This window comes from Ochotona princeps, chromosome 19, assembly GCF_030435755.1.
Source record: "Ochotona princeps isolate mOchPri1 chromosome 19, mOchPri1.hap1, whole genome shotgun sequence".
Taxonomy (NCBI): Eukaryota; Metazoa; Chordata; class Mammalia; order Lagomorpha; family Ochotonidae; genus Ochotona; species Ochotona princeps.
The window spans coordinates 2,990,309-3,132,870 of NC_080850.1; the positions used below are offsets into that span (position 1 = coordinate 2,990,309).

General features: G+C 48.6%; 2 protein-coding genes across 3 annotated transcripts; one reads left to right on the forward strand and one right to left on the reverse strand.

The window, feature by feature from the left end:
* Window positions 1–5,980: 5,980 nt before the first annotated feature.
* KIAA1191 (KIAA1191 ortholog) lies at window positions 5,981–19,093 on the forward strand. Its single transcript, XM_004587404.2, has 9 exons — window positions 5,981–6,168; window positions 6,921–7,024; window positions 7,363–7,443; window positions 11,129–11,307; window positions 13,669–13,795; window positions 16,198–16,322; window positions 18,063–18,169; window positions 18,298–18,440; window positions 18,563–19,093. Exons 3-9 carry the CDS (start codon window positions 7,416–7,418, stop codon window positions 18,775–18,777), a joined length of 924 nt encoding a protein of 307 aa, XP_004587461.1. The 5' UTR covers window positions 5,981–6,168; window positions 6,921–7,024; window positions 7,363–7,415; the 3' UTR covers window positions 18,778–19,093.
* Window positions 19,094–20,024: 931 nt separating this feature from the next.
* Window positions 20,025–81,489, reverse strand: SIMC1 (SUMO interacting motifs containing 1). 2 transcript variants are annotated; one of them, XM_058677472.1, is made up of 11 exons: window positions 81,296–81,489; window positions 49,230–50,429; window positions 48,462–49,061; window positions 47,566–47,798; window positions 46,733–46,802; window positions 43,094–43,248; window positions 41,277–41,432; window positions 39,408–39,536; window positions 27,577–27,733; window positions 26,987–27,071; window positions 20,025–20,526 (listed from the first exon to the last, which is right to left on the reverse strand). In XM_058677472.1, exons 1-11 carry the CDS (start codon window positions 81,422–81,424, stop codon window positions 20,246–20,248), a joined length of 3,195 nt encoding a protein of 1,064 aa, XP_058533455.1. In that variant the 5' UTR covers window positions 81,425–81,489; the 3' UTR covers window positions 20,025–20,245. The 2 variants fall into 2 exon arrangements, with proteins under 2 accessions (XP_058533455.1, XP_058533454.1); XM_058677471.1 differs by having other exon boundaries at window positions 48,462–50,429.
* Between the last annotated feature and the right edge of the window lie 61,073 nt (window positions 81,490–142,562).

Consider the following 142,562-nt stretch of genomic DNA (forward strand, 5'->3'; position numbering starts at 1 on the left):
ACAAGCAGGGAACTGGATGAGAAGTGGAGCAGCTGGGATCAGAACCGATGCCCATATGGGATCCAGGGGCGTTTAAGGAGAGGACTTTAGCTGCCAGGCCATGGCGCCGGGCCCAATGGCTGCTTTTTAAAAATATAATCAATACATGTTAGAAAAAAAAAAAGGCAGGTGGTTATTCAGTCACTGTCCTCGCAAGGCAAGGATAGGGAAATAAAGTGGAAAGGGGGAGGATGCGCTCACATCGGATGAAACAGGTTCCCCTGGTGGGTGTGCAGGCCGAGGTAGAGGAAACTTGCAAGACCAGGCCTCCTGGGGGAAATGTGGCTCTTCTTGTTCTCTTTTGATTTTTCAGGAGGTCAGATATTAATTTAGCTGGAATTTGCTGATTTGCCACTTGAGCTTGAGTGTTTGGCCAACTTTTTCTCACCCTCATAAAACGCTTCCCACACACTAACTTTATTTAGAAAGTAGAGGTCGGCTGAGTTGACACTTCTGCCCCTTAGTGCTGGCTCTGGCAAGGAGCCCCTCGCTGTGCCCCTTCACTGTAGAAAGTGGCAGTAGGGGCACATGCTCCAACGTTTCACTGGGTACCAGGGATCTGGCGATAACTTGGGTGGGACCAGCCTCAGACAACCAGCAAGGCCTCACCGGAGAACTAACTCAGTCCCACAGTGACCTAAAGAGCCCTCACCGTGCCCCACCTGCCGGAGATCCACCCCAATTCCCATATCTCTTGACGCAAGCTGGCTTCCAACAGGTGCATCTTCCAGGGGTCCTTCGGGAGTGGCGCCAAAGCAGTGAGTACTCTATTCTGATTCTGGGCCTGGCCTGGGAGCGCCCAGTACAGGAGTATGAGCCCTAGCAACAGCTGCCAGTCATTTTTATGAAACACTGGTATGTACATTGCAGAGGACAAACAGATTCCCCGGCTGGCCACACCCAGCGACCTGTTGCTGTTGTCTGCCACAACAGAGCCATATAAGGCCGCCAGGAACTCCCCCAATGACGTCACCTTCCCAATGACGTTGTCCCTCTTGGGGAAATAGAGCCGTGGTGTACAGAACGGAGAACCTATACTGCACGCAGCAGAAAAGCACAGCAGAAGGGGTAGTGGAGGTGGGGTTGTGCTCTATGGCTTCCAGGGATAGATGACCTGGTCTCAAATGGCTCGTTTGGGGGCCCTTCTTGAGCCTCGTGAACCAGTTTGGTACTGATTGAGCCTTTCCTTGCTGGAACAAGAAATGCCTTGTGGGCCTGGTGCGGTAGCCTAGGACTAAAGTCCTTGCCTTGCATACACTGGGATCCCCAATGGGCGCCAGTTCTAATCCCAGCAGCCCCACTTCCCATCCAGCTCACTGCCTGTGGCCTGGGAAAGCAGTTGAGAACGGCCCAAAGCCTTGGGACCCTGCACCTGCGTGGGAGACCCGGAACAGGCTTCTGACTCTTGGCTTTGGATCATCTCAGCTCCAGCCATTGCAGTCATTTGGGGAGTGAATCAGCGAATGGAAGATCTTCCTCTCTGTCTCTCCTCTCCCTGTATGACTTTCCAATGAAAATAAAATAAATCTTAAAAAAAAAAAAAAAGAAAGAAAAAGAAATGCCTGCAAATGGACCACTCAGCAAAGTAACCCACTTGCAAAAAAAAGTAGTCTAGGGCCCGCTCAGCGACACATGCAGCCTGCAAGACCGTCTTCTACCTGATCGCCAGGCTCAAAGAGTCCTTCCGGCCTGACTACTACTTCAGCCACGAGTTCAGCAGGGAGCCCAGCCTCAGCTGGGTGGTGAACGCTGTCAATTGCAGCCTGTTCTTTGCCAGGCCAGATGACTTCCGGGCCCTCAGGCCGCAACTGTGGGATGCTGTGGACGATGAGATCTGTCTGGCTGAGTGCGATATCTACAACTATAACCCTGACCTATCTTTCTTCACACAAACAAGCAGAAAATATACAATGAAATGGACAACGCAGCAGAACTATGGAAACCACTTAAGCGGTACCCTCAGAACATATTCCATATTGGAGACCCTCGGAGGACAGCAGGTGGCTGGCCGCCAACCCTGGGTGCTAATGTGGTTAGGTTGCTGGAATAGCCCACTCTCCTTCTCTCTTCCCTTTTCCAGGTACCGGGAAAGAGAAAAACAAACTGGAAATGATTGTTTTATCCATTTCTCTCAATTCCTTGACCCTCCCCTCCTAACCATTGGACCACATGGGTATACATCCTTCTCAACTGTGTAAACATTATCAAAAATAAAACTTTAAAAAAAGTTTTTTTTTCAATTTTTTTTGTTTATTTTTGACAATCTTTACATAGTTAAGTAGGGCAAAAAGGTTCAAGGGCTACAGCAAAGTGGGTAAGACTATTATTTCCACATTGGTTTTTTTTCTGTATCTGGGATAAAGGGGGAGATAAAAGGGAGAAGCCCCACTCAGTCTGCCACCCATCCCAGGTCCCTGATGTGGGGCATGCTCCGAGGGTCTCGCTCAAGTGGTTTTGTTAGTTCAACAGTTATGAATTGCTGCCAATTTCACCATTCCAAGCACAATGAAGTCGCTGCAGAATCCACTGATTGACATAGTCCACCTTAGAGTCTCTGTTTGCCCAGTTTTTCACTGCCAACATATGGCTGGGGTAGTTATTGATTTGTTCTGTCCTCTGTTGTGGTGCCAGGTGTCCTCTGCAGGTTCCGATGGACTGCCATATCCTCCATGTGCACCTGGTTATGCTCTCCACTGCTCCGTCTGAGACTCTTAGGGGGCTCGGCTCTGGCACTTGCTCTCCTTGGCAGACCATGGGTTCTGAGTCCGGCAATTCGACTGTGGGGATCCCAAAAGAAACTTTGTCTGAGGTGATCCCAGACCAGATTCTTGTGTGTACTAGCAAGTACAGGACCCAATACAGTCCATCGCTCCAATCAGCTGGTGGTTGCAATTGCTGGGTCGGTTCTGTTTCCAGCGCTGTCTTCCACTGGAACCAATGGGTGTGGTAGTCCAGCCTGATTCTGCCCAGCACACACTCGGCCCTCACACAAACCAGTGGGAGCTGCAGCCTAGCTGGAGCAATCCACAATAACCCCCACCAGGCCCGTCCCTATCCTGGTTCCCATGCTTGTCAGTATGTACCACAGACTTGTTCAGTCTGTCCCACATCCCATTCAGCTCTCATACATGTCAATGGGCATTGTAGCCTAGTTCAACCCAACCAGCTCCACTAGCCAGCCCCCACACATGCTGTTGGTTGCCTTTCTGTGCAGCCACCCCTGCCCCTGTCCTGGTTTTCATGCTCTCCAGTGGGCCAGTGGGAGTGGTAACCCAAGAGGGAGGAGCCCACTATTTCCCTTCTAGGCCATTCCCACCCCTGGATTATGCACTCTCCAGGTTGTTCTAGAATTAAACTTGACAGTGGCTGATGTGAACTGGTTCAGGCTGGTCTGCCCCGAACCATGCCAAATGTATGCCAGTGGGTAACTTTCCATGGCCTGTTCTGAACTGTTTCCTATAATGCTTCTTGCGCTTACCTGCAGGGTCTGTGTGCTGTCAGAGGAGTTGCCCAGGCTCCTCCATCAGAACTTCTCCCAGGGCCAGATTTTGCGTATACCAGTGTGTCCATGAGCTAGCCCTACTCAGTTCACCTCCTGTCCTAGCAGGAACAGAGACTTTTCCTGACTGGCCTTCAACCCAATCTGGTTCTTACTGTTGGATGTTTCAGCCTAGCCATGGCTCGTCCATACTCACACAGAGCTCACACATGGCTCAGGAGGGGCTGAGACCTAGCCTAGTCAGTCCTACATCTACCCTGGTCCTCCAGAGAACAAGACGGTGTTGGAGTCTAGCCCAGCTAGTCTAGTCCAGTCCTAGTCCACACTTGTGCCAAGAGAGACAGACGACAGCCATATCCAGATCAGAACGCAGTCCCCATTCCAGCCCCTGTGCTCCTCGGTGGGAATCTCAACCCAGCTAGGGTGTCCACTTAGCTTCCCAACTGGGCCTGTTCCTAGCCTTCAGTGTTCACTAAAGTTTTAAATATAATCATGTAGGGCCCGGCGGTGTGGCCTAGCGGCTAAAGTCCTCGCCTTGAAAGCCCCGGATCCCATATGGGCGCCGGTTCTAATCCCGGCAGCTCCACTTCCCATCCAGCTCCCTGCTTGTGGCCTGGGAAGGCAGTCGAGGACGGCCCAACGCTTTGGGACACTGCACCCGCGTGGGAAACTTGGAAGAGGTTCCAGGTTCCTGGTTCCCGGCTTCGGATCGGCGCGCACCGGCCCGTTGCGGCTCACTTGGGGAGTGAATCATCGGACGGAAGATCTTCCTCTCTGTCTCTCCTCCTCTCTGAATGTCTGACTTTGTAATAAAAATAAAAAAATAAATAAATCTGTATATCTGGCTGTAATAAAATGAATAAATCTTTAAAAATATATATATAATCATGTAAAAAACACAAACTTTTTTTAAATTAAAGATTTATTTATTTTTATTACAAAGTCAGACATTCGGAGAGGAGGAGAGAAAGAGAGGAAGATCTTCCGTCCGATGATTCACTCCCCAAGTGAGCCGCAACGGGCCGGTGCGCGCCGATCCGAAGCCGGGAACCAGGAACCTGGAACCTCTTCCAAGTTTCCCACGCGGGTGCAGTGTCCCAAAGCGTTGGGCCGTCCTCGACTGCCTTCCCAGGCCACAAGCAGGGAGCTGGATGGGAAGTGGAGCTGCCGGGATTAGAACCGGCGCCCATATGGGATCCGGGGCGTTCAACGCGAGGACGTTAGCCACTAGGCCACGCCGCCGGGCCCCCCATGCAACCTTCTTTGAAGGCAGTAGAAACGAAAGAGCAAATAAAAACCACCAGAGAAACCCCAGGGAGACGTAGTCCTCTCTAAGTGATTCTTCTTGTAAGGCAAGGAGAGACAGAACCACAGAAAAATAGAACCACGGAAAAATAACAGATTGCTTAATATCATGTCAGTTCAGGTTCCCTTTTTGTGAGAGTAAAAGCTGAGAGCCGTGTGTTCTCACGTCAGGAACCCGGGCCGTGTGGGAAGCCGGCTGTGACTGCTCTGACCCCGGGTATCGGGGCTCCCAGTCACAGCCCGGTGTCTGCTTGCTGGCCTGGGACTCCCATTCTGGTCACTCCATGCCAAGCTTCAGCCTGGTGCGAGAGAGAGATGGCAAGCAGTGGCTGCCCACCAATGCCATTTATACACTGGTTCCACGCAAAGCAGGGACACAGCGGCGGCTTCTAGGAGAGGCTTCAGTTTTCACGTGTTTGTGGCCGAGGAGCAAGCGAGGTGCACTCGCATTGTGACTTTCATGGGGTACAGAGTGCTGCTCCCAGGACGGAGACAGATGCCGTGCAATCCTAGCTGGGATTAGGGCAGGGACAAGATGTCAGCTTTGCTTACAGAGAGATGGCAGATTTTAAAGGTTTTGAGCAAAGCCACATCACCCAAAACAAAACAAAACAAACCAAACGAAAAAGCTCACCAAAACCCACTGGCTATTGATAAGCCAATTACAGAATCCGTAAAAGGCCTTGATGTGTGGTGCCCTGGTCTGGCACGGTGATGAGGACAGCCTCCGGGGCCAATGCTGACACCTCAGTGTGGCACCCAGTCCCCATAGCTACAGCCCTCAGCAGATGACGTGCGCTTTGGAACTGGGGTCTGTTTTGTCCCCCATCTCTTCCACTTCCTTAAATCTATTGCTTTGTTCCATTTGTTAACCCTTCAGAAAAAAAGAGAAATCCTTTAGGATGAAAACCCTGAGCTGGCACCTCTCCACGCCCCATTTTCCCTAGCGTGAAGGGACTCTAACTTGGGGAGGCAGGTGCCCCGACCAGCCGATTGGCGGGGGGGAGGCATTTCCTGCTGACTTGGCCTCGGTCACCTCTCACTAAGGGCCTGACGATACTCAGACTATAGAGACTACAACTCCCGGCATGCTCCAAACACCGCCGCGGACCAAGTCTCGCGCGAAGTGCCGTGGTTCCCGGTAGGGTTTATCACCCAGGCTGTCGGCGACGCGGGTGCTGAGTTCCCTGGTCGGTGCTGGGAACGTCTGTGGGTGCGGGCGCCTTCACCATGGCTCGGGGCTGGACTAGGCTACGGTCTCTCCGGATACCTGCGTCCTTGGAACCTCTCTAGTGCCGGAGTTCGGGCCGCAGGCGGGAGAGCAGGTGACCCGACGCGGGCCCTGGGCCCTCCCGGGCAGCGTCCACTGCCCATCACGGGAGAGGGTGTGTGTGTGTGTGTGTGTGTCGGTGCTGAGGGCACCCCTTGTCCATCACGGGAGAGGGTGTGTGTGTGTGTGTGTGTGTCGGTGCTGAGGGCACCCCTTGTCCATCACGGGGGAGGGTGTGTGTGTGTGTGTGTCGGGGGGCACTGTCGGTACTGAGGGCACCGCTTGTCCCGGGTAGCGTCCACTGCCCATCACGGGGGAGGGTGTGCGTGTGTCAGTGCTGAGGGCACCGCTTGTCCCTGCTGGGAGGTCTGGTCTCCGTGTCTGCGTCGCCCACCAAGGCTGGGGTCATTCTGGCTGGGTGCCCCTTTTTCCCCGGGGTCCAGGGCCTCCCTGTTCCCTCCTACCACCCAGTTCCTCACCCCTTTTCGCTCCAGCCTTTGGGGGGCCGGGCTGCGGGATGTGTCCGGTCGGGAGTGCTCCCTGTGCAGCTGCTCTTCAGGGAGGGCTTCACAGGGGTCAAGGGCAGTGTAGCCTGAAAGGGAACGTTTTGAAATCGAACGCTTTGCAAACGTTAAGAATGAGCTTGGATCTCCTGGGGTGCCTAGTGCCTTGCTGTGGGATCCGGAAGCAGTGCCTCTGGCAAAGGTTGTGGCGGATGATGAATGATGGTGTGTGTGTGTGTGTGTGTGTGTGTATGTGTGTGTGCATGCCTGCCTGTACCCATACTGGCTCTTTATCCTCACCTAGACTCTCTGCATGGATCCCTGGGAAGTCCCCTGCACAAGGCTGGACCATGCTCCTCGTTAACATCTGTCTGTCCCAGTAGTTGTCGCCTCGTCATTTCACTGTGGTAAGGTGGCTTTTTCACCAGGCGTAGTGTCTCGGCTTGTCATCTCGTGGGTGGTGAGATCCTGCCCCTGGGTGATGGGACCTGGGACCACCCCATTGGCTGGTGTGTGTTTCCACCTGGTCAGCAAGCTGTCCCACTCTGCCAGTCCCACTGGGCGGGAGCTACCTGCTGGCTGGTGTGTGTGTGTGTGTGTGTGTGTGTGTGTGTGTGTGTGTGTGTGTTTCCACCTGCCACCAAGCCCTCCCACTCCCCACACTGCCTGTGCCCATCAGTAGGGCAGCGCCAGAGCTGTCCGCTGGTGTCCATTGTCAGAAACGTCCTTTGTCATCTCCACTAGGTGGCAGGGCCTTTTGGAACCCTAGAAAGAGGAAGCATCTGGACCTGTCTTTACGATGGCTTCACAACACCCAGGCATGCCTGGTAAACTTACATTCTTTTTGCCAAAGTCACTTCTCTGCCCGGAGTGTTTTCAGCTGAGATGGATGGTATTTCCTGGGAACCATGTGTTAATGGATTCGTGTTTGTGGCCACTCGCTGCTGCTGGGTGAGTGGTTAGGCTGGGTGAGGGGACAGGCTTTGTGGAAAGGCAGTGTTAACATCCACCCAGTTGTGCTGTGAACCTTCAGTCTGGCTTGAGAAGGAGCAGCTGTCTCACTTTAGGGTGAGGTGGATTTGTTACCCAAGGGATGAAACTCACACTCTCTTTTGGGTAGGGGACAGGACACTGGAACTGGGTCATGAAATGGCACATGGCTGCATTGATTGGGTTCTGGGACAGTGATCTCTGGGCTCCTGAAATTATGGGTTCCTCTTGGTACTGTTCTCTGGGAAGGGAGGTTTTTAAGTTAAATTGGAATCATTTGTTCATTTCTGAGTCTTACTGTAGATGACAATTCTTGTTTCTTCCTGTTATTGTGAAGATTAAATGACATTAAAAAAAAAATGAGTTGAAAGTGGTGAATCTTCACCTGTTTGGCGGAAGGCAGAGGGACAGGCTTGCCTGTGCAGCTGGTTCACTCCCCAGACGCCCAGAGCGGGCAGGGCTGTGTCTGGCAGGGTCAGGCTGGGGTCAGGAGCGCACAGCCTGGCTCTGCCGTGGGCCGCAGGGACCAGCTGCTGCGGCCATGGCTACCTCCTGTCAGGGCACTTAAACCACTGGGTCAAGCCCCCTTCCCCCTGAAAATTGGTTGGTCTGTTTTTGTATTTTCTTGTAAATATTGGTTGACTTAATTTAAAAAAAAAAGATTTATTTTAATCTTTTTTTTTTTTTAACTGGAAAGGCAGATTTACAGATAGGAGAGACAGAAAGATCTTGCATATGGCTGCAACAGCGGGAGCTCAGCCTATCCAAAGCCAGGAGCCTGGAACCTCCTCCGGGTCTCCCATATGGGTACAGGGTCCCAAGGCTTTGGGCCGTCCTCGACTGCTTTCCCAGGTCACAAGCAGGGAGCTGGATGGGAAGTGGAGCAGCTGGGATATGAACCAGCGCCCACATAGGATCCTGGTGCATGCAAGGTGAGGACTGTAGCCACTAGGCTGCCACGCCAGGCCCTGTTGGTTCACTTTTCTTTTTTTTTTTCTTTTTTTAATTTTTTTTTAATAATCTTACTTAGTTGATTAGGGAACAAAGTGTCAAGGGCTACATGACTTTTCATTTTATTTATTTATTTATTTTACAAATTTTTTATTTGAAAAATCTTTTTTTTTTTTAATTTGAAAATCTTAGAGAGAGAGAGGGGTCTCCATTCCACTGATTTACTCTCCAAATGGCCACAACAGCTGGAGCTGAGCTGATCTGAAGCCAGGAGTCAGGAGCTTCTCCTGGGTCTCCCACGTGGCTGCAGGGTCCCAACTACTTGGGCTGTCCTCCGCTGCTTTCCCAGGCCACAAGCAGGGAGCTAGGTGGGAAGTGGAGCTGCCGGGACACAAACTGGCTCCCAATTAGGATGCTGCAAGGCAAGACTGAGTATTAGCCTGATGTACCACTGTGCCTGCCCCAACTTTATTTTGTTAAACAAAAATGGCCACTTTACAGAGAGAGCGGGAGAGACAAGAAAACATCTTCCTTGCGCTGGTTCACTCCCCAGATGGCTACAGTGCCTACAGCTAGGCCGGGCGGATGAGAACTGCATCTGGGCGTCCCGTGTGGGTGACAGGGCTCCAAGGACTAGGGTATCTTAATATCTTATGCTGCTTCTCCAGATGCATCAGCAGGGAACTGGATCAGAAGCGGAACAGGTGGGGCTCGAACTGGTGCTCATAAGGGATGCAGTGTTGTAGGCAGTAGCTTGACCCACTATGCCGCAATGCCTGGCCCTCGATGAGCTGACGATTGTTTCTAGGAAGGCTGTCAGGATGGCTGTGAGGACTCTAAGATGTTGTTGAACTTGCTGCCAGATTAGGTGAATGGACGGACGTCTGTCTTTCGTCCCCGGTGTGGATCGCCTTGCTCTATCTGACATCGTCAGCTTGGGTGTGAGTCTCTCATTGTCGCTGTGATTGCCAGACCCCCTGTCCCCCTCTGGGCTGGAGGGCCATGCTCGCCAGGTGGCCACTGAACAATGTCACCTAGCCTGGGTGCTGCAGGCGGTGTGAGATTTCTCTCCATTTCTCACCTACACCTGCTGGCTGGGTGACACCTGTTAAGTCACTTCTGCCTCTGTTTCCTGAGCTGGAAAATGGGAAGAACGACTGTGTAACGGGATTTGGAGGAGGGACTTGAGCACATAACAAGGAAAGTACTTAGTGTTGTGTGTGTGTGTTTCAATGGCGGCACAATGCAGATCCCAGAACGCTTGCCTATTTATTTATTTATTTATTTATTTTTAAAGATTTATTTATTTTATTACAAAGCCAGATATACAGAGAGGAGGAGAGACAGAGAGGAAGATCTTCCGTCCGATGATTCACTCCCCAAGTGAGCCGCATCGGCCGGTGCGCGCCGATCCAAAGCCAAGAACCAGGAACCTCTTCCGGGTCTCCCAATGCATTGGGCCGTCCTCGACTGCTTTCCCAGGCCACAAGCAGGGAGCTGGATGGGAAGTGGAGCTGCCGGGATTAGAACCGGCGCCCATATGGGATCCCGGGGCGTTCAAGGCGAGGACTTTAGCCGCTAGGCCACGCCGCCGGGCCCACGCTTGCCTATTTAAAGTGAACAGTTTTGGAGTTTGTAGTACATTCACATGACTGTACAACCATTACCACGAATCCGATTGGGGAATCTTTTCATCATTCCAGAAAGAAAGCCTGTTAGCAGGCTCGTTGGATCCCCTGTAGCTCCTGCACAAGGCTGGCCAATTCCTATGGCTGTCCTCCGTGGGCGCCTGGCAGCCAGTCATCCCCTTCCTGTGGGCTTATTAGTGATGATGAACAGTGATTGTGTGCGTGGGAGCTGCCTGGTGACCTCACTTGGAACTCCCGTGCTGCTGGTTCGGGACTCACTGCCAGGGAGGCTGGTGTCCTGGTGAGCTCTTACATAATTGGAACAGTGGGAAAATGTCACCTTGGACGGCGGACTCTGGACGTTAGTTCCGATATAAAAGGATTAGCAAACAACATGAGCCTTGTTCCCTGAGCACGCCCTTAGAGACCTGGCATCGCCAAAGGCCCTTCCTGGAGTTGGTCCCGGTGGGTCCTGGTTGGTGAGAGTGTTAGTCTTCAGTCCTGGGGATTGGTGCTGGTTTCTAAATCCTACTGAACGCTAAGATGCTGCACAGCGGACTGAAGCAGTTCTCAGGGTACATGGGGAGGATGAGGAGTTGGCAGTGAGACCTCAGGCGATTGTGGCATGACATTTTGGGGTGTTCCTTCTCTTCCAGGCTGTGGGTGTTCTCTGCTGTAGCTGGTGGGAAGGGAGAGCCCTGTGTGAGGGCGCCCCTGGACATGCAGCACAGCCTGCAGGCAGACGGCTTTAGGCTCTGTGCCCTTGCTTAAATTTGGGGTTTCCTACTCCAGAAGGGGTCAGTGCTGCACAGAGCGTGGGAGGGGAGGAAGGCTCAGTCTCGCTGTCCCCCTGCGTGGCCAGGCTGTTCTGGCTCGTGTGCCCGAGCTTCCCGTCCGCGTGGTAACTCACCAAACCCGACCTGACACGTGTTTCTGTCCTTAGCCCTAGAGTCCAGCGGGCCTCTAGGCAAGATGTCCCTGCCCATCGGGATGTACCGCCGGGCATTCAGCTATGACGATGCCCTTGAGGACCCCTCGCCCATGACTCCTCCTCCATCGGACATGGGCAGCATCCCCTGGAAGCCCGTCATTCCAGAGCGCAAGTATCAGCACCTCGCCAAGGTATCTAACCCTGCTGGGCACCTCTGTCCCGCCTGCCCCTTGGGCTGGCTAACCCCACAGCTTTGGGTGGCAGCCACCCCTTGGTGTGTTTCTGGGCCTCTGTTACAGCTGGTTTATCTTTTTTTATTATCTTTTTTATTCACAAGTAGAGCAGCTGTGTCGTCTCCCACCCAGGACTGTGCTGTCCCCACCCAGCTCCTGTATGCCATGGGGTGAAGTCCCAGTTCAGGGCCGGGCTGCCTCTGCAGCCACCTCCCCAGGGATCCAGCCATGCAGGTTGCCGGGCTTTCTTGTACTCAGCGCAGCAGCTGACACTGCTCCAGGGGCTTGGCCTGCCTGCGCTCCTCATCCTGCCCTCACAGCCCCTCCTGCCACTGCGTCTGCCCGCCTGGAGCGTACTGTGTTTTGCTCAGACACCTCTGGTGTAAAGGTTTGCCTGGCTCTCCATCCTCCCTCTTGAGTTCCAGCGGACCGTGCACTTGTAACTGCCTTCTCACTGCAGTGCTGCGGGTTAGGATCTTGATGGCCGGGGCCCTGTTGCGTACTGTGTAGTATCACCGAGGGCCTGCTCAGTGTCGTCTTTTTTTTTTTTTTTAAAAAAGATTTTATTATTATTGGAAAGCCGGATATACACAGAGGAGGAGAGACAGAGAGGAAGATCTTCCATCCATTGATTCACTCCCCAAGTGAGCCACAACGGGCCGGTACGCGCCAATCCGAAGCCGGGAACCTGGAACCTCTTCTGGGTCTCCCATGCAGGTGCAGTGTCCCAATGCATTGGGCCGTCCTCGACTGCTTTCCCAGGCCACAAGCAGGGAGCTGGATGGGAAGTGGAGCTGCCGGGATTAGAACCGGCGCCCATATGGGATCCCGGGGCTTTCAAGGCGAGGACTTTAGCCGCTAGGCCACGCCGCCGGGCCCTTTTTTTTTTTTTTTTTTTTAAGATTAATTTTTTTTTTTATTATTATTTCTATTGGAAAGTCAGATATACAGAGAGGAGGAGACAGACAGGAAGATCCTCTGTCCGATGATTCACTCCCCAAGTGGCTGCAACGGCTGGTGCTGCGTCGATCCGAAGCCAGGAGCCTCTTCCAGGTCTCCCACACGGGTGCAGGGTCCCAAGGCTTTGGGCCATCCTCGACTGCTTTCCCAGTTCCCAGAGAGCTGGATGGGAAGCAGGGCCACCGGGATTAGAACCAGTGATCATATGGGATCCCGGCGCGTGCAAGGCGAGGACTTTAACTACTACACTATCGTGCCGGGCCCATTATTTGTGATTCTTTGTCATGAGTTTCCCTCTGCCTCTCCCAGCCCCCATCTCATGTTCCCCGATAGCTCTGCGGGAAATGCCCTCTGTCAGTTTTCTATTGAAGTCTGACCCTGTCGGTTGTCAGAAAAACCAGTCCGTGGGAACACTGGGAGTCAGGGACTTCAGGCCTGTGATGGCAAAGGCTGAGCCCCCTACAGGGGCCCAAGGGGAAGGTTAGTGGGGCTTCTGGGGCTCATCCCTCTTTGGTCACGAGGACGGCTGGCTGCCACCCGGGCAGAGGCTGGGCGTCCAGGTTTCTGTGGTGGCCCAGCCGCAGCAGCTGACGGCTCGGAACAGCTGTTCTCTCCAAGAAGGGAGCGCTGCGCCGGACCCTTGACATGCATTCTTTCATTCGCCCAGACTGTCCACGTGTTGGGCCGCGTCAGCCATCTTTGGGCAAGGAAACATGGGTTCCCGTTCTACTTGAGTGAGATCATAGCTGGGAAGCGTAGCTGCTGCTGGGTGGCAGGGGGTGGCATCCCAGTCCTTCTCTGGCCTCTTCCTTTGTGACCATTTTTCTCTTCAGACCCTTTGGAATAGCAGAGAACATGGAATGACCCGAGTCCTCCTCTCTGCTGGGAGAGGGCCTCTGCATGAGCTCGGGTGTTTAGATGAGGGGCTGAATCCGCTGTTGGCTGGGCTCACAAGGCCATTGCCCGAGTCTTGAGAGCGGCGGTTCTTCATGTGTGTGTGGGGATCAGCGGTGGCACCGGAGCACTCGCTAGGAACGTGAATTCTTGCGTCTTGCTGCAGCAGCCGGAGCGTTCTGTGGAAGAAGCTCAGCGGTGTCTTTCGCAAAGCCTCGGGATTTTCTCGCTCACCAGGTTGCAGGTGCTCTGCTGGATGCCGTGTGGCCTGGGCCCAGGCTGGGGACGGAGGAGCCTTAGAGCTTCGGATTCCAGCTTGCCCACTTGATAAACTCAAGCTAGTCAGTCGAGTGATGTCCTGCTCCGTGGTCTCTGTGGGTGCTGGAGATGGCCACTGCTCTCTTCCGAGAGTTGCCATGTGCCCAAAGCACTCCGCTGCGTGCTTCCCTGCCCTCTGTTGAACAGGTGGAGGAAGGAGAGGCCCGTGCGTCAACCCCTGCCGTGGCTCTGTCGGCGTCCGTGGAGAGCGTGGACAAGGTGCCGGTGGTGAAGGCCAAGGCCACCCACGTCATCCTGAGTTCACTGATCACGAGTAAGCCTGAAGGGAAGCTTGCTGCCCTCACTGGCCTCCCTTGGGATCTGGCTGCCCTCCCCGGCCCCCAGCTTGATGCTCTTTGGAGACGGCCAATTTGTGGAACGTGAAGCAGCTCAGTTGGGTTGGGCGTACCCGCTACTTTGGGGGCCCTCATCTCACTCTCCTGTCATTTGTGAGCAAGTCACTGAACTCTGCAGACTGTTGCCCCTTGATAGAGCGGGGCAGCAGGCCAGCAGGTGGTCAGGGGTAGAGAGCCAGGAGCTGCTGCCGCCCCCTGCCCAGTCAGCCCACTGAGGTGCACCACCTGCCACAGGTTTCTGATCTGGTTTTCAATTGAACAGCTCAATTTCGGTGCATCAGGAGAAGGGCCAGGTTTGGTGTGTGCCTTGGATGTGGTCCTAACGCAGAGAGAGTGTGTGGTTTTGTTTTGAACCCGGTAGGGTGTGATCTGGCCCTTCTGGTTGCTGGGGAAGTTAACGATGACCAGCTGTGAGCTCTGCTCAGCAGCAGGCTGTCTGGACCAGGGCAGGGTGGTGTAAAAGGGCTGTAGACATTCTCCACGGTTGGCAGGCTTTCAGAGTCAAAGCCCTTGCTGTCTTCCCCAGGATAGCTTCTGGTCCACGCTTCATACCTTGGTCTCCTCGTCCTCACGCTGCAGTGCACAGGGCGGATCAGTGCTTGCTGGTTGATTTGGCAAGCGTCCGCAGTGTCAGAGCTGAGCTCCTCGTGGGGCACGGCGTCATTTCTGCATGGAGAACACGGCTGCACCAGGCAGACTGTTTGTTTGATACCCGGATGTGCTACAGGCACGGGGCCCTTGGCTGACCCGGTCACGTCCACTTACATTTGTGTTTTTTTTTTTTTTAAAGATTTATTCATTTTATTACAGCCAGATATACACAGAGGAGGAGAGACAGAGAGGAAGATCTTCCGTCCGATGATTCACTCCCCAAGTGAGCTGCAACGGGCCGATGCGCGCCGATCCGAAGCCGGGAACCTGGAACCTCTTCCGGGTCTCCCACACGGGTGCAGGGTCCCAATGCATTGGGTTGTCCTCAACTGCTTTCCCAGGCCACAAACAGGGAGCTGGATGGGAAGTGGAGCTGCCGGGATTAGAACCGGCGCCCATATGGGATTCCGGGGCTTTCAAGGCGAGGACTTTAGCTGCTAGGCCACGCCGCCGGGACCTACATTTGTGTTTTTATGTTGTAGATACGAGACAGGCCAGTCTGGTGTTTCCAGCTAATCCTGCTGTGAATATTGCTATAATTTTTTTCATTAAAAAAAAACTAGCCGCACGTACAATTCCGGTACTGGTGGATTCACTTACTCCCTTTTCAGTGTGTAGGTCAGGTGACTAGCTGGTAAGTGAACAGGTTTTTTGTTTTTTTTTTTTAAAGGTTTGTTTTAGTTTTATTTGAAAGGCAGACTTTCAGAGAGAAGGCAAGACAGAGTACTCTTCCATCCGTTGGTTCACTTCCCAGATGGCTGCATGGCCAGAGCTGAGCTGATCTGAAGTTGGGAGCCAAGAGCCTCCTCTGGGTCTCCCACATGAGTACAGGGTCCCAAGGCTTTGGGCCGTCCTCGACTGCTTTCCCAGGCCACAGGCAGGAAGCTGGATGGGAAGTGGGGCAGCCAGGACACAAATCAGTAGTGCCCTTATGGGATGCCAGTGCCACTGACGTAAGCTTAGCCTGCTCTGCCACAGGGTCAGTCCCAAGAGCAGGAGTGCCTTGCTGCCTTCGTTGTCTCTGCTTCTGGTTCTGGTGGCAGCACCACAGAAGGGGACCTCCGCAGGCCCCCCTGGCATTCGGGCTGTGGACTCTGGGCTGCCAGCTGCCGCATTCCCGCCATCTCTGTACAGTCAGTGCCTCTCCCTCGCTGGGAATGACGAGGGAGTCCGCCCAGACGGACGGGCCACGTGCAGCTGGGCAAGCGCTGTACAAGCCTTTCCACACGTGAGACACAGCGTCTGTGGACTTGGGCTGGCCCATGGCGGAGTCTGGTTTAAATGGGATTGGTATCGTGGTGCCATGTGAGTTTTGTGTGGGTGGTGAGGTTAGGGAATCTTAGAAAACTTGGTATTTGGGCCAGTTTTCCAGCATCTCAGTGTCAGCCGCTTTGTCCACGTTGCTTTCCTAAATCCAGAGAAGATGTTCCAGGGTGCCAACAAGCGGGGGCTCAGCAGTGTTCGCCTGGCACTCCTGAGCTGCCCGGCCAGGCGCAAGCTGCACCTCTGTGTGATGTGGCACCAGCTTGCAGCTGCCCTGAGGGCCTCCGCGCGAGGTTGGGCAGTGTTCCTGGCAGTGCCCGTCTCCAGGGTGGCCAGTGTGCTCTCACTTCCTGGGAGGTCTGCCCTGGGGGTGGGCTTGACCGTCAGTCATCTCCTCTGTCCCCAGAGCAGACCCAGGAAAGCATTGAGCGCTTCGAGCAGCAGGCAGGGCTGCGGGATGCCGGCTACACGCCGCACAAAGGCCTCACCACCGAGGAAAACAAGCACCTGCGGGTGGCAGAAGCGCTCCAGGTAAGCTTGTCCCCTAGGCATGCTCAGAAGACAACACCTGCGCCCTCAGGCTCGGGACGGCGGGGGTCCAAGCCCCCCCCCCCCCCACTCGGCTGGCTGCTGCTTTGGAGAGTGCTGGCAGGAGGACCTAGAACCGGGGGAGCCCTCTCCATGCTGGCATTTCCTTAGCCTCCAAGTGTCTGCCTATGGTCTGCTCGTGGACCAGTGGCCGTCCTTTGCCTGCACTGGTGAGGAGGACCGAGGCACTCTCAGCTCGCGGGTGTGGGACGTGTGGGCGCTTGGTGAATGTGACAAGGCTGTGGTCTGTGACTTGGGGCTGGGCTTGGAGAGGAGCCAAAGGGAGTCTCACCAGTGGACGTGTTAGTGGGAGTGGGGAAGCTGCATCTTGTTCCGTATTTAGGTTTTTCACAATTTAAATGTGGAATTGGAATGATTTTGCTCTCACTTCTAAAATTCAAAGAATGTGACGAGGATTTAATTGATAAAGAAATATTTGAGTGAATAAAAGTCTCAGATGACTTCTGAAGACCACTTTTTGCTAGGGAGTGCCCTGTGGCTTGCATCCGTTGAATCTTCATGTAGACCCTGCTCGCTGTTTCGTCAGTGGAGAGTGAGGTCCTGGGTCATATGCCCAGCCAGTCTTGGTACGGCACCTCAACAAGTGTCCCATTTGCTGTAGGGTTTTTTCCTTCCATGCATCTGGCTCTTGATTACAAGGCTGACTGTGAAGGGGCACAGGGGTAGCTCAGAAGCTGGGACTGCCTGCCACAGGCCAGGCCAGGGCTCTGCCCATTCTGTCCCTGGCTTAGGAGAGTGGGCCTGCCCCGGGGTGGCCCTGGGTGAGGACACGCACAACCTTGCCCACTGTTGGCAGTTTGGAGCTGGCCCTTTTGCAGACTAACTTCACACAGCACTGCTAGGGGGATCGGGTGGGCCGGGGCCACTGCGGACAGAGGGGCACAGCCAGTGTCCGACCGCTGATTTGCAGTTGAGCAGTCCGCCTCATCAGATGGAGGCGCTGACAGGTTGGCCATGTCCTGCCTCTTGGCCACAGGAGTGGGACACAGGGCGGGCAGAAGTGCCGGAAGTTAGCCTCATTTTGTAAGGCATCACTGGCTGACACGGCTGGCTCTGTAGAGTGGGGGCACTGAGAGCAGTGGTCAGGGCTGCATCTTGGACAAGCAGGACCCCACTAAGACATGGAGAGTCAAGTTTGCTGTGGGGCCCTGCTCCTGCAGTGGGGTGGGTGTGTCTCTCCCTGCCAGACTGCTAGTCTGGGGAGGGACATGGCCAGGGGAGAACAGCCGTTCAGAGGAAGGGAGGGAGTATATGGCCGCAGAGGCTGGGCACAGCGTGGCCTGGACGCTGAGATAGCTCTGGGCCCTGCTGAATGGTTAAGGGGGCCGGCTGGAGAGCTGGCTCTTCCACTTCCTGGCAGGGTGGCTGTGGGAAATGACTTCATTTTGTTGCTGGCCAAAGCCCTGGCACAGAGTTTGTAGCTCAGGGCAGGTTTGGGATGGAGCAGAATGAATCCTCAATTACAGAAAGATACAGCCACATCCAGTGTGGTGAACTGAATGAATATTCTTCATGTAATCCCAGATTATTCTGCCCGGGAAGGTTCTCTCTTGTGCTTCAAGTTAGGGTATGAGCCAGGTTGTTTATGTCTGGACTTGGCTGTGCGGGGGCCACTGTGTGCTTATGCCCATCTAAACCACTTCCTCTCACCCGCCTGGCCAGAAGCTGAAGCTGCAGAGCGGAGAGACCACCAAGGCAGAGAGGCAGCCTGCGTCAGTCCCGTCCAGCCCGAGCAACAGCCCCCTCTCATCCCCCAAGCAGGGGCCCAGGTGAGCCCTGCCCCGGCCTCTGGCCAGTCAGTGCTCCCCAGGGACAAGGGCAGCTCACAGGCAGGGTGTGCCGCTGCGGCCTGACGTGTGTGAGGAGGATGTGTGACCATTGTGTTTTATTCTTTCAGAGGCTGGTTCACTTCCGGCTCCTCCACAGCCTTACCTGGCCCAAATCTTAGCACCATGGATCCTGGCGCTGGGGACAAGGACAGGAGCTCAGCCGAGAAATGGAGCCTCTTCGGGCCGAGACCCCTCCAGAAGTCTGATTCCGGTGAGGCAGTCCCTTCATTCAAACAGACCCCCACCCTGGCAGGTACCGCGGCATGCTGTCCTTGCACGCTGCGGGTCACCTGCTGACCCTGGGCACGTGTGTTCCCTGCTTTACTCGTGTAGGAGGTTTTGCCATCCAGGCCTACAGAGGAGCCCAGAAGCCCTCGCCCATGGAAGTGATGCGTGCTCAGGCCACCCGGATGACTGAAGACCCCGCGACCTTCAAGCCGCCCACGATGGACATCCCAGGGACGGAGGGGAAGAAGGCGCCACCTCCGCCGCGGACACATCACCTCAAACCCCGGGACCTGAACGTGCTTACCCCCACGGGCTTCTAGAGCTTCCGGAGCGGTGCCTCCTGCACCCTAACCCCCTGACCTCAGCTGACATAGGAAAGGCAGATTCCACACATTCCCCCCACTTAGAGCTGGAGACAGCCGGCTCTGGAGCAACGCCAGCAAAGCCCATTCTTGCCAGCTGGAAGAGGCTGTTTTGTCCTGCTGTGAGGTTACGTGGTCTCGACAGCCACACGTGGAGCACCCCCTCCAACCCCCGACCTGGATTTGTGTCACTGACCCCAGGCCTGAGCCTGCCCATCGCACCCAGGGTAACCATGTTTGTGCTGTTCCAGCTGCCAGGCTTGGCTCAGCCTGAGCCCTGATCGGTCACAGCGTGGCAGCGCTCAGGGCCCAGCGGGGCTGCTGGTGCTGGGCTCCTGCCGGGCCCAGGAGGGACCTGGGAACCTCTGGTGAGCCGGTGTGGCTGGAGGCACGCTTGTCCTAGACGTTCAGAACAAACACTAGTCCTGCGGATCTTTGCTTGCCCTTTGGAGTGACATAAATCCAACTCCAATCCGATGGAAGACCAAGGGGGAAGCGGATGGCAGCCTTGTAGTAAACAAGAGTTTGGTGATCTGTCTCGAGGCTCGGGCGAGACTCGCGTGGCCTCGTGTTGATTTCCTGATGCGGGTCAGGGCCCGAACCTTGTGGGGGTGAGTGTGTGAGTATTGAAGAAGTCACTTATATTCTAACAAGCGTTTCTCACCAACACCACACGTGTTAGCGCTCACGGTGCACTCGGAGAGCAGCTTAACTGGGGTGGTCGCACGTTTCTGTAGGAGAGACACGCTGGCGCCCAGAACCACCAGGACAATTCATTTATTTGTTGCTTCTGTTAGCTCTCTCGTTTTGACAATAAAAACCCTTCCTACTTTCTGAGATGTGGGTGCCGGCCTGTTGGTCCTGGGGGTGGCCGCTCCCTCTGCCTGCCCACCCTCACAGAACCTCTGCGGGGGGAACTTGGGATTTTGAAAAATCTGCCTTTTTATTGTGTTCTTTTCACATCACACGTTTGGTTTCACACTGGAGCCTTTTCTCCCCCCGCCCCCTTCCTTGCCGATGGGCCACAGAGTCAGCTCCACAGCTTAACAGGGGAAAAATAGCTTTTTTCTAGAACTGGGCGGCAGGACCTGGAATGACACAACGTTGATGTTTCACGTCTGTTGGGCAAAGGGGTTCTTTACTCACTTCTTGAGTGGCAGCATTAAAACATATCGTGCATATAGTATTACTTCTTTAAAAAAAAGTATAGATAAATAATTTATTAAAAAATATATACACCTTGTATATTGAAGCCAGACTGGAGAACAGGCTACAGGCAGGATTATAAAAAGGTACACATCAAAGACTAGAAAGTTCTTTCAGCCTCAGGCTAGTGAGAAGTGTGGCCTTGGGAGAGTTTGAACTACTCCCCAGATCACCAGAGCTCCCAGGAGCCTGGGGCTAGAGTTCAGGAGGTACCTGGTGGTCAGTGCTTGGCAAGCCCTGAGGGGCTGCTCCAGTTCTTGGAAGCAGGCTCTGCATCCGGGTTCAAGTCCGCAGCGTAGAAGAGCAGGAGCTTCAACAAGTGGACCTTGTCTTGGAGCTGGGGCACGAGGGGCTCCCCCAGCATCTGCACCAGGCGGCTGCGGAACGCCTCGATCTGCTTCTCCACGTCCAGCACCGTGATGTCGTCGCCTTGCTGGGGCTTGGGCTTAACCCTCTTGATGATCAAGTCTTTGCGATCGATCACCGAGCTCCGCAGGTGCTCTGCAAGACAAGTGGGCTGGACTGCCGTGACCTGCTTTTTACTCCTTTATGACCCGAGAGGGCCAATTTCAGTGAGGAGGAGCTCAGTGTAAGACTTGTTTAACTAGGAGCTGGTGTCAAAGTGCAGTGGGTTAGGCCGCCGCCTGGGGTGCCAGGATCCTATACTGAGTGCCCGTTTGTGTCTCAGCCGGTCTGTTTGCACTCCAGCTCTGCGCTAACGCTCCTGGGAAAGTCCTGGAGGATGGCCCAAGTGCTGTGGCCCCGTGACCCACATGGGGACATGGCCGCAGCTCCCGTCCCAGCCCTGTTGGGGCGGAACCAGTAGATGGAAGATCTCGCAAGCTGCCGCTCCCTCTCTGCCACTCTGCCTTTCAAGTGAAAAAAAGATCATTTTTGTTTTTGAAGGAGTTGTTGACTGACCTCTGGGACTGAGCCCGGCCACGGGAGTGCCTGTGCTACCGCCATTCCCCAGAGGTCTCTGTTCTCAGTTCTCTGATCTTGGGGGTGGGGGGAACTGGACCCAGTTTCAGTTCTCTTCCTTTGTTGATTTAAACGAGGAGCTTGGATTAAGTAATGAAAGGGTATTTCACACAACCACTTAGGAAAAAGCCTGGAGTGAGCTTTGACCATCTTTAGGGAGATTTCTGAATGCGCTGAGGCCTGTGCTGTCCTACTTTATGGCAGTACTTCTGAAGCGATTCCGGGTACTGCAGAGCAGACCAAACACTCACAGCTATACGCTGGGGACCAAAGGTTCTCTCCGTGGGAGGAGCGCCCTGAGGTGTGGCATGGGAAGAGGAGAATCCCAGGGACTAGGGACAGCAATTGGAAGTACTGGTATCAATGTGTATTTGAAAAAAAAAAAGCAGGCCGTTTCCTAGTTTTGCCTGAGAAGAGGCCTAGCAACAGAGATGCCCTGGCAGCGGGCAGCCTCCTCAGCCCAGAGGGGCCGGGCTTCTGTTCCCCGGCCCCCCTTCTCCACCAGAGCCAGCACTGCCAGAGCACAGGGAGTCTACGAGTGTGCCAAGACGGTCACAGTGGACCTGGCTTCCCGCGTGAACCGAACGCTCAAAGACGGACGGACACCTGCCCGGGAGAGACGCCCACTGGACGGAGGCTCCTGTTAGCTGCGTTTGGATGATGTAATCAGAAAAAAATGACAAAAACGGACTATGTTAACACGATCACATACAGTTGTGGGGAACACAGTGAATGAAACAGTGGTCACTGTGGTCAACAGAAATCTTGGGGATACTGAGGGCAGCAGCCTGTGTGCTGGGCCTTGCAGGGGGAGGAGGCCACTATGCAACTGTCCAGCGAAAGGACAGGCCAAGAACGGGGCCAGCGGGGGCAAATGCCCAGGCGGAGGCAGCCTGGTTGCACAGTGAGTTGGAGCCGGGGGTGAGCCCGGTGGTGGCCTGGGCCATGCAGCCACAGGGACTGCAGGGTTCTGCCCAGGGCAGTGGGAGCCATGTCCTCTGCTGCTGGGACGAGAGCCTTCAAGTGGACTCTGGCTTCCAGAGCCGAGACATGTGGTGTGCTGAAAAGAAAGGGGGAAAAGCTGATCCAAAGGGTGAAATGAGAAAAGGCCTGAGGTGCAAGGGATGAAATAGTGCAGGGAATTTAAAGCAGCAAAGCTTGGCAGTGCTGTAAGCCCTGCCTGTGAGGCAGGAAGTCCTTGGCAGATGAACTTGAGCCTCCTGGAGCCGTTTGGCAAGGTCCCAGGTTTCAGGCTTTGTCAGCACGAAGGCCTCAGCCCAGAGCTGCTGAGCGCCGTGAGGGCAGAGCATGTGGCTCAGCATGTTTTAACTAACAGCGTTTTTTGTTTTGTTTTGTTTTTCCTAGATAGTAATTTTTTTGTTTTTTTACTCAGAAGGCAGAACGAGAGAGAGAAAGAGACTGAGAGAGCTTCTGGGCCCGGCGTGGTAGCCTAGCGGCTAAAGTCCTCGCCTTGAATGTGCCGGGATCCCATATGGGCACCAGTTCTGGTCCCGGCGGCTCCACTTCCCATCCAGCTCCCTGCTTGTGGCCTGGGAAAGCAGTCCCAAGGCCTTGGAACCCTGCACCCGCATTGGAGACCCACGCGGCATCGGACTGGCTACTGGCTTTGGATTGGCTCAGCTCCAGACGGTACACTTGAGGAGTGAATCATTGGACGGAAGGTCTTCCTCTCTGTCTCTCCTCCTCTCTGTATATATGGATTTCCAATAACAATAAATAAACCTTAAAAAGAAAAAAAAAAAAGATCTTCCACCTACTGGTCCACTCTTCAAATGGTTGTGGGACTGGCCTGAAGCCGAGAGCTTCTTCAGCTTCTTCAGCGCTCACATGGCTGCAGGGGCCCAAAGCGCTTGGGCTACCCGCCACGGCTTCCCAGGAGCATTAGCAGGCAGCTGGATCAGAAGTGGAGAAGCTGGGACTTGAACTGGTGCCCATGCTGACCTCAGCTATTGTTTTGTCATTGTCCGCGATGACCACCACCACCCTGTCGCCATGGGAATCGCTGCTGTAACACATCAAAGCGAGCTTTCCATCTTCCCTGCACACTTCCTCCTCCATGCCAGGGATGTCAGAGCCCAGCAGTCATCCTTTAGACTCAGCACTCAAGCCCCACGAGGCTGAATCTCAAAACAGCTTCTGTCCCAGGCCCGGCGGCTCTGCCCACAATCCCCGCACCACTGCCGGACCCCTCTGACCCCAGTCACTTGCCACTGCTCGCTATGAGCAGCAGAGTGACCTAGGTGTGCAGATCTGACCTTGAACCCACTCTTGGGGCTCCCCTGTGACTCTCCCCATCAGCTTGAAATCCCCTCATGCAGCCCCCACAGCCCCTCCCACTGCCTTGGAACCCACCCTGCGCCCTGGGCTCCCTCCATTACAGATGGGGCTGTGTCTGCTCCGTGGCCTGATGGCTTCTGGGCTCTGTGGGCAGCTGTGCACCTCACAGTGCTCAGGGACAGCAGGTGTGTGGTCTGTTTACATATTCTGTGTACAGTCCGAGAACTGGTAACTTTCCAAATATTGGACTTTGACTATGCACAAGCTTCAGTAAAACCGCGCACCAGGTATGCAATCTGTCATGACGTGGAGGTTCCAGCATGAGGCTGGGGGCGGGGGGCTGCGCTCCACGGGCAGCCCTGCATCGAGGTGTCCAGCTGGGCTGCTCTGTCGTCCAGGAAGACGCCTGCAAAGGAGAGCTTCAGGGTCTCCTCGGCCGCACTGTGTGCAAAAGCAACTGGACAATGTTGAGAGAGGGTAGGAAGCCACGAGCCGTCACCTCCAGCAAGACCTCCATGTGTCTATTTTAACACAACATCAAGGTGTCAAGGTCGATACCCAACTTAGTTTTCTTGTCTTTTTTTTAAGATTTATTTGTTTTGGGCCTGGCGGCACAGTGGCTGGCGGTTTAATGCGCTTTGAACGGGCCGGGATCCCACATGAGCACCAGTTCTAATCCCGGCAGCTCCACTTCCCATCCAGCTCCCTGCTTGTGGCCTGGGAAAGCAGTCAAGGACGGCCCAAAGCCTTGGGACCCTGCACCCATATGGGAGACTTAAAGGAAGTTCCTGGCTCCTGGCTTCAGATCGGCTCAGCTCCAGCCATTGTGGTCACGTGGGGAGTGAATTAGCAGATGGAAGATCTTTCTTTCTGTGTCTCCTTCTCTATATAAATCTGCCTTTTCAATAAAAACAAATAAAATTTTTTTCTTTTCTTTTTTTTTAAAGATTTATTTATTGTTTTTATTACAAAGTCAGATATACAGAGAGGAGACAGAGAGGAAGATCTTCCGTCCAATGATTCACTCCCCAAGTGAGCATAATGGTGGTGCTGTGCCGATCCAAAGTCAGGAGCCAGGAGCTTCTTCTGGGTCTCCCACGCAGGTGCAGGTTCCTAAGGCTTTGGGCTGTCCTCGACTGCTTTCTCAGGCAGAAGCAGGGAGCTGGATGGGAAGTGGGGCTGCCAGGATTAGCACCGGCATGCATATGGGATCCTGGTGCTTACAAGGTGGGGACTTAAGCCACTAGGCCACTGTACCGGGGCCCTCTTCTCCTTCTTAATTTTTGGTCTCCAGTGGAACTGGAGAGGGCGTTAAGGATAGAACAGCATGGGAACATACCTCACTCATTTTTGCTCAATAAACCTGAGGCCCTCCTCTCCCTTACCAAAGAGCAAAGATGCTCTTCAATAAAAGTGGATGTTAGGGTCCATGCTGTGGCATAGTGAGTTAAGCTGCTGCTTAGGACGCTGCTGACATCCCAACTGGACAGCAGTTCATGTCCTGGCTGCTCCACTGCTCATCCAGCTCCCATCTGGGAGGGCAGCAGAGGACGGTCCAAGTGCTCAGGCCCCTGTCATCCATGTGTGAGACCCTGATGAAGCTCCAGGCGGAGAACTGTGCTCCACGGGCAGCCCTGCATCGAGGTGTCCAGCTGGGCTGCTCTGTCGTCCAGGCCTGGACCAGCCTTGGGCACTGTGGCCATTTGGGGAGTGAACCCGCCAATGGACTCTCTCTCACTCTGCCTTTTACATAAATGAATACATCCTTAAAGAAGCAGGTCTCACGTCCAAGCACTGTGGCTCATGTGTATCAATGAACAGGTGTTATCGCTGAGCCTTAAGATCCAAGGGTTAAGTGCCAGAGAGGAAACAACAAGCGGCTTATGTAACCTCAAGGGGGCGAGCTCGAGGCATCCGCCTCTAGGCCCTGGCTCTGGGCAGGACAGGTGGAGGCGTGCAGCAAGTCACAGACTGCAAGTCCAAGTCGCCGACTCGGCCTGCGGATATTAAATCCTCCCAAGTCCAGTATCATCATGTCCATCAAGGGACAAAAGGAAGCCCGGGGATACGAAGTTGCCGGGCCAGCACAGTAGAAGTGGAGTTGGGATTTAGACCCAGAGATCCCCCTGCCCTATACAGGGCCTCCTTTCTGCTCATGTCGTGACACCAGCTCTCCCAGGTTAAAGTCACCAAAGGCCTAAGGGTGATCTCACCATCCCAATCGTCATGACCTTGACATAGGTACCCCCTTTTTCTCAGTGTTTGAGACGCTGTGCCCTTCTGCCCTTCAGCATGGATTCCTTCAGACCAAAGACACCATCATCATCTTCCCACTGCCACTGCCCTCTTCAACCTCACCACGGGACAACTGTCCAGCACAGTAGGGGAGAGCTGCTGGCTGCCCACGTCTCCCCCTGACGTAGCTGGGCCTGTTCTGAGGCCCAGTCCCACTGCTGATGCTGGCACCCTGGGGCCCAGTGGGTGTCGGCTGGCTTAGCTGGGTGCCTATTACCACCATGGGAGACCCGGATGAAATTCCTGCCTCTTGGGTATCTGAGGATTGAATCTTTTTAAAAGCCACTGGTCCAATAATGTGCTCATGTACCCCTTCCATAGCTCTCTCCTGGTTCAGGCCCAGTCCTGGATCGTGTTTTGCATGTGGCACAGGAGTGCTTCAGTCTCTCCTCCATTTGGAACACTCAGCTAGATCTTGACTTGTTCCAGAGGCACTGGTTCTTTTGCAAAGTACAGGCCAGTTGTTCTGTCAAAGGTCACACAGGCCGGGCATGCCTGCCACTGTCTTGCAGTTAGGTTCCTGCTATCACTGTCCGGCCAGCACCCGGTCCTGATGGGTCCTTTTCAGCTCTTCACATCCGGGGAGCCACGTCAGCTTCTCTCTGTCAGGCTGCATTTCCCCTTTTCTCCCCTGTCACCGGCTGCTCAGTTCCCCCCAGGGCATCACTCCCTCAGCTCCTGCAGCGGCCCGTCAAAACCCCATCCACACCTGCCCCCGCATGGTTCTCACTCGCCCACATCCTTGCTGGCTGTGATCTGAACATCCCTGAAGAGCCACTTCTCAGATGTCTGGATGTGTGGCCACTCGAACAGGTTCATGGGAACGCGTGTTATCAAAACAACTTAGGCCTGCATTCCAAGATTGCTTTTGGATCAAAAATAAGCTTCTCTTTTAATAATATTTTCTACAAACTTTTATAAGTACTCTCGAATCATACGCACACACACACACACATACATATGCACACAAATGTTTTTGGCAAGCTGTGTGTGTTCACACTGCCACTGACTGGCTTCGTGTGTGTGCTGACAGATGTTTACAATGTCCAGAGTCAGAAATCAACGCACCCGGCCAGATGTTGCAGTGACAGGGCAGGGTGGGGTGCCAGAGCGAGTCACGAGTCACATCACTGACTCCTCATGTTAGGATGGCTTTCCCTTATCCAGACAACCCAGGACTACGAAGCCCACTGCAGCATCAATCATAACAAGATGAGAATTTGCTGTTGTTGTTACAGCAGTAATAACAGTTGTATAATCGGTCCCTGTAATTCTCACAAGGAATGATGCTTTTGTAAGCCAACAAATGAAGTCCCCAGCGTAGCACCCTTAGAGTATGGTGAGGCCCCCCAAGGGACCTGCTGGTGAACAATCAATCGCTCCTTACCTCTTAGGACGTGCTGGTAACTGGACAGCAGGAACTGCAGGTGCTCCACCAGCTCATCCCACGTCTGCCACTGGCTTTTATCAGACTGCAGAGAGAGCGAGGGCGCGTGATGAGAAGCGCCTTCTCGAGTTGCAGACTTTTAAAAATAGTTTTCAAGTTACTTTTTCTAAAAGATCTATTCATTTGAAAAATTAAATAATTAGTTGAGGGATAATATTTGAGTGAGAAAGAAAATGGGGAGAGGGAGGAAGAGAGAGAGAGAGAGATGGAGAGTAAGCTCTTCTCTCCGGTCATTCATCCCTGAAATGGGCACAGCAGTGAGGATGTAGGAACCCGAGCCTGGCCTCCCTGTGTGTGCAGGGCTCCAAGCACTGGGCCCATTCTGTGCTGCCCTCCCAGGTGCATTCGCAGGCAGCTGGATTGGAAGTGGAGCAGCCGGGACTTGAACCAGTCATCTCCTACGGGATGCCAGCAGCTGAACCCACTGTGCGAATGCTGGCCTTCGAGAATGATGTTGCAAACTCAGATGCCACCGTCAGGATAAGGGAAAAGGTGATTTCAGGCTGGAACTGAAGCAGGAAGAGACGTACCTGACATTTGAGCAGCGAAGTGGAATTGTTGAGAAAATAGAGGGCCTGGGCCAGAGACAAGGGCAGGCGGGTGGGCGTCTCGCAGCTGTGGAGGAAGATGATCTCCAGCACTTTGCAACGCAGCAGGTGGCTCTCCATGGTGGTAAAGAACATCTCCCTGCATAGAGACGAGCAGGAAGTTAACCATGCCCGCTGCACTGCTGCGGGCAGACACACAGTACGCCTCACTGGGCTAATGCTGGCCCCAGGAAGGCTAAGGGGCGGGGGCATGTGTGTGGCATAGCGTGTAAAGCCTCTGTCTGCTGGTTCCAGTTTGAGGCCGGCTATGTCACTTCTAATCCAGAGAACTGCTAACAGCGTGGGAAAGCAGTGGAGGATGGTCCCTGCCCCCGCGTGGGAGACCCAGCAGAAGCTCCTGGCTCCTTGGCTTTAGACTGGCTCAGTTTCTGCCATTGTGGTCATTTGGGGAGTGAATCAGTGAATGGAAAAATCGCTGTCTCTCTCTGTAATTTTGACTTTCGAATAAATAATGTTTAAAAAAAGATTTATTTTTATTGGAAAGAGGAGGAAAAGTAGAAAGATCTTCCATCTGCTGATTCACTCCTCAAGTGGTTGCAATGGCTGGAGCTGCACTGACCTGAAGCCAGGAGCCAGGAATCTCTTCCAGGTCTCCCATATGGGTGCAGGGTCCCAAGCAGCCAAGATATGAACCGGCATCCAGATGGAATCCTGGCATGAGCAAGGCGAAGACTTTAGCCACTAGGCTACTGAACTGGGCCCTCAAACAAGTAATTTAAAAAAAGGTACTCAAACTTTTTTTTTTTTAAGATTTGTTTTTATTGGAAAGGCTGATTTACAGAGAGAGACTGAGAGATCTTCCGTCCATTGGTTCTTTCCCCAAGTGGCCGTAACAGCCAGAGCTGAGCCCATCCGAAGCGAGGAGCCACGAGCTTCTTCTGGGTCTCCCAAGCTGGTGCAGAGTCCCAAGGCTTTGGCCCATCCTCGACAGCTTTCCCAGGCCACAAGCAGGGAGCTGGATGGGAAGTGGAGCAGCTGGTACATGAACTGGCACCCATATGAGATCCTGGTGAGTGTAAGGCAAATATTTAGCCTCTAGATTACTTTGTTGGGTCCTTTAATTATATATATATATATATACATATATATAAGAAGGGCTAAGAAGGAATACAGTGGGGGCCTAGAGGATCACAGGGCCTGATAAGAGGACGGAAGTGCATTTGCCATTTGAGAAAGAGAAGCTGAGGACACATTAGAAAGAATTCCTTCACCTTGCAAGTATGAGCAGTGGTCACGACGATAAATGTTTCCAAATGCCTGTAACACACCAGGCACCGTCTGGCACAATAAGGGATATTACGATAAATAAAAGAGAGGGCATTGCTCTCACAAAGCTGGTAGCTGAACAGGGGCAAGAAGTCCGCAGCGAGTGTCCGTGAAGTGCAGGGGAAGCGCGCCACTGGTGTCACAGAAACACACAGAAAACACGGCATGTGGCTGAGGGCGCGGCCGGGGCCTTCTTAGGGATGAGGGAGTGGCACTGGGCACTCCAGGAGGACAGGGACGTTCCAGAGGCAGGAGGCATTTCAACAGGAGGAAAAGCACGGCCAAAACAAAGAAGTGACAAATATCCAGTTGTACCATCCTGGCATCTTACATTTCAGTCTGGATGGGGTTGGGGGGCAGGCAGTGAGTGAAGGCGCTGCCTGTGAGGCCAGCAGCCCATCTGGGGTATGGGTTCAAGTCCTGGCAGCTCTGTTTCTGATCCAGCTCCCTGCTAACGAGCCTAGGAAAGCAGTGGAAGGTGGACTGAGTGCCCTGCTACCACATGAGTGCCTGGTGAAGCTCCTGGCTCTGGCCTGGCTAGTGCAGCCACTCGAGGAATCAATCAGCAGATGGAAGATCTCTCTCTTTCTGTGTAACTCTGCCCTTGACTCAACCTAGTGCAGGTGGCGGGGGCGCCTTCAGAAGCTTCTGAGCAGGGCACATGATAAAACTGGAGCTGCACTACAGGGCCATGAATGCAACACATTGTTCGGAGAGCAATGGCAGCTTCCAAGAAAAGGCTGCGGGCCTCGGAGCCACAGGGAGCATCGCTGTGGATCCCCGATGGCGTTTCAGTTCCTGGTTGGTCCTGCCAGGTGTGTGAGCCACAGCGCTTCCGGCAGGCAGAAGACGGAAGCCAGGAGCAAGGGCACGGCTGGCCTTGTGGGCACCTGACAGAGCCAACCCTGAGCCCTGGCGCCCTCTCCTGCAACACTCCTGCCCTCGGGCTGTCCGGCAACATCTGAGAAAACAGGGGAGTCCTTGTGCCACTGCCACTTCAAAAAAGGACCAATAATGACGTATCTGCTCATTTTTTCTTCCCTCCACCCTTGCCTTTGTTTTCTCCCAGATGCAAATATTATTTACGCCAAACAACGTGTAAAGCGTAGGATGAACACCTGTAAACTCTGCTTTTCTTACTACTGACGTTTTGCAAAATATTTTTTTAAAAATCCACTTCATCTCTTTCATGTGTTTATTTCTTAGATTTTATTTTTGAAATTGAAGGGAGGCAGAGCGGGAATGAGTGAAGAGAGATCTTCCATATGCTGAGTCAGTGCCCAGATGGCCACAGCAGCTGGGGCTGGGCCAGGTCAGCCTGCGGAACCTGGGACTTCATCAGGGCTCCCCAGTGGAGAGCAGGCACTCAAGCACTGGAGCCATCGTCCCAGGTGCGTTAACAGGACACTGAGACAGAAGGGGAGAAGTTTGGGCCGGCACAATGGCTCAATGCCGGCAAGCGCCAGCATCCTAAATGGGTGCTGGTTTGTGATCTGGCTGCCCCCAAAGCTCGGGACCCTGTACCCACATGGGAGACCTAGAAGAAGCTCTTAGCTTTGGATTGGTTCACGTCTGGCTGTTGTAGCCATTTGGAGAGTGAGCCAGAGGACAGAACATCTTTCTCCCTGTCTCTTCTTTGTGTGTCTGCCTTTGCGTTAAGAACAAATAAATCTTTAAAAAAGAAAAAGTGAAGTAGCTGGGACTCAGACCAGACACTCCAATTTGGGACGCAGTGGTGGCTTAATCTACTGGGCAACAATGCAAACCCCTACCAACCCCTCCTGCCACCCCTACCACGCCTCAAGTTCTTTCAAAGCGTAATTTCTACTATTTTCCCAAGACAATTTTCTGGTTTAATAACTTTATGTATATATATATATATTTTTTTGCTTTCTTTTTAACCCTGGGGCTTACACACACATGGTAAATGCAGGGATTTACAAACGACAGGAAGTAAGTTCAGTGCTCTGGGTAGTAGGTAGAATCACCCATTGTAACTCAACTGTTACTTAAAATTAGTTTTTAAAAAGACATTCAGCACCATGATCAGGCACTTAGCAATCGCTTCTCAGGCTTTTCGCTAAGATCAAGTGCAATATCCATGGTGTAAAAAAACAAAAGAAGGAATGGAAAAAAAACGACAGTAAGATCCTTTGTTGGAACACTTTGTGCTTTTCAGAGAACATGAGCTAAGACAACCTGTAGCTGTACAGTCACAGCACAGGCCTCGAGCGCTGTCTACCCTGGCCTCTGAGCAGCCGTGGGCCCTGCCGTCCGTGTGCCATCACTCATCTGTCGTCCGCAGCCTCCCTGTCCCTTCTCCGGCTCTCCTCTCCTGCTTAGCTTTGCTTCCTGGCAGGCACTGAAGCCTTTTGGCACGGACGTGGCTGCCACTGCCACAGCCACCCCGAGTTTTGTGGTTTGGCACAGTATTGGTTGCCGCCAGCACAGAGGCCACAGAGTCCCTTAGACAGGACGGTGGTGAGCAGAGAGAATTGAACAACACTCCCTTGGCACAGAAAGCTCACACTGACCTCGGGGAAACAAGCTGCCCTGAGGGCCCACAGACAGAGTCACCCTTAACACAGCAGCTGGAGGACTTAACCAATTACAAAACTATCTTCAGACGCTCAGTGACGCGTCACAACATGTTCTAATTCTTGGGAGAAGGAAAGCAAAGGCGATAAACTGCACAGTGGCCCCAGATTTCTTGTTGGTAGGTGTGGGCCCCAACAGAGCAAACCGTGGACTCGCTGGGCCCAGCAGGCGGACTGCGGCTCAGGACAGCTGACGTGGCCAAAGTTTGTGTCGGGGTAAAGACGAGTGTGTCAGGCCCTCACGTGGGGAGCAGCTCTGAATGCTGGAGAGAGAACAGTCACTGGGGACTAGGAGCTGAGGGGGGACCCTGAAGACCACAGCGCTGAGACGCTGGCGTTTCAACAAGCCAGGGTGGATAGGACTCACTCGATAGCTTGTACATTCAGCTGAGACCTCACAAAGTGTGAGCCTCTAGGGTCAAGTCTTTTTGCTTTTGTTTATTTAAGGATTTATTTATTTGAAAGGCTGAGTTGAGAGAGAGAGAGAGAGGGAGGGAGAGATTGAGTCCCCATTCTTTGGTTTATTCCCTCAAATGACCACAACAGCCCAAGCTGGGCTGGTCTGAAGCCAGGAACCAAGGGTTTCCTGCAGTCCCCCAGGTGGGTGCAGGGACCCAGGGCTTGTCGCCCACTGCTGTCTCAGCACTCAGCAGCGAGCTGGAACAGAGGTGCAGCGCTGGGACTTCAACTGGTGTCCTCACGGGAAGCTGGGGCTGCAAGTGGTGGCCTTACCCGATACTTCACAGTGCTGGCCCCATGTTTCTAGCCTTTATGAAACTTGCAAGTCCTAGATAGAAGACTCAGCAGAAGACAGCTCAACTTCCAGAAATTTAACTGCTTGCCTAAACAAAAGCCAATACTCTCAAAAGGAAGACAATAAAATTTAAGACTCTCAACAACAGAGTACCCACAATGCTCAACGCACAACATACATTTCTCGGCAAAGGAAAGACCCCAAAAATGTGATCTCTAATGAGGAGCACAAATAGATCAGCCACGTAGATCAGAACTGGTAGAAAAGGACTTTAGAACAGCTATGAGTGTTATAAATATGCTAGATTTTAAAAAGCAGTCAAGCGAACCAAGACATATATAGTGAGGGGCTATATGAGGAATCTCAATAAAGAGAGATGGAAACTAAAAAAAAAAAAAACAAAAAACAAAAAAAACCCAAAAACCAAAAACCAAAACCTGAATCTCTCAATTTGAAAACAACAGCATGACAGCATAGAAAAACCACTAGAAAGATTTGACAACATACTGGGAACCACAACAGAAAAGATCAGGACTTTTGAAGACTATTCAGACTGAAGCAGTGAACAGAAAAGCTAGCAAGCAGCAGCGGGAACTGCCAGCGCCTCCACACCATGAGCCGGGTCAGACGCCCTAACGTGTATTCGGACTCCTAGGATACGGGAGGCGGCGGGCAGCCAGTCGGCTTCAAAATTTGATGTAACAAATTCAGTAAGTTCCACAAGAACAAACACAACAGCATTATGATCAAGTTGCTAAAATAAATAAACAAATCTTTAAAAAAAGGTAAACATTATGCATAGACAAAAACTAAGAGTTACTTGTCCTGCATAAAATACCGAAGTTCTTTGCATAAAAGAAATTATACCGAGTTCAATTTGGCTTTTCAAGAAGGAAGAACATCAAATGCTCTCATCTCTAGTGTTTGTGAAGAGGAAGAGAAAGAGGTGGAGGGAGAATGAGAAGCACGTGGACTGTCCATTGGTTCACTCCCAAATGCCCGCAACAGGCGGGGAGGGACCAACCCAGGAGCTGGGAATGCCGTCCAGGTCCTGCCAGAGGCATCTGTGGGACACTGGTGTCAGCAGCTGGCGCCACAGCTGGAGCCCAGGAACTGCAACGTGGGACGTCTCTTCTAAAAGTAACTTTAAATAATAGTGGACACCTGAGCACCCCACTAACTTCAATGGACAAATCGAGACAAAAACTCATTCAAGGAACAACAGAGCTCACTCAGACGAGACTTGGCTCACTCAGATGGACTTGGCTGATACCTGCACAACTTCTCATTCTGCACAGAATATATTTTTCTTTTTTTTAAGCATTGCTTTTCTCAATTTATTTTTTAAACATTTATTACTATTATTATTATTATTATCATTTTATGATACAGTTCCATAGGCTCCTGGTACTTCCCTTATCCCAGCCCCAATTCCCTCCTCCCCACCTAGTTCCTCTATATCATTACTAAAGTATAGTTCTTCATACACAGTCATATGTCCATTATTGCGGGCATGGACGATGGCAGAGTCCAGCATCCTATTGTCAAGATATAGTAAACAGTTTCATTGTAAGTCCATCTTTGTCTGGAAGTAGAAATGCATCTACATTGTATCCTCACATCTGGATGTTTGTCTCCATTACACAGCTACTGTACATCCCCTCAAATGAAAAGCCACAAAACAAAATCAACATCAGGAAGAAAACAGAAATTACCACCATCATGAAGTTAAATAACACGCTACTAAATGACTAACGTGTAGCTGAAGAAATGAAAATCAAGAATTCTTGCAGAAAATGATGCCACTGCATGATCTAGGAGTCACTGAATGATTTAATCAGAAGAAAGTGTTTTGAAGAGATAAAACCAACAGAAAACAACATAATCCATGTGATATAGTTTCCGCTGATCTTTGTTGAAGTGTGTCTCCTCCAGACAATAAAATGATGGGTTTTGTTTTTTAATCCAGTCTACTAATCTATGACGTTTGATTGAGCTTAGGCCATTTACATTCAGGGTTAATATGTATGGGTGTTACTTTGGTCCTGTCATTTTAGGAATGGTTTGGTCATTGGTTTAGTCTTCTGTTGTCATTTTACTGGGATGTTCTTCCCATTTGCCTTTGGTTTTGTTTTCTTTACTGTGGAAGAATTTTATTTCATTTTCAAAGACAAAAGAAAGCTTTGCTGGATGTTATCCTAGGCTGACAATTTTTTGCTTTTAGAATTTGGAATATGTTACTTCATTCTCTTCTTGCCTGTAGAGTTTCCCGTGAGAGGTCTCCTGTGAGCTTAATTGGCATTCCTTTATATGTCAATTGATTTTTTTCACATGCACATTTAAGGATTTTTTCCTTATGTTCAATTGAAGAGAGCTTGATAATCATGTGTTTTGGTGAAGATTGCTTTTGATCAAGCCTGTTGGGAGTTCTGTGCCCTTCCTGGAACTTGTTTCCCAATTCTTTCTCCAGATTAGGGAAATTTTCCTTTATTATTTAATTAAATACATTTGCAAACTCAGCTTCTCTTTCTGCACCTTCTGGGACTCCAATAACTCTTATATTTGGCCTCTTAATAATGTCTTTCACTTCTTGAATACTTTTTTTAGCCTGATCCAGCTCTGCTTCCAGCTTTTTGTTTGCTTCCCCCTGATGACAGGAAATATCTTCCATTTCTGAGATTCTTTCTTCTGCTTGCTTCATTCTCTTTTGGAGACTCTCCACTGTACTTTTAATTTGCTCTACTGTGTTCTTAATTTCTGATATATCAGCCTTGATTTGCTTTATTGTTGCTGTTGCTTGTGTAAAATATTCCTTAAATTCTTTGAACTCTTGTATGTGCTTCTCATTGTTGATCAGAAGCTTTAAAATGAGTTTTCTGAATTCTGGGTCCCCATTTTCTCAATGTCTTCCTCAGTGAACTCTGAGGTTGGTATAGGGTTTTGCTCCTTTGCAGGGGCAATTTTCAGTAATACTCATTGTGCCTTTGTCTCTTCTTTTGTTCTTGGTCATTGTACTTCTGGTTAGCAGAGTCTTCTCCTTGGGGCAGGTTTCTAAGCTGTGTCACCCACAGGTCTACAGTTTGGTTTTACTTATTGCAGTTGGTACACAACTCTTTGCTTGCAGCCAATTGTGCCACAACCTCCAGCGAGTTCCAGGTCTGGGTTCTTATGTTAGATTTCCACAAAAAACTCCTTAGCCCCAACTCCTGGCTCACCACACTCCACCTCCTGTGATACCATGCACTGTTTGTACCTTTCTCCCACTTCCGGTTGAAGCAGGTCCCAGGATTAGGGAGACACCAGGTGTCCTATCTAGCTAGGTTGTTGGTGGTGCTCATCTTGCCAGAACCTGTTGAATGTTAGGTCTGGGTGCCACACGGACCTATTTTGACCTGTATGATGCCACAGTCGGTATTATTTTCCTGAGGGACCAGTGCAATCCACAGAACTCAGTGAGTTCTTGCGAGCTCAGCACATGCGCAGTTCACTGTTGTCCCCTGCAGTTCTAAAGCTTTTGCCACAGTGTACAAAATGGCGTTTGATGTACCACTGCTCGAGTTCTTGATCTGCTGGCCGTCAGGTCTGAGGGCTATCCACACCTGTCTTGGGTGGAACTTGTAGAATGCCACAATGATGGGCCCGGTGGCGTGGCCTAGCAGCTGAAGTCCTCGCCTTGAAAGCCCCGGGATCCCATATGGGCGCCGGTTCTAATCCCGGCAGCTCCACTTCCCATCCAGCTCCCTGCTTGTGGCCTGGGAAAGCAGTTGAGGACAGCCCAAAGCTTTGGGACCCTGCACCCATATGGGAGAACCGGAAGAGGTTCCTGGTTCCCGGCTTCGGATCGGCACAGCACCGGTTGTTGCGGCTCACTTGGGGAGTGAATCATCGGATGGAAGATCTTCCTCTCTGTCTCTCCTCCTCTCTGTATATCCGGCGTTCCAATAATAAAATCTTAAAAAAAAAAAAAAAAAAGAAAAAAAAAGAATGCCACAATGATGCAGTTCACTGAGTCAGAAATGAGCTCACTCCCAACTCTGCGTATGCTCAGTCCTTTCCCTTGCATTTACCTCCTTAAATAAAATGGTGTCCAATTCGGCTCTAGGAGGCTGACTGGGCTGTGACATCCACCCTGTTCTTGTACTGCCCGTCTGTGATCTGCTGCTCTATCTCTGCTCCTGGTCAAATCAAATGGACCAGCAGGACGGACAGTTCTTTGTCTGGTCTCACCTCCCAAGCTCCCAGTGAAAGTCCCTTCCCACCTGGTTGCTGGTGGAGTTCAAATCGCTGTTAGCTGAATGCCACTGGAGTATCAGTCACTGCAACACCACACTGTTGTGTCCGTTGCTTTCCTGTGTCTGTCAGTCTCCAGGTACCCCTCTGCTGTTGTTCTGTCCTTTGCTATTTCCTAGAATGTGTCCTCTTTGCTTCATCCTGACTAAATGTTTCTCCATCCGTTTAAACATGTCCTTACTCAATTCTGCCATCTTGATTCTCCCAAGAATATACATTTTTTTTTCTGTAGTTCATAGGACCTTCTCCAGGACTGATCACATTACAGATCACAAATCAAGCCTCAGCAAATTAAAAAAAAAAAAATCAAATTCATACCATGCATCTTCTCAGACCATCACGGAATGAAACTGGAGATCAGCAAGTAGAAATACCCAGAAAGCAGGCAAATGCTTGGAAACTGAGCAACAGTGGGGTATAGAAGAAATCAAAGAGGAAATGAAAAAATTCCTGGAAACAAATGAAGGCATTCACACTACTTATCCAAACTTGGGAGACACAGCCAAGGCAGTGCTAAGAGGAAAGTTCACTGCAATCAGTGCTTGTGTCAATAAACTAGAAAGGCACTGGACATATGAAGAACCTGGAAACACAGCCAAATAACCCCAAGATCAGCAGAAAAGAGACACATTTATGTTTTCCCTACAGAGTAATAATTCTACTCGAGATGTTGAAATAGCTACCCCAAGATTACACAGGTGATCGTATTCCAAAGGAATCCAAATTTAAACCCAGTGCTGCGTTGCACCAGGGCAAGTGTCTGGCACAGCAGTGAAGGCACGGTTTGGGATGCTTATACTCCAGACTGTGGTGCTTCAAGCAGAAGCCCCTGCTCTGTTCCCACTTCTGTCTGCCCGCTAATGGAGATGCGGTGAGGAGGAGACAGCTCAGACATATGGGCCCCTGCTACTCCCAAGCGAGACCAGGATGGAGATGCCAGCTCCCGCCTTCTGCCTGGCCCAATCTGGCTATTTCAGATGTTTGGGGGATGGATCAGCAAATGGGAGATTATTTATTTGTTTATATTTATTTTTAAAAAGCTGCCACAGCCAGGACTGGTCAAGCTGAAGCCTGGAGCCTGGAACTTCATCAGGCTCTCTTACATGAATGCAAGGGCGCAAGCATCTGGGCTGCTACTCTCTTAGCACGTTAACAGGGAGCTGGATCAGAAACGGGACAGCTGGGACGTGAACCAGTGACTATACGGGATGTCGGCATCGCAGGCTGAGGCTTAACCCATTACTCCACAACACTGGCTTCAACAGTTTTCCTTCTTGAGTTACCACTCCTTTCACTAACATTGGACATGGCTCTTTTGTTAACCCACCAAGCTTTGAAGGCCCACAAATACCAAACCCTTCTGACCCCTTAAGAGCCGTGCTTTGTGGTGGGATCCTGAAGGACGAGTAAAGTCCGGAGTTGAAATGAATGATAGGGACAGGTCAGAGGGATGCCTCGACCCCTTCCTATTTTAACCATAGCTTGGAGCTTTGTCTTTTGGTGCTGGTTTGGAGCAGCAGCATAGCACAGGGGGCAGGTTTGAGTCCCCGCTGCTTCACTTCCCATCCAGGTCCCTGCTGTGGCCTGGGAAAGCAGCAGGACGGCCCAAAGCCTTGGGACCCTGCACCCGCATGGGAGGCCTGGAGGGGCTCCTGGTTCCTAGCTTCGGAGTGGCGCAGCTCTGGCTGTTGTGTCCATCTGGGGAGTGAATCAGCAGATGAATTTTTCTCTCTCCCTCTTTCTCTCTCTGCCTATGTAACTTTGATTTAAAAAAAAAAAAAAGGCTTCTGCCAGGGCTGGCACAGTGCCCCAGGACTAATGCACATGCTAGAGTCTCAGCTGGGAAGATGGGTAGGCTCTCAGGCCAGCATGCTGGCATGGACCAGGGGACATGTGCATGTACTTGGGTCCCAGGCGGCAGGCAGGGCTCCAAGCCAGCATGTCACTCTGCTGGAAGACCAAGCTGGAGAATCCATGTGCTCACAGGCATAGGGACTGTGCATGGTCAGGGGAAGGGGGTTAAAGGATGTGAGAGAGGGGGGGCTGCTGAGGGAGTACATTACGGGTGAGGAATGACTTCTGGGGGACTTGTACTGACAAGGCCACCGTACTTACAGGTAAGCAAGGGGCTGAGAACAAGCGATTTTGAGGAGGGAAACTGTTGGACATTTCTGGGTCAGACCAAAGCAGCTGCCCATGCGGGAGACCTGAGCTGGGTTAGTTAGCATTGACCACTGCTGATCACTGAAAACTAGGACTTGGAGCCTACTTGGCAGGACAGACCACAGTATCTGCCAGAACGGGGAGGGTCAAGTGAGGCTGGGCCATGACACTAACCAGCACGCGACCAAGTGGAGACGCTAAGGTGGACTATGTCAGCCAATGGACCTTGGCAGGATTTCCATACCGTTGGGGCAACGAAATCAACGGTATTTTAGAACTATTAAAGCTGTTTAAGCAGTACCCTCAGAACGTGCTCCACATTGGGGACCCCGGAATGACATCAGGTGGCCATCCCCCATCCCTGGGTACTGCAGGTAAGCTACTAGGAGTTCTCTCCTCTTCACTTCTCTCCTTCCCCTGATATAGGAAGAAAAAAAAAAAAATGGAAGCAATTGTCTTACCCACTTTTCCTCATTCCTCAATGCTTCCCACCCTAATCAGTGGTCCACATGGATACTCATCCATCTCAACCATGTAAGTATCATCAACAATTAAATAAATTTATTAAATAAAAAATTCTGTTCCCACTAGGCAGGATAAATAGGAGAAAAATCAATTTTAAAAAATGTGATTTCCCCCCCCTTTTTTTTTTTAATGAAGAAACAAAAACACAACCAACCCACCTCTGACTTCTCTCTGGAATGTCCAGCACAAACCCAAACATCATCTCGGCGATTTTGTTGGAGCTGCAGGTGGGGGTCCTGTCCACCTCCACAGCGATGGACAGCATCCTCTGGAGCTGGCACACAATCCTGAGTCCAGAACAGGAGACACAAGTGAGCAGGAAGATCGGGGCTGCCAGGAGGTCCCCACCCGCGTATGCTGGGAACAGACTACTGGAGGAGCAAGTCGGTAGGTCGGAGAACTACTCGAGCCTTGGTGTGCTGTCACTGAGCAGTGTCACCTGCCGGAGTCCCTTCTGCCACATCATCCTATCTGAACCTCCCACAACCTGGGGTTGAGCTGCAAGAGCAAGCTGCTTTTAAATTCTGAAAACACTGCCCCACGATTTCAAAGATCTGGAGGATGTTTTAAGGCTAACCTAGTCAGGTCCTGGGAGTCACAAAAAATGATGTGAATATATTTGATACTGGGGAAAATATAGATTTGCCATACGATGTCCTCCTGTGGCTATTTCCTTATAATGCAGTTGATTTTTACCGAGTTCAGTCTGAGCACCTGCCTTTGTGGCACCTGACCTTGTCTCCCATCAGACCTCACTGTGGGGAGACAGGCGGCCCGATGTGGCACTAGCGATCTACGCAGTCCCTCCAAAAGGCCTGTGCTGGCCTGACACTGGCCATTCCCAACACACAGGATTCTTACGGAAGAGGGAGGTTTGTTTTCAGAAAGCCTATAGCCACTGACACAACCGGGCAACCAGGGGCTTGGGCATCACATATACTGGATCTACAGTGAGCTGTCCAACTTTGACAAGTTACCGAATTGCTCTGAGTACAAACCTTTTCCACTATGAAAGAGGATGATAATACTATCTGTTTCAGAAAGTTTTGAGTGATGTATCTGCTCTGGGAGATACACACTCTTTGACAAGAAATTGTAGTGCCTATGAGTGTTGTTGATGAAATTATGATAAAACTGACTTTTGGAGAGCCCTGGTTTCAACTAATATTTAGTTGCAATAGATTTATAAGGATGATTACTCATGAGATTAGCTTCCATTAAAGGAACAGCATTTGACTAGTTCCCTCTGGGGTCTGTATATATGATGCTTCTGGGATAACCCCACCTTGGGGTTCTTCCCAGTGTACCTAAATAAATGCTGCATTGTTCCCAAACACCCCCTTTTAGATGGAAGACCCGCCTCCCTGCATCAGTTGAAACCTGGAGGCCTTACATGAAAATCAGGTTGTTGTAAATAGGTTATAATGAGGCACTCTGAACTTAGGCACAAAAGCTATATTTGAAACATCAAGGGGCTTTTAACGATAAGATTAACATGGAATATTGATTTAAGATTACAAGCGCAGCCCAAGTCTTTTGAATCTAGCATTTCTCAACAAACACACAAACAAAAAACCCAAAAACACTTTCAACTGCATACAAGAAACATCTGGGCTCTTTCCAGGAAGCTGCAAGGAGCCACTGATATTTACATCTATTTACATATGGAAACTGACACATGTTGTCCAACAGATGCTGTTCACATCTGTTGGAAGCTGCAGAACCAGAGGCTGAGCGAGCACTCAAGGTCCATTCCTTCTCTGGGTCACAGACACCTGAAGCAACAAGGAGCCGACACCCGTTAAGGCCTCTTGGAACCCACTGTCCTCTTAAGTGTTACTAGTCCTGTTCCCCTGGGGCTTTGTTCTACCTTTAGCAACAGAAATTTAGTCTTTACTTAAAACTAAGTCTTTAGGAAGACTCTGCCTCTTGCTCCAAGAGCTTGCTACTTTTGGAGAAGTTCAGCGGTTGGAGCTGTTCTCTAAGCCCAAAGAGACCCAGGAAGGACAACGTGGCAGGTGCCTTACAGTGGGGTGGTGTTCTTTGCTACCACGTCAGGCTGAGGAGAGGTCTGGCTACTGCTGGCCTTGTGGTTTCCCGTCCGGGAAGAGGTTTGATTTCCACTTGGGGGCTGAGTTAGGCCATCTTGAGTTACTGCTTTGACCAGCCACTTGATAACATCCCTGCAGAAGAAAGAAAGCAAGCAAGAAAGCAAGAAAGCAAGAAAGCAAGAAAGAAAGAAAGAAAGAAAGAAAGAAAGAAAGGTTTAAACTTCCTACTGCGGTTATGGGGTTCATGACTGGGTCCCAGGTTCCTAGGTTTCCCCAAAGACAATGAAGAGCGCCCACAAAAGCTAACTAAAACACCAAGGTCTTTCTTCTGAGTTACAATTGAAAGAGACTTCCAGGGTCCAAGAACAGCACCTGCAGGAGCTGACCAGGTACACTCCTCACCATGTGGCAGGTGGGACTGGCTGACGACAGGAGTCCTGGCTGGCTGTTACTGGCTGGGTTCTACGTGCTTCTGGATTCTCTACTTGGATTTTCTAACACTACCCTTTCTAAACTTGCATAAAATGCCACAGTATAGGCAAATAGATTTGGGCATGCAATCTAAATAGGAAAAGCTGACCAAAACACAATGAAACATGCTTCCGTTTTTTAAAAAATAAGAAGGTAAAATATTCAGCATCCTATATGGGCTGTTGAAAATTACTCTCAAAAATGTCAGAGCATATGAAATATAAACCTGTGTGTTTCAATGATGCTCTGAAAAAATGGGTTGTTGGTTCACGCTTAAGGTATACAGTTCCAGGAGAAAAATTCCAGCCCAAGGTTTCTACCCTAGAAAACATGTTTTGTTTTTCCCCATTGGTACAAGTATGTAACACGTTTGTACTCGGACCTGGACTCTACAAAAGAACAGAGTAGGGGTTGGCACCAAAGCGCAGTAGGTAAGGCATCCGTGGTGCTGACATTTAATAGGGGGATCAGTTCGAATCCTGGCTGCTCCACTTCTGATCCAGCTCCCTGCTAATGGCCTGGGAAGGCAATAGAAGATGTCTCAAGTCCTTGGGTCCCTGAACCCATGTGGGAGAGCCAGAAGGAGCTCCTGGTTCCCAGTTTCAGTCAGTCTTAGCCCTGGCTTTGCAGCCATATGGGGAGAGAACTGGTGGATGGAAGATCTCTCCCTGTATCTTTTCTCTCTGTGTATCTGCCTTTCCAATAAAAATTTAAAAATCTTAAAAAAAAAAAAAAAAAAAAAGAACAGGGCCAGGCGTGGTAGCCTAGTGGCTAAAGTCCTCGCCTTGAATGCGCAGGGATCCCAGGGGGCGCTGGTTCTAATCCCAGCAGCTCAGCTTCCCATCCAGTTCCCTGCTTGTGGCCTAGCAAGGCAGTCAAGGACAACCGTAGGCTTTGGGACCCTGCACCCGTGTGGGAGACCTGGAGGACGCTCCTGCTCCTGGCTTTGGATCAGCTCAGCAGTGGCCGCTGCGGCCACTTGGGGAGTGAATCATCGGATGGAGGATCTTCCTCTCTGTGTATCTGACTTTCCAACAAACTATGAGACATTTTATAGAGGTCAAAGCTTTTCCCTAGCTCCCCCATGGTACTCTGGACAATACTGCCAACAGACCAAAGGCAGCCTGATAGCCTCCAGAGAATCCGACCGGGCTATGGTGCCCACCACACTGTTGGGGTTGAGGGCTTCGGATTATCTTTAGTTTTAGTAGTTACACTTCTGATGCTGTCTAGAGGTCAGCTACCTGGTCCAGCTGATGTTATCACACCCACTGGCAGCCCCCACCCTGTGGCAGTCCAGGGCTCCGGTGGCTGGCTGTTACCTGACGTTGTGGGGCTGCTTGTCGCAGGACAGTACCGTGTTTGCAATGGACTGCTGCAGGTGCTGCCGCTGTCGCCTCAGGATCTGCTGGAAGTCGTCCTCTAGCGTCTGTACCACGTAACGCAAGAAGAGAACTCGCCCAGGCAGAGTCTGGCCCTGGGAGAGAGTCAATGACAAGTTATTTCTATGCTGCATGACAGGAAGCACTGGATTCTTACTGATGTTCAGTCCAAGCATGATATACCCGCAAGGCAGACTCCTGGGAAAAAGCAGGTACCCGGCTACTTAGAAAAGGGAACAAATGGGTCTGGCGGCGTGGCCTAGCGGCTAAAGTCCTCGCCTTGAAAGCCCCAGGATCCCATATGGGCGCTGGTTCTAATCCCGGCAGCTCCACTTCCCATCCAGCTCCCTGCTTGTGGCCTGGGAAAGCAGTTGAGGACGGCCCAATGCATTGGGACACTGCACCCGCGTGGGAGACCCGGAAGAGGTTCCAGGTTCCCGGCTTCGGATCGGCGCGCATCGACCTGTTGCGGCTCACTTGGGGAGTGAATCATCGGACGGAAGATCTTCCTCTCTGTCTCTCCTCCTCTCTGTATATCTGGCTGTAATAAAATGAATAAATCTTTAAAAAAAAAAAAAAAGAAAAGAAAAGGGAACAAATGAGGCAACAATGCATCACAATGTTTGATTTCTAGGACTTAAAAATAATCTCTGTATTGAAAAGATCTGGGTATTTGCAGCTAGCTAGAATTTCCTAACAGCTAAGCTGCAGCTGGAGGTTGGCTAGGGATAGGCACGGGCAGTGTCTCTCCCTCTCCCTGAACCTGATAATGAGCCTCAGGAGAAGCCCAAACTGGGAGAGCAGGACACAGAGAGAAACTAATTCCGTACTAATTCTTTTCAGCTGTCAGGTTGAACAATACACTGTGCAAACAAGTGTTTAGGAGCTGATGTGTACTGCTGTGTAAGTAGGTCTGCTATTGGGCCCAGTGCGGTGGCCCAGCGGCTAAAGTCCTCGCCTTGACCGCACTGGGATCCCATATGGGCACCGGTTCTAATCGTGGAGGCCCTGCTTCCCATCCAGCTCCCTGCTCGTGGCCTGGGAAGGCGGTTGAGGATGGCCCAAAGTCTTGGGACCCTGCAACCACATGGGAGACCCAGAAGAGGCTCCTGGCTTCTGGCTTCAGATTGGCTCAGCTCTGGCCACTGCAGCTATTAGCTGGGAGCTGGAATGGAAATAGAGCAGCCAGGACAGGGACCAATAATGGATGTTTACACCGAAGGCATTTGTGAACAGACAGAATTTTGCTTTTTGCAATTAGGTGTCCTTTGCTCATTTTTCTTGCCTAAGTGTTCTTTCTAGGATTTCCAACATTATGCTGAGCAGAGGTGGCAAGCACAGGCATGTCTGTCTTGTTCCTGAGGAAAATCTTTCAGTCTTTTACTACTGAGTATATTAGCTATGGGTTGTTCATGCATAGCCTTTACTATCTGAAGGTAGTTTCCTTTTTCCTAATTTGAGTTCATTTTTGAGTTTGTTTTTAAATCATTAGATGTTGACTCTGCCAAATGTGTTTTCTACATCGAGTGAGATGATCATGTGGCTTTTATCATTCATTCTGTTGATGTGGTATATTACATTGGCTTACTTTCTCAGTTTAAAAAGACCTTCCACCCAATGATTCACTCCCCAAGTGACTGCAGTGGCTGGAGCTGAGCTGATCTGAAGCCAGGAGCCAGGAACTCTTCTGAGTCTCCCACGCGGGTGCAGGGTCCCAAGGCTTTGGGCCGTCCTCAACTGCTTTCCCAGCCCACAAGCAGGGAGCTGGATGGGAAGCGGGGCTGCTGGGATCAGAACTGACGCCCATATGAGATCCAGGTACATTCAGGGGAGGACTTTACCCGCCACGTTATTGTGCTGGGCCCATATTTAATTAATCTTATTTGAAAAGGAGAGGGAAACAGATTTTCTGTTCGATCTCTCTGCACGTGTCCACAGCAGCTGGGCTAACCAGGCCAAGGCCAGGCCAAGGCCAGGAGCAGCCATGAGCTTGATCTCTCGCGTGCGTGGTAGGGACCCAGGTTCTTGAACCATTTCCTGCTGCTTGCCTCCAGGGAAGCTGGAATTAAAACTGAATCTGGGGGACCCGCACGATTGCATAGCAGTTAAAGTCCTCGCCTTGAACGCGCCGGGATCCCATATGGGTGCTGGTTCTAATCCAGGAGACCCTGCTTACCCTGCTTGTAGTCTGGGAAAGCATTCAAGGACGGCCCAAAGCCTTGGGATCCTGCACCCGTGTGGGAGACCGGAAGAGGCTCCTAGCTTCGGATCGGCTCAGCTCTGGCCGTTGTGGTCCCTCGGGGAGTGAACTATCGGATGGAAGATCTTCGTCACTGACTCTCCTCCTCTCTGTATATCTGACTTTGCAATAAAAATAAATAAATCTTTAAAAAAAGAAATGTCTATGCTTACATATTGAGATGCTGAGTATCTCAGCTTCAGAGGTCCCAGAGAGACGCACCCACAGACCATATTTGATCCCTGGTATTTACTGTACATTATGTTGTTGAGCCTGAAACCTTTGGTGCTGATGTTTTGGCTCAGTGGGTTAAGCTACCTCCTGCAATCCTGGCATCCCATGTGGGCACTGGTATGACTCCTGCCTGTTCCATTTCTAATCCAGCTCCCTGCTAATGCACCTAGGAGAGCAGCGGCAGATGTCCCACGTGTCTGGGCTTCTGCTACTCATGTGGCAGATCCAGAAGATGCCCTTGGCTCTTGACTCCGGCCTGGCCTGCCCTGGTCATTGTGGCCATTTGGAGAGTGAGACAGGCAACAGAAGATCTCCCTCTCTTCTCTGTTTCTCCTCCTCTCTGTGTAACTCCGCCTTTCAAATAAGTAATATATCTTTTTTTTTTTTAAAGATTTATTTATTTTTATTACAAAGTCAGATATACAGAGAGGAGGAGAAACAGAGAGGAAGATCTTCCATCCAATGATTCACTCCCCAAGTGAGCCGCAACGGCCAGTGCTGAGCCAATCCGAAGCCGGGAACCAGGAACCTCCTCCAGGTTTCCCACACGGGTGCAGGGTCCCAAAGCTTTGGGCCGTCCTCCACTGCTTTCCCAGGCCACAAGCAGGGAGCTGGATGGGAAGTGGAGCTGCCGGGATTAGAACTGGCGCCCACATGGGATCCCGGGGCATTCAAGGCGAGGACTTTAGCTGCTAGGCCACGCTGCCAGGCCCGAAATAAGTAATATATCTTTGAAAACAAAATCAGGCTGTGGTGCTCTGAAGGGAAGATGTCTTTCTCTTGGCCGTGGCTTCTTCCACAGGTATTTCTAGTCTGAGGCTTTCTGTGCAGCTTTCGTTTTACACCTTCCAACTCTTCATTCAAACCTCGAGCGCCTTCCCTTCTTTTTGTGGTATGGATTTAGGACCTTCTCAATTCATTCCCTAGTAACCTTTGATGACATCTTGAGGAAAACTACAAGGGAACATACTGAATCTTGAATTATAAGGTAGTGTCTTTCATTTCAATGACTTTTTTGGTGTGCATGGAAAAGTGGCATATTCGCAACTTTTTTTTTTTTGTAGTTAAAATTGCATCTACAAAAGATACACTTTCATAGTTGGTACCTCTTCTTCCATGACATAGGTGAGCAGCTTCCAGTCCCACTCCACCGTCTTGGCATTGGCTGGATGTAGCCTGAAAGTCAAAAGTCATCCATTAGAGACGTGAAGAGTGTAGTGGAGGAAGGGATGGGATCTGGGAAGTGAGAGCAGGATGAGGCCTCCCCTTACCATGCTGGGGCCCACCCCGTGGCAATCTGTTGACACTGCAGCCTCGTTGCTTTTGCTACCCATTATCCACTCCTCCCTCAGGAACCATTGGTGTTCTGATTTTGTCTTGACGTCAGATCAGCTCCTCTATTCTTAGCCAACCAACGTTACCTACTAACACCTCTGGTTAGAATATTTTGACTTGTTGAGCTGATCTGTCTCTCAGTGAACAGGGACCAGCTCAAAGACGGGTTCATATATTGGGTTAGGCCAATGAAGTTCCCCACGACTCTACAGCAACAGTGTTCACCTATGACTGTCACAGAAGTGCACTCTCCCACTGAGAGCGCCACAAAAGCTCGAGGCACAAGGCTACCACGTGGAGCCCCCAAAGAGAACCCAAAGTGCGAGTGAAGAATTGGACCCTGCTAGCTACTTTTGAATATTGCATTAATAACATTCTACTTCTAGGTTTTTTTAATGACTGCAAACTGGTTCATCACCAGTCTGGGTTGGGCTTCCTGTCACTTGCAATACGACTAACATTTATCTGTGAAGCCACCCTCCCAGTTGGTTAGCTGAACAAAGCTTAAGCAAAAGACACTGTATCCCAAGTCCAAGTTTCCTAGAGCGTTTTTGTTTGTTTGTTTGTTTTCCCCAAGAGCCAGCGGTTAGGGTACACTGCATACTGTTGAATTTTCATGAGGAGCATGTAGGCCTCGTTGAGGACATCCCCGGTCTCAGAGCCACTGAGCAGGATTTTCTGGATGATGTGAGCCACAATTTCTCTGGGTGGATAGTGTTGGGGTGACACAAAATCCATCAAAAATTGCACAGTCCCCAGGGGAAAATTTTCTTCAATGGTGTTTGTCACCATTCTCAGTCTTCGATGAGGGATGGGTTCTAATTTTTGCCCCTTGTTCTGTAGAAAGAAAGAGAAAGACACCAGGGTGGGTTCTTGCAGAACGCAACAACAAAAGGTTCTGGAACAGGTTTAAGACAGCAAAGTTTTTTCATTCATTTCAAACGCTTTTATAGTTTTTTTTTTTTTTTAAAGGGAGACAGAAAAGTTGTAATACGGAAAAAAAAAAAAACCTGATGATATGAGAAGAAGTTTGTATAAAGTTAAAAAAATAAGAATTGAAAATTCTCCATATAATATGATTTTATCTGTGTTAAAATACAACATAGAGAAGAAAATCCAAGGGCCAAGAAGTAGCCTAGACTTCCTTTTTTTGGGTAAGGATGACAAACCATTTAGTATATCAGAGACTGATATACAATTTTAAATACAATTTGTTAGCAGAATAAACCTATACTTTTTTCTTAAAGACAACAGCAAATCTTAGGTTGCCTTTTGTCCTCTCGCCCTCGCCTCCCCCCTAAACAGGGCTTGTACAGTGCCCGTTTCTCAGAGCAGGGCTAAAATGTGAACTCTGAGGTTACTCTCCACTGAATGGAAACGTAAGTACTTCATTTATACTTTGCTTGTCTTCTCACACATGGCCTCCAGTCAGTCAGGCCAACCTTATCCTGGGCCCGCAGAAAAGATGTCTGAGCCCTAGGGGCAGATACCTCAGCTCACCTCTCTCGCGTCCTTGTCCGGTATTAGCGTCTGGAAGAAGAGGTGATGTACCGGCGGTCGTAAGAAGTACTTCAGTCTGTGCAGGCATGGTCTGTTGAACAACCCACCTTGAGGTGGTCGCGTATGCACCTGGGCAGCTCTGGGGCTGGCAGGCTCTGCCAGTGGCATTTCTCTTCTAGCTGGCGTTTCTGGGACGGAGAGCCAAGAAACTTTTTCTAAGGAGTTATCAGACTGTGGAGACGATGGGCTGGAGCAGCTTGGCGAGGACGGGGTGGAGATGTCCATAGGAGTGTCACGGCTCTGTATGTCATCCCGTGGAGGGTCGGGCCTGCCTGGTGGGGAGGGATGCACGTCTCCAGGTGAGTATGCCATGTTTCCTGATGGGCAGGTCATGCTTCCAGGACTAGGTAGCCCATTTCTGAGTGGTGATGATATGCTTCCCACGGACTGGGGTACTTCTGTTGGGGATGGCGGCACGCTTCCCCGGGACTGCAGCACATCTCCTGGCGTTGCCGGCATGTCTCCTGGTGATTTCAGTTTATCTGGTGGTGACGGCCAGCCTCTCGGTGACTGTGGCACAGCTCTCAGTGACAGTGATACGTCTCTTGGTGAGCGCAGCACATCTCCTGGCGTTGCTGGCATGCCTCTTGGTGACTGTGATGTGTCTCTTGGTGAGCGCAGCACATCTCCTGGCGCTGCTGGCATGCCTCTCGGTGACTGTGATGTGTCTCTTGGTGAGCGCAGCACATCTCTTGGCATTGCCGACATGTCTCTTGGTGATTTCAGATGATCTGGTAGTGACGGCCAGCCTCTCGGTGACTGTGACATGTCTCTTGGTGAGCACAGCACATCTCCTGGCGCTGCTGGCATGCCTCTCGGTGACTGTGATGTGTCTCTTGGTGACCACAGCACATCTCCTGGCACTGCTGGCATGCCTCTTGGTGACTGTGATGTGTCTCTTGGTGACCACAGCACATCTCCTGGCGTTGCTGGCATGCCTCTCGGTGACTGTGACATGTCTCTTGGTGAGCGCAGCACATCTCCTGGCAGTGCTGGCAATTCTTGTAGTGACTTTGGCACAGCTCCCGGTGACTGTGGCAGGTGCTGAAGGTGTGCTACATCTTGTGGATATGATAGGCGTTGAAGTGGGCTTGGTATATTTTGAGGTGGACCCACTGAATTCTGAAGTTGGCTCAGTGAGTGTTGAGGATACCACAGTAAGTACCGAGGTGGGTCTGGCACATTCTGCGGACGGCCTGGCACATTCTGCTGGCATGGCACATCTTGAGGACGTGGCACTTCTTGAGGTGGGCGAGGCAAAGCTTGCAGTGGGCACTGCATGGTTTGTGATGGGCATGACATGGCTTGCGGAGGGCATGAGGAGGCTCGTGGTGGACATGGTGAAGTCCTCAGGGGGCAGGGCAAGGCTCTCAGTGGGCAAGGCAAAGCTTGTGGTGGGCAAGGCACATCTTGCTGTGGGTATGGCCAGGGTGGCCTCTGATTGCTGCTTCTGCCGCTACCACCATTACTGCTTACTGGGGAGACGGAGCTGACATCTGAGGAGAGCTGTAGACTTCCTGGGAAACTGAGGTTGCCTCTGAGTGTGGTTGAGCTACAGTTTGGCTCTGCGGGATAAACAAAGTCCTGACTGATGGAAGGTGGGGAAAGAGGACCTTCAAAGGCGTTGTCCTCAAACAGGTCCAAATCCACAGGATCAGCGTTGATGATTCTCGGGGCTGCTGGCTGAGAGTTTCTGTCCACAGGTCCTTCCACCACCTCTTTGTTGGCGAGGCTGGGACATGACTGAACACTTGTGGCTTCCTTCTGGGAAGGAGCCACAGATTCCAAAGTCAAGTCCAATGTGGTAAGAGGTGTGCTTTCTTCCTCGCCTCTTGTCAGGTCGATCACACAGACTCCACTGCGATCCTTGGCCCTCGGTCTCGTGTCTCTAGTTAAGTCAATGTAGTCCTGTGGAGGATTTTGAGAAGAGAATGATTGAGGAATCACAGCTTTATCTAAGACTGAAGTCTTAGTTTTGAAGGATGAGCACTGCCTTACCTTTTCATCTCACCAAAACTTTATGATCTTGTATAACACAGCATTAGTTTATGTTCTTCGCTGTACATTTTGCTACTGTCTATACCTCCTGAGAGGATCTGCATGGGACAGGTACTCACTGATGTGAAGGGCAGTGGCAAAAGCTCTTCCAGTCCAAGCAGGACAGCAGACTAGGTGATCCAAATGACAAGCAAATACGTAGTCTTTGGAAAAGCAAAGGATAACCCGTAACAGAAACAAAACAAGAAAGAAAACCTATGCGCTAGGGACACTGGAGGCATTTTCACCAGATATCTGTAGTTTTCACAACGCTGCTACAAAGAAAGTGTTGTCATCTCCATTATACAGATGGGAACCTAGAGTTCATAGGGATGAAGTTATTTGCCTAGGGATTATACAGCTAAGCAGCTCAGACAGATATTCAAACGCAGTTTTGTCTCATTTCCCTGATAGGCCTGGAAATACATAACTTCATTCAATATGTAATCATAAAGACAGCTATGGAATACAGCAAAGGTTAGAAATAAAATCAATAGTGTAAGTCTGAGTCCCAGGTAGATGAATTAATGTAAACATTCTAGTTTCACTTCCTTTCTTTGGTGAACTGATCACACAGCTTGATGATACCATCCAAATGTGACTTGCAGGACACCAAAAAATACAGGTGTCCTCCTCACTTGGTTGAGTGCCATTGCTATGAGTAGGTCAGGGTCCTAGACTTGGCAAAAACTACTGCTGCAATTATAGACATTTCTTTCTTTTCTTTTTCCTAAAAAAAAAATATGTATTTATTTACTGGAGAGAGAGAGAGAGAGAGATCTATTTACTCGTTTACTCCTCAGATGCCTGCAACAGCGAGGGCTAGGCCAGACTAAAATCAGGACCCTTCTCCTTTGGGTCTCCCTAGTGGGTGTCAGGGGTCTAAGAACTTGGGTCGCCTTCTGCTACTCTTTGAAGGCCACTAGCAGGGAGCTGGTCAGAGCAGAGCAGCTGGGACTCAAACCAGTGCCCATATGGGATGCTGGTGTTGGAACCTAACCAGCTACGCTACAACACTGGCCCATTTCTCTTAATATGAGTGGGGTCTTCAGAAAGTTTATGGAAAATGTACATTATGGGAAAAACTGCAAGGATTTCAAAAATAAATTTATCTTTTAATTTCATTTTCTATGAAAATTTTGAAGTACTCATGTAGTTACGATATGGTTCCTACAATCAAAAGCACAGGAGGGCCCAGCACTGTGACATACTAAAGCTGCTGCCTGCAACACCAGTACCCTTATTGACATTGGTTCATGTCCCAGCTGCTCCATTTCTGATCCAGCTTCCTTGTAGTAGCCTTTGGAAAGCAGCTAAAGATGGCCCAAGTGTTTGGGCCCCTGCCACCCATATGGGAGGCCCAGATAGAGCTCCTGGATCCTGGTTTTGGCCAAGTCCTGCTCTGGCTGTTTCAACCATCTGAGAGAGCAAACTGTTTCTCTGTCTATGCCTCTTTCTAGCTCCGACTCGCAAATAAAGTAAAATAAGCGACTGGCATGGACCGCATTCTGAAATAGGAGCTGCTTGGAGAACCGTGAGGCCTCATGCCTAGAGAGAGGAGCACACAGCATCAGTGCTCTTGGGGACTCTTGACAGTCAGCTGAAATGAACACACAAACAGCTTAAAGGCAACTGGAAGTCTCAACGCAACTCCTCTCACAATGGGACGTTATCACGTCTCTCCATTTAAAACCCATGAGCGACAGGATAAAGGCAATAAGCCATAGCAGGGCTTGGAAGGCCTTTCACCATAAGGTTTGTACTTCTAACCTCTCCTGGTGCTCTTCCTTCTCACATGAATTAGTGCTCCCTCTCGGTACCATACAATGACTTCACACACTCCTTCTGTTACCTGGAATAACTATATCCCTGGATTATGTAGACATTTCTTCGTTTTCAAGACTCTCAGTACACAGGACTACATATAAAATTCTCCTGGATTGGGGCCAGTGTTGTGGTGCTGGTTTGAGTTCCAGCTGCTCTGCTTCTGACCCCTCTTCCAGCTGATGTGCGTGGGAAAGCAACAGAGGATGGCACAAGGCCTTGGGCGCCAGCATCCACATGGATGATGTAGGTGAAGTTCTAGGCCTTGATCTGGCTCAGTTCTGGTTACTGTGGACATTTGGGGAGTGAACCAGCTCATTAATGGAAGATCTTTCTCTCTCTCTTTCCCTCTCTCCCCCCGCCCCTATATATATACAACTCTGTTTTTCAAATTAAAAAAATCTTTTTTAAAAAAAGATTTATTTATTTTTATTGGAAAGTCAGATATACAGAGAGGAGGAGAAACAGAGAGGAAGATCTTCCATCAGTTGATTCACTCCCCAAGTGACCACAATGGCCGGTGCTGTGCTGATCTGAAGCCAGGAGCCAGGAACTTCCTCCAGGTCTCCCACACGGGTACAGGATCCCAAGGCTCTGGACTGTCCTCGACTGCTTTCCCAGGCCACAAGCAGATAGCTGGATGGGAAGTGGGGCTGCTGGGATTAAAACTGGCACCCACATGGGATCCCTGTGCGTTCAAGGTGAGGACTTTAGCTGCTAGGCCAGCACACCGGGCCCCAAAAATTCTTTGATTGGCATTCTAACTATCTTTTCACTATTTTTTTTAGTGGTTACTTGACACTATAGTATGTAAATTCAACTTATTCCAGTGTACCTAGAAAACGCCAAATAACTTTGGGGTAAAAATACAGGAAGTAAGGGTTGCTGTGTGGCACAGCAAGTTCAGCTGCCACCTTGGCACTGGCATCCCAGATGTTGTGCCCTGGCTGCTCCATTTCCGATGTAGCTCCTTGCAAATACACCTAGGAAGGCAGTGACAGAAGGCTCAACACCTGGGCCTATGCCACCTACATGAGCGACCTGGATGGAACTCAGGCTCCTGGCTTTGCTTGGCCCAGTCTTGGCCACTGATGCTATCTGGGGAGTAAACCAGCAGATAGAAGATTTTTTTTTTCTCTCCCCTTGTAATTCTGCTTTTCAAATAAATAAAACCTTACAAAATGTTCTGTTTATCTTATGCTTCATCCTGTAGTTTCCATACATTTTACACATTTAAATATTTTATATTTCTATATATCATGAACTGATTAACACAGTATTGCTATAGTTTTACAGCTACTTGTCTTCCAGAGAAATAACAAGAAACATGATCTACTTTTTTAAAGATTTATTTATTTTTTTTATTACAAAGTCAGATATACAGAGAGGAGGAGAGACAGAGAGGAAGAAGATCTTCTGTCTGACGATTCATTCCATACTCATACCCATATGGGATCCCGGCGTGTTCAAGGAGAGGACTTTAGCTGCTAGACCACCGCGCCGGGCCCAACAGGATCTATTTTAACACGTATTTACAATTTTTGATGCTTTCACTATTCATTCCTTTGCATACATTTAAATTACCCTTTGATGCCATTTTCCTATAGCTTAAGTTTCTTGTAGTATTTACCGGTCTATTTGTGGAAAATTCTCTTGGTCTGTTGATCTAAAAATATCTTTATTTTCCTCCGATTTTGGAAGAATAATCGTGCCAGAAGCACAGTTCTTGGCTGAAAGACTCTTCCGTCCTTGGACATGTCAGTTTTATCTTTCGGCCTAGATGCTGCAGCTGTGTGGTTGTTCAATACGTAGTGAAGGAGTGGCCGTCTCTGCCTTTATCAGCTCTGAGTCGGCTTTCCTTCTGACATCCTTGGATCCATACTTCAGTTTTTTTTCCCCATCAGAAACTAGACTATTCCAGAAACTATTTCTTCAAAATGTTGCCTACAATCTCGCCCTATCCTCAAAGACTTTAATTAGATCTATGTTGTACTGACTGATATTGCATTATATATGCCCGTTTAAAAATTTTTATTTGGGCCCGGTGCCGTGGCCTAGTGGCTAAAGTCCTCTCCTTGAATGTGCCAGGATCCCCTATGAGCACCGGTTCTAATCCCGGTGACCCCGCTTCCCATCCAGCTCCCTGCTTGTGACCTAGGAAAGCAGTCAAGGATGGCCCGAAGCCTTGGGATCCTGCACCAGTGTGGGAGACCCGGAAGAGGTTCCTGGTTTCAGATCAGCTCAGTACCGGCTGTTGTGGTCACTTAGGCACTGAATCATTGCATGGAAGGTCTTCCCCTCTGTTTCTCCTCCTCTCTGTATATCTGACTTTGTAATAAAAGTAAAAATAAATCTTAAAAATTGGGCCATTTTTCATTGTTTTGCCAGGCACATTACCAGAAACCTGGGCACGAAGTGGAACACCTGGGACGTGACTGACACCCGTATGGGATATTGGCACTGTGGATGGTAGCTTAACTTGCTATGCGACAACACTGGCTCCACTAAATCATTTTTTCTCTTAGATTTCTGTTTCCACTTCTGTTGAAGTTTTTTTTTATCTAGTCACCGATGTTTCATTTTCTTTAACTTCTTGAACATATTTGTCTTCCTTGTTTATTGTAGGTACTGATATCTTTTTATTTTTATTGGAAAGTCATATATACAGAGAAGAGACAGAAAGATCTTCCGTGTGCTGGTTTACCCCAAAAGTGGCTGCAATAGCCAGAGATGAGCTGATCTCATCTGAAGGCAGGAGCTTTTTCCAGGTCTCCCACAAGGGTGCAGGGTCCCAAGGCTTAGGGCAGTCCTTGGCTGCTTTCCCAGGCCACAAGCAGGGAGCTAGATGGGAAGTGGGTTTGCGAGGACATGAGCCAGGCCCAGATGGGATCCTGGTGTGAACAAGGAGAACTTTTTAGCCACTAGGCCACCGTGCTGGGCCCGTACTGACATCCTTTTGCTCTATTTTTTTACTCCTGTCTTCTGACATCACCCTAAATTTCAGCTTCCTGTCAATCAGCTTGCAAATGATTAAAGAATACAGTTAAAACACGGCAAGCTTAGAGATACTGACTGCTCCAGGCAGCTATCTTTTAAGATTCTTCTGCCAATCTGGCAGATTTCTCATTCAACCGACACTAACAAGCAAGGTGGAGTTTCACAGATTGGAGTAGAATCCAAGTGCATTACTGCTTAAGCCTTGGAGAGCTAGTTGTCCGGCTCTCTGCTGATCGCACAGCACAGGGTACTTATTTTTTTTTTTAAAGATTTATTCATTTTATTACAGCCAGATATACACAGAGGAGAGACAGAGAGGAAGATCTTCCGTCCGATGATTCACTCCCCAAGTGAGCTGCAACGGGCCGGTGCACGCCGATCCGAAGCCAGGAACCTGGAGCCTCCTCCAGGTCTCCCAAGCGGGTGCAGTGTCCCAATGCATTGGGCCGTCCTCGACTGTTTTCCCAGGCCACAAAGCAGGGAGCTGGATGGGAAGTGGAGCTGCCGGGATTAGAACCGGCGCCCATATGGGATCCTGGGGCTCTCAAGGCGAGGACTTTAGCCGCTAGGCCACGCCGCCGGGCCCAGCACAGGGTACTTATACATAGCATATATCACAGAGTATTTTGTTAAGTACCTGATTATCTTTCCCTATAGTCAGTCAAACACTGTCTCAGGTATGCTCTATCTTTAGTGTCTATAGGGTGTCATGGCCTGCAGAAATAATAAATGAATTTAATCTAACAGGACTTGATTTATCTTGTCATTTCATTCTCCTCCCAACTCGTAAATAATCTGCATCAGTATGACATATTATCCTAATTAACTTTTCAAGATAACAATATCTTTGCAAATTTTGGGAGGGAAGATAGATTTGAGGAAGCTTCCCCAGTGTTTGGTGTTGCAGTAAAATGGGGTCATTGACCCATCAAGGTTGTAGTTCACTCTTTCCAGTCCCAGGTACCTCCCCAAAGCCCTCAGAGTGAACTTGATTCACATTTTATAGCTGAAACACCCAACCCCTGCTGTGGGCTAAGGAGTTGATTAGCGTTCCTTGGGCTGGGCAGGAGCAGGAGCAGGAACTGGACTTGTAGCTAAAAACACCTAGACTAATTGGACTCACCTGTATCCAATATCCTGCTAAATGAGGACTGGGGGGGGGGGGGAGAGTATATAAGGAGAGGTGAAGGAGCAATAAATGGAGACTTTGCAGAGACTTCCACCATCACTGGTCCCCTGTTGGTGTCCATGTTACTGGCTCTGCTGGTCAGATCAAATGCCCAGACAGCAGGTCACTTTTGTTCTAGAGTTAGGCTTGCTTCCTTTGGAAGGCCCAGGTTCATCTATACTAGCAAGCTACTGGCCTAAGCTTCTGCTGCTGGGGTTGACGGAGATCTGCTCATTCAGCATGGTTTCAGCTAAGAGAGATTTAAGATTTATTTATTTGAAAGGCAGAATTATAAGATAGCGTGTGGGGGAGGGAGGAAGAGACAGAGGGAAGATGAGAGGATGAGAGAAAAAAATTATTTAAAGATATATTATTATTGGAAAGGCAGATATAGAGAGAGGAGGAGAGACAGAGAGGAAGCTCTTCCATCCGATGATTCATTCCCCAAGTGACTGCAATGGCTGGAGCTGAGCCAATCTGAAGCCAGGAGCCAGGAATCTTTTTCGGGTCTCCCACATGGGTGCAGGGTCCCAAGGCTTTGGGCCATCCTTGACTGCTTTCCCAGGCCACAAGCAGAGAGCTGGATGGGAAGCAGGGCCGCCGGGATTAGAATCAGCGCCCATATGGGATCCTGGCACGTGCAAGGTGAGGACTTGAGCCATTATGCTATCGCGCTGGGCCCGAGAGAAATTTTTTTAAAGATGTATTTATTTATCTTTATTGCAAAGTCAGATATACAGAGAGGAGGAGAGACAGAGGAAGATCTTCCATCCACTGATTCACTTCCGAAGTGGCCACAGTGGCCAGAGCTGAGCTCATCTGAAGCCAGGAGCCAGGATCCCAGAGCCTCTTCCTGGTTTCTCACGTGGGTGCAGGATCCCAAAGCGTTGGGCCGTCCTCTACTGCTTTCCCAGGCCACAAGCAGGGAATTGGATGGGAAGCAGGGCCACCTGGATTAGTACCGGTTCCCATATGTGATCCTGGCGCGTGTAAGGTGAGGACTTTAGCCACTAGGCTATCACACCGGGTCCGAGAGACAGAATCTTATATCTACTCGTTCACTCCCTAAATTGCCACACTGAGTGGAGTTAGGTTAGGATGAAGCCGGGAGCCAGAGAATAGCTTCAGATCTCCTCCATAGGTGCCAAGAGCCCAAATACTTGGACCATGCTTTGCTGCTTTGCCAGGTGCATTCGCAGGGAGCTAGACTGGAAATGAAGCCACCGTATGTGAATCAAGCCAGTCGCCTCATGGGATGTTAGAGCAGGGATGACTTAACTTGTATACCACCATGCTGATCCCCCAGCTAAAGATTTTTTGTTCAATATTTCTTCTTGGGTTTTTGTTTGACCACTTGGCTGCCTTGGGGTAGGGGCAGGCCTTCAGGACCCCCTGCTTGGAGGCTTTCCAAAGCAGTGTAGGAATTACAGCAGAGGGACACCTATTAACAAGTCAATGAAATGTGTACATGTAACGGACTGACAGCTAACTGGTTTGGAGAGGAAAACAAGAAGGAGAGGAGTGGGTCTGCTAGCAGATTCTGTGGGAGCAATGTGGGCTCACCCCTGTGGGACCGCAATCTCTACTGGCTTGCCCCAGAACTGTCTTTATTTCCTTTCCTGGTTTATTGCTTCCCTCAGACTTCTGGGACACTGCGAACAGGAGTGGCAGGAGCAGGCATCACTGTCTTCTTGCAGACTCCAGCAGGAAGACATTCAAACTTCCACTGCAATGATGCTATCTCTACTTTCTTTTGAAGACTTTTTTTTTTAATAGACTGAGGAAATTCCTTTCTATTCCTAGTGCATTGAGAATTTTTAGCGCTACTAGGTATTGATTTTTACCAAATGTGTTTCCTGCATCAAGCGATACTCATGTGGTTTTTTCTTCTTAGGGCTGGCTATACGATGGATTACATTGGCTGACTTTCAAACACTGAGCCAGAGTGCTATTCCATCTGATTATAGGATTTTCATATATTGGGAGTTTGATTTTTGTTTCATTTTGCTGAAGATTTCTCTTTGCAGTTTCTAAAACGTGCTTTCATCTTATTCGAAAGGCGGAGAGAGAGAAAAAGAGACTGAATAATTCTATGTGCTAGTTTACTAGGAGCTAAGAAAGGAGCCCAGAATTCAACACAGGTCTCCCACATGGGCGGCAGGGACCAAAGCACGTAAGCCATCAGCTGCTGCTCCCCAGGGTGTGCGATAGCAGGAAGATGGACTGGAAACAGAAGAACGGGGACTTGAACCAGAAAGTCTACATGGAGTGTGGGCAGCCCATGACCGCCGCACCAAATACCTGCCCCTGATAAACATTTTTTTCCCTGTATAAGAGGATATTATTCCAGGGCTACCTATTTGGTACTGTCTTTATCTGGTGTTGCTCATAAAAATAGAATGGGAACTGCTTTTCTGCTTTTTTTTTTCTTCTTCTTCAGTTTTCTGGAAAAAGTGAAAGAATTGGTGTTATTTCTTCTATAAACGTCAGAGAGGATTCATTTAGCCCAGGAGATTTACTTCTGGGAGGCTTTAAATGATTAATTTAATTTCCATGATAGTTACAAGGCTATTGAGATTATCTAATCATGAGGGATTCATTTTAATTAAGCTAGCTCATATTCCTGCCACCATTTAGAGACGTCCTGTGTCATGCGTTTAATGTCCATACAATCTATAGTGACAGTTTCTTTTACTGCTGTTTTCAATAATTTCATTCTCTCATTTATCCTCATGAGGTTTACCAATTTTCTTGATTTTAAAAAAGATTCATTTATTTTTATTGGAAAGGCAGATATACAGAGAGGAGGAGAGACAGAGAGGAAGATCTTCTGTGGATCACCCGCCACATGATCACAATGGCCAGAGTTGTACCAAGCTGAAGCCAAGATCCCAGAACCCTCTTTTGGGTCTCCCACATGGGTGCAGGGTCCCAAGGCTTTGGGCCATCCTCGACTGCTTTCCCAGGCCACAAGCAGGGAGCTGGATGGGAAGCGGGGCCACTGAGATTAGAACCTGTGCCCATATGGGATCCCAGCACATGCAAGGTGAGGACTTTAGCCATTAAACTACCGCGCTGGGCCCTGATCTTAAAACAAAACAAAAAAACCTTCTAGTTTGATTTTTCCCTACTATTTTTCTGTTGCCAACCTTAGTAATTTCTGGTCTAATCTTTATCATTTCCTTCCTTTAAGGAGAGTTGATTGTTTATACTGCCTTGTTTAGTTTAAGAAGAGTTTAAGCGATTGACTTCCTGATCTTCCAGTTCCAATTCTAGCACTGAAGGCAGTACATTTCCTTCTAAGCATTGCTCTTGGTGTATCTCAATATTTCGGATGTATTTTCCTGTCAAATCAGTATAATATTTGAAAAATTCCCTTAAGAGTTCTTCTTTAACTTGTATGTTATCCACATGGTCATTAATTTTCCAGTATTTAAAAAATTTTCCACTATCTCTTCTAGTTATTATCTTCCAGTTTGATTCCACTGTGGTCATAAGATCTACTTTTTATGGTTTCAACCCTTTTAAATATTATAAAGTTTGTTTTATGATTCATGAGACAGTCTCTGTGGTGAGGGCCGTGTGGCAGAACAGAACGTATATTATTGCTGTTAGTGGTAGGGTTACCAACTCTTTCTTCCAAATTTCATCCAATTCTTGGCCTACTTTGGCATGAAGAAAAAGAAAGGAATGACATACTTCTGGACTAAGAAAGGGACTTTTTAGTTTCTAAACAAGGATGATCCATCCTCGGAAACTGGAGAAACGTAAAAGTTGCCTTAGATCCTGGACTGAGTTGAAGGATTCTGGAACAGGAGCGCTCCAGGCAGAGAAATCCCACAGCACCAATTGTAGGAACCAAGCACAGTACTGCTGCACCGAGACCTGGGGATCGAGTCCCCAGGCAAACAAGGAGGAGAAACACACTATCTACTTACAAATCATCACTGAAAAGAGTTTCATGTTGGTCCAAAAGGAGTCAGTTGGTGCCTCAAAACAGTAATTCAACAAATGGTGCTCTGGAAACCAGATATCCACGGGCAAAGCTACGATCCTTGGCCTGAACCGCTTACCTTGTGTAAGCATTGGGCTCACTTGTAAAGTGTTCAGCTGTAGGTTGACGACTAGCTAGCAAAATAGCTTGCAAACAAATGCAAAGTAGTTGGCTGGCATTAACACCTAGGTTATATGTACCTGGAAAGTTCTTACACAAGCAGGATGTTAGAAGTAGCCCGAACAGCTAAAGCCAATGCCAGGAGAACTGTAACCCCGCAGCATTCAGCCCGTGAGGGTGGGGCCTGCACACCAGGGAATCAATTGTCTGATGAATCTGGATGGGACGGGTGTTGCGCTGGCCCATCAGGCATCCAGTTTTGCAAAACTCTTCATAAAGTCTCACTCTCCAGAGCTCCTGAGTGTGTCCTGTAAGAGGACATGTGGGGTTGTTTCTTACACTTAGGAATGCAGATGCAAAAATCCTAAACAAAATACTATTGCACTAAGTTTAGAATAACCAAAGGGAGTTTATCAAAGAAATATTTAGTTTAACATTAGAGGGAGAAGAATCAATTAATACAATTCACCACATAAATGGAAAAAAAAGATCCTCCAAAGAGGCCAAAGAAAGCATCTGGAGCATTCAACAGCCATGTGTAAAAAGCGGAGAAGTTCAAGTAGCAACACGAGGTAACTCCCTTCATGAGTACGTTAGCTATGCTTCCTTCGAAGGAAGTGAAACATTTCCTTTAAGGCCAGGAGCACAAGGAAGATGCACCCTATCACTAACATTAGGCAGGCATTGCTATGCAGTGCGGAAAAGGAAAAAAGAGGTTTAAAAGGAACAAGATTAGAAAGCATACAATGGTTCCTCACTGAGAATTATGTACAATTAGACTTTGCTATCGAGATGATATGGGGAAAATCAGTTGGGGGTAAAAATTGTGCGTGTGTGTGAATCCCAGACTCCACAGAACTGGACCACAAAATTCAAATTTTAAAATAAAAAATAAAATTAAAAAAAAAAGAATTATGCACATTTTAAGAAAACCTATACAAGGCATGGTGCAATAGCCTAGTGGCTAAAGTCCTCGCCCTGCATGTGCCAGGATCATACATGGACTCTGGTTCATATCCCGGCAGCCCCGCTTCCCATCCAGCTCCCTGCTTGTGGCCTGGGAAGGCAGTTGAGGACGGCCCAAAGCTTTGGGATCTTGCACCTACTTGGGAGACCCGGAGGGGATTTTGGGCTCCTGGCTTTGGATCAGCACAGCTCCAGGCACTGCAGCCACTTGGGGAGTGAATCATCGGACCAAGCTCTTCCTCTCTATAATCTGATTTTCCAATAAAAACAAAATAAATCTTAAAAAACATGTATAGAGGGATTTTCAAAAATCTACACAGAAACAGAAGTGTTCAAGATTGTTGGATTTTAAAAAAATCAATAACTTAGAAAAATTCCAACAATATCATCATTATGTTTCATTCCCACAATGTGTAACAGTAGGGAAACATTCACATTAAATCCTGTGGGAATCATTGTACGCATACCCAGTTGGCCCGTACCCATGGATTCCACAGCTGTGCACTCAGTCACCCTCGAATCACAAATACTTGAGGAAAGGTGCCTGCACTGAGCGCCTGCAGGCTTTTTATTCCTTGTTATTATTTTCTACCTAATACAGTACAGACTTAACATCGTATTATGTGCTATAAATAATCTAGAGATGATTTAAAATATACAGAAGGATGTGTGTAGGTTATATGGAGACATTACATCTGATTATTTTACAGTTTTATTTTAAGCTTAAAACAAATCTCTCACCTGTGTGCAGGGACCCAAGCACTTGGGCTGCTTTCCCAGGCTCATCAGTAACGAGACAGACTGGAAGCGGACCAGCTGGGACTCAAACCTGCATGTTCCAGGTGGTTGCCTAACCTGCTGTACCACAGCGCTGGCCCCACAGAATTTCACAGAAGACGGGGCATCCACATATTTTTGTATTAAAGGGCAAGGAAGGCCAGGAATCAAATCCTCCTTGCACACTGAGGGATGGCTGCATAAAAAGGCATACAGGTGTACAGTCAAGCCACACATAATGATGTGCCTCTCAACGATGGACTGTGTATGCAGCAGTACTTACTGCAAGAGTGTAATGGAGCTGAAAAATGCCTGTCGCCTAGCGATGCCACAGCCACCTTAATGCCCCAAGGTAACATGTAACCAGTGTGATGGTGTAAAGCCTACTGTGCTGCCAGTTTTATAAAGGTACAGCATGACAGTTATGTTACAATAAGGCTTGAGAACGACCTCATTGGCTTGGGTAGTCACTACGCTATAATTTCAACAACTGATTTAGAGTACAGGCATACCTCAGAGATGTCAGGCTACTTCAATGAAATAAACAACACAAGAAGCAAATCACTCAAGTTTTTCGGCTCCCCTATGCATAAAACATTTTGTTTATACTTTTACGGCATTCTATTAAGTATGCAATAGTATGTCTAAAACTTTACATACCTTATATTGAAAAACTTGATTGTTAACTCACCTGTTAAGATGAATGTGAGAACTGAGGCTGGGGGAAGTCCAGGCCAGGCTAGTTTGCAACACCCTCTGGCAGGTGCAAGAGTCAAGAAGGGGAGCAGGTTGGCAGGCAATACCCACCAGTTCACATTAGGGCTGGGACTGGGAGCTGACTGGGTTGGGCTAGGCTGCAGTACACCCAGCATGAGCTGGAACTAGGGGCAGGCCAGGTGGACCCAAGCTACAGCACGTGTCAGCAAATGCCAAGGTGAGACAGGCCATGCCAGGCTGGGGTGTAGCATCCAACAGCTCATGCAAGGGATATGGTGGCTCCCCTGCTGGGCCACTGCTCCGATTAGTGGGCATGAGAACTGGGATTGGGGGAGCATGAGGCTGGGCAGCATTGCAACACCTATTGGCTTGCATGTGAGCTGGGTTTGGGGGAGGTCCGGTGCTAGGCCATGCTGCCACATCCTGTCGTGCATGCAAGGGCCAGGATGAGTGCCGACTGCTCAGGGCTTTGATGCAGCATCTGCTAGCAAGTGCCAGGACAGGATGCAAATTGTCTCAGACTGGACTGCAGTACTCACTGGAAAGTGCAAGAACCAGTATGGGGACTGGGCCTAGTAGGGGCAACTGTGGGCACTCCTCTGCTGGCAACACTGGTTGGCATAAGTATGGGCTGATTCGTGGGGTGCAGTGGGCTGAGCTAAGCTGCAACACCCATAGGTGTATGTGAGAGTGTCACTGGTATGTGGCACAGACCAGACTCGCCTGCAGCACCTGGCATGCACAGGAACTGGGGCTGGGGGCGGGCCTGGTGGGGGTGACTGGGAGTCACTCCAAGAAGGTTGCAGTTCCTGTTGGTGTGCGCAAGGGCCAGGTCTGTGGCATGCTGGGTTGGGCTGCAGCACCAATCAGTTTGTACGAGACTTGGAACCGGGTATGGAACTGACCAGGCAACCACAATCACTGTGTGAACAGGCTGATGCGGGTGATAGACTGAATCAAACCTTGTGCTGGCCGGCAAGTACAAAACTCAGCTCTTGGGTCTCCCCAAGTGAGGTTTCTTGGGGGAGACCACTGGCTTAGAAACTCCAGCCACAGGGAGAATCAAGATTTGTGGATCAACCTTGGAATGCACGTATCAGGACTGGGCCTTGTTTATTGCCCAGGGGCATAAGGGGTACATGATGGCCAGTTTATTTGGGCCTGCAGAGGATGCTGAATGCTATATAAGATGGAGCATTCTTCTCCACACGGGGGTTTCTAAGATGACATCAAGTGGACGTCCCCATTCCTGGGCACTGATGTAGGTTGGTACCTGGCAACGACCCCCTTCACTTCCTTTTCCCTTCCCCCTCCCACCTCAGACACAGGAGTAAAGGAAAGAAAAGGAAAATTAGAAGCATTTATCTCACCCACATTCCTCCTTACCTCGACCCTCCCTACCCTATTTGGTGGTCTTCCATGGGCCTGCTTAAAAATAGTTACTGAAAGCTGGAGTAGCTGCAGCTATTTCCTTTAAATTTTTTTATTTTAAAGATATATTTTTATTTAAAAGGCAGAGTTGGGCCCGGGAGCGTGGCCTAGTGGCTAAAGTCCTCACCTTGAATGCGCCCAGGATCCCACATGAGCGCTGATTCTAACCCTGGCAGCCCCACTTCCCATCCAGCTCCCTGCTTGTGGCCTGGGACAGCAGTCGAAGTGGGAGACCTGGAGGAAGTTCCTGGTTCCTGGCTCCAGATCGGCACAGCACCAGCCATTGTGGTCACTTGGGGAGTGAATCATCAGATGGAAGATCTTCCTCCCTGTCTCTCCTCCTCTCTGTATATCTCTATATCTGACTTTGAAATAAAAATAAATAAAATCTTAAAAATAAAAATAAAAGGCAGAGTTACAGAGAGGGGGAGAGACACAAAGAGATACTCCATCTGCTGGTTCACTCCCCCAGTCGCCACTTCGGCCAAAGGTGAGCTGATCTGAAGCCAGGAGCCAGGAGTTTCCTCTGACTTCCCCACACGGGTGCAGGGGCCAAGGACTTTATTGCTGCTTTCCCCGGAGATAAGCTGGGAGCTACATGTGCCCATATGGGAGGCTGGGTGCCACAGGAGGAAGCTTAGCGTACTATGCCACACTGCCGGTCCTGGCTGTGGCTATTTCTGAAGAAAGCAATAGGTTTGTGACATCTGCTGACTTCTCCTTTAATGAAATTCTTCTTCTTTTTTCATATTTTATTATATTTTTGACAATCTTTACATAGTTAATTTGGGTAAAAAGGTTCAAGGGCTATAGGAAAGTGGGTAAGACTATTATTTCCATATTGTTTCCTTCATGTATCTGAGGTAAAAGGGGATATCGAGGGAGAAGCCCCACCCAGTTTCCCACCCTCCCCAGGTCCCGGATGTGAGGCATGCTCTGAGATACTTGCTCAAGTGGTTTTGATAGTTCACCAGTTATGAATCGCTGCCAATCTCGCCACTCCAAGCATGATGAGGTCATTGAAGAATCCACTGACAGACATAGTCCATCATAGAGTTTCCATTTGCCCAGCATTTCGCCCTGTGCTTGCTAGAACATACAAAAAATCTGGACTGGGAACACCTCAAAGTTTCTTTGGGGGTCTCCCCAATCGAACTGCTGGACTCAGAACCCGAACCAAGAAGACAGAAGACAGAACAAGTCAATCAACCACCTCAGCTATATGTTGGCAGCAAAATAATGAAATTCTTCTAACATGCAGTGTTGTCCAGAAGCATTATTCCCTCAGCACAACTTCTTTCACAATGAGCATCAATCTCAAATCCTGCTATGGTCTTATCAACTTCATGTAATATTCTTCTTAAAATTAGTGTGGATCTTCAACCTTTTAGAATTTCATTTATTTCCATGTTATTTGCAAGGCAGGGACAGGTGAACAGAAATCTTCTATTTTCTGAACCACTCCTCGAATGCCTGCATAAGCCTTGGCTGGGCCAGGCAGGAGTCAAGAACCTGGAACTTGACCTGGATGTCTCTGTGGGTGGCACAGACCGAAGCCCTCATCTGTGGTCTCCCAGGATGTGCCTTAGCAGGATGCTGGATTGAAAGTAGAGTAACCCCAGGACTAGGCACCCTCATATTGCTCTGCGGGTGTCCAAGGTGGTGACAAATTAAGAGTTAGGCCAAACACTTGCCCTGAGGGTAACAATATTCTTTATTGTCATTTCAAAACTGTTCATAAAATCTTTACCAGGAGTGGCAGCTGAGGGTCAGACAGGTCACACCAGTCACTTTTTTTTTTTTACAGATTTATTTATTTTTTTATTACAAAGTCAGATATACAGAGAGGAGGAAAGACAGAGAGGAAGATCTTCCATCCGATGATTCATTCCCCAAGTGAGCGCAACGGCCGCTGCTGCGCCAATCCGAAGCTGGGAACCAGGAACCTCTTCCGGGTCTCCCACGCAGGTGCAGGATCCCAAGGCTTTGAGTCGTCCTCAACTGCTTTCCCAGGCCACAAGCAGTGAGCTGGATGGGAAGTGGAGCTACCAGGATTAGAACCGGGGCCCATATGGGATCCCGGGGCGTATAAGGTGGGGACTTCAGCTGCTAGGCCACAGCGCTGGGCCCACACACCAGTCACTTTGTCTTTGCTCCTTGCTCTCCCAGTCCACTTCCACTTTTCCTCTTCCAAATCTTTCTTCTTGGCAGGTTTGGTTTGTGTGTAAAGGTTTCACAGAGCGGGCCTGGTGCAAGAGTGTAGTGGTTAAAGTCCTCGCCTTGCACGCACTGGTATCCCTTATGGGCACCGGTTCTAATCCCAGCAGCCCCACTTCCCATCCAGCTCCCTGCTTGTGGCCTGGGCAAGCAGTTGAGGACGGCCCAAAGCCTTGGGACCCTGCACCCGCATGGGAGACCTGGAGGAAGTTCCTGGCTCCTGGCTTTGGATAGGCTCAGCTCCAGCCGTTGTGGCCACTTGAGCAGTGAATGATCAGATGGAGGATTTTCCTCTGTCTCTCCTCCTCTCTGTATATCCTTCTTTCCAATAAAAATAAATAAAACTTTAAAAAAAAATAAATGCATGGATGTGCTCATGGTGAGCTGGGCCCGGGCCCACCTGGATTTGGGGACTGCTTCCTTTCGGGTGAGCACACCAAGGCGGGGGAGTCTCCGGGACTGGGTGGGTTCGGGGCCCACCTACCACCCTCATTGGGCAGTGGACGGGATTAGGGTGGGGCGCAACCTTGGGCCTGTGGGTTTAAACTTCAGCAGCCGAGAGGCTGCTGGGGGGTGCAGGAGCGAGCATCTAGCTCGGATCCCGATCCCAGCCACCATGTGCTCATGGTGAGCTGGGCCTGGGCGGCCAGTGCACCATTTGGTGCCAGACTGTGCCTGCTGGCCATCCGGCCGGGGAACTCTGGGGTATTGGTTGTCTGAATCGTTGCTTAGGTAGCTCCAGGCTGACCCCACTGTTTCTGGGATCTGAGTCAATCCTAAAGATTCCCAAGGCCAGTAACTCTTCCTTTGAAGAACTTCTAATCACTTAACAATGCTGAGCACAGGTCATACCGAGCTAGGCTCTTGCACCTGCTGGTCCTCAGAGCAACCACGGCCAGGTGCGTGATTTATGGCTAGGAACAGGCCCAATTGGGGAGGTAAGGGGACACCCTAACTGGGTTGAGGTTCCCACCAAGGGGCGCGTGTGCTGGAATGGGGGCTGCGTTCTATCTAGGAAACAGTTGTAGTCACCCGAGGCACTAGTGTGGACTGGGATTAGATGCACCAGGCCAGTTCAGACCCCAACACCATCTGGTGTCATGGAGAACCAGGGTAGATGTGGGACTGACTAGGCTGGGTCTCAACCCCCTACTAAGTCATGTGTGAGCTGTATGTGGATATGGACGAGCCATGGCTGGGCTGAAACATCCAACAACAAGAACCAGAATGGGGTGAAAGCCAGCCAGGAAAAGCCACTGTTCCTGCTAGGACAGGAGGGGAACTGAGTAGGGTTGGCTCAAGGACCCCCTATGGTATGCGCAAAATCTGGCATTGGGAGGGGTTCTGATGGAGGAGCCTGGGCAACTCCTCTGGCAGGACACAGTCCCTGAAGGTAAGCGCAAGAAGCATGATAGGAAACAGACCAGAATAGGCCATGGAAAGTTTCCACTGGCACACATTCGGCATGGGTCAGGGGCAGACCAGGCTGAATCAGTTCATGTCATCCACTGGCAAATCCGATCACCAGAACAGAGTGTGGGTTGAGCCAGGTTTGGTTGCGACAAAACCAGTACACATTATGGAATGCCAGGCGTGGTTGCCTGTACTGGATTTGACTGCAGCACCCAACCAGCACACGTGAGATCCAGGAAGGGAGGGGTAGAGCTGGCGGGGGGATTAAGGGGCTGGTCCCCTCGCCGAACAGCTACTCCCACTGGAGAGCGTGGGCTGGGATGGGGACAGACCAGACTAAGCAAGGCTGCAACACCTGTGCGCTGCATGTGGACTAGCTCAGGGAAAAGCCAGGCTGGGCTGATTATTCCTGCTGGTGCAAGCATAAATTAGAGTGGGTGAGGGATGTTTGGGCTTAGCCGCAGCATCAGCTGGCAGAAGCTGGCACTGGGGACTAATTCTGTCAAGTCAAATCACAGAACCACCTAAAGAGTGCATAAACCGGGACTGAGAGAGACCTGGGAGGGAAAAAGTGGGTTCTCCCTTCTTGGGTCACTATTTCCGCAGGAGGGCATGAAAACTAGGATGGGGCTGGGGTGGCTAGACAGAGAGGCACTCAACAACATCCGTGAGGGCTGGATGGTTGAGTTGGTTAGATGGAACTAAGCTTTAATACCCAGTGACAAGTACAAGGGCCAAATGGGATGGGGGACAGACTGGTCTACTGCTACACATACTGGCAAACCAGGGTAGGGGGCAGGCCTGGTGGGGGTTATTGTGGGTCGCCCCGACTAGGCTGCAGCTCCCACTGGTTGATGTAAGGGCCGAGTATGTGCTGGGCAGAACCAGACTGGACTGCAACACCCATTGGTTCCAGTGCAACTCGGGACTGAAAACAGAATCAACCCAGCAATTGAAACCACCAGCTGATCGGGCTGATGGACTGTGCCTAGTATTTCGCCCTGTGCTTGCTAGAACATACAAGAATCTGGTCTGGGAATACCTCAAAGTTTCTTTGGAGATTTCCCCAATCGAACTGCTGGACTCAGAAGTCTAACCAAGAAAAGACAGAAGACAGAACAGGTCAATCATTCATCTCAGCTATATGTTAGCAGCGAAATATGGGGCAAATGGAGACTTCATGATGGACCATATCAATCAGTGGATGACCTCATCGAGTGCCTCATCGAGTGAAACTGGCAGCGACTCATAACTGGAGAACTATTAAAACCACTTGAGCAAATATCTCAGAGCATGCCCCACATCCGGGGCTTGGGTGGGCGGGAAACAGGGTGGGGCTTCTCCCTCAATATCCCCCTTTACTTCACATACATGATCGAAACAATATGTACATAATAGTATTACCCACTTCCCTATACCCCCTGAACCTTTTTTTTAAATGGTAATTAACTATGTAACCATTGTAAACAACAATACAATACAATAAATTAAAAAAATAAATAAATACATAAAAAAAAAAAAGATTTCACACAGCAAGAAGGGAGGTCAGAAGTTTGGAGTGTTGTCCTGTAGGTGTGGGCAGGTAAGGACACATGAGGAAGTATATGAAGGATTAACAATGGGGGAAGGGAGGCATAGTAGGTTGAGCCTCTGCTTGCATCCTACATGGGTATAAGTTCACAACTGGCTGCCCCACTTCTAATTCAGCTCCCTGCCAGTGTACCTGGGAAGGATGGACCAATGCTTGGGCCTCTGCACCCATGTGGGAAAAACCTGAAAGGAGTGCCTGCTTCCTGATTTTGGCCTGCCTTAGTCATGGCCATCTGGGGAGTAAAACAGCAAATGGAAGATACTGGACTGTGTCTTCTTCTATGTGTAACTTTGCCCTTCAATAAAAAAAAAAAATCTTAAAAAATAATGGGGGAGGGATCAGCAAGGATTTGAGTTTCGCTGTGTGTAGAGGCTGTCAGGTTGGGTGTGTGTGTGGGCACAACTCAGGACACATTGAAGCTCACTGTGAGGCGGTGGCAAGTCACTCCTACCTGCAAGCCTGATTCTCTTCCTGTTCCCCCACATCTGCAGTTACCTGTGCTACTGATGTCTTGAACCCCCTTGCAGTCATCCATGAAGATCAACTCCCTCCAAACTGTTATTACTTTCATCTCTTCCTATGATTTATGAATATTTTAAAAGTTATCTAGAGTGGTGAATTCCTTCCACATCCATCAGAAAAATCACTATCTATGGCAAATAGACTTTTACAAAATGTATTTTTTATTTAATTTTTATTGCAAAGTCAGATATATAAAGAGAGGAGGAGAGACAGAGAGGAAGATTTTCCATTTGATGATTCACTCCCCAGGTAACTGCAATGGCCAGGGCTGTGCTGATCTGAAGCCATATGGGATCCTGGCGCATTCAAGGCGAGGACTTTAGGTCTTCCAAGTCTCCCACGCAGGTGCAGGGTACCAAGGCTTTGGACCGTGCTCAACTGCTTTCCCAGGCCATAAGCAGGAAGCTGGATGGGAAGTGGGGCTGCCAGAATTAGAACTGGCGCCCATATGGGATCCTGGCACATTCAAAGCAAAGGTTTTAGCCACCTGGCCACCAAGCCGGGCCCCAAAATGTACTGAAGACTTGAAGCCAAAGTTACTTTTTTTTTTAATATTTATTTTTATTACAAAGTCAGATATACAGAGAGGAGGAGAAATAGAGAGTAAGATTTTCTGTCCGATGCCTCACTACCCAAGTGGCCACAATGGCCGGTGCTGAGCCGATCTGGAGCCAGGAGCCAGAAACTTCCTCCAAGTCTCCCACACGAGTACACAGTCCCAAAGCATTGGGCCGTCCTGGACTGCTTTCCCAGGTCACAAGCAGGGAGCTGAATGGGAAGTGGGACTGCTGGGATTAGAACCGGTGCCCAAATAGGATCCTGGCGCGTTGAAGGTGAGGACTTTAGCTGCTAGGCCACCATGCCGGGCCCTAAAGTAACTTCTTGATCCGTGGGTTTCAGAATGGTGTTTGTGTTGACAAGCATGAAATCATTCATCTTGCTGTGTATCTCCCTCAGAGCTCTCGGGTGACCAGGTACATTTTTAATGAGCAGAAATATTTTGAAAGAGATTTTTTATTCTTTAGTAATGGGTCTCAACAGAGGACTTAGTACATCATGTTGTAAACAGCTGTGCTGTCAACTGTGGTGTACTGTTCCACACACAGAGCAAAGAGGCTCTTTAGTAGAAGTCTTCAGAACTCTAGGATCTTAGAAATGTTAAATGAGCACTGGCTCCAATATAAAAGTCATCAGGTTCATGGGCACCTGGCAAGAGCCCTGGCCTGTCACTTGTAGCTTTCATGTCAGAAAGACTAGCTGTCAAAGTTCTACCCAGCCCCATCTCCTGATCTAGGGCTGTTTCATCCATACTGAAAGCCTTTTGTTGACTGTACTCACCTTCACCAAGAACTTGGCTAGAACTTCTAGGAAATGTGCTTCCTCACCTTTCTTAGCTTTCACAGAACTGGAAGTGTTAGGGCCTTGCTCTGGGCCAGGCTTCGGCTTAAAGAAATGTAGCTGATTTTCATCTTCTATGTAGACCACTAAAACTTTCTCTTTATCAGCCATAGGAATTTTTATTTATTTATTTTTTTGTTTTCAATTTTATCTAGAAGGTAGGGAGACAGATACGGAAAGAACTTCCACCTATGGCCCACTCCCCAAATGCCTGCAGTGGCTGGCTGGAGCAGGCTGAAGCCAGGGGGCAGGAAGTGCATGGGGCCTTCCATGTAGGAGGTAGGGAGAGTGCTGCCTCTGAGGCTGCACATCTGGAGATGCTGGAACAGAGGTGTACCAATGATGCAGGTATAGGAAGTACAAACCCCAAGGAGCACCTTAACTGATTTGGCAAGTGCCTACTCACTCTGCCTGTCTTTAAATAAAGTCTGAGACATCACTGGACTTTATAGTTTCAGTATTGTTTTTTTTAAAAGTTTATTTAAGAGGGAAGGTAGACAGGGAGAAAGGGAGAGAGAGAACCTTGCAGTTGCTGGTTTATTCTCCCAATGCCTTCAAAATCCAGTGCTGAATGAAGCAGAAGCCAGGGCCCTGTCTGGGTGTCACAAACGGGTGGTCAGGAACCGAAGTACTTTGGTCACTATCAATTGCCTGCCAAGAACCAGAGCAGGAAGCTGGACCGGAAGGTGAGGTGAGACTTGTTTCCAGGCACACAGAAATAGAATATGGGCACCTCGAGCGGCAGTCTAATGTGATGAACCACAACATTTTACCCGTGGTTTGCTCTATGATTTATGTGTTCATTGCCGTAGCAATTTTAATTTCCTTCAAAAACTTTTTCTTTGTATTCACAGCTTGGCTATCTGGCACAAGAGGTTTAGCTTTCTGCCAGTCTCCATATGCTTTCTTTCAAATCTTGTCCTTCCATTAACTTTGTGACTTACGGCTTTTGATTTAAAGTGAGACATGTGTACCTTTTTTCTGTGATTTGGACACTGAGAGGCTACGGTAGGGTTATTGATAGGTCTAACTTTCAAAACCAGGGAGGCCTCAGGAGAGGAAGGCAGGTGGACAGCCAGTCAGTGGTCAGAACACGACATGAGACAGCTATTGTAGTGTGCAGCATCCCCCAAAAGTACAGTGGTCACATCACGAACTACCATGGCAGATATAATAGCGAAAAGTCAGAAATAAAACCGTAACGGCAAAATATGACATGCAGACATAAAATGAGGAGACATGAATGGGAAAATCACACCTTGTTCAGCAAAGGGTTGTCACAATTCTCCAATTTGTGAAAAATACCCTATCTGTGAAGTACAGGAATATGAAATGCAGTACAATAAAATGCACCTGTATTTCCAGTTACAAAAAGTTTATAATACAGTATGTTGTGTCACCCTGGAAGCAAACTTACACACATTCACTGTGCCTCTAGCTGCATAACAGCCACGTCATGTCACCGACAAGTATCATCTCTACTTGCATAAATACAACCTGACACTTGTGCGCCATGAAATCATCTTACATTTCTCAGAAGATGTCCTGTTGTCAAGAGACGTGTGAATTTATATGAATGCTAGGTACATGTGGTAGTTACGTCTTGGTATATCAAATATTTCCAACTATCATCTTGGTTCATGGTAGAATTGTACTTTGTGAATCCTAGGAGTAGGTGGGTCATGCGACCTAACTGTGTCCAGTAAACTGTGAGTGGAAGCAGTGTGTTCCTTTGGGACCGAGTCCTTTCACTTCTGGATACAGATATTGCAAAAGTTCCCCTTCCCCTCCAGTACTGCTTCGGCCATGATCGAAGACAGGCTGCTCCATCAACTCTCGGCCCTGCACAGCTGTGACTTGCAGTACCTCCTCCCCCAACCTACACAGGACACATACTGTGAATGAAAATACAGCTTGTTTATTTATTATCAGGCCAGTGACATGGGTTGTGACAGCAGTATGACCTAGTTGGTACAGCAATAAGGAAAATATCTAACAAGACATGTACAAGACTCACATAGAAAAAAATGACAAAACTGTATTAAAGTTCCCTAAACTAGACCTAGAAATGCACGGTATGATACCAGTCATACAAAATTTTAGAAAAAGCAAAAGTCAGCTTTGTTATTTAGACACATACACACATGTGGTACAGCTATGGAGAAAAGCAAGTGAACATATTAAAATCAGCAAGAGGTTGGGAGACGGGAAAGTAGGAGGGGATAAGAGTGGAATGTAATTGAATGCAAAAATAGTTAGGATTTTAGAGCGCTGGCAATGTGAATACCTAACTGAAGCAAGCTTTAAAAGCCCATTTAGGGGCCAGTGTGATGGCTCAACTGCTGAATCCTCAGCCTGCAAGCACCAACATCCTATAGGGGCACCAGTTTGTGTTCCAGCTGCTCTACTTCCCATCTAGCTCCCTGCTAATGGCCTGGGAAAGCAGTGGAGGATGGCCCAAATCCTTGATACCCTGCAGCTGCATGGGAGACCTGGAAGAAGCTCCTGGCTGCTGGTTTTAGATCACTTTAAACTTTGGCCTTCGCAGCCATTTGAGGAATAAACCAGTAAATGGAAAATCTTTGTCTCTCCTCTGTAAATTGATCTTTCCAATTAAAATAAATAAACAAAATTTTACAAATCCATTTTAGTAAGGAACCTTATTGTTGAGTTGGTGTTGTGTTGTAATGAGTCAAGCTGACACTTGCAAAACTGATGACCCAAATGGGCACCAGTTTGAGTCCTAGATGATCCACTTCCGGTCCAGCTCCCTGTTAGTGTATCTGGGAAGGCAAATGGAGGATGGCCCAAACACTTGGGTCCTTGCACCTTGGACTGAATGTGTGGCATAGGGGTTAAAATGTCCATTAGGGAACCTGACATGATAGCATAGTGGTTAAATCCTTGCTTTGCACATGCCAGGCTCCCATATGGGGTTGGTTCGTGTCCTGGCTGCTCCACTTCCCATTCAGCTCCCTGCTTGTGGCCTGGGAAAGCAGTCGAGGACGGCCCAGAGCTTTGGGACCCTGCATTTGTGTGGGAGACCTGGAGGAGGCTCCTGACTGCCGATTTTGAATCGGTGCAGCACCAGCCATTGCAGTCAGTTGGGGAATGAACCATCCGACAGAAGATCTTCCTGTCTGTATATCTGGCTTGGCAATAAAAATAAATAAATCTTTAAAAAGAAAAGATGGAAAGAACAATTGGCTGCTGGCACCTTGACTTATCACCTGGCAGAATACTGATGTGGTTGTTTACCGTGTCTCCCCTCGTTAAAATGAAATTTCCAGCAGAGGAGAGACGTGGATTGAGTCATGGATGTCTTTCCAGCACCTATAAGGCCTTGGCGTTCAGATATAGCAAACGTTCAATCAGTACTTACTGGAGGAACTAACACCACCTAAGGATTCTTAGGGTCACCTAGAAGAGCCTGGGGTTCGGGCGGATGCCCTGTTTCCTCCGTCCATGGGGAAAATCTCAGCCATACAGTTTGTGATTGTTCCAAGAGGGGAAGGTCCTCTTATCCTTTAATGACAAATCAAGTAAGGCAAAGACAGCTTCTCAACTCATCATTTTAGTGCAATGCATGTAACAGGAGCACAGAAAAAAATAAGCAAAAGAAATATATGAAATCATACACAAAAGGGGTGGTATACAAAGATTTGTACATATGTACAAGTGTGTGTGTATTGTGTGCGTTTTAAAGATTTATTTGAGGGCTCTGCATGGTGGCCTTGTGGCTAAAGTCCTTGCCTTGAACATGCCCCGGGATCCAATATGAACGCCGGTTCGTATCCCGGCAGCCCTGCTTCCCATCCAGCTCCCTGCTTGTGCCCTGGGAAAGCAGTCGAGGGCGGCCCAAAGCCTTGGAACCCTGTACCTGCGTGGGAGACCTGGAAGAAGCTCCCGGCTCCTGGCTTTGGATCGGCGCAGTTCTGGCAATTGTGGCTGCTTGGGAAGCGAATCATCGGACAGAAGAGCTTCCTCTCTGTCTCTCCTCCTCTCTGTCTATCTGACTTTCCTATAAAAATAAAATAAATCTTTAAAAGCTAAATAAAATAAAAATAAACAAATAAAAATAAAGATTTATGTGAAAGAATTACAGAGAGGGGAAGACGCAGACATTTTCTTCCATCCAATGGCTTACTCCCTAGGTGGCCATACGACCAGTAGCTTCTTGTAGGTTTTCCACGTTGGTTCGGAGGCCTAGGGATTTGGGCCAGCTGTTGCCACTCTCACAGGCAATTAACAGGGAGCGACATCTGTAAGTGAAACAGCCAGGACTCGAACTGATGCTCATGTAAGATGCTGGTGTTGCAGGCGTCAGCTTGACCTACTATGGCACAATGCTGGCCCCATGTGCAAGGTTTTTTTTTTAAAGATCTATTTATCCACTAGGCCACCACACTGGGCCCATTGTACAAGTTTTGAGAGCCACACATCAAAGTGTTAGTGGTGATCTTGGAATGGTGAGATTAATGGCAATTTTAACATTTGTATGCATCTCTCAAATTTTACAGTTAGGTCAATAAAAATTAATTATTTTAAAATGTAAGTGGAAAGAAGTAACATCAAAAACATAGACTCACATCATCAGCTCAATGACATCTAAAGTCCAGGTTCAGAAGCAGGAATTCAGAAATGTCAAAGTACAGCATTAGAGATGTCTTTCTGATTTCCTGAATTTGTGCAAGTTAATTTGCTCTTAGTCAATATTTATAAAGCATTAAAAAAAAAAATCTTATTTCTTTGCCTGCCAAATTTAGGAAGGTCAGGCCTGACTTGGAAACAACACAAAAGATAGCGAAAGCAGTTTATGCTAGACACGTGCATTGCTTTGTATGAACCTGGGCCCAGCGTTGTAGCCTAGAAGCTAAAGTCCTCTTAGCCTTGCATGCACCGGGATCCGATATGGGCACCAGTTGTAATCCTGGCTGTCCTGCTTCCCATCCAGCTCCCTGCTTGTGGTCTGGGAAAGCACTGGGGGACAGCCCAAAACCTTGGGACCCTGCACCCATGTGGGAGACCTGGAAGAGGCTCCTGGCTCCTGCCTTCAGATGGGTTCAGCCCTGGCCGTTGCAGCTACTTGGGGAGTAAACCAGCAGATGGACGATCTTTCTGTCTATCCTGCTCTCTGTAAATCTGATTTTCCAATAAAACAAACAGACAAAAAAAACAGAAGAAATGAAGAAGAGAATCAAGATAGCGGAATTGGGTAAGGACATGTTTAAACGGATGAAGAAACATTAGCCAGTGTGAAGCAGAGAGGGCACATTCCAGGAAATAGGAGAAGACAGAACAACAGCAAGGGGGACCTGGGAGTGACAGACACAGGAAAGCAGTGGAAGCAATGGTGTGGTGCTGCAGTGACTGATACCCCAGTGGCACGCGGTGAGCAGCGATCTGAACTCCACCAGCAACCAAGTGGGAAGGGACATTCACCGGGTGATGAGGAGGTGAACCCAGACAAAAAACTGTCCATCCTGCTGGTCCATCTGATTTGACCAGGAGTAGAGACAGAGTGGCAGGTCCCAGATGGGCAGTGTGGGAACAGCCTAGTCTGCTCCCTAGAGCTGAATCGGGCACCATGTTGAGTAGGGAGACGAAGACTACGGGACAGGAATGTGCATGCACGGAGCTGGGAGTGGACTCGTTTCTGACTCAGTGAACTGCAGCGACGTGGCATCCTACAGGTTCCATCCAAGATAGATACGGGAAGCCCTCAGACCTGACGGCCAGCAGATCAAGAACTCTAGTAATGGCACATTAAGTGCCATTTTGTACAGTGTGGAAAAAGCCTTAAGGCTACAGGGACAACAGTGAGCTGTGCATGTGTTGAGGTGGGAGAGAACTCACTGAGCTCAGCGCACTGCACCAGTCCCACAGGGAAAATAATACCGACTTTGGCATCATACAAGTCAAAATAGGTCTGTGTGGCCCTCAGACCTAATGGCCAACAGGTTCTGGCAAGATCAGCACCACCAACAACCTAGTTATTACAGGACAACTGGTGTCTCCCTAGCCCTGGAAGTGCTCGAACCAGAAGTGAGAGAAAGGTTGTACAGACAAGGTACAGCTTCAGCAAAGGCTCATAGGAGGCGGACCAGGATAACGTATCCAGCAAAACTTTCCTTTGTCTTTGAAAATGAAATAAAATCCTTCCACAGTAAAGTCAAGTTCAAGGAATATGCCTCTTCCAAACCTGCCTTACAAAGAATACTTAAAGACGTTCTCTTGACAGAGAAAAGGAATAGCACCCACCAAAACCAAAGACAAATGTGAAGAACACCCCAGTAAAATAACAACAGAAGACTAAATCAATTAACAACCCATTGCTAAAAAAGACAGGACGAAATTACCGCCCATTCATATTAAGCCTGAATGTAAATGGATTAAATTAAGCAAAAGTAATAGGTTAGTAGACTGGATTAACAAACAAAACCCATCTATTTGTTGCTTGCAGGAGGCATATCTCACCAACAAAAATCAGTGGAAACTGTATCTCATGGATATTGATATTTGTTTCATCTCTTCACAACACTTTCTCATTAAATTCTTCACTGACTCATAGATCATACAGTAGCATCATTTTCAAGATGGTTCTTCACTTTCTTTTTCATTTCTGCAGCGACACATTAGTCATTCAGTAGCATGGTATTTACTGCATGATGTTGTAAATCTCTATTTTTCTTTCTGTTGTTGATTTTGTATTTCATTTAAGGGGACGTATAGTAACTGTGTGATTGAGACTATCATATCCAGATGTGAGGATACAATGCAGTATGCATCTCTACTTCCAGACTAAAGATGGACTCTCAATGAAACTGTTTACTATATCTTGACAGTAGGATGTGGACTCTCTGCCATTGTCCATGCCTGCAATGATGGACATTTGACTGTTTATTAAGAACTATACTATAGCAATAATACAGGGGAACTCAGTGGGTAGGTAGGGAACTTGGGGGGGGGGGAGGGAAATCCCTGGGCCTATGGAACTGTATCATAAAACAATAATAATGAAGTAAAAAGTAATAACAAATCTTTAAAAAGATGCTGCTTGCAATGCTTGTATCCCATAGCTGAGTGCCTGGGTCCAATCCTAGCTTCTGATTCCCGCTCCATATTTGCAGCTCTGCATACCCCTGGGAAGCGGCAGGTGGCAGCTCAAGCAGGTGCATCCCTGGGAGACCCAACCGAGTTCTAGGCTCCAGGCTTCACCTGACCACCTCTGGCTTTTGTGGGCTTTGAGGAAAAAATCAGTAGATGGAAGATCACTGCCTCTGGCTCTCTGCTTTGCAAAGAAATACAAACATCTTTAAAAATTAAAATAAAACCTTGTAATTCTGGCAGGTAGATAGTAACACTCTTAAGCTCAAAAGCTGAGAGGGGCTGGCACTGTGGTGGCAGAGGTTAAGCCTGTGTCTCGGATATTGGTATCCCATTAGATGCCGGTTCGGGTCCAGGCTGCTCCAGTATCTATTTAGCTCCCTGCTGAAACGCCCAGGAAAGCAGCTGATGATGGTCCAAGTCTTTGGGGGCACTGCGTGCATGTGGGAGACCTGGAAGGAGCTGCGAGGTCCTGGCTTTTGGATTGGCTCAGCTCCGGCCACTGTAGCCATTTGGTGAGTGAACCAGCAGATGGAAGATCTCTGTCTCTTTATGTAATTTGGCCTTGTAGATTAAAAAAAAAAAATCAAAAACAACAACAACAACACAACATAAAAAAACAATGCTGAAAGAGGTGACAGAATCTGCTATGTGGTGAATCTTGATTTCAACAAAGATCTTTGACCTCAAGACCTTGAGGAAGTCAGAAACAGACTCTCTGGGCTTTGTAACCCTGCAAGTCTCCCATTGCCTTTAGTTTTTCTCTTATTTATCCAATCACTTTTAATCTAATCTGCAATAAAGATAAAAGGAGAAATGAGAGGCCATGCTGTGACACCAGCATCTCATACTGGTGTCAGTTTGAGTCCTGGCTGTTTCACTTCCCATCCAGCTCCCTGCTAATGCGCCTGGGAACGCAGTGGAGGATTCCCTAAAACCTTGGGCTCCTGCACCCACGTGGAGGAAGCTCCAGGTGTTGGGGGCCACTTGGGGAGTGAACCAGCGGAATGGAAGACCTCTCTTTTCAAATAAATAAAAACAACTTCTGGTCCTGCAACCCGCATGCTCTCCCTCGCTGATCTCGGTCAGGACTTGGCCTTCAATACTCCCGGCAGTTGGATGCCTGCCCAATTTTTCCAGTTCCGACTTTCCTAGAGAGTTCTGCTCCTCCCAGCTGGCCCCAATCTACCTCCCCACATTTTCCATTAGCATTTTAAATCCGGGAGATCCAAACTGACTTTAACGTCACCCGCACCACCAGTCAGCTGTCTGATTCGCCTCTCTCTTCTGTTACTCTCTCCTTTCTTCACTTTTCTTTCATCCAACATTTATCATGCATCTACAGAGTCCCACATCTAATTTCCTCCCGTGCTAGGCAGATCCATTTATTTATGAAGCCGGGTCATTTCAATCCTAAGAATCTCTTGGCTTGCCTAACAATCGGGAATCGCTCAACTAAATTCTTTTATTGAGCTGGAGTGAGAATTCCCTTTGGCTCGAATCACAGCCAAACAGCACCGTCCGTGAACTGGTTTGGCGTGCCCTTCATGGCGTGGCCATCACCTAGAACTCAGCGTTGTACCTGGGTCACCGATCAACTGCCTGGGGAAGGCTTAGGGGCTGGACAGAGCGAATCTTGGGAAGCAGAAGCGAGCTGTGGTTGGAGGGATACATGCGTACTTTTCCTTAACCTGTAGGACCCCATACTGTCACATTATTTTTAGGGTGCGTCTGGGGAGACTGCACAGTAGGTCCTGGTAACCACTTGCAGGATTCATCAGCTTCCCGGGAAGGGACTGCGCGTACTGCATTCTCTCTCCGTTTTTTTCCCAGCCCCTAGACTATCTGGCTCTTAGTAGGGTTTCACTAAATGTCCGTGAAGGATTAGGCAAAGATAATTTTAGGCATCGGAGAAAGAAAGAAAATGAATGAGGCCTGAGGGGGAAAAAGAAAGGGGGTTCAGGGTGTTTCCTTTCCCCATCCCCGCGTGGGGATTGTCGGGGGGAGGGGAAGGCTTTGGTACCCAGCACATATCTTTCCGCTGAAGTGAAATAAATATCTCTCCTGCACAATCCAGAAGTCGGGGGGCCCCTCTGGCTGAGCAGCCAGGCCCTGGAGCGCAGCCACGATCCTGGCCCTGGGCCCTGCTCCCCTCCCGCCCAGTCCGGGGCTCCTCTCACCTCGCCCAGCACAAGCCCAACAACTCCGGCGCTCCCCCGGCCGCAGCCCCGAGCCCACCGACATGTGCTCCCCGCTCGGGCTGCAGCGCTGGGCTCCCCAGGCCTGGCCGTCCCTCCCCGGCCTGACTCGGCCCCGCCGCGCCTTCTCGAAGCCCGGAGAGGCACGGCGGGAAGCGGCTGCAGCAGTGAGGCGCCAAGGGGCGGGCCTCGGGGCCTCGAGCAGGGTCGCCGAGATGCGCCGCGCCCTCCAGACGCCTCCCCCCCCAGTCGGGCGGCCCCGGGCTGCGGAGGCGGCGGCGGCCCTCGCTCACTCACCACGGTGCGGCGGGGCAGCGCGCCGGAGCTCCGAGACAGGGCCCGGCGGAGCCTCCGCGCCCGGCTCGAAGTGGCCTCTCCGTAGCTCTCGGGGCCGCTGTCGTCCGAGATCACGATGAAGTCGTCCATGGCTGTGGGCCTCCGCCTGGGCCGGCACGCGGGCGGCCGGCGTCCCTTGAGGGCAGCGGCGGCGGCGGCGGAGACTCTGCTGCCGAGGCGGCCGCGGCGGCGGCCACAGCCCGACCCCCACCCCGCCGCGCCGGGCCCGCCCCCGCCGGCCCGAGCCCCGCCCCGCCGGTCCGAGCCCCGCCCCCTCCCGGTCCGCGCCGGCCCGAGTCCCGCCCCGCCCCATCGCGCCGGCCCCGCCCCCGCCGGCCCGAGCCCCGCCCACCGGCGGTCTGGCGCGCGCGAGGCGACCGCGCCCGCGGGGCGGCGGGGTCACGGCCACGGGCGCTGTGCAGGGGGCGCGAATTGCAACCTATTGAGGCCTACCGAAGCTGCAGCTGAAGTGAAAAGTGAGGTGGCCTGAGCCCCCTGGCTGGCAGACCCTCAGGGTTAGGCGACCTGACCTGTGACGGGGTTTAGAAGGGCCTGGAACTCTGACTGCGTGAGCTGGCTTCTGGGCTGAGGTAGGGGTCGGGGACCTCACTTGTGGCACACGGGCAAGGCTATCCCTGAGGTGAAATCGGGTCAAAAGCTGTGGCGTTTGTGTCGCTGTGCTAAAGGATGGCAAATTACCGGCCTGAGCTGTGGCACCGATTCGTGCTTTTCACGGACATCGCGTATGTATGGGGGATTTCAAGCTGAGATTTGCAGAGTGCTCCAGCTGCTGCTAGGAGGAGGGGCTGAAGACGTACATGAACGTGAGCACACAAATATTGTCAGTCATCAGAAATTAAGCAGGTGGGAAACACTGGTTCCCACAGAAGTAGGGAGAAATGGTAGGCGGTGGCCTGATTGGAGGGCAGGAGTATTAAAATCAAGATGAGATCTGTGGTCAGAATAAACGGGTGACATTGGCAAAACTGCTGCTCAGGCTCCAGCAGCTTTGCAAAATGTATTAACCCTGGGACAGGAAAAAGAAAAGAAACAACAGAGAGAAAACGTGTTTAACAGAAGGGGCTGATTCCTTCCTAAATTGCTAAGTGCTGTCATTGTACAGTTCACAGCAGTGGTTCTGGAACTTTCCTAAGCATCAAAATCACCCAGAAGGTAGAGGGGGTGGGCTTATGAAAACTCAGATTGCTAGGCCACACGCCCAAGTGTCTGCTTGAGAAACTGATTTTTTTTTTTTTTTCTTTTTTGGAGGGTGGGATCCTCAAGTTTACACTGCTGACAAGTTCCCAGATGAGGTTGCAGAGTCTGGGGAACCACACTTGTAGAATCACGGCTCTGGTGGACAGGAAGCTGATGGCCAACAGAGTTCACGTGTTCTACTCCAGGAGGTGAAACCCAGGCCAGTGGTCTCAGTGCTGAGGGGGTGAAGTCGGCCTTGTTTATGTTATGGCCGCCACATGCATCAAACAGCTGGCTATTCCCTGCAGCTTCAAACCCTCCTCTCTAAGCTCCAATGGCTTAGCCCACTCTTATCATTTCCTTCTAGTCTCCTTGGCAGGCTCCTATCTCTTCTTCTTGCTGCGTAACCTCAACTAGTCCAACGGCTTTAATGATCATCTTTATGCCCGTGACCCTCACAAGTTTATCCCCATCTCGTCCTTAAGGCTCCAGCTGCATCTGCCTAGCCAGATGTCTTTGGAAGCTCTTAGGCCTCTTCGGTTGGATGTCTTACACTGACCTATCCCCTCTATTCCTTACAGTCACATATTCTCTCTCTCTCTCTCAAAAAAAGAAAAATCTGCTTCCTTTCTGTGTTTCCTATCTCGATGAGTGGTGGTATCACCAGCCAAAAGTGGCTTAAACCTCAGAAATGTACTTTCTCATAGTTTTGGAGGTTAGGAAGTCCAAGGTTAAGGTTTTGGCCAGTTCAGTTGTGGGAGAAAGCTGTTCTTGCTTTGCAGATAGCTAACATATCACTGTGTCCTACAATAATTTCTCTCAGTGTGTGCACACAGGGAGGGAGAGAAAGATCTCTTTCTTAAACAAGGTCGCTAATTCCATCCCCAGGGCCTCACCTGCATGACCTAATTTCATCCCAGGTACTTCCTCAAGGCTTCAACTGCAACTGCCATCACCTTGTGGGTTAGGGATTCAACATGCAAAATTTGAGGGAACACAAACATTCAGACCTATAAACTAGTATAAACTTCGAAATATAAAGACAAATATAAATTGATCTGTATTCTTCTAAATTGTATAATGAATATTTACATATGATATACAATATATAGTAAATATATACCTATACACATATCACTTTTTTAAATATTCAGTTATTTGTCACTTGAAAGAATTAGAAGGAGAAACAGAGATCTTCCATCTGCTTGTTCATTCCCCAGAGAGCCACAATGGCCAGAACTGAGCCCATCCAAACCAGGAGCCAGGAGCTTCTTCCCGGTCTCCATCATGGGTGCAGAGGCTTAAGGTCTTGGACCATCCTCTGCTGCTTTCTCAAGCGATGAGCAGAGAGCTGGGTTAGAAGTAGAGCCACCAAAGGGGTCTTTTTGTCCCTGGCCAGCTGATGGCAGGGTGCCAACAGCCCTGGGTGCAATCTTTGGGCCGCATGGTGGCATGCTTTGAGAGCTTGGGGTTGAGAATTTTTGGGAGATTGGAGGGCCACACAGGTGAGAGAGAGTGATGACCTGTGGATTCATGCCCAGGTGAGGAATTGCTGCTGAGAGACTGGAAAAGGCTACCATAAACATAGGTGAGGAATGATTCTGGAAGGACTCCCAATGACCAGTTCACTGTACTTGCAGGTAAGCGAGGGAATGAGACCTGGTGGTTTGAAGAAGAGAGACTGGAAGACCTTTATGGGTCAGCCCAATGCTCCGGCCCACATGGGAGTTCAAAGCTGGGCTTGTTAGCATGGAACATTGCTGAGCACCACACGCCAGGCCACATGAAAGCTAGGGCTGGGAGGCCTGTTGGCAGGGCTAGAACCCTGTACCTGACTGTGAGTGTCGGAACAGGGGACGGGTCACATTATGCTGGGCCATGACACCAACCAGCATGCAAGAGAACCAGGTCCAGGGGTAGATTCTATAGGGGATATGTGGGCCTAACCCTGTGGAAATACAAGTCCCACTAGTTAGCTTAAAAATTAGGGTGGTGTTCCTGCTAGGACAGGAGTTGGACTGAATAGGGCTCAAAATTTGAGAGAACACAAACATGGACCCACCAGTGTGTGCGAGATCTGGTATTGGGAGAGGTTCTGATGAGGAGCTTGGCAAGTCCTCTGTTGGGACACAGTCCCTGCAGGTGAGTGCAAGAACCAAGACAGGGAGCCCAGCCCAGACCAGGTCAGGTTATGGTACCCACCAGCATACATTTGGCTCAGGTCTGGGGCAAGCCAGACTAGACCAGTGCATATCACCCGCTGGTAAATCTGAGAGCCAGAATGGTGTGTGGGTCATGCCAGGTCAGGCCGCAATACGAGCCAGTTCACGCTAGGGCCAGGACTGGGAACTGGGCTAGACTGGGCTAGACTATAATCCCCACCAGCGTGAGCTGCAACTGGAGGAGGGCCAGGCCCAGCCAGGCTATAGCACCCATTGGTAAATACCGAGATGAGGCAGACTATGCCATATGTACCAGACTGGGACAGAGCACCCAACCACCCAACCAGCACATGTGAGACCTGGGGGAGAGTGGTCAAACCCGGTAGGGGAACTGCAGGGAGCTCCCTGCTGACTACCATTCCCACTGGTGAGCGTGAGAGCTGGGAATGGGGCAAACCAGGCCAGCAGGGCTACAACTTCTGTTGACCTTATGTGAACTGGATCAGGAAAAGAGAAGAAATGGAGCAACTGGGGCAAGAACTGTCACTCCTATGGACTGCTGGCGCACAGGGAAGAGGATTAGCATGCTGCGCCACTGCACTGGACTCCCATTTGTGTGGTCTCTATTTTTTTTTTTTAGATTTTATTTATTTATGTGAAAAGCAGAGTTTCTGACAGAAGGAGAGACAGAGAGACATCTTCCATCAACTATTCAAGTGGTCATGGCCAGAACTGAGCAGATTTGAAGTCAGGAGTTTCCTCCAGCAACCAGAAACTTCACTTCACTGTGGGTACAGGGGCCCAAGGACTTCAGCCATCCTCCACTATTTTCCCAATCCATAACCAGGGAGCTACATCAGAAGTGGAGTATCGGGGCCCAGCGCAGTGGCCTAGTAGCTAAAGTCCTTGCCTTGTACACATCAGGATCCCATATGGGCACCGGTTCTAATCCCAGCAGCCCTGCTTTCCATCCAGCTCCCTGCTTGTGGCCTGGGAAAGCAGTTGAGGACTGCCCAAAGCCTTGGGACCCTGCACCTGCATGAGAGACCTGGAAGAGCTCCTGGCTGCTGGCTTCAGATCAGCTCAACTCTGGCCATAGTGGTCACTTGGGGAGTGAATCATCCGACAGAAGATATTCCTCTCTCTCTACTCCTCTCTATATATATCTGACTTTACAATAAAGATAAATAAATCTTAAAAAAAAAAAAAAAAAGAAGTGGGATAGCTAGGACATGAACTGGTGCCCATATGGAATGCTGGTGCTAACAGGTGGAGGATTAGCTTATTAAGCAATCATGCCAGTCCCTTTTCTTAGCTCTTGGGCTGAGGAAGAGGCAGAAAGAGCAATTTTTTGCAGAAATGTCAGTGAAGAGGGCCCAGTCTGGTAGCCAGTGGCTGAAGTCCTCACCTTGCATGTGCCAGGATCCCATATGGTCACCAATTTTAATACTGACCGCCCTGCTTCCCATCCAGCTCCCTGCTTGTGGCCTGGGAAAGCTGTGGAGGACAGCCCAAGGTCTTGGGACCCTGCACCCGCGTGGGAGACCCAGAAGAGGCTCTGGGTTTCTGGCTTCAGATCAGCTCAGCTCTGGCTGCTGTGGCTACCTGGGGAGTGAGTCAGCGGACAGAATGTTTTCCTCTCTGTATATATGACTTTGCAATAAAAATAGAACAAATATTTTTTAAAAAAGTGTCAGCATGGTAGTTAGCAGCTAAAGTCCTTACCTTGAACATGCCAGGATCCCATACAGGCGCCAGTTTGTATGGGCCCTGCTTCCCATCCAGCTCCCTGCTTGTGGCCTGGGAATGCAGTCGAGGATGGCCCAAAGCCTTGGGACCCTAAACCTGCATGGGAGACCTGGAGGAAGTTCCTGGCTCCTGGCTCCTGGCTTCTGGCTTCGGATTGGTGCAGCCCTGGCTTTTGCGGTTACTTGGGGAGTGAATCATTGGACGGAAGATCTTCCTGTCTGTCTCTCTTCCTCTCTGTATATCTGACTTTCAAAAAAAGGAAAAAAAAAAAAAAAAGCATGATGCCAATGCCTTGGATTGCAGTCCGACTGAGTGACGAGTGGAAGGGACCCTGAAAGCCAACGTACAACAGGCTCCTGTCTTCCATTCTGCACCAGATGCAGTGTGCACCTGTTCTGATCATCACCACTGCTGTCTCCCTTGTGACCACGGTGGCTCCAGCTGCAATGTTTATGCTGTTCTTGGTTTGGACCATCTAGACTGTAAGAACTGTGATTAACTTAACCATGCTGGCCACTTGTGCCTTTGGGACTCAGAATTTGGCTGGTTACCTATAGATGAACTATAGCAGCTTTCCAACGGAAATTGGACTTAATTTTTAGGACATTTAACATCATTGTGATGGGCATTCTGCCTGCAGTGTGGTGCTTTAACCGGTGATGTTCTTAAAGTTAAATTTTGCCCTCAGATATCTGTACAAACATCCTAGAACCACATATTCTACAGCTGCCCTTTTGGTGGAAGTCTTCTGGTTGAATTTGTTCCAAAAGCAGAGGGGCGAGATGTTGGGCAATCGCCTGCCACCTGGTGGGCACATGTAGCTCAGAGCTTCCCTCCCCATGTCCTGAGGTACAACTCCCAGGCCTACTCATGGAGTGTGACCTTCCACATGGCTAGAAGGTCAAGGGGAATACAAATGGAACATGACCTCTGACATGACCACCTGATCATGACCTGATCATGACCACATGATCAAGGGAAATACACTTCTCATATGCCAATGACAGTGTCTTTGGTCGGGGGTTGGGGGCTCTGCCGGAAGATGCCCTCCTGTCTTCTTTTTCCTGAACGTCTGTAACCCTTTGATCTGTATTGAATAAGTGGACATTCCTCACCAGCTTGTCTCCGGTGGTTCCTCGGGCGAGGGACACCTTCACCTCACCCTCAGTGACCTTGGGGCCTGGTGCCAGGCTCAAACACCAAGAGATGTCAGTCTCAACTTCTTTCTCCCAGATCCAGGGATAATCTCGCGTGCAACCTTGTGTTGAGGGGGCATCTTTTTCTGGTGGAACTTCCTGGGGATGCCAGCAGGCGACATGCGCCTCGGGCCCAGCCAGAAGGTGTGCTGCTAGACTTCCACTTGGGACAGTTACATACGTTAATTTAGAGGGAAGGGGCTTCCATCCTGGTGCCCTGGTCTGACTCCAACAGGATCCTCCCTTTCCTTACTTCCAAAAGCATCTGAGGCTTGGTCAATGCCTAGTGAATTCAAACTCTGAAGAGCAAAGAGAAAGAGTTTATCACACCTTGAGCTTTTACAAAGGGAATGGGGGGGCACAAGCTAAATAACCCCCATCTCCTTTAGCTGGGAAGAGGTAATGGATACTTATTATTATTTTTAAGGATTTACTTATTTTTTATTGGGAAGGCGGATATACAGAGAGGAGGAGAGACAGAGAGGAAGATCTTCCTTCCGATGGTTCACTCCCCAAGTGACCGCAATGGCCAGTGCTGCGCCAATCCAAAGCCAGGAACCCAGAGCCTCTTTCAGGTCTCCCACGCGGGTGCAGGGTGCCAAGGCTCTGGGCCATCCTCAACTACTTTCCCAGGCCACAAGCAGGGAGCTGGATGGGAAGCAGGGCCGCCGGGGTTAAAACTGGCAACGATATGGGGTCCTGGCGCGAGGAAGGCGAGGACTTTAACCACTGCACTACTCATTATACTCATTATATACAGTAAATAAAGGCCACTCATGCATTGATGACTCAATGGAAAAGATGTGAAATTCCTGTCTTTGTTCTAGACTTTATGATGAAATGACTAACATAACTGATACTCAGGCATAACATATGACTTTAGGAATACAATAATGTTATGATTCTATATGTTTTTATAATCAATGCATCCTGTCTCAACTCAGGAAACAGGGTTCCTTGTAGCGTGCTGTGAGAGCACACCTGGCAGGCACCTTATACACCCTTATTAACCCCGATGGGATGAGTACAGTCTTGAAGTTGCTTTTTTCAAAACTGCTAAGTAATGTTATTATGTTTTCTTAGGCAGCGTGGATTTGTCCTAAGATTTCCAAAATAATGATGTCTCAGAATTTTGTGTTTATATATTTCTTGTATTTTGAATTTATTTTCTTTTTTAAAAAGATTTATTTATTTATTTTTTTATTGGAAAGCCAGATATACAGAGAGGAGGAGGGACAGAAAGAAAGGTCCTCTATCCATTGATTCACTCCCCCAAGTGGCCGCAACGGCCGGAGCTGCACAGATCCGAAGCCAGGAGCCACTTCCAGGTCTCCTGTGCAGGTGCAGGGTCCCAAGGCTTTGGGCCATCCTCCATTGCTTTCCCAGGCCACAGGGAGCTTCATGGGAAGTGGGGCCACTGGGATTTAGAACCAGTGTCCATATGGGATCCCGGGACACATAAAGCGAGGACTTTAACCACTAGGCTACTGCACTGGATCCAGATTTATTTGTATTTGAAAGGCAGAGTTAGAAAGAGAATGAGATACAGGAAGAGAGCGGTCTTCCCTCTGTTGGTTAACTCCTCACATGGCCACAATGGCCAGAGCTGGGCCAATCTGAAGCCAGGAGCTTGGGGCTTCTGAGTCTCCCACATTGCAAGGTCCCAAGGACATGGGCCATCCTCTGGTACTTTCCCAGGCTGTAAGTGGAGAGTTGGATTAGAATGGAGCAGCTGGCACACAAAGCAGTGCCAGTATGGGATGCTGGTGTCTTAGCCCACTGTGTAGGGCCCTGGCCTTGTGTTTATATGTTTCTTAAGATGTCACTTTGTCCTAGACTTACCAGCCCAGAACATACACTAATCTCGTGTAGGTGGAGAGACTAATTTAGTCTTTTCTGCATCCAGTGAATCCTATAGTTTTGGGGTGCTTGCCAGATGCCAAGCATTTTAGTGGGGGCTGAGGATAAAGCGACAAGCAAGACGGCCCTTGCAGTTTTCCTCAGAGCTTTTGCAAGTACGGAGGGATCTCTGTTTTGTAAATGAAGAAAAAAAAAAGCAACAACTCATTCTCATTTTTTTTTTAAGTTAAAAGTTATGCATGGAAAAATAGATGAAAATGCAAGGTTTTTTTTTTTTTTTTTTTTTTTTTTTTTTTTTTTTTTTTTAATATAGGCACAAAGGCAGAAAACAAGCTTTGGCAAGGCTGTGTAGAGGCTGGAAGCCTTCCTGTGCTGCTGGCGGGAATGCACTTGAGCGCAGCAGCTGTGGCAAATAGTTTGGCATTTCCTCAAAAAGTTAGACATAGCATGACTGTATGATCCGGCCGTTCTGCTTCCTGGTGTTTACCCAGAAACATTGAAAGCAAGGATTCAAATAGATATCTCTCCTCCAAACTTCATTATAGCGTTATTTAGAACAGGTAAACGAATCAACTCAGACGTGCAGCAATAGGCATAGATTTTTTTTTTTTTTTTAAGTGGCGTGTACATTACAACACATGAGTCAGCCGTTAGGAGTGAAATTCTGTTTTATGTCGCAGCATGGACAAACCTGGAACGCATACTAGGTCAAACAAACCATACACAAATGAAGAAGTCCTATATGATTCCACCAGCGCAGTAGCGTAGGCAAATTCATAGGGACAGAAAACAAGTTTTTCGGGACCGGAGGAGGTGGAGATGGGGAGTCGTTGTTTAATGGGTACAGAACTTCTATTCGGTACGATAAAAAAAGAAAAATCCAGAGGTGGATAATGGTAGTAGTTAAACAGCATTGTGAATGTACTCATTCCACTGGGTGGTATACTTGAACATGGTTAGAATGGCAAATGTTCTATTACTCTGTATTTTACCATAATAAAAGATAGTCTCTGAATGTCTGTTGTCAAGATGTAAAAGCACTGTACTCAAGATTGCAGTCACCTTGGACCACCCGCCCGTCCAAGTCCCCAGTTCCCCTTCTTCAGAGCTCTCTATTCCTCTAGAATCTTCTGTGTGTTTACCTGATTTCATAACGATTTACTAAAAACATGTGCTTTCAGCTTTATCCGACAGCCTATTTGTTCCAGCATGGGGCTTTGAAACCACTGCTTGTGATGGATGTGTTCTGAGCTTTCTGCCTTATTAAGGGGGATTTGTTTGGTGAACTTCTGTCTTGAAAAGGCTGCTTTTATTCCCCCCCCCCCCACCCGTTTCCTCTTTTTTTTTTTTTTTCTTAGCTTCACAGGCTCTGCAGACCAGCTTTTGTTTCTGCCAAAGCTGCCGAGCTCAGGTTTCTTCCTGGGCAGGGAGGAGCACTCTGTCCCTCCTGCTGGATTCGAAGTTTAATCTCCCAGTTTGAGGACACTCAGCTTTCCTGATATATTGCTTTAGCAGGCAGCTTCTCAGTTTAGGTGACTGTATTTCAATTATGTTCTTTTTCTTTCTTCTTGCTTGCTCTTTTTTTTTTTTTAAAGATTTATTTATTTTTATTGGAAAGCCAGATTTACAGAGAGGAGGACAAAGAGGAGGAGAGACAGAGAGGAAGATCTTCCGTCCACTGATTCACTCCCCAAGTGACCGGTGTTGCTCTGATCCAAAGCCGGGAGTCAGGAGTGTCTTCCGGGTCTCTCATTTGGGTATAGGGTTCCAAGGCTTTGGGCCAACCTCGACTCCTTTTGTGAGAGGAGTTAGACTGGGTAGTAGGCAGTTAGGGTTTTCTGGGTCCCCAAGTCATTTTTTTCTCAAATATAAAGGGGTATTTTCCCCACCATGTCTTGGATTCACCACAGCACGTCTCTCCCAAGACAAGTGCATACCTTAACTTATCAGGAGTGCTTCCCAGGAGACAAGGGTGACATTAACATATCTATTCCCCACCTGAAGCTTCTGCCCAATTTTGTCTCCAGCCATTGCCAAGGGGCAGGGCTTCAGACTGGTCTCTTTATCATTAGAAAGGGACTAAGCAAGTTGGCCAGTGACACCATTCTGGCCTTTTGTCCCAAGGCCAGGTACCATGGAAACCAGGAATTTTCTTTGTTTATGGAGAAACATCTTTGAGGGGAACCTTTTAAAGATGCTTTCCCCACCATTGATATGGGTTTTTCTTACTTTTCCTCCTGCCACTATGGCAGGGGACTAGGGTCTTTTAGCTTTTCCTCCTGCCACTATGGCAGGGGTAAGGGTCTTTTCTATCTCAGAACCCCCTCCCGTCACTAGGGCGGGAGTCTCCTTTCTTAGCTTTTCTAATAAAATCTTACTTTAAAACTAAAAAATAAAATCTTACTTTAAAACTAAACTGTGTCCGCATGAAAATTCTTCTTTCCTGCGAGACAAGAATTTGAGGTTGCTGCAGTATTCGGGGTTCAAAAACCCTACAACACTTTCACAAATGCATCAGTGAATTTAAGTATTTTTAAAGCAGCCTATTAGAAATCTAAGTTACATGAATCAATGAAATCTGTGTTGATTTACCAATCTTAGTTCAAGAGCCAACAAATCAGGTTTCTTTTTTTTTTTTAAGATTTATTTATTTTTATTGCAAATAAAATAAATATATGTACATAGAGGAGGAGAGACAAAGAGGAAGATCTTCTGTCTGATGGTTCACTCCCCAAGTGGCCACACGGTTAGAACTGAGCCAATCCGAAGCCAGGAGCCAGGAGCTTCTTCCGGGTCTCCCACGTGGGTGCAGGGTCCCAAGGCTTTGAGCCATCCTCGACTGCTTTCCCAGGCTACAAACAGGGAGCTGGATGGGAAGTGGGACTGCTGGGATTAGAACCAGTGCCCATATGGGAAACCAGCACATTCGAAGTGAGGACTTTAACCACTATGCTATTGCGCCAGACTCTCCCTATCCTCCCTTATGCTTACCATCAGGGACTCTTAGGAGGCTCAAAATTAGTTCAGACAGACAAAGACTAATATAGAAAGTTTAGAACATCCAAGGAAAGTCAGCTGGCCTATAATTGCTCAGCCTATACCTTACTGGTCAGGCTCCCTATGTGGCTTTTCTTGAACTTCACTGTTTAGGATCTAGAGTTCAGCTCTTCCTCACTTGCTAAGTTATTGGGGATTTCTCTGCTAACCTGCCTAAGACTCCATTGTTATTCAGTTATTAATGTATGGCTTGTTAGGATTAGAAAACTGTTTTGGTTATCCTAAAGTGCATCAAGTTGTGTAAAATCTTGCTAGAATGCTATGAACGGCTAAGTTTTAATTATTATTGCAGGTTAGAAATCTCCCCCCAAAACTTTTCTCAATTCAAAACTGTTAATGCTAAATAAGATGCAAACTTTGATGTTCAACTTGTGTTCAGCTGTGTTACATGATGGACTTATAGCCTGATGTTAGTGTTGATCCTTTCATTGTTCCTGTGTCATTCTAACTGATTCAGGTTATAATTTGTGCAGCTCACGGAAGTTTCGTGTGTTTTGTTGCCTTTATTGAGTTGATTGTTTATAAATCTTAAACTAAGGTGCTCAGGGCTTGTTGTAGGGTTGTTGAACCTTGAATACTGCAGCAACCTCAAATTCTTGTCTCGCAGGAAAAAAGAATTTTCATGTGGACACAGTTTAGTTTTAAAGTAAGATTTATTAGAAAATCTAAGAAAGGAGACTCCCGCCCTAGTGACGGGAGGGGGTTCTGAGATAGAAAAGACCAGAGGATTGGGGGTGTTGGACCCTTTTAAAGCTTTAGTTCAAAGAGGGGGTTTTCCAAGGGCAAAGGAATTTCCTGGTCTCCAGGTATCTGCCTTTGGGACAAAAAGACCAGAGAGGTGCTAGACAGGACATTCCAGGCCTTAGGCATCTGCATGTTACTTCCTCTTGTCCTTCTTTCAATGATAAGGAGATAGGCCTGGGACCCTCCTATACAATGGCTGGAGGTAATGGCTGGTGCTTCAGGTGGGGAATTGATATGCTAATAGCACCCTTGTCCCTTGGGAAAGACTGCTCTGGTGAATCTAAAACATGGTGGGGAAATTCCCTTTTATATTTGGGAAGAAAAATGACTTGGGGACCCAGAATACCCTAACTGCCTACCACCCAGGCTAACTCCTCACACAGGCTCATATTTACTTTGGCAGTGATTAAACTTGACATCTTTCACATCTAAACTAAAAAACATGCTAGCTTGGGAGAAATTAGAACTATGTTATTTTTCTACCTTCTGCCAGAGACCTTTAGATGCATTCCGTAGAGAATGCCTGGCTGCTGGGGCCCTCTCTCTCTGCTCCCTTTCCAGCGTGAAGCAGCCACAGCGGTCATTGGTCCCCATTCCTGACAGCATCAGGGTTCATTCTCCTGGGAAAAGGATGTTGAGGAGTTAGATGGGCTAATAGGCAGTTAGGGTCTGTGGTCCTTGGTGAAGTCATCTTTGTACAACATATAATATTGCTCCTCCCCATTTTCTGCTCTTCCAAGAACATGCTTTCCCTAGCTACGTCTTTCAGGCCTAATTTACAAAACACGGAAGCGGGATTTGTAGAAGGACATTCAGAATCTTTGCTGTTGAGGGAGACAGAGCCAGTTGGATCTCCTATGAAAGGCCTGGGAGCAGTTGATAAGGATATGAATGAACAGCCAGTTGGTCCACAGGTTTACATAAAGGACTTTCTAGACAACTGATTGTGTATTGGGGAGCTGTCTCTTGCTGATTGAAATATAAATGGATCGGACATACCTCCCCTTATGCCTATATTACCCTCAGTCCTTAAAAGTCTGAAGCTGTGAATAAACTTTGGCTATCATACCATCATGATGATCCACACGTGTTATAATAGGCTCTGTTCACCAAGTCCATCATTGAAGGACAGTGAACAAACATCTTTGTTTTTTTATCTTGACAACTCTTAGCAGGAAACAAGGAAAATTCTTGCATATTGGGAACTGGGTTAAAGGATATGTGCATTTTTGCATAATCATGAAATTACCGGGCCCGGCGGTGTGGTCTAGCGGCTAAAGTCCTCGCCTTGAAAGCCCCGGGATCCCATATGGGCGCCGGTTCTAATCCCGGCAGCTCCACTTCCCATCCAGCTCCCTGCTTGTGGCCTGGGAAAGCAGGAGAGGACGGCCCAATGCTTTGGGACCCTGCACCCGCGTGGGAGACCTGGAAGAGGTTCCTGGTCCCGGCATCGGTTTGGCGCGTACCGGCCCGTTGCAGCTCACTTGGGGAGTGAAACATCGGATGGAAGATCTTCCTCTCTGTCTCTCCTCCTCTCTGTATATCCGGCTTTTCAGTAATAATAAAATCTTAAAAAAAAAAAAAAAAGAAATTACCGAATTATCACTCAGAAATATTGTGCTAAATGACATTCTAACTCTCAGAAAGCATCTGAGAGTGCTTCTCAAACTTCCTCAAGTACTCTTTGTCAAATTCTTTATTTATTGCAATTTTGTGATTTAAGATAAATGTCTCATTCTGATTTGCATTTACTTCTCCATATGAAAAGTTGAGGTCCTTGAAAATAGTTGTTTACCGTGTGTCGTTTTTTCCCTTGTAAATGGCCTGTGTGTATTCCTTTTCTTTTTTTGCACTCTAGACTGTTCATCTTTTTTAATAGCTACATGTGGAATTATTATGAGTTTTTAATATTTCTCAAGTGTTGCGTTGCATTGCTTGGATAATTGATTCAACTAGTTAACAAACATGAACACTTAGGATAATTAAATATTGTGCAGCTTGAGGCATCCTCACACACACATCTTTACACTTTGTATCCAATGTCTCTTTAAGTCAGATTCCTGGACATTATTGATTTACATTATTTGTCCGGATGTTCAAAATAGAATTGTGTGATGAGGAGTAATTCAGGCGAGGAAGTGGGAGAGACAGAGAAAGAGGAACTAATTACTCATTCCTAATTGGCAGGCCAGTCAGCTATGTTGGAGGGCAGCTAGCAGGCTCATTGTGATGTCGTCATCTTAGCTGCTTTCACTAACAAGCTTCCTAAAATCCTAAGTGTCATTTTTTGGAGTGCACAGTGCTCCCAGGAATCGAGAAATCCCAGGGTCACAAAGGCAGTTTTGTAACTTTCAAGTGCGTGAAAGCATTGGAAATAATTATAAGCCCATTCTGAATCATTTTATGGGCACACAGCTTCAACACGAACATTACGTTTCTGTGTATAATCATCTGAATTGGTGTGCAATGTTTGGTAATTCATTAATGTGGGTTGAATGGAGGGTGTGGGAGAATGGCAGAAGTAGGAGGTTTGAGTCAATTTAATTTACAGGGTGGGAAGAATCCTGTGTGATCAGAGCTCAGAAACACTGTGCACAAATCAATCCATTATGCCAGAAGAATGTAAGGAGGTTATCTGGGGGAGGATGAACTGGATAAATCCTGTCTTTGTACCTGAAAACTTGTTCATTAGCAATAAGAGCATTGGGAAATGGAGGGAAATTGTTTTGCGCTTCCGATTTCAGTAATAATTGGATTAAGCCACCAATTCGGGCCAAATTGGATTAATGGCCACAATGCAAAGAGGAGTTCTTGGACAACATCACATCCACGATTGCTTGGGGCCATTTTTAATCAACAATATGGTCTGTCTTGTGTTAACAAAGGGTTGAAGTTACTTAGAACACTTTCTACAACACAAAGACTGTGCAGACATTGTGTTTATAGTATTGCCAGACAAAGTGAAAACAGTTAAAAAAATGGACTAGCTGGCATTTATCAATCTAATATGCATTTTGGATGACTAATCGGGACATATATACATAAAGTCTTCATCATTTTCTTCTTTCCAATATTTTTCTGGTGAAAATAGATAGATGTCCAAGACAAAACCTATTCTTCAAATTAAGTTGTCCTTTGTTTTTGTGATCACAACATACTTATTTTTACAACAATATTACGGCTAGAGTTTTTTTGCTTGGTTGTTTTTCATTTTTTCTTTTTCAATTATCATTATTATCATTTTATGATACAGTTCCATAGGCCTTGGGATTTACTCTACCCCTTCCCCTGATCCCACCACCTCCCTCATTGAATTCTCCCACATCACTACAACAGCATAGTTCCTTGTAGCAGAGAATCCAGCAGCCCATTGTCAACACACATCCAACAGTTTCACTGGGAGTCCATCCTCGATCCATAGGTAGAGATGCACACTGCACTGTATCTTCACATCTGGACATGTCAGTCTCCACTACACAGACACTACAAATCCCCCCAAGTGAAAAGCCATGAAAACAAAACCAACAACAGGAAGAAAAGAAGAAATTTACAATGCCATGAAGTTAAACAGTCTGCCACTTGGACCTAATGGTCTCCATTACACAGTTACTGTACATCCCCTTATATGAAAAGCCACAAAATAAAATCAATAGCAGGAAGAAAAAGAAAATTAAAAATTTCATGCAGTTAAATAACATGCTACTGAATGACTATTGTGTCATTGAAGAAGTGAAAAAGGAAATTAAGAAACTTCTTGAAGAAAATGATGCTACTATATGATCTGAGTCATTAAAGAATTTAATCAGGGGTTTGGCATGGCCTTGCTTTGAACACACTGGAATCCCATATGGATGCCGGTTCTAATCCCGGTGACCCCGCTTCCCACCCAGCTCCCTGCTTGTGGCCTGGAAAGCAGTCAAGGATGAGCCAAAGCCTTGGGACCCTGCACCTGCGTGGGAGACCTGGAAGAGGTTCCTGGCTCCTGGCTTCTGATCGGCTCAGTACCGGCTGTTGTGGTCACTTAGGTAGTGAAACATCAGAGGGGAGATGATCTTCCTCTCTGTCTCTCCTCCTCTCTGTATATCTGACCTTCTAATAATAAAAATAAATCTTAAAAAAAAAGAATTTAACGAGACAAAGACATTTTGAAGAAATGAAGCTTTGCTGGATGCATTATCCTGGGCCGACAGTTTTTTGCTTTTAGAATCTGGAATATGTTGCTCCATTCTCTTCTGGCCTATAGAGTTTCCTGTGAGAGGTCTTCTGTGAGTTTAAATGGCATTCCTTTACATGTCAATTGTTTTTTTTTCATGTGCACATTTAAGGATCTTTTCCTTATGTTCAATTGAAGAGAGCTTGATGATCATGTGTCGTGGTGAAGACTTCTTTTGTTCAACCCTGTTGGGAGTTCTGTGCCCCTCCTGGATGTTGTTTCCTAATTCTTTCTCCAGATTAGGGAAGCTTTCCTTTACTATTTCATTAAATAAATTTTAAACCCAGCTTCTCTTTCTGCGCCTTCTGGAACTTCCATAACTCTCATATTTGGCCTTTTAGTAGTGTCTTTCAATTCTTGAATACTTTTTTTTGGCTTGACCCAGTTCTGCTTCCAGCTTTTTGTTTGTTTCCCCCTGGTGAAAGGAAATATCTTCCAGTTCTGAGATTAAGAAATTCTTCTGCTTCATTCATTCTATTTTGGAGCCTCTCCACTATATATATATATTTTTTAACACAGAAGAGGAGAGACAGAGAGAAAAATCTTCTGTCCACTGATTCACTCCCCAAGCAGCCATAGTGGATGGAGATGAGCCGATCTGAAGCTAGGAGCCAGGCGCTTCTTCTGGGTCTCCCATGTGGATGCAGGGTTCCAAGGCTTTGGGCCGTCCTCGACTGCTTTTCCAGGCCACAAGCAGGGAGCTGGATGGGAAGTGAAGCCACTGGGTTTAGAACCAGTGCACTTATGGGATCCTGGTACATGCAAGGCAAGGACCCTAGCCACTAGGCCATCACTCAGGGCTCCCCACTGTACTTTTAATTTGCTCCACTATATTCTTTTTTTTTTTTGAATTTATTTTATTGTATTGTTGTTGACAATGGTTACATAGTTAATTATGGTTAAAAAAAATGTTCAGGGGGTATAGGGAAGTGGGTAATACTATTATGTCCATATTGTTTCCATCATGTATCCGAGGTAAAGGGGAATATTGAGGGAGAAGCCCCACCCGGTTTCCTGCCCACCCCAAGTCCTAGATGTGGGGCATGCTCTGAGATATTTGCTCAAGCGGTTTTAATAGTTCTCCAGTTATGAATCGCTGCCAGTTTCGCTCGATGAGGTCGTCCACTGATTGATATGGTCCATCATAAAGTCTCTGTTTGCCCCATATTTCGCTGCCAACATATAGCTGAGATGAATGATTGTCCTATTCTGTCTTTTCTTGGTTAGAGTTCTGAGTCCAGCAGTTCGATTGGGGAGATCTCCAAAGAAACTTTGAGGTATTCCCAGATTAGTTTCTTGTATGTTCTAGCAAGCACAGAGGCCGGCACAGTCCATCACCCCAATCAGCTGGTGGTTTCAATTGCTGTGTTGGTTCTGTTTTCAGTCCCGAGTTGCACTGGAACCAATGGGTGTTGCAGTCCAGTCTGGTTCGGCCCTTACATCAACCAGTGGGAGCTGCAGCCTAGTCGGGGCGACCCACAATAACCCCCACCAGGCCTGCCCCCTACCCTGGTTTGCCAGTATGTGTAGCAGTAGACCAGTCTGTCCCCCATCCCATTTGGCCCTTGTACTTGTCACTGGGTATTAAAGCTTAGTTCCATCTAACCAACTCAACCATCCAGCCCTCACGGATGTTGTTGAGTGCCTCTCTATCTAGCCACCCCAGCCCCCATCCTAGTTTTCTTTTCTTTTTTATTTATTTATTATTTTTAATTCATTAATTACATTGTATTATGTGACACAGTTTCATAGGAACTTGGATCCCCATCCTAGTTTTCATGCCCTCCCGCGGAAATAGTGACCCAAGAGGGGGGAACCCACTTTTCCCCTCCCAGGTCTCTCTCAGTCCTGGTTTATGCACTCTTTAGGTGGTTCTGTGATTTGACTTGACAGAATTAGTCCCCAGTGCCAGCTTCTGCCAGCTGATGCTGCGGCTAAGCCCAAACATCCCTCACCCACTCTAATTTATGCTTGCACCAGCAGGAATAATCAGCCCAGCCTGGCTTTTCCCTGAGCTAGTCCACATGCAGCGCACAGGTGTTGTAGCCTTGCTTAGTCTGGTCTGTCCCCAACCCAGCCCACGCTCTCCAGTGGGAGTTGCTGTTCGGCGAGGGGACTAGCCCCATAATCCCCTTGCCAGCTCTGCCCCTCCCTTCCTGGATCTCACGTGTGCTGGTTGGGTGCTGCAGTCAAATCCAGTACAGGCAACCACGCCCTGGCATTCCATAATGTGTACTGGTTTTGTCGCAACCAAACCCGGCTCAACCCACACTCTGTTCTGGTGATCGGATTTGCCAGTGGATGACATGAACTGATTCAGCCTGGTCTGCCCCTGACCCATGCCGAATGAATGCCAGTGGAAACTTTCCATGGCCTATTCTGGTCTGTTTCCTGTCATGCTTCTTGCGCTTACCTTCAGGGACTGTGTCCTGCCAGAGGAGTTGCCCAGGCTCCTCCATTAGAACCCCTCCCAATGCCAGATTTTGCGCATGCCAGGGGGTCCTTGAGCCAACCCTACTCAGTTCACCTCCTGTCCTAGCAGGAACAGTGGCTTTTCCTGGCTGGCTTTCACCCCATTCTGGTTCTTGTTGTTGGATGTTTCAGCCCAGCCATGGCTCGTCCATACCCACATACAGCTCACGCATGGCTCAGAAGAGGAGTGAGACCCAGCCTAGTCAGTCCCACATCTACCCTGGTTCTCCATGACACCAGATGGTGTTGGGGTCTGAACTGGCCTGGTGCATCCAATCCCAGCTCACACTAGTGCCTTGGGTGACTACAACTGTTTCCTAGATAGAACGCAGCCCCCATTCCAGCACACGCACCCCTTGGTGGGAACCTCAACCCAGTTAGGGTGTCCCCTTACCTCCCCAATTGGGCCTGTTCCTAGCCATAAATCACGCACCTGGCCGTGGTTGCTCTGAGGACCAGCAGGTGCAAGAGCCTAGCTCGGTATGACCTGTGCTCCATGCTGGTTTCTAGTTTTGCTTGTAGGCTAAGGTTTGCTCAGTCCTGCCCAGTACATTCCGTTCCATTACCAATTTCACAGCTCAGCATTGTTAAGTGATTAGAAGTTCTTCAAAGGAAGAATTACTGGCATTGGGAGTCTTTAGGATTGACTCAGATCCCAGAAACAGTGCGGTCAGCCTGGAGCTACCTAAGCAACGATTCAGACAACCAATACCCCAGAGCTCCCCAGCTGGGTGGTCAGCAGGCACAGCCTGGTGCCAAATGGTGCACTGGCCGCCCAGGCCCAGCTCACTATGAGCACATGGTGGCTGGGATCGGGATCCAAGCTAGACGCTCCCTCCTACAGCCCCCAGTAGCCTCCCGGCTGCTGAAGTTTAAACCCGCAGGCCCAAGGTTGCGCCCCACTCCATACTTGTCTCAGGATTCTTTCTTTGTCTTCATTGGAGTGGAACTTGAGCACCATATGTCTGGGTGAAGATCGCTTTGGGTCATATCTGCTGGGAGTCCTCTGACCATCCTGGATTTGGGCTGGGTTCATGTTCCAATTGTTTTGGAAGTTTGCCTGTATTATTTCGTCGAGCACCATTTGCATTCCTGACTCTCTTTCTGCTCCTTCAGGAAGGCCAATAATCCTAATATTAGATTTTCTGAGGTTGTCTTTCATTTCTTGTATGTTCTTATTGGCTTTGTTCAGACTTGTCTCCAGCTGTTTAATGAGCTGGGTATGTTCATTTTGTGTGTCTTCTGTTTCAGAGATCCTCTCTTTTGCTGTATTTATTCTGTTGGTTAGGCTCTCAATTTTGTGCTCTAAGTCAAGGATTTTACTTTTCATTTGTTGTATTTCTGTGACTATGTGGTTCTTGAATTCCTTGAAGTCCTCCCAATTCTTCTCATTGTCTCTGACAGATTTTAACATTATTTTTTTGAATTCCTTGTCTGGTAGATCTTCCATGTCTTCATCTCACATCTCTGAAATAGACATTGGCTTTTGATCCTTTATTCCTGGGGTGTTGGCTCTCTCATCTGGATCGTTACCTTTTCTGGTATTTCTTCCCATTGCGTTAGTGTTTCTTTTTTGAGAGACCTAGGCACCAGCGTGCTGAGGGGTCCCCAAGTGCTATCCCATAGAGATCGGAGTCTGCAGGCTTGGAGTAGCAGGGTGCGGGAATTTTCAAGGCACTTTTGGTGCGTCTCCAGTACACTGGACCTCAGGGCGCCACTTCCAAGGCCCAGTGGATTCAGAGCGCACTCTCAGCTTGTCCCCTACACATATGCGACCACAGGGCGTAGGGGAATGAAGGCACTCTCTGTGCACGCCCCCTGTGCGTGCGATCACAGGGCACAGAGGGTTCTAGGTGCTTTCTCGGTGTGTCCCCAGTGCCAGGGACTGCAGGGTGTGGAGGTTCCCGGTGCTCTCTGGGAATGCCTCCTGTACGGGGGTCCTCAGTGCCCTCCTGGTGCGTCTCCCAAGCATGGGACTATAGGGCATGGGGTGTTCCAGGTGCTCTCTGGAAGCGCCTCCAATGCTGGCCCGCCCACCCCAGCAGCGTGGGACCGCCCACCCCAACGCTGGCAGGGGACCGCCCACCCCAGCGCTTGCAGGGGACTGCCCAGCCCGGAAGCGCGCCCGGGCCCGCACAGCCCAGAGGCGTGCTCGGGTTCCTGTGGGTCAGCACCGCCCAGCTGTGTGCCAGTCCGCAAGGCACGGGGGAGTATTCAGTGTGCCTTTTGCCTTTCTCCTCAGCACACAGGATCGCTGTGCGTCACCTCCAAGAAACAGTTTTGGCAGTTTCAAGGCACTTGTCCTGTGTCCCCAGACGCTGGAATCTCGGGGGGGAGGGGAGGGCAGATGAGCACCAAGGATGTTCAGGCTCTGTGCGTGCCCCTGGGGGGCCAACTCCTGGAGCCTCCGACCCACCACTGCCCCCACCTAACTCACTCAAACCTCAGGTTCTTGCAGTCTGCCTCTGCCTCTGGTGAGGACCTTCGCCACAGGTGCATCTGCTGGTGACTGCGGCGGGTACGGGTCCTGGCTGGTCCCGGCGACTAGGGTGGGCGTGGGTCCCAGCGGGTCCTGGCCACTGCGGCAGGTACAGGTCCTGGCGGGTCCTGGCGACTGCTGCGGATGCGGGTCCTGATGACTGCGGGTCCTGACGACTGCAGCGGGTGTGGGACCTGATGACTGTGGGTCGACTGCGGCTCCCAGCGGCTGCACTCAAAGGTGACTCAGCAGGTTAGGAGCGGAAAGCCGTCTTCCCTGCCTTTTGTTTTGTTTTGTTTTGTTTTGTTTTTCCCTGGTTGCTCTTCCGAGTTGTGTGCATTTTTTTGGCTCCACACTGTCCAGGGAACTTCACGTTCTTCTCCCTGCAGCTCTATGCTGCTCCACTTACGCTTTTGTCCCGTTGTAGCCCTTTCTGTCTGTGAGCTCCCTCACAGCTGTCCTCCTATGTCGGCCATCTTGTGAGTCTCCCAGTTTCTATGATTTAATAGCAGTATCTATTTGGATTTGATTCCAACTATAAAAAGCATGGCATTGTAGGATGACTGGCTGGATATTTCCATGAAGGAAGTTTTGTTGTGTTTTAGATGTGATAATGGCAGGGGTACAGACTGCAATGTTCATAGATGAAATCATTGGCTTCAAAAAAGTACTAAAAGGAGAGAAGTTGATAGAAGCATGGATAAAAATGCTGTAAATTAAAAGCTGCCCAAACTGCAATGACCAGAGTCCAATTGTATTATTCTATTATACATGGTTTGCTTTTGTATGTGAAATTCACCGTAATAATTTTAAAGGCTGGCGCCTAGGTGCCCTCCTTCTGGCTGTGCCTAAGAGCCCTTGGGGGCTTGGAGACTTGCTCTGCAGGCTGGCGGAGCAGAGCGGAGCAGTCTGGGAACTCCCATGCATGTTTGAGTCCCAGGTGGGTGGATAGGGAGGGATGTTAGGGCCCCAGGCTGGAATGCTGATGTGGCATGCTGGTGGACTGGGCTTGGGAACTTGTTAATATGCTTGAGTCTGGGTGAGTGGAGAGGTAGTGTCCCAGGGCAGCACATGTGCCAGAGGACTGGACTGGGGTCCCAGGTCGGTGGGCAGGGCTTCAGGCCAGTACTCTACCTTGCTAGAAAATTGGGCTGGGCAACCCATATGCTCGTGAGCGCAGGGGCTGTGGATTGATCAGGGAAGCAGGTATAGGATGTGTGGAAGGGTGGGGACTGCTGAGGGAATACATTGCAGGTGAGGAATGACTTCTGGGGGACTTCTGCTGACAAGGCCACTGTACTTTCAGGTAAGCAAAGGGGCTGAGACCCAGAGGTTTCAAGGAGAGAAACTGGAGAATCTTTCTGGGTCAGACCAATGTACCTGTGCATGTAGGAGACTAGAGCTGGGCTGTTAGCATCAACCACCGCCTACCAGTGCACACTAAAGCTGGCAGCCTTCCTGGCAGGGTTGGATCACAGTACCCGCCAGCAAGGGAGTGTCGGAACACAGCATGGGTCACATTAAGTTGAGCCATGATACTAACTTGCACACAAGAGAGCCAGGTCTAGGGGCAGGTTCTGAGGGGTATATGTGGGTTTATTCCTGTGGGACTGCAGTGTGTGCTGGTTTGTTCAAGAGCTGGGAGTGGTGACAGACCAAAGTAGGTATAGCTATGGAACTCTCCAACACTCATGGGTACTGGGGTTCGGAACAGGCCAGGTTGTTCCAGACTACAGCACCCACAAGCACACCTAAGAATAGGGTGTAGGGCAGGCTGAGCTGCAACATTTACTAGTTCACACAAAAACTGAGACAGAGGGGGCAGAATGTGCCAGATAAGGGCATAGTACTTGCTGGCACCCATGAGATCTGGGTCTGGGAGTGAGTGGGCCTGGTGGGGGGACTTGGGGAACTTTCCCAGTGGGTCATAGATCCCACTGGTGAGCCAGGACTGGTTGTTGACCAGGCTAGAAAGGGCTGCTTCACTTGTTGGCAGGTGTGTAGGTTGGCTCTGGGGCAGTAGAAAAGGCAGGCCCAGGCCAAACCATAGCACACTGGTATAAATGAGAGCCAGGATGGAATGTGGGCCATACCAGGTTAGGCTATCACACCTACCAGTTTGCATGACATCCGGGGATTGGAGCAAGCAGGGCAGGGCTAGGCTGCAGCACCCACCAGCCCAAAATTGGGGCTGTGGGTTGGCAAGGCTAGGCCAGGTTGCAGCATCTGAAGGCAAAGGCCAAGATGGGGGATGGTCTGTCTTTGGTTGGGTCAGATCAAGATATGTGGCTGGGAGCAGGCCTGGTCAGGTATGCAAATGCCCCGGCTGGGCTTAGGTTCCCGTTGGTGAGTGCGAGAGCCAGAATGAGGGCAGTGATCTGGACTGGATGTGGCTGTAGTTTCCCTTGGCATGGGTATGGACTGGATCTGGGGAGTGCCAGAATGGGTTGGGCTCCAGCACCTGCTCACGAGAACCAGGTTTGGTGTAGGGCAGGCTGGGTTTGGTCTCGCCATCTTCTGATCTGTGCGAAAGCTTGGTGTGGTGGTGGACCAGGATGGACTGGGTTATAGCATTCAACAGTAAGATCTGAAATGGGGTGGTCTGGTCACAAGGCTGCTGTACCTGTCAGGACAGGAGGTGAGCCAAGTCAGACCGGGCTGGTCTGTGAGATCTGCAACTGAGAGGTGACCTGGTGGAGGAGCTTGGAGAACTCCTCTGTCAGGACACACCCCCTGCAGTTGAGTGCAAGGACTGAGATTGGGAGCAGCACAGACAAGACCAGGTTATAGTATCTGCCAGCATCAATATGTGTGGGTCAGGTCTGGGGGCGGGCCGGGCCAGGCCAGTTCATAGCATCCACTGGCAGAGGTGAGATGCAGGATGGGGTAAGGGATCATCTGGCTTGGGCTGCAACACCAGGTAGTTCACATTATTGCCAAGACGAGGGTTGGCCACACCGGACTGGACTGCAGCGCCTGCCAGCATGAGCTGGAACTTGGGGCAGAACAGTCTGGGCTAGGCTGCAGCAGCTGCTGGTGAATGCTGAAGTCAGGTGGGCCATGCCAGATTGAGCAGCAGCACCAACCAGCTTATGTAAGACCTTTGTGGGGGTAGGGCAGGTGAGCCCAGCAGGGAGGTGTGGGAGTTCCTCTGCTGGGCCAGTGCTCCTGAATGGTGAGTGTGAGAACTGGGACTTGGTGTGGACTAGGCTGGGCAAGGCTGTAACACCCATTGGGCTGCATGTGAGCTGAGGAAAGGAAGGAGGAAGCAAGGCTTGGCTAAGTGACCATATCTGCTGGTGATGCAGGAGCCAGAGTAAGTGCAGGCTGGTCGGGCTTTGCCGTAGCATCAGCTGGCAAGTGCTAGGACAGAGGGCAAGTCCTGCCAGGGATTTCCAGGTCAGAAACATCTGGAAAGTGCAAGATCATGGCTGTGAGTGGGCCTAGTAGGGAGACTATAGGCACTCCTCTGGTGGGCTACAGTTTCTGCTGGTGAGCATGGGAACCAGAACTTGCAGCAGGCTTGGCTGGACAGGTGGTGGCAATCGCTGGCTCAAGTATGAGCTGGCTAGTGGGGTCAGTTGGGTACAAAGACCAAATGGGATGCAGGACCAACTAGACTAGTCTGTTGCACATACTGTCATGCTCACAAACCTAGGCTAACGGTGGCCCAGTGGGAGTTTTGGGGGTCGCTCTGACTAGGCTGTAGTTCCTGTTGCTGTGCATGAGGGCCAAGTGTGTAGTGGGCAGGGCTGGGTTGGGCTACAACATCCATTCATTTGTGTATGTGATGGGGATGGGGACAGAACAAACTGGTAACTACAATCACTTGCATGTGTAGGCAGAAGTGGGTTATTGGCTGAGCTGGACCCCATACTGGCTGGGTACACACAGGACTCAGGTTTGGGGTCACCTCTAATGAGGTTTCTTTGGGGAAACCTCTAGGCAACTGGACTCAGAACTCCAACCATGGAGAAAATCACAGAGTCAGTGGTCTGACTGTGGAGCACATGTGTTAGGATGGGCCTCCTCAGTTGCTGAAGCCTGTGCAGCAGATGGCATGCCCAGATACACATGGGGGACATGATGACCAGTTCGCTGAGGCCTGCAAAAGACATCTATTACCATGGATGGCAGAAAAAATTATACTATTCTCCCAACCAAATGTTGACAGCAAGTATCTGGGTGAGTGGAGACTAAGGTGGTCTATATCAGTCAATGGACAATGGAAAGATTTCCTCATCCTTGGAACAAAGAAATCAATGTCACCTCAGAACTACTGAAACCACTTGGGCAGTGCCCTTGGGGCATGCTCTACACTGGGAACTCTAGGATGACATTAAGTGACCATCCCACAGCCCTGGGTACTGATGTGGTTAGGCGGCTGGGAGCAGCCCTCCTATTCTCTCCTTCTTTCCTCCAGATACAGGAAGAAAAAAAAAATGGGAAGCAATTGTCTCATCTACTTTCCCCATTCCTCAACTCTCTGCAGCGTAATCATGGACTCACATGGGCATGTATCCTTCTCAACTATGTTGACATCACCAAAAATAGAATAAAATTTAAAAAGCAAAAAAAAAGTATAAATCTGCAATAATCTACCACGTATCTTTAGTTCCCTTAACCTTGAGCTTTACCACTCTACCACTTTTTGTCAGTTTGATGTATACTAAAAGGTATTCATTGCCATTATTTGTGTTTACCTTGCTTTTTCACTTTTTCAAGATTTATTTATTGATTTGAAAGTTAGAGAAAGAGAGAGAGAGAGACAGAGAAAGGTCTTCCATCTGTTGGTTCAGTTCCCAGATGGCTGTATCAGTTGGTGTTGGGTCAGTCTGAAGCCAAGAGCCAGGAGCTTCTTCCAGGTCTCTCACATGGGTGGCAGGGGTCCAGGGACTTGGGCTGTCTTCCTCTGCTTTTCTTGGACCTTTAGTAGGGAGCTGGATTGCAAGTGGAGCAGCCAGGATGCAAACCAGCATGCTTATGGCTACATCACAATGCTGGCCTTGCATTTTCCTTTCAATTCATGAGACTGATCATCTTAAGCAAGTATAGAGCTTCCATGTTGGAGCTCGTAGGTAGGATGTGATGTTCGCAAATGAACAGAGTGGACTTTCTAGAATATAAGCAAGATACAGACAAGGCCACTGTGTGACTGTTTGTGTAACAAGGTGGAGATAAAGCCACTTTGCAGCCATAAAAATGATAAAACTCTGCCCCACTGATTTGATCATGCTAATCGACAGCTTTAACCTGGCTTCCATCCTTCTTCCTCCTAGATAAAAATGGTTAAACTGTTTATCCGCTGAATAATTTATTGAGAGCCTTTAGTCCCACAGTCAGCAAGCTTTCCTTGGCATAACCCAACACAAGCCAAATTCCAAAAGAAGCCACATCTCTTTTTTCCTGTTTTTTTTTTTTTTCCTTAAGATTTATTTATTTTGATTGGAAAGTCAGATATACAGAGAGAAGCAGAGAAGACAGAAAGATCTTCCATCTACTGGTTCACTCTTCAAGTGGCCACAGCTGAGCTGACCTGAAGCCAGGGGCCAGGAGCTTCCTTTGGGTCTCCCATGTGGGTACTGGGTCCCAGGGCTTTCCCAGGCCACAAGCAAGGAGCTGGATGAGAAGTGGAGCAGCCAGGACATAAACTAGTGCCCGTATGGGATCCCGGGCATACAAGACAAGGACTTTACCCAGTAGGCTACCACACCGGGCCCAGAGAAGCCACTTCTTCTTTTCTTTTTTTTTAAAAAATTTTTATTTTATTTTTTACAATCTTTACATAGTTAATTAGGGTAAAAAGTTCAGGGGCTATAAGGAAGTGGGTAAGACTATTATGTCCATATTGTTTCCTTCATGTTTAAACGGGGGTATCAAGGGAGAAGGCCCATCCAGTTTCCCACCCTCCCCAGGTCCTGGATGTAGGGCATGCTCCGAGATTCTTGCTCAAGTGGTTTTGATGGTTCACCAGTTATGAATCGCTGCCAATCTTGCCACTCCAAGCACGATGAGGTCTTTGAAGAATCCACTAATTGACATAGTCCATCATAGATTCTCTGTTTGCCACGTATTTTGCTGCCAACATATAGCTCAGGTGGTTGATTGACCTGTTCTATCTTCCGTCTTTTCTGGTTAGGGTTCTGAGTCCAGCGTTTCGATTGGCGAGATCTACAAAGAAACTTTGTCTGAGGTTTCTCAGACCAGATTCTTGTATGTACTAGCAAATACGGGGCCCGGCACAGTCCATTGCCCGATCAGCTGGTGGTTGCAATTGCTGAATTGGTTCTGTTTTTAGCACCGACTTCCACTGAAACCAATGGGTGTTGCAGTCCAGCCTGATTCTGCCCAGCACATACTTGGCCCTCACGTAAAACAGTGGGAGCTGCGGCCTAGCTGGAGTGACCCGCAATAACCCCCACCAGGCCCGCCCCCTACCCTGGTTTGCCAGTGTGTGTAGCAGTAGTCTGTCTCACACCTCATTCGGCTCTCATACATGTCAATGGGTATTAAAGCTTAGTTCCATCTAACCAGCTCAACTATGCAGCCCACACAGATGTTGTTGGGTGCCCCTCTGTCTAGATACCCTAGCCCCTGTCCTAGTTTTCATGCCCTCCAGTGGGAGTGGTAACCCAAGAGGGAGGAGCCCACTATTTCCCTCCCAGGCCTCTCCTACTCCTGGATTATGCACTCTCCAGGTAGTTCTGTGGTTTGACTTGACAGAATTATCCCCCAGTGCCAGCTTCTGCCATCTGATGCTGTGGCTAAGCCCAAATAACCCTCAACCGCTCTAATTTATGCTTGCACCCACATGAATAATCAGCCCAGCCTGGCTTTTCCCTGATCTAGTCCACATGCGGCACAAAGGTGTTGCAGCCTTGCTTAGTCTGGTCTGTCCCCATCCCAGCTCACGCTCTCCAGTGGGAGTTAGCTATCCAGCAAGGGAACACCCCCAGATTCCCCCTGCTGGATCCGCCCCCTCCCTTTCTGGTTCTCACGTGTGCTGGTTGGGCACTGCGGTCACATCTGGTACAGGCAACCTCACCTTGTATTGTGCATTGGTTTTTGTTGCGACCGATCCCGGCTTGACCCACACTGTTCTGGTGCTTGGATTTGCCAGTGGATGACGTGAACTGATTCAGCCTGGTCTTACCCCAACCCATGCCAAATGAATGCCAGTGGGTAACTTTCCATGGCCTATTCTGGGCTATTTCCTATCATGTTTCTTGCGCTTACTTGCTGGGTCTGTGTCCTGCCAGAGGAGTTGCCCAGGCTCCTCCAACAGAACCTCTCCCAGGGCCAGATTTTGCACATACCAGTGCGTCCATGAGCCAGCCCTACTCACTTCACTTCCTGTCCTAGCAGGAACAGTGGTTTTTCCTGACTGGCCTTCAACCCAAACTGGTCCTTGCTGTTGGATGTTTCAGCCCAGCCATGGTTCGTCCATACCCACATATGGCTCACACAGGAGAAGCCACTTCTAAACTTCCTTTTGCTCTGGACTCTGCTCCATGACAATAGTTCTGCCCTTGCTTCGGTAAGGCAAGTAAACCACATTCATGTTCGGGTCAGATGTGTTTCCCGTGGTCAGTCAGCTGTAAAACAGTGTTTCTAGGGTTTTCCTTCTCTGTAAAACATTGTTCTATTTTAGCAAATAGTTCTGAAATTTTTCAGTTTGTTTGAGAGGATTTTTTTAGCCTTTCCCATTCTTTTGTAGGAATTGTATGTTTCACCTCTGAGTCAGAAGAGATACAGACAGATTTTCCTTCGTGTAGGTTCATGTGGACTCTGATGACACTCGCAAGAATGTTCAAGATTTTAGCAATTCACTAGCAAGGCTAACTGGGAGGGTTGGCGTGTGGTTGGTGAGCTGCTTTGTGTCTCTCCACTTGAAGCAGACTGTTTTTTGCTTGCCTGCCTTTGCTGATGTTGATAATGTATTTATCAGTCATTTCTCATTTCATTAGCTACCCAGGGAGAAGTTTTCTCTAATGCGGCTTCAGCCCATTATCTTGGAAATCCGTTATTTCTAGAAATTTTTTGCTTCATGTGTCTTCAAGCTCCAGTGTGAGATATAAAAAATTCAATGATCCTTTGTTCATTGTTATTTTATTGATATGAACCATTACTATTTGTCCTATCTAGTGCTTTTCATCCTGAAAATACCCTACTGGTTGTTGCATTCATATTGTAACATATATAACACAATCCTTTGTGTGGTGGGCATGGGAAAATATTTTGCTCTTTAAGCCTGTGTGTTGTTATCCAGTTTGTAACTCTTCCCGTTAGATAGCAGCCTGGGAGTCATTCTTTCCCTTAAGAAAAGTTATCAAAGTAAAGCCTGGATATCAAACAAGGAACGCTTTGGCTCGTGAGTGTCAAAACTGGGCTCAGATGTAGTATATTCTTTTTTTTTTTTTTTAAGGTTTATTTATTTTTACTCGAAAGGCGGGTTTCTAGAGAGAAGGAGAGACAGAAAGAGAGACAATCTCCCATCTCCCATGTGGGTGCATGGTTCCAAGGCTTTGGACCATCCTTGACTGCATTCCCAGGCCATAAGCAGGGAGCTGGATGGGAAGTGGGGCCTCCAGGACACACACCAGGATTAGAACCGGTGCCCCTATGGGATCCCGGCACATGCAAGGCGAGGACTTTAGCCGCTAGGCTGCTGCGTCAGGCTTAAGCTGGAGATGGAACGCTAGCCAGGTCTCCCGCGTGAGAGGTCGACACTCGGCTCCTTGGGCCGTGACTGCCGACTCCCAGAACTGCAGCTGGGAACAGAGCTGGGACTTGACACAGACATCCTCAACGCGGGATGCAGATGTTATACTCCTGGGGCCAGGCACCTGCTCCTTCCCTCTGAATCTTTGAAGTTCCGTGCTGGCCAACCTGCGAGTGCTGTATTGTGTATTGCTGCTGATTGCCAGTAATTTCAGGAGAGTGTACTTGCAGCTGGGTGAGGTCTGTCTATTCTCTCCTCACCGACCTTGACATTTAATCACAAGGAATATTGAAGTAATCAGATGGGAGCTTGCTCATCTTCCCCAAGCCAAACTACCAATGTACCCACAGCTGTAACCAGCGTCTCTTCTGTCCCCTTGTCCGACAGCTGTGCTCTGGCTCAGTTTTCTCCTGTTGTCTTCAATCCTTACATTCTGAATGATTATTTCCTTTGCTTGTCTATCCACCTGCCCCTCAACAGCTGCATCCTTCCAATGCACTTAAACATGATTCAGTCTGTCTTGTATTAAAAACATCCATCACAGAGGCTAGCTTAGTGGCACTGTAGGTTAAGCCCCTGCTTGCAATACTGGCATCCCACGCTGGGGTTGCAGTTTGTTTCTGGCAACTCTGTATGCGAGCTAACTTCTTGCTAAGGCGTCCAGGAAAATCAGTGGAAGATTGTCCAAGCAGTTAGGACCCTGCCACCCCTGTGAGGGACCAGGATGCAGCTTTGGCCCCTGGCTTCAACCCAGCAAGCCCTGGCTGTTGTGTGGCCATTTGAGGAGCGAATCAGTCGATAGAAGCTCACTCTGTTTCTCAAACAAACAAATAAAAATGTCTTTAAAAATTCCACAGCTGGGTTCAGCGCTATACCCTAGTGCCTAAAGTCCTTACCTTGCATCTCCTGGGATTCCCAGCTAAGCAAGTCCTGAATCCCCGACTTCCAGGCACTGCCTGAAAGTTAGCTAGCTTTTGTGAGCGATCAGTTTAGAATAATTTGTCCCACAGTAATAAGTAACAGAATCATTTTGTTAAAGCAAGAGTGCTTTGGCTTCTCAGCAGCGTTTGACGTAATGACTTCACCCTCCCCGGAACACTGTGCCCTTTGACGGTGAGGTGCCCTCCTCTCCCTGACCGTTGTCCTCTCATTGCTCTGTAGCTCCTTTCTCCTCTACAGGCACTTGAACCCTGGGCTCCTTCATATTCAGGTACGGACCGTCTTCCGTTTTTAATCAAATCTCTTTCCCGAACAGCCCTCACTCAACCTTTTAAGAAATATGCAGCAGGGCTCGGCGGCGTGGCCTAGCGGCTAAAGTCCTCGCCTTGAACGCGCCGGGATCCCATATGGGTGCTGGTTGTAATCCCAGCAGCTCCACTTCCCATCCAGCTCCCTGCTTGTGGCCTGGGAAAGCAAGAGAGGACGGCCCAAAGCTTTGGGACACTGCACCCGTGTGGGAGACCCGGAAGAGGTTCCAGGTTCCCGGCTTCGGATCGGCGCGCACCGGCCTGTTGCGGTTCACTTGGGGAGTGAATCATCGGATGGAAGATCTTCCTCTCTGTCTCTCCTCCTCTCTGTATATCCGCCTTTCCAATAATAATAAATTAAAAAAAAAAAAAAAAAAGAAATATGCAGCAGGCACTCATATTTTTCTGTCCAGCCCAAATCACTTTCTTGAGGTTCATCCAAATTTCAGCATGTATTTATTCTCCACTGCTTTTTTTCTGCTCACTGGTATTCCACCGTGCGGGCAGAGCACCTTCACTTAGCAGTGGGTAGAAAGCTCTTTCTGCTTTTCTGTTACAGACAACACGACTGTAAACATTCCTGCGCAGTTTGTGGGACAGAGTTCATTTCTCTTGGATAGATTGGAAAAGTGGAGTCATATGATACATTAATGATTAATCTTTCTTCTAAAGGTTTATTTAATTTCAATTGGAAGATAAATTTACAGAGTGAAGCAGAGACAGAGAAAGATCTTCCATCCACTCCATCCCCAATTGGCTTCAATGGATGGACCTTAGCTGATCCAAAACGAGGAGCCAGGAGCCTCTTCTGGGTCTCCCACACGGGTGCAGGGTCCCAAGGCTTTGGGCCGTCCTTGACTGCTTTTCCAGGCCACAAGCAGGGAGCTGGATGGGAAGCGGGTCTGCCGGGATTAGAACCAGCGCCCATATGGGATCCTGGTGCATGCAAGGCGAGGACTTTAGCTACTAGGCTATTGTTCCAGGCCCTAATTTGTAAATTTATTTCCTCAGCCTCTGGCTTTTCATTTCATACTCTGAAAGTGTTTTCTTCAGCACAAAAATGTGTAATGCTAGCGATACTTAATCTTTTCTTGGTGAGTTATGCTTTGGTGTTCACAGGTAAGGACTCTGTCTAGCCCAGGGTAACAAGGATTTTCTCCTCTATTTCCTTCTAAGGATTTGGTCATTTTCGTTTTTTTTTTTTTTTTTTTTTTTTTAAGATTTATTTATTTTATTGCAAAGTCAGGTATACAGAGAGGAGGAGAGACAGAAGAGGATCTTCTGTCCGATGATTCACTCCCCAAGTGACTGCAATGGCCAGTGCTGCACCTATCCGAAGCCAAAAGCCAGGAACTTCTTCCAGGCCTCCCGCACAGGTGCAGGGTTCCAAGGTTTTGGATTGTCCTCCGATTGCTTTCCCAGGCCACAAGCAGGGAGCTGGATGGGAAGCAGGGCTGCCAGGATACGAACCGGCGCCCACATGGGATCCCGGTGCCTTCAGGGCGAGAACTTTAGCTGCTAGGCCACAGTGCCGGGCCCCATTTTAGCTCTTACATGTAGATCTGTGATACGTTTTGAGTTATTCTTCAGGGAGGGAATGTAGTAAGGACATGGATTGTTTTTGTTTGTATGTGAATATCCTGTTGTCTCACAGCCATTTGTTGAAAGCATTCTTTCTCCGTTGAGTTGTTCTGCCACCTTTGTTGAAAGTCAGTTGACCATAAATGTAGGAACAATTCTGTTCCATTGACCTTTATGTCCAGCCTTGTACCAACACTCTTGATTTCTGTAGATTTATAACATCTTTCTGAAATCATAAACATTGAGTTCTCCAATTTTGTTCTTTGTTTTTAGAATCGTTTCAGCTATTATAAAGCCTTTTGCATTTCTGCATCAATTTTAGGATCAGCTTGTTAATTTTTTTTTAAGAGTCAGTTGGGCTTCTGATAGTTTTGAATTAAATCTAAAAACCGCCCTGGGGAGAATGGTCCTCATTGGAAGATGCTGACTTATAGTACATCAACTTAGATGTCTATTTATTTAAATCTTCTTTAAATTCCCTCAGAATTATTTTGTAGTTTTTAGTACACAGGTCTTGCATTTTTTGCATTAAATTTATTCATAAACATTTTAGTGCATTGACACTCTCGTGAGTGGAGATATTTGTTAGCACACAGAACAACCATTGATTTCTATAGACTGATCTGCGACTTTAGAACCTGCGACTTTATGTATAGCTGGCTGTTTATTTATGGAGTTGTTTTGCTATTCGTGCTGGCATTATTCGTTCACTCTGAAGCCTGCCAAATCCCAGTGCCATTTCTGTTGTTAGACTTTCTCTGTCTTGTCTGAAGCCAGTGCAGGCCTGGTCAGGTGCCCCTTGTCTTTCTTCTCCTCGCTGGAAAGGCCCAGTGCGGCATCCTCCTTCCCCAGGGGCAAGTCGGAGCTGTGGAGGACTCAGTGGCTGCCGTTGGGGCCGCTCTCAGCCCTGTCTCGTGCTCCGGCACTTCCAGGATCTGGATCCGCTGGGACCTGGGCTTGTTAGAGCTTGTTCCAAATCCCTGCTCCGGCTCTTGGAGCTCTGAGAGGTTCTGCACAGCGTTTGGCGTGTGCAGAACATGCCTTCCTCGGGCCAGACGGCAAAGATCAGGGTGTACACTTTACTTACCTTGTTCCTAACTGCAGTCGACCCCAGTATCTGCAGGGGTTCTGTGTCAGGTCTCCCTTGAATAGCACTTGATCTTAGCCAAAAATCCCCCAGAATATCAAAATCTGCGGGTGCTCAAGTCACTGCGTGTAAATGGTATTTGCATAAGACCTACACATGTCCTCAAATGTACTTTAAATCATCTCTAGATTAATTATGATACTGAATACATTATAAATGTTATGTAAATAGTATATGCTGTTTTGTTTTAACACTCGTACTGCTTATTGTGGTGGCATTGCTTATCTTTTTTAAAAAGATTTTTGCTTGACAGTGAAGGAGAGAAAAAGAGAAATGTCTTCCATCCACTGATTCACTCCCCCAAATGGCTGTAATGGCTGGAACTGAGCTGATCCAAAGCCAGGAGCCAGGTGCTTCTTCTCTTTCTCCCACATGGGTGCAGGATCCTAAGGACTTGGGCCATGCTGCACTGCTTTCCCAGGCTACAGGCAGAGAGCTGGATGGGAAGTGGAGTAGTTGGGACACAAACTGAGGCCCATGTGGGATGCTGGTACTTGCAGGTGGAGAATTAGCCTACTACACCACCATGCTGCCCTTTCCTTGCCTCTTTTTGATGATTTCCAATCCATGTGTGGCTGGATGGAAGGATTCCGAAATCTTAGATCCAGAAAACCCTCTGTGTTTTTCTGTGGATGTTCTTAGGCTAGGCAGAGATGGCTTGAATAAGTGTTCTTGTCTTAGAGCAAGCAAGAATTTAGGTGCAGGAGTAGTGGCAAACAAGATAACAACACTTAATGTGCTGGGGCATCTGTCAGAGGAGGAACACCTCTCAGAGGGTCTGAAAGTGCCCAGCCATTCAGACTGTGGTACGAAAGATCTGAATAGTTTACATCACATAGACCGGGAGGTCGTCTCAGCTAACAGTGGGAGTTCTCAGGGAACTCAGAGTGCTAGGAGCTGGAATACACCTGCTAGACCAGGTGGGCATCTTGGGAAAGGACCCAGCCTGGGGTCTGTGTTCAGACTGGGTCTCCTAAGCGGATGGGGTCCAGGTCTTCCCACCTGTTTATTCTTCCCACTTGCCCTTTTCTCCTAGGCAAAGGGTTTGCTAGGTGTGAGCTACATGACATTCCTTCTAAGATTTATTACCTGGGTTGTCAACTTCTGAGTAACCCACTTGGTGCCTGATGGAGAAGAATGTCCTGGAGTGCCCTTATTGAGGGGGCCGGGCTGGGACCATTTAGAAAGCTCCTGGGATACGAGCGGGACATTGTGGTCCAAAATCGGGGACTGCTTCTAAAGACGTGCTCTGAGGCTGGGAGCGGGTTGCTACATTTCTTTCCTGGTGGTGTGGGGAGACACAATTCTGTTTGCTTTGGAGGCTAATTTCTGTCTTCCTACCTCACTCCTAGAGCTCTGTTCTGGACCCCTTCTCTCCCTCCCAGGGCTTGCCTCCTCCCATCATCCTTCCTCACTCTGACCCTCTTGGAAGTTGTTCTCAGCCTCTGGTCACTCCTCAACTCTCTGCACTTTAAGCTCAGGAAGTTGCTGCTGATGCTAGGGTAACCTTTTGTTTTGGAGTGTAGCAATTGTGTTCAACCACTGGGGTAGATCAAGCTAAATGGGCAGCTGTGGGTCCTTCCCAAGACAATGTACAGTGCTGCAAATATGGATCTTAAGTTCTGCTTCGTAAGGTGATGTGCAAAGAAAAAGGAACTGTGCTACCCAAAGAATCTTGCTTATGTGTCATGTTCTTCGTGAAGCAGTTTCAAGCCTCAATGTCTGTCTTAGAAGACTCTTGTACACTTGAGTCATTATTGATTATTATAATCCTGATGGTAAGTGGAATTTTTTTCATGAGTTCAGGTATGCACAAAAATGTAATTTTTATTGTATTTTTTTTTTAATGGAAAAGTAGATATACAGAGAGAAGAAGAGACAGAGAGACAGATATTCTGTCTGCTGGTTCGCTCCCCAAGTGGTTGCAATGGCCAGAGCTCAGCTAATCCAAATCCAGGAGCTTCCTCTGGGTCTCCCATGCAGGTGTAGGGTCCCAAGGCTTTGGGCTGTCCTCTACTGCCTTCCCAGGGTACGAGCAGGGAACTAGATTAGAAGTGGAGCAGCTGGGATATGAACTGGTGCCCATATAGGATCCTGGCGCTTAGCAGGTAGAAGATTAGCCTGTCAATCCATGATGCCAGTCCCCAAAATAAACTTTTTAAAAATCCATGTTACACAAATATTCCAAAATGCCTTCATGTTCGGCACAGAGTTTGCCTTCAGATGTTTTGGTTTTGTTGGCATTTCTCTATATTAAAAAAAATTATCTGTTTGCTAAATGCACACACTCCTATGCCCTGGTTCCCTCCCCAGGTGCCCATAACCACCAGAAGCCAGAACTAAATCCAGTTCGCTGCTGTGGGTCACAGGGGTCCAACCGCTTAACCATGACTGCGGCTCCCAGGATTCGCACTAGCCGGAAACTGGATTTGGGAGCCCACCAGACAATCTGATGTGGGCGAGGGGTGTCTGCTAGGCTGAAAGACCACCCGTGTCTTTTTTTTTTTTTTTTTTTTTTGGCTGATGTGAGATTTTTGAAACTCTCCCCTGCATGGGTCTGGGTTCTTTTCCTGATTTCTTTGTTGTGCTGTCCTCTTTACTGCACACAGCTGTCCGGTGATACAGGGATGTCCACAGGGCACTGATCTCAAACATGGTGAGCATGTCTCCTTCCTCGTGGTGTTTGTATTGTCTCTCTGCTGTGAGCCTAGACCCGGGGAATCTGGTGTGGAGCCACGGCACTGCTTCAGCTCATTTCTTCTGGTCCTCTCTTCCTCTCTTGTGTCCATGACACTTGATATTCTTTGGCATGAAGGAAAACCAGTTTTCTCTGCTTGTCTGCCCTGAAAGACGGTTTCTGCTGCTCACTTGCTATACACGTTAAAAAGTAGTCTTTATTCCTAAAGAGGATAGCCAGGAGCTTAAGATGCTACTTTTTATTTTTAAAAAATAGATTTAACATCTAGCAAGGAAATCCCTAGATCTGTTTTGTTTTTAATTTTAAAGGTTTTTTTTTTTATTATTATTATTTGAAAGGCAGGGAGAGATTGGGAAAGAGAGAAAGAGAAAGAGAGAGAGAGAGAGAAGAGACGAAACATCTTCTGAATTCCGCTCCTCAAATTATCCACAATGGCCGGAACTGGACTGATCTGAAGCCAGCAGCCCGGAGCCTCTTCCAGATCTCCTATGCAGGTGCAGGGTCCCAAGGCTTTGAGCCATCCTCTGCTGCTTTCCCAGACCATTAGCAAGGACATGGATCAGAAGCGGCGCGGCCGGAATTGGAACTGGTCCCCGTATGGGATGCCGGCACTGCAGGTGGTGTTTTCCGTGCTATGTCAAAGCACCAGCCCCTGGTCCGGCGGCGTGGCCTAGCAGCTAAAGTCCTTGCCTTGAACGCCCCGGGATCCCATATGGGCGCCGGTTCTAATCCCGGCAGCTCCACTTCCCATCCAGCTCCCTGCTTGTGGACCCTGCACCCATGTGGGAGACCCGGAAGAGGTTCCTGGTTCCCAGCACCGGATCGGCGCGCACCGGCCTGTTGCGGCTCACTTGGGGAGTGAATCATCGGACGGAAGATCATCTTCTCTGTCTCTCCTCCTCTCTGTATATCTGGCTGTAATAAAATAAATAAATCTTTTAAAAAAAAACCAAAACCAAAAACAAAGCACCAGCCCCAAAATGTGTAGATCTTAATGTAAGTATAGGTCAATGATTTCTTTATGATTTATTTGTTTATTTGACAGGGACCGTAGGGAAAAAGAGAGAGAGAGAGTGAGAGAGCCGGAGTGAGAGCTCTTCTTTTTGTTGATTTACTCCCCAAATGGCCACCATAGCCAGGTTTGAGTCAGGTGGAAGCTGGGAGCCAGGAACTCTCTCTGAATCTTCCACATGAGTGGCAGGGGTACAAGTACTTGGGTCATCTTTCTCTGCTTTGCCAGGTGCGTTAGCAGGGAGCTGGATGAGAGGCTGAGCAGCTGGGACTCCCTGTCAGGTGGCATGCAGGTGGGATGCCAAGCATCATGAGACAGGCAGGAGCTTAGTTCACTGTTGCAATCACAGCGTTTACGCTTACATAAGCCAGAACTCCAGGAAAGATACAGACAATATCTGTCAGCTTAGGAAGGTTCATTGTGACCTGTTCAATTCGGTCCTTAACCTCTTTCCCCAATGGATTACCGTGATTCTGATTTTTATCTTAACTGGTCACTTTAGTTCTCCAATAAGGCAGTTTTATCAGCTCTGGGTGAAAGGCAGTAACTAACTGGTGTTTTTTAATGAGCTAAACCTAAAACGACCATGACTGTTACTGTTGAACTTTATCTGTATCGACTCAATCAATCCTTGTGACAACCCTGTGTGGTAAAACCCCATCATCATTTTCATTTTCCTCGTGTTTAAGGCGAGGACTTTAGCCGCTAGGCCACAGCGCAGGGCCCCAAAATAAATAATTTTTTTTTTTTAAGATTTATTCATTTTATTACAGCCAGATATACAGAGAGGAGGAGAGACAGAGAGGAAGATCTTCCGTCCGATGATTCACTCCCCAAGTGAGCCGCAACGGGCCTGTGCGCGCCGATCTGAAGCCGGGAACCTGGAACCTCTTCCGGGTCTCCCACGCGGGTGCAGGATCCCAATGCATTGGGCCGTCCTCAACTGCTTTCCCAGGCCACAAGCAGGGAGCTGGATGGGAAGTGGAGCTGCCGGGATTAGAACCGGCACCCATATGGGATCCCGGGGCTTTCAAGGTGAGGACTTTAGCCGCTAGGCCACGCCGCCGGGCCCTATTTATTTATTTTTAAATGTATTTTTATTTTGAATTTTGAATTATGTGGTACAATTTTATATAGACTGGGATTCCCCCCCCAAAACTCCTACCCCATGACAGATTTTCCCCATTTTACTACAATGGCATAATCCTTCATAAGGAATCATAACTCTATCAGTCTCTTATTTAAGTGTACCCCGACGTTGCTGGTACAGACAATGTCAGACAGTCCAGCATCCCATTGTCTACACATGTCCAACAGTTTCATTGGGAATCCATCTTTCGTCTGAAAGCAGGGATGCATGTTCCATTATACCCCCACATCTGTATATGGTAGACCCCAGTACTCCATCACTATACATTACCATAAATGAGAAGCCATGAAACAAGGTCAACAACTGGAATGAGTTAAAACAGCCAAGGCAAGGATTTAGCCATTGAGCCATCACACCGGGCCCTCAGGATGTTATTTGAATATGTGGATCTAGCCATGCCTGACTAGACCCATTCCTGGACTTTAAAAACCATTTATTTATTTGAAAGGCAAAGTTTCAGTGAGAAAGAGGGGGAGGGATGTTTTCTCTGATTCATTCACTGATTCATTCTCCAAATGGCTGCAATGGGCAGAGCTATGCTAGACCGAAGCCAGGAGCCAGGAGTTTCTTTTGGGTTTCCCCCACGGGTGCAGGGGCCCAAGGACTTGGATCATCCACTACTTTCTCCGCTGCATGAACAGGAGCAGGATTGGAAGTGGAGCAGTCGGGACTTAAATCAGCACCCATATGGGTTGCTGGTGCTGCAGGAAGCAGCTTTCACTCCTGTGCCATAATGGCCATTTCTCCATTCCTGGATTCTATTGTTTGAAATGATAACTTACGCATAGAACTGCTCTACTTAATGCAATAGTATTGGCCAAAATAGTAATGGGATGCTACCCTGCCACTGCATTCCCATGCTGTATTTATATGTCTGTAATATTGCTTATGCCATTCATATTCATAGAAAATAATTTTTTTATTAAAAAATCCTTAGACTTATGAGAATAGTGCTGTAACTTGTAACAAGGTTGAAAAAAAAAAGACTTGGACGTTAATTTGAAATAAGATTATTCATTTTTTTTTTGGAAATAGGGACACACACATGTCCTGAGAGATTGTGATCTCTCTGCAGCAAAGGCCTGCAGCAGCAAAGGCTGGGCCAGGCCTGAGTCAGGACCTGGGGCTCTGTGCAGTTCTCCCACCTGTGTGGCAGGAACTCAAGCTTTCAGGCCTCATCTACTGCATCCCAGGATGTGACAGGAAATTGGGTCAGGAGTAAAGGACCCCAGCTGTGGGCAAATATTACAGTGCTGGGAGAAAAGCAGCCAATAGCTGGCAAGCATGCTAGGCCTGGTTAATGCTAAATTTGTGTTAAGTATACCAGTCCACCAGCATAGATATGTGGGGAGGGTGGGGAACACCAGGCTGGGATACACCACCCCAGCCCTCAGGCAGAGGGGGCTGCAGATTGCCCAGGGAAGGGGGTTCTGGGGTTGTTTTGGAGTGCGAGTGGCTGAGGCATGTGTGACAGGGAAGAAATGACTTCTGGGGTCTTACAAGGACCTGACCACCGCACTCGCAAGTAGGTGAGGGAGCCGAGATGGAGTGGTATAGTGGGAGCTGGGGAGGAGGAACTGGCAGGCATGTCTGGGTCAAGCTAAGCCACTACCCATGTGAGAGACCTGGTCTGGGCTGAACCTGCTGTCTGCTGGTGCTCGCAGAAGCTACAGCTGGGGGATATGCCTGGCTGGGCTAGGCCGCAGTATCTGCTCATGAGTGTCAGAGCAGCGGGTGGGCTGCATTAGGCTCAGAACATGAGGGAACTGGATTTGGGTGCAGATTCTGTAGAGAACTTGTAGGTTCATCTCTATGGGACTGTGTGGAGAGCTGGGAGCTGGGCTGGACCACGGAATTCACCTGACACTCACAGGAGTCGGGGCTGGAAGGAAGCCTGGTTGGGCCAGGCTGCAGCATCCACTGGCATATGCAAGGGTTAGGACTGAGTGCAGATCATGCCAGGCATAGCTATGGCACCCGCCTGCATACATAGGCCTGGTAGGGAAGCTTGGGGAACTCACCTTTGCTAGGCTGCTGCTCCCACTGATGAGCAGAGAACCAGGGCTGGGGGTAGGCCAGCTAGGCAGGGCTGCAGCATATGTATGAGTCAGGTCTGGTGATGGGCCAGGCTGGGCCAATCCACAGCACACACCGCTATGAGCAAGAGCCAGGATGGGGTGCAGACCAGGCTGGGTTGGACCGTAGTACTTGCCAGTTCACATGAGGGTTGGGGGGTGGGCTAAGCTGGGCTAGGCTGCTGCATCCATCGGTGAGAGCTTGGACTGAGGATGGGCTGGGCTGAGCCAGGCTGTAGCACCTGCTGCCAAATGCTGGGATTGGGGGCAGGCCATCTCAAACTGGGCTGCAGCGCCCACTGGCATGTGCAAGACCCTGGGGCTGGAAGCAGGCCTGGTGGGGGAATTCTGGGGACTCGCTTCTTGGGCTGCTGCTTTCATTGGTGAGCTTGAGAGCTGGGACTGGAAGTGTGCTGGTCCAGTTGTGGACTGAGGAACTTAAGAACAGGAATCCTAGGTATTTGCCCGTTGCTCATTGCTAACTGCAATGCTTTCAGCTTTTGTAATTCTTGCTTTGCTTCTGCAGTTAAGAAACCGTGTGAACTTACAGGCCTGATGCCTATGTGACATATGGCCAGCCACACTGACAGCATTTCTCTAGCAAAGATCCCTGGTGTGCCCTTTAGATAAGACTCGCCTGTTCAAAGTACATCCCCATAGCAACTCTTGTACAAAGGACGTCCCCATAGCAACCCCCGCTCAATGTAAGAGGAAGGTTATAAGAGTAGGATCAGTAGTTGACCAATAGTGTGCCTTAGAGGTTGCATAGTTAACCAATAGTATGTCCCCTTTGCTGTCACCTGCCGCTAGATTTAGCCCACCAGTTTGCTTCCAAACTAACCAATAGTAATGTGTTAGAGATAAGATCCTATGCAAATGGGGCCCGGCGGCGTGGCCTAGCGGCTAAAGTCCTCGCCTTGAAAGCCCCGGGATCCCATATGGGCGCTTTGGGACCCTGCACCCAAGTGGGAGACCCGGAAGAGGTTCCTGGTCCCAGCTTCAGATAGGCACGCACCAGCCGGTTGCGGCTCACTTGGGGAGTGAATCATCGGATGGAAGATCTTCCTCTCTGTCTCTCCTCCTCTCTGTATATCCGGCTTTCCAATAATAATAAAAAAAAAATTTAAAAAAAATTTAAAAAAAGATCCTATGCAAATGAAACATAACCACATTAACCCTTTGATTGGCTGTTTGACTGTATAAAAACACACCCGAGCATGCTGGAACAAACCGCTCTTGCTTGCTTGAATCGAGGTTCCACTCCTGGTGGCTAATCTGGGGGAAATCCAGAGCAGTGGCAGCGAGGACAGAGGTGGAGACGATGGCAGCATCGCTGGCTGCAGAGCTGCCACACTGACTCGGCACAGCGGCTGACGTGGCTGACGTGGCCAACGTGCCTACTGCACAGTGGCCCTGGGCGCCCGAGGACCCAATTTGCCGTGCTAGCGCTGATCAGGGCACACAAAAGGGCCCGGCTGGGCTAAGCTATTGTACGCATTGGCAAGTGTCAATTTGGTGTAAGTCATGTTGGCTGGAGCACAGTACTCCCGGGACTAGCTGCAGACCTGGTAGGGAAACTTTAGGCACTACTCGGCTAGGCTGCTGTTCCTGCTGGCTAACACGAGAGCCAGCCAGGCTGGTGGCAGATCAGGCTGGGGAATGTGGCAGCCCCCATCATTATGCATGTGGGCTGGATCTAGGGTGAGTCAGGCTGTGATGTGCTGTAACACCCATAGGTGTGCACAAGAGCCATAGGCAATGTGGGACATACTATGCTAGACCACAGCACATGCCGGCACACGCGAAAATCGGGACTGGGGGCAGACCTGGTAGGGGTTATTGGGGGTTCCCCCGATTAGGCTGTGGCACCTGCTGGCATGCATGAGGACTTGGGTCTGTGGTGGACTGGGCTGGGTGGGGCCATAGTATCTCATGAGAGATGGAGCTGAGGGTGGAACTGACCAGGCAGCTGCACCTACCAGTGTGTGTGTTGGCTGGTGTAAGTGACAGACTGAACCTGACCCTGCACTGGCTGGTCATGCAGGAATCAAGTTTGCGGCTTCCTGGGGGGACTCCCCAACTAGATGCCTGGATGCAACCCTGGCCACAGAGAAAAACAATGCACGAGTTCGACTGTGGAGTGCATCTGTCAGTGGGCCCTCCTCAGTTGCTGTTCAGAATGCCCGGATGCACACGGGGCACAAGGCAGCCAGCTCATCCAGCCCAGCAGAAGACATAGAGCGCCTCGTCAGAGGATGGAAAGCAGACCAGGTGGGTCCACTCTGCTGACCAAGTTTTGCAGCATGTTCCTGGGCTTGTGACCAAGGTGGACTTGGACAGCCAATATATACTTTGAAAAGATTTTCTCAGCCCTGGTGCGAGTGAAGCCGATGATGTCTCAGAACTATCAAAACCACTCAAGTAACACACCCTGGGAACACTTCTCCCTGAACTGGGGTCTTGAAGATGCCACCAGATAACTCCCCACCCCTGGGTGATGATGTAGTTTGACAGCAAGGAGTGATCTCTTCCCTCGTCCCTCCCTGTGGACACATGGAGACAAAAAATTGAAACATTTGTGCCATCCAACTTTCTCCATACCTCGACCCTCCTGGGTCCTCTCGGGCCTGAGATCCACATGAGTGTGTATCCCTTTTAACTCTGTTAAAATAAAAAAAAGACTCAATATTACAGAAAAATAGGGGAACCAGGTCTTGAACCCAGCTCTCCAACATTGAGTGTGGCATTTGAAGCACTTGCTTAGCCTGCTGTGTCACAATGTCCGCCTCCCAGATATGATTAATCTAAAATCACAAATTAATACTTTACAAACTATTAATAGCCTTAATGACTTATTCCATTTTCTCTTTGTTAAAAGCATGTGGGAACTGGTTCTAGCCATTTTGAGCTTTTGTCTCTAAAAATTTACTGTCTTTCTCCTACACTGAAGAATATTTTCACATAAGTCATATCAAAATGATCAAGCGTAGGAAAATTAATATTGATACATTGTATTATACCATTAATATTTAAGACTTTCCAGCTTTTTTTTTAAGGTTTACTTCTTTTTTTTTTTTTTTTTTTTTTAATTTCAAAGTCAGATATACAGAGAAGAGGAAAGAGAGGAAGATCTTCATTCCGATGATTCACTCCCCAACTGACTTCAATGGCTGGAGCTGAGCTCATCCAAAGCCAGGAGCCAGGAGCCTCTTCCAGGTCTCCCACATGGGTGCATGGTCCCAAGGCTTTGGGCCGTCCTCAATTGCTTTCCCAGGCCACAAGCAGGAAGCTGGATGGGAAGCAGGAAGCTGGATGGGAAGCAGGGCTGCCGGAATTAGAACCAGTGTCCATACGGGATTCCGGCACGTTCAAGGCGAGGACTTTAGCTGCTACACTATCCCGCTGGTTTTCCAGTTGTCTTACTGACTTTTTAAAAAAGTTGAAATCTGGGTACTACCGTTGTGGCATAGCAGATTAAACTCTCCTCCTGGGATGTGAGCATCCTGTGTGGATGCTGGTTTGGGTCCCGGTTGTTCCGCTTCTGACCGAGCTTTCTGCTAATGCACCTGGCAGAGGGTGGCCAAAGGGCTCGTGCCCATGTCATCCAATGAGAGACATGGAGGAGGCTCCTGGCTCCTGACTTTGCACTGACCACTGGTCACTGCAACAATTTTGACAGTGAGCTGGCATATGGAACATTCTCTCTCTCTCTCTCTTTCTCCCTTTCCATCTCTCTCTCCCTTCCTCTGTGTGTGTGTTCCTTCTTTCTCTCTGCTCTACTTTTGAAATAAATAAATCACTTTTAAAATAAATAAGTAAAAAGTTGAAAAATGCTGCTGGCCTTGTGGGCATCCCCTATGGAGGTTGGCTTGAATCCCAGCTGCTCCATTTGGATAATACGTGTGGGAAAGCAGTGGAACGTGACCCACATACTTAGGGCTGCACGCACATGGGAGACCCGGAGGAAGCTGCACGCTGCTGGCTTTGATCTCCCCTCGCCCTGGCCGTCGTGGTCATTTGTAGAATGAACAGCAGATGGAAAATTTCTCTCTCTCTGCATTCCTTCCCCCACCCTGCCCTTAACTCTGTTTTTCAAATAGATAAAATAATCCTTTCTTTTTAAGTCGGAAAGTAAGCAAAAGTCTATAGAAATCATCTTTCTTAGAGTATGTAATCCAGTGGTCTTTAGCACATTCACAGAGCTGTACAGTCATCAGCACTATCTACTTCTGGAATGTTCTTACACCCCGCAAAGGAATCCTAGAGCCTTTAGTGTTCATTCCACTCATTTCTCACCCTCCACCTCCTCGGTCAACTCTAGTATGTTTTCTGCATCTAGAGATTTACTGATTCTGGATGTTTCGTGTAAGTGGAATAACACAACATGTGAATTTTATTGTCTGGCCACTTTTATTTTAAGTAATACTTTTGATGCTTGAATTGTATGCGATACTTAGACGTAACTCTTACACTTTGCTGGTCCATTCCTCAGTAATGGATTTCCGTTCAACTTATTCCTGGGTCAGTTTGGGTAGTTTTTGTCTGGCTAGGAATCTGTTAAATTTATCTTGGTTAATTAATGTGTTTGGGTATATGGCATTTCCTCATATATATATGTTTTTCCTGTAAGATCACTCATAATATACCCCACAGCATACTCAGTTTTATTCATTTTTTTTTTCATGGTTATCTAGCCTAGAGGCGTGTCAACTTTTTCGGTATTTTCAAACAACAAACTTTTGGTCTCCCAATTGGCCTTATGATTTTTCTATTCCGTATTTCATTTATTTCTGTTCTGTGTATTAGTTCTTTCTCTGGTTGCTTCAAATTTAGATTACTCCTCTTTTTCTAGTATTTAAAGATGGACATTTATGTTATTGTTCTGTGATTTTCTTCTTCTTTTTTTTTTTTTTTAAAGATTTATTCATTTTATTACAGCCAGATATACAGAGAGGAGGAGAGACAGAGAGGAAGATCTTCCATCCGATGTTTCACTCCCCAAGTGAGCCGCAACGGGCCGATGCGCGCCGATCCGAAGCCGGGAACCTGGAACCTCTTCCGGGTCTCCCACGCGGGTGCAGTGTCTCAATGCATTGGGCCGTCCTCGACTGCTTTCCCAGGCCACAAGCAGGGAGCTGGATGGGAAGTGGAGCTGCCGGGATCAGAACCGGCGCCCATATGGGATCCCGGGGCTTTCAAGGTGAGGACTTTAGCCGCTAGGCCACGCCGCCGGGCCCTCTTCTTTTTAACTATAGACACTTATAACTATTAATTTTTCCCTGAACACTGCTTTAGTTACATCTCATAGATTTGGGAATGTTATGCTTTCATTTTCATTTATGTGAAAATATTTTCTACTATTACTTGTGACTTTCTCTTTGATTCATTGAATTGCAAATGAATGTAATGTGTAATTTCCACATATTTATGAATCCCATATTTTCCTCTATTATTAATTTCTTTTTTTTTTTTAATTATTTATTATTTAACTTCAGTAATTACATTGTATTATGTGACACAGTTACATAGATACTTGGGTTCTCCCCACCTAGGTGGGTACTTCAAAAAGTTAATAAAAAATGAAATTAAGAGGCTAGCACTGTAAGTTAAGCCTCCGCCTGTGCTCTCTGCATCCCAAGTGGTTCCAATTTGAGTCCTCGCTTGTTCGAATTCTAATCCAGCTCCCTACTAATGTGCCTGGGAAAGCAGTGGAGGATGGCTGACGTGCTTGGGCCCCTGCACCCACATAGGACACCCAGAAGAAGCTTGGCTCCTGGCTTTGAACTAGCCCAGCTTTGGCTGTTGTAGTCATTTGAGGAGTGAGTCAGCAGATGGAAGATCTCTCTCTCTCTGTCTCTGCTTCTCTCTGTAAAGCTGTCTTTCAAATAAAAAAGAAATCTTTTTAAATGGAATTAAAATATAAGCTTATCTGGGTGCAAACTTTGAAAAAAATTCATGTAAAGGGCCTTCAAAAGTTCATGAAAATGGGAATTTGGAAAAAATCTTCCAAATGTATTGCGTCAAAATTTTATCTTTTAAGTCCCTTCGTTGTAAAGGTTTATTTTATTTTATTTTATTTTATTTGAAAAGCAGAGAGAAAGAGAGAGAATTGAGAGAGAGAGAGAGAGTTCCTGACAGTCCACCCCACTGCTTTGGTCAGGGCCTCCACCCTCTTCCTGCAGGAGTGCACGGTCCGCCTCACGCCTCCAGTGGAACATTCCCTGGCCGCAGGAGGGCTCCGGGCTGTGGGTGTGACAGCGGCTCACCTTGTCCTCTGATGGAACGTGTACTTTCTTGGTCCCATTACTGCTAAGACACATCAACATTCAGTGGAGGGGTAAGTACGGACAGTAGAGATCTCTCTCTCTCTCTCTCTCTCTCTCTCACACACACACACACACACACACATGAGTGTATGTATATACAGATAGGTGTACATACGTATAATCTCCATATATTATACATGTCGTTATCAGAATCGAACATTTAGTAAAAACAGTGACCCAGTTCTAGAACTTCTAGAGTTATATATCACAGACGAATTTTATGATTTTTTTTCTCGTTTTTTTAAACCTGAGAAAGAGATTATGGTCATTAATCTTGTAACTAGGAGCCCCATGAGGTCCAGGGCAGGGGTGTGAAGTGCCACTGGCTCCGGCAATCACTGGAAGTTGTTCCTCATTCCTACTTCTCTCTGCGTGGTGGTTGTAGGCAAGAACTGAGAATAAATAGCAAAATAAAAGTAAGTAGTACAAATTCAGGATTAGGCAAGTGGGAGAGTCAGTTAGAACAGAAAATCTAGGCTGCGGGAGGCAGAGACAGTGGAGAGAAATGTGCTGAGGAGAAAGGGCCAATTTGAAAAGTTCAGGGCCTGGCGCGATAACGTAGTGGTTAAAGTCCTCACATTGAACGCACTGGGATCCCATATGGTCGCCGGTTCTAATCCTGGCAGCTCCACTTCCCATCCAGCTCCCTGCTTGTGGCCTGGGAAAGCAGTCGAGGACAGTCCAAAGCCTTGGGACCCTGTACCTGCGTGGGAAACCCGCAGGAGGCTCCTGGCTCCTGGCTTCGGATTGACTAAGCTCCGGCCGTTTCAGCTGCTTGGGGAATGAACCATCAAACGGAAGAAATTTCTCTCTGTCTCTCCTCCTCTCTGTTTATCTGCCTTTCCAATAAAAATAAATACATCTTAAAAAAAAAAAGAAAGAAAACTTGACCTAAAATTCTGGCTCTAAGCTCCCTAGCATTAAAATGAGAAAAGGGCATAACAGGTAATTCCGTGTAAATAGGAGCCAGCAAAGGATTCATTAGCTGTGAGCCCAAGGGAAATGGTTTAGACGGGGTTGTTACATATGAACAGTATCTTTTTTTTTAAATGATGTATCTTGGCATAAAAGAAAAAAAAATCTCAGGAGAACACATAAGAGAAGTTTATAGAAAAGTCTGAAAACGCAAGTAAGCAAAAATATGACATCAAAATTAGAAGTTTCTGTCCAGGCCTCTCCACACGGGATGCCAGTGTCGAAGGTCATGGGTTGACCTGCTAAGCCACAATACCGTTCTCTCAACAAGTATTCAGTCCGTGTCGGTTTGTCTCAAAGCCCCGTGCCCCTCTATGGCAGCGGGTCCCTACTGTCCCTGACCGGCTGCCCTCCCTGGTTAACAGAGCAGGAAACCTTGGCTCTGCTCTTTCCAGCTTGGGATGCTGAGACCCGAGTCTTCCATCTCAGCACATGGCCAGGGCAGTGGCACCTGTCTGAGGAAGGTTGCCCGCTCACTGGCGGCCCTGGGAGTGCCTGGCCGAGGGAGCGCCTGCTCTCATGAGCTCTGTGAATGGTCAGTGAGGGTAAGCTTGGCTCTTGTGCTGGCTGTCTCCACGAGCTGCCGTCCCAATGGCTGCAGTGGCTCCATTTTCAGACATATTTCCCCGTTGGAGTGGCCAGCGAAGCGTTGAAGTCCAGTCACCTCACCCACCCCTGTGGATGACTTTATCTTTCTCCTCTTGGATGAACAAGAAGCCAATATATTCAAATATGTAATATATTATATATATATTATATATAATATTACACACACACACACACACACACATAATTGGAAAGCCAGATTTACAGAGACAGGGAGAAATATCTTTCATCTTCTGGCCCACTCCCCAAGTGGCCACAATGGCCGGAGCTGGGTTGATCTGAAGCCAGGAGGCAGGAGCCTCTTCTGGGTCTCCCATGCGGGTGCAGAGTCCCAAGGCTTTGGGCCGTCCTCGACTGCTTTCCCAGATCACAAGCAGGGAGCTGGATGAGAAGCAGGGCTGCTGAGATTAGAATCGACGCTCATATGGGATCCTGGTGTGTTCAAGGAGAGGACTTTAGCCACTTAGGCTACTGTGCTGGGCCCCATTTTTTCTTTTTTCTTTTCCTTTCTGTTTTTTTTTTTTTTTAATATTAAACAGTCTACCTCAACTATTTCACTACAGTCTCCAAGAGCTGATTATGACAGGTTTTAAAAAAAGATTTATTTTATTTTTATTGGAAAGTCAGATATACAGAGAGGAAGAGAGACAGAGAGGAAGATCTTCCATCTGATGATTCATTCCCTAAATGACAACAATGGCTGGTGCTGTGCTGTACCAAAGCCAGGAGTCAGGAACCTCCTCCAGGTCTCCCATGTGGGTGTTGGGTCCCAAGGCTTTGGGCTGTCCTGAACTGCTTTCCCAGGCCACAAGCAGGAAGCTGGATGGGAAGTGGAGCTGCTGGGATTAGAACTGACGCCCATACAGGATCCCGGCGAGTTCAAGGTGAAGAATTTAGCTGCTAGGCCATTGTGCCAGGCCCTGATTATGACATTTGTAAAGAAGATAATGTAGCCTTAATGAAATGTGAAATTTGGAGAAAATGAATATTTGTTTATTTATATCAGAAAGGCAGATTTACATAGAGAAGGAGAGACAGAGAGAAAGATCTTCTGTCTGATGGTTCACGCTCCAAGTGGCCTCAATGGTTGGAGCTGAGCCAATCCGAAGCCAGGAACCAGGAGCCTCTTCCAGGTCTCCCACACAGGTGCAAGGTCCCAAGGCTTTGGGCCATCCTCAAATGCTTTCCCAGGCCACAGGCAGGGAGCTGGATGGGAAGTGGAGCAGCTGGGACACAAATCAGTGCCTATACAGGATCTCAGAGGTTGCAAGATGAGAATTTAGCCGCTGAACCATAGCCCCAGGCCCAGAAAATGAATATTTTATATTTACTGTTTAGTAGCAATTTATAGGGCTGGGGACCTTGTTAGCTTTTAGGAACACTGAACTAAAAATATTTGGACACATAAATTGGCAGTTTACGTGTCGGAATGTTCGTGCAGAGGGAGCCATACGTTGCCGAATTCCAACGTACTGCAGTTTTTACCCCTTATGAGAAATGGGCCAGAACGTGAGACCATTTCCACATGACCAACAGTCTCGCAGAAATCATGTCCCTGGCACATCGCCCCCTGTTGGGCACATCCTCATGTATCTCCTGCGATAGCTCACTGCTCCTGGGGGATATGTTATCCAGAGGAAGTGCCTCCTTGGGCTTCCTGAGTGCAAGTACTTGAGCTCATCTTCTTTTCCTTGCCTTCCCGATAAGGCGACTAGAATATGGGTTTGGAAACCACATAGCTTCATCCAAGAATCTGTCAGAACTTTCCAAGCTAAAGAAATTTGGTCTGTTTGCAGCTGTTCAGTCAGTTCATTTGGACAGAGATCTCTGTCCAGAAATGAGGCAGCACTGTGACATTTGGGTGGAAGACAACAGGTCCTGTGAATCTTTTTTTTTTAAAAAAATATTTATTTATTTATTTTTTATTGGAAGGTCAGAGTATTCCAGAGAGAAGCAGAGACAGAGAGAATGCTCTTCCATCCACTGGTTTCTTCCCCAAGTGGCTACTATAGCTGAGCTGATCCAAAGCCAGGAGCCAGGAGCCTCTTCCCGGTCTCCCACTTGGGTGTGGGTGCAGGATCCTAAGGCTTTGGGCCTTTCTTGGCTGCTTTCTCACAATCAGGGAGCTGGATGGGAAGCGGGACTGCAGGGACATGAACCAGCGCCCATATGGGATCCTGCCGTATGCAAGGTGAGGACTTTAGCCACTAGGCTACTGTGCCGGGCTCGGCCCTGGATTGTTTAGGATGGGTTACGCTCCTCCAAAATGGCCAACTGGGGGCCGATGTGGGGCAGTGGACAAAGCTTCTCCGTATGACTCTGGCCTATTTAGGTGCTGGTTTGGATCCTGGCTGTTCCACTTCTGACTCAGCTCCCTGCTCATGTGCCCGGGCTAGAAGAGGAAGATGGCCCACTGTACCCATGGTGGGGACCCCGGAGAAGCTCCTGGCTTCTGGCTCAGCTTGGGAGTGAACCAGATCTCTCTGCGTCTCTGCATTCTCTCTGTAACTCTTCCAAATAAATAAATACTTTAAAAGGTTTGTTTTATTTCTATTGGAAAGTCAGATATACAGAGAGAAGGAGAGACAGAGAGGAAGATCTTCCTCCCCAGGTGGCTGCAGTGGCCGGAGCTGAGCTGATCCAAAGCCAGGAGCCAAGAGCTTCTTCTGGGTCTCCCACGTGGGTACAGGGTCCCAAGGCTTTGGGCCGTCCTCGACTGCTTTCCCAGGTCACAAGCAGGGAGCTGGATGGGGAGTGGAGCTGCGGGTTCAGAACAATTGCCCATATGGAATCCCTGCGCATTCAAGGCGAGGACTTTAGCTACTAGGCAACTGCCCTAGGCCCATAAATAAATATGTTTCTTTAAAAAAAGAATAAAATGGCAGCTGAGTTGCTTCTCTCCATGTAGAGCTGAGGAGGCCCACCTGCCCTTTCGGCGGGGTGGAATCTGCTGAGTTGGCTAAACCTCATGCCCCCCTTTTAGTGCTAGGTGTTGAGAATGAGAGAGAATACCAGACCATTGGCTCTTGGACCCAGATTAAACCAAAAACCGAGGGTGAAGGCAGCTGGGGAACTGGGTCAGATGGTCAGCTTGTTAGTCTGAAAGCCGTTTTCCTCCCAGCCCACGTGTTCTGTCCCGCACTTGAGTCCAGAACCCCTACAGTGTGCATGTATCTGGCTGTGGCTTAACAGTCCATGATACAGACGAAAGGGCTTAGCTGTCTGCATGCGGCTGTCAACAGGGAGATTCAGCTGCTGCTTTGGGGCCAAGGTGCCAGGCTCCCGATGGGCACAAACCCAGGCACTGCAGGAGGGTGTACTGATTCAGCCAGTCACTCATCTTGGGCCAAGCCTTCCACGGGAAGATGAGCCAGTGTCGGGGCCAGCGTGGTGTGGCGCTGCTGAACGCGCAGAGCACGGACGGATCCCAACTTGCTTTGTGTAGGGCATTTCATTGAACTGTTCACAGATCTGGTCTCTCCAGACTGTATCCTTTTCATTGTTCGCCTCTTTTTTCATTAAAAATAGATCTATTTATTTGGCTGAGAGGCATGAAGAGAAAGAGATCTTTCACCCACTGGCTCCCGTCCCCAAATGGCTGCAGCAGCCTGAGCCAGGTCCAGCTGAAGCCAGGAGCCAGGAGCTTCATCCAGGTCTCCCAGGCCACAAGCAGGGAGCTGGATGGGAAGCAGAGCAGCCAGGACACAAACCGGTGCTCCTATGGGATGCTGACACTTGCAGGCAGAGGATTAACCAGTTGAGCTGTCGCGCTGGGCCCTCAATTTTCTGATTTGTAAAGGAGTGCTCATTTCTCATGGACATTGTGAGAAATGAGTGAGGTTATGCAGGTTGGTGTTCAGTACAACAGATCCCGTGTTTTGCAGGATTCCAAAGGTGGGTTGCAGGAGAGCTGAACTAGGCAGCGGGTAAGGGAAGAGAGAAGAGAATCTAGTTTCTGCCAAACTCAAAATGCTGTTTGCGCCCCATTTGAGCTCTCTTGGGCTGAAATGGGCCACCAGAGGGCAGTGTCTGCGTGTGGCCACCAGAGGGCAGTGGAGCCACGCCGTGAGGGGGACGCTGGCGCGCGGGCTGGTGGGCTGATGGGTGTTATTCCTGTCCTGAAGCCTGTTGTGTGTTTGCGTTGAAGTGTCCTCTTCCTGCTTGCTCTGTGTAGCTGTTGACATTAAAATGGGATTCACATCGCAGGGTAATCTCTGAGTTCCTGTTCCATTTTGTGGCCTGGGATGATCGGCAGTTAAAGCCTCCTGGTTTCTGGCAGGGCACAAGCGGGTCTGCAGAGCCAAGACACGCCGTGTTGCTCTTCTGCCAGTTCAGAACTGGGGCCTGTTCCAGCTCACATTCCCCTCCGCTCCTGCGGGAAACAGCACAGGGGGCGGCAGTGGCAGGTGGTAGGGGGAGGGCGTATGGTTCCACAAAGAGAATTCAGATGCTGTTACTAGGCAAAACCCACAGATGTCCTCTCTCGCTGTCAGGGGTAACATGATAACCCACCCTTGAAGAGCTTGGCTCAGACCTCCAGTTCCCAAGAATGGAATCTCAGTTCCACCACTTACAAGTCATGTGACCAGCAACGGGTTCCTCTGCCCATCAGAGTCTCAATGTACATTCGCCCCCCAAGCCGCTGGGTTGGTTCAAATCTGCGTGGAAACAACTAGCAAAGGGAGCTGCCAGGCTCTGGCCAGAGCTGCTGCAGGGTGGGCGGCACAGGTGTGACGTCCCTGGGTTGTTGTGGTCTGGATGGTTCCAGGGCAGCGTCCACCCAGAGGCAGCGGGCAGCACAAAGGACCCAACTCGCTGGGGTCATATCCTGCATCTGCCCCGCGCTGACTGCTTTCTCTCCCCATGGGATGAAGATCATGTTCCTGCCTCCCAGGATGGGGAGGTGACAGGGCGACCTGCAGACAGGCCTGGTGTGAGATGTGATTTAAAAATTTTTTTCACTTCTTTTTTTTTTTTATCATTGTTATCATTTTATGATACAGTTCCATAGGCCCTGGAATTTCCCCTCCTCCCCTCTCCAAATCCCTTCCTCCCCCACTGAATTCCCTTATATTATTACTATAGTATAGTTCTTCATAAATGTTACCAGAAAAGCCCGGTGGGTTCTTTCCTCAGCTTATTATAGAAATAAAGAGCTGGGAACAAGTTGCAGACAGAGAAGCTTATTTGCGAAGGGACCAGGTGAATGGGAAAAGAGAAAAAGAACCCCCCCAAGAGAAAGCCAGGAGGTGAGGGCCTCTAAATAGGAGAGAGGGACACCAAAGGTTTGAGGAAGGGTCTTGGGCTTTTAAGCCTTCCCTGACCCCTCCTCGTTGGGCGGGAACCTACAGGTAAGATGTTCCCCACTGGTGATTTCTTTTTTTTTTTTTTAAAGATTTATTCATTTTATTACAGCCAGATATACAGAGAGGAGGAGAGACAGAGAGGAAGATCTTCCGTCCGGTGATTCACTCCCCAAGTGAGCTGCAATGGGCCGATGCGCGCCGATCCGAAGCCAGGAACCAGGAACCTCTTCCAGGTCTCCCACGCGGGTGCAGGGTCCCAATGCATTGGGCCGTCCTCAACTGCTTTCCCAGGCCACAAGCAGGGAGCTGGATGGGAAGTGGAGCTGCCGGGATTAGAACTGGCGTTCATATGGGATCCCGGGGCGTTCAAGGCGAGGACTTTAGCCGCTAGGCCACGCTGTCGGGCCCCATTGGTGATTTCTTAACCACTTCGGACATGGGTGGACAATGCTTGTGCCACCCACTTGAAGGTGTGGCCTGATTTCAGCAGGCCTGGATGGTCTCAATCAACAGTCATATGTCCATCATTGCAGGCATGGACAATGGCAGAGAGTCCAGCATCCTATTGTCAAGATATAGTTAACAGTTTCATTGGTAGTCCATCTTTAATCTGAAAGCAGAGATGCATACTGCATTGTAGCCTCACATCTGGATATGATAGTCTCAATCAAACAGTTACTATACGTCCCCTTAAATGAAAAGCCACAACACAAAATCAACAACAGGAAGAAAAAAAGAAATTTACAACGCCATGAAGTTAAATGACATACTACTAAATGACTAATGTGTCGTTGAAGAAATGAAAAAGAAAATCAAGAACGCTCTTGAAAAAATTGATGCTACTGTATGACCTATGAGCCACTGACGAATTTAATGAGAAAGTGTAATGAAGAGATGAAACTAAAAAACTAAGTATCCATAAGATATAGTTTCCACTGATTTTTGTTGGTGAGATATGTCTCCTGTAGGCAACAAATAGATGGGTTTTGCTTTTTAAAATCCAGTCCACTAATTTATAAGGTTTGATTGATGAGTTTAAGCCATTGACATTCAGGGTTACAATTCAATTGTACAGGCCTACAATTAGATTTTACTTGTTGTGGTTGGTACATGGCTTTTTATTTGCAGTCGCTTGTGCCACTCCAACTAGTGAGTTCCAGGTCTGGGTTCTTATGTTAGATTTCCACCACAGTCTCCATAGCCCCAACTCCTACCTCACCAGTCTCCACCTCCTGTGATAGCGTGCTGAGGCTGCACTGTTGTCTGTACAACCTTTCTCTCACTTCTGGTTCTGAGCAGGTCCCAGGATTAGGGAGACATCAGGTGTCCTATATAGCTAGGTTGTTGGTGGTGCTGATCTTGCCAGAACCTGTTGGTCATTAGGTCTGAGAGCCACATGGAACTATTTTGACCCGTACGATGCCAAAGTTGGTATTATTTTTCCCTGTGGGACTGGTGCAGTGCACTGAGCTCAGTGAGTTCTAGCTGAGCTCAGCGCATGCGCAGCTCACTGTTGTCCCTGTAGTCTTAAATTCTTGGCCACACTGTAAAAAATGGACAATAAGATGCTGGACTCTGTGTTTGGTATACGCTTGCAATGGGGGAATCTCAACTGAACTTGAGCTGTGGTTATGCAACAAGGTGGAGGAATCCACCATGGTGGGAGGGTTTGGGGAGGGGTGGGAGAACCCAAGTATCTATGTAACTGTGTCACATAATACAATGTAATTAATGAAGTTAAATAATAAATAATTAAATTTAAAAAAAAAATGGTGCCTGATGTGCCACTACTAGAGTTCTTGATCTGCTGGCTGTCAGGTCTGAGGGCTACCCGGACCTGTCTTGGGTGGAACCTGTAGGATGCCATGTTGTTGCAGTTCACTGAGCCAGAAATGAGTTCCCTCCCAGCTCAATGCATGCACAGTACTGTCCATAGCCATTGCCTCCCTACACAAAATGGGCCCGATTCAGCTCTAAGAGCAGACTGGATTGTGAAATCCACCCTGTTCCTGCACTGCCCATCTGGGACCCGTGGCTCTGTTTCTGCTCCTGGTCAAATCAAACAGACCATCATGACAGACAGGTTTTTTTTTGTCTGGGTTCACCTCCTGAACTCCTGGTGAACATTCCTTCCTGCCTTGTTGCTGGTGGAGTTCCGGCTGCTGGTGGAGTTCAGAGCGCTGCTCACCGCGTGCCACTGGGGTATCAGTCACTGCAGCACCACACCATTGCTTCCACTGCTTTCCTGTGTCTGTCACTCCCAGGTCCCCCTTGCTGTTGTTCTGTCCTCTCCTCTTTGCTGGAGTGTGCCCTCTCTGCTTCACACTGGCTAATGTTTCTCCGTCTGCCATCATGATTCTTCTCCACAATCGGGTTTCTGTGTCTGACTCAGTCTAGAACTTTCCTCCCTATATCATATTACTGCAGTCATCCTTTCTAAAGGTAAAGTCACAGAGAAAAAAGGAGAGACAGAGACACGAATCTTGCATCCACTTGTTTACACAAAACAGGGCCAGGCTGGAGCCAGGAGCCAGGAGCTTCTTCCAGGTCTCCTCTTGGGGCCATCTCCTGCTGCTTTCTCACGTACATTAATGCAGATCCGGATTGGAACTGGAGCAGCCAGCTCATGAACCGGTGCTACTATAAGATGCCGACTTTGCAGATGGTGGCTTAACCTGCATGCCATGACCCAGTGATTTGGTTCTCTCTTTGAAAGATGCGCATTGAACATCAAACTGTATTTTCAGTACTTTTGTGGGCTTTGGGAAAAACAGTGATAAACAAGAAACTTGGTATGTTTCCATACTTCCCATCCATCCATCATCCATTTACCTAGCTAACATTCTGTGTGTTCATTCGTCCACCCATCTTTCTCTGTCTCTCCTTTGGTTCATCTCTTTCTTCTTTATGTATGCATTTATTCCTGCCCATTTAGCTCTTGCTTCATTTCCCTGGGTATCTGTCTACACTTCCAATCCTCTTTTTCTGTCAGGAGACATCTAATATCTACTTATCTGCCTTTGATTTCCTCTGGTTTCCATCAGTGTACTTCTTTCTGTACCCATCCATTGATCCATGTGCATACGGCCTTATCCATCCATGTATGTAGAGCTGCTTGTCCTGGAATGCTTCTTGGCATTGAGGTGACGAGGAAGTCTTTGTAGGAACTGTTAGGGTGGACAAGCCTGAGCCGAGTGCAAGTGAATCCACCCAGCCTGGTGTCCATTCAGGAATGCCTGGAATGCCCTACACTCAGGCCTTCTCTCAGCCTTCCAGGATGAGTTCTCTGTGCTACAGGTCACTTGCATGCACAGACGAGGAGCTGCTGCCTTCTCCCGTCCTCACACCTAAATTGTGTGAAAACCCAGTGCTGTATTCCCTGGGTGGCCATTTCCTTCACGTGGTCACCCTGCCATGTGGAAGTGGTCCTGGGCCACTTCCCTCTAGGGAGCCCATTCATCAGACTCTAATAAAACCCTTTGCCTGAACTGAAAGTCTCTCCCAATCACCTCTAAACCTAACAGGAACATGTATAAATACATACTCTGTTGTGCTGGTTAAATACTTAGCAGTGAGCTGGCTACCAGATCATATGGGCGGCACTTGGAAAGTACTTCGCTGGTTATAATTGCTTTCACCCTTTTACGCTTCCATTTGTTCTTCCATGCCTTTCCCAACTTTTTGCATGGTTGTCATTTTTAATTTTGTTCAAGCTCTTAGGTTTGTCTTCAGCCTGTTGTACCTGGATGACAATGACCATGAACCTCTTTCGTGAAAAATGTGTTTCATTTTCCTCAAGTGTCTGTATAGATCTTCTGTCCATTTAAAATTTGGATTGTTTTGTTACTGAGCTGTAAGAGATTTTAAAAATATTTTCATGTTATAGTCCTTTATGAAGTATTAGGCTTTGTGTTTATCTCCTATTTGTTGCCTATCACGTAATTCTTTCCATACCATTTATCAAAGAGCATTATGGATTAATTTTGATGAAGTTCCATTAGTTATTTCTTTTATGGAGTTTTAAAAGGTATAATATAAAACAAAATAAAGCAAAAACAGTATGGATCGGATTATTGATGTTACACTTTCCATGCTGGTTTCCTTATATAAGAGAGAACATATGGTATTTGTTTTTTTGTGATTGACTCATTTCACTGAGCATAATGGTCGCTAGTTGGGACCACCTGGTTGTAAATAGTATAATTTCATTTTTCTTAATAGTTGAATAATATTCCATGGAGTGGATGTACCACAGTTTCTTCAACCACTCTTCTTTGGACGCACATCTGGATTGTTTCCATGTCTTTGCTATTGTGGATTGTGCTGCTGCAAATATAGGATTACAGATCCCCTTCTCACATGCAGATTTCACTTCTATTGGGTATATTCCTAGGAGTGGGATCGCTGGGTCATATGGCAAGTTTATTTGCAATTCTCCAAGCACTCTCCGTACTGATTTCCACAGTGGTTGTACTAGCCTGCACTCCCACCAGCAGTGAAGGAGGGTGCCTTTCTCCCCACATCCACACCAGCAGGTGTTGTTAGTTTGCTGGGGTCGGTGCAGTGGGTGTGGATGACACGAAGATGTGAAGAGAACAGCTCCCCTGCTTGGCAGGGCCCGGGGGAGCTTCCAGCTGTTTGCCAGGGCCCGGAGGATTTCTCTCTGACCACCTTGATGCAGTCTCACCACCCTTTTGCATGGACGTTCAACCACCTCACTAAGAATCCTGTCATCTGTTGAGGCATTATTTGCCTCTGTGAGATGGCTTTTGCAATCACCGTGAGCTTGAGAGTTAATGTTATTGATAATGTCCTGGTGAGTGGGCCTTTGACTGCACACAGGAGTACAATTAAACCCATGCCGTTTCTGGACACCTTATTGCGTGCCTACCCATTGCCCTGAAATCTGGCCCAGACATATAGCATGCCTTCTGGGAAATGGCTTAATAAGAATTTTACAAAGTAAAATAGGAGTATGAGCAGAAACTGCTATGGCAAAAAATATAGTTACAGCGACCTTAAAGGTTAGCCTGTCTTTGCAACTCTTTAGAGCATAGAGAATATAGTTGTTTGAGCTGCTTTCATATTTTTTTTAACTAGAGGAAATATAGGGCGATGTTAACATCATAGAAATATACTTTTGATTATTATTTGATTGTTTGTGAGGTTGGAGAGCCTACAGTTGTAGGAGGATTGAATGTTTGAAACTTTTTGTCTTGGATTTTTATATTTTTTTTCTCTTTTGTTGTATTTCTCCCACTAAGTGATAGATACGTTGTGAAAATAAAATGTAGTAGGAATGTTTTACTGATTAGTAGGCAACCATCTGTGCCTCGGCCTTGGAGTTCTGGCTGTCACCTAACGGCTACTTCTGAAGAATGAATAACGGCTTGCTTTAAAGAAACTGATTATAGTAACTTACAGAATTATCTTTAAGAGCACCTGGTTGACCATGAAGTAAAAAATAAAATAGTGAAACATCTGTGCATACCCACTTAGTCATGAACTGAAAATAGAACCATCAAACGATTGTGCAGAGGCTTGTAATGTGTCTGAGTTAATAAAAAGGACAGCTGTTTCTTGAGCTGTTACAAGAAGGCACCAAGTGACAGTGTCCATGTCTTCTTATCGCCGACTCCATGCACCCTTCTCGAGCTCTGAACTTGCCTGGAGCTGGACTCTGGCATTAGTTGAGTTCTGAATGTAGGCCAGAGGATAAGGAAGAAGAGACAAGCTAGACTTTCTTAAATGGGAGGGAGGTAGCAGCAAGAGGCAGTCTGGCCGATGGGTTACAGGGCTGTGCGAGCGTGAGGCCGTCAGGACCTTGGGCTATAGGGCAGTGTGTGAGCTCGAGGCAGTCGCGACCGTGAGCGACTGTAGGGCTGTGTGTGAGTGCGAGGAAGAGAGCGCGAGCTGTCCTTGACTGCTTTCTCAGGCCACAAGCAAGGAGCTGGAGGGGAAGCAGCGCCACCACAAACAGGTGCCCATATGGGATGCTGGTGAATGCAAGGCAAGGACTTTAGCCACTAGGCTACCTCGCCAGGACCATAAATTAAAACAAAAACAAAAACCAAAAACAAAAAACCTGCAGCCCACATCCCAGGGGTTCAGGTTCAACACCCAGCTTAGGCTCCTCGCTTCAGCTGTGTGCTAATGTGAATTCTGTAGCAGTGGTGGCTCATGTGGCTGAATTTTGGCCTTGGGGTCATGAATCCTGGCTTCCTCTTTGGTCTGACCCCAGGTGCTGTGGGCATCTAGGGAGGGAGCCAGCCAGACAGGAGAGCTCTGTTTTTCTGCCATACAAAGGAAAAATTACAATTGCAAAAAAGCATGTCATGTTTGTGTCTCCATTCTAGTGAGTTCTTTCCAGTGTCTGTTCTTGGCCTCAACATGTTGAAGATTCCCACGGAACACCGGAGTGTTGTCTTCTGGCCAGGACCAAGTCCTACTGCTCGGGGAGGTGAGGGAGTAGTGTGTACATTTGGGTGGAGGTAATCAGTACTGGCCCAGGTAACTGCTCCCCCACTACCCCAGCTGGACTCTGGGCCTGGGCTCTGGCCAGCACAGCCCTGTCACCGTCTCTAGACCTTTCCATGAGCCCTTAATACATACACTAGTGTAAGGTCAGAAGAACCCAGCTTAAGTGATATCAATAACCACAGAGCTCTGGGGGAAATAAATGACTGGTTTCTATTTTTTAAAAAAGGTATAATATAGTAAATGTATGTCTAGCACAAGGTAACAAAGATTTTCTCTTGTATTTTTGTCTCTAATTCTTATCGTTTCACCTTTCACAGTAAGGTCAATGATAGATTTTGAGGTAATTTTTGTACATGGAGCAAAGGTTGCATCCAATTTTTTTGCAGGTGGATATTCAATTGTTCTAGCATCATTTATTTAAAATTGTTTTCCCACTGAGTTGTCTACAATGACCAAGTATTTTGCTTTTTCTTAAAGACTTATTTATTTTATTTAAAAGGCAGAGGTGCAGAGAGAGAAAGAGAGATGGAAAGAGATTTCCCACATGTTGGTTCACTTCCCCAAATGCCCACACCAACCAGGGCTAGGCCAGCCAACACTGGAAGCCTGGCTCCCCATTCTCAGAGTTCTTGTGAGTGAAGGGGCCCAAGCACTTGGATCGCTGTTCGTTGCCTCCAGGCACCGGAAGCAGAGCATCCCAGACATTAACTGGCACTCCGGTGTGGATCTGAGTGGCATTTCAATCTGATGCACCACAACTCTCACACCCTGATC

What these genes read in the sequence shown, in the direction of transcription:
- KIAA1191 (XM_004587404.2), top strand. Translation starts at nt 7,416, where the DNA reads ATGGCTTCACAACACCCAGGCATGCCTG. An exon ending in AGTATCAGCACCTCGCCAAG is followed by an intron (nt 11,308 to 13,668) that starts GTATCTAACCCT and finishes TCTGTTGAACAG; the next exon opens with GTGGAGGAAGGAGAGGCCCG. An exon ending in CCTCCAGAAGTCTGATTCCG is followed by an intron (nt 18,441 to 18,562) that starts GTGAGGCAGTCC and finishes TTACTCGTGTAG; the next exon opens with GAGGTTTTGCCATCCAGGCC.
- SIMC1 (XM_058677471.1), bottom strand. Translation starts at nt 81,424, where the DNA reads ATGGACGACTTCATCGTGATCTCGGACGACAGCGGCCCCGAGAGCTAC. An exon ending in CGCTGCCCCGCCGCACCGTG is followed by an intron (nt 50,430 to 81,295) that starts GTGAGTGAGCGA and finishes AATCCTCCACAG; the next exon opens with GACTACATTGACTTAACTAG. An exon ending in ATTCCAGAGAGAAGTCAGAG is followed by an intron (nt 27,734 to 39,407) that starts GTGGGTTGGTTG and finishes GTCTCTATGCAG; the next exon opens with GGAGATGTTCTTTACCACCA.